Source organism: Helianthus annuus, chromosome 16, assembly GCF_002127325.2.
Source record: "Helianthus annuus cultivar XRQ/B chromosome 16, HanXRQr2.0-SUNRISE, whole genome shotgun sequence".
NCBI lineage: Eukaryota > Viridiplantae > Streptophyta > Magnoliopsida > Asterales > Asteraceae > Helianthus > Helianthus annuus.
The window spans coordinates 170,974,197-171,076,092 of NC_035448.2; the positions used below are offsets into that span (position 1 = coordinate 170,974,197).

Consider the following 101,896-nt stretch of genomic DNA (forward strand, 5'->3'; position numbering starts at 1 on the left):
CTGTGGGGCACAATTTTAAATACGTTTGTAATTTGTAATGACGTTTGACATGTTTTTGATGATTTATAAATTTTAGTTTGATGTTCTTTTGTTTAAATGATCCGACTCGACCCGTTATGAACCGATATTTTTATACAGTTAGAGGCCTAAAATCTTTGAAAATATTCCGCACCCCCAGGAAAAAATTCTTGGGTCCGCCACTGTCGTAGACCTTTTTAATGAAATATCTTCGAGAAAACAAACATACTGCAGACTCAAACGTCTGCACGTGGTCTGTGTGGGGCAGACATAAGAGGTCATGAAGATCTTTTCAAAAAAAACAAACACCCCCATAATGTCTAACTCGCTAATTATGCCAGTGTCATTGGTTATGCCTGACTCAGTAGACATATTACCATTATCTAGTGTACAGAGGATTTGTGTTAAATTTTTATAAAAATGTCACAAAAGAAGGTGGTAGAGTCAATGGATCTTCCTTTTTTTTTTTCTTTCATGGGTAAACACAGAAATAATCTTTGTTGATCCGTAGTTAATATATGTTTTTAGTGATGTATTATTATTAATATCTTAAAATACTGTATCTTTCTAATTTTTAATTTATAAATAATAACTCTATCCAAAATAAACGATTTTACTTAAATATGACATGTTAAGAACTTTAAGTGTGCAAAGATACGAACCAAATTTATTTAATGATGTTTTAATTTTTATATCGATATTATATTTTACTTATTTAAGGGCATGTTTGGCTAAGTTTTTTGAAACAATTTATTGACTTATTGGTTTTTTGAAAAGTTATAAGCTATAAAATGATGTGTTACAACGAGGGTGTATGTAAGGGGAAAAAGTCAATAAGTGAATAAGTCAGTCCATACTGACTTTTCCAAAAAACCAATAAGTTAATAAATTGTTTCAAAAAACTTAGCCAAACATGCCCTAAGTGTTACCCAACAAAAAAGTATACAAACAACTTTTGAAGCTTTCAGCTAAAATAATCCTACTTAACTATTGTTTTTAATTCTAAAGCATGTTATGAAGACTAAATTTAGGTAAGGATATCCTCATGTATAAATCTTATTTGTACTTAAAACAAGAAACACACTATTGTATACTGAGAAATTGACCATTGATATGGGTCTTTTTATGGTTTTCATGATGTTCTTATCAGTGTCGTGATCGTGATGAAACAAATTGATTTTGACCACATAGATACTGTGTTCATTGTCTAGTTTCCAGTGTCGACCAATGTAGGAGGACACATGTCGACCAATGTAGGACACATGTCGATATTTTCTTGGGCATATGTCGATATTTTCTTGGGCATATCTCTTCCGTTTAGTGTTGGTATCAGATTTATGGTTTTCGACCAATGTAGGAGGACACATGTCGATATTTTCTTGGGCATATCTCTTCCGTTTCCTCTATCGAGTGCCGATATCGTATCGGTATTTTAATAGACCGAACATCCATCACAATTCACAACACGCAGGGAATCCCACTAGTTCTTTTATAAATAGAGCATTAGTGTGTAACCATCACGTCTACTTTGGATCTTACGCAGGGGCGGACCCACATTGAGTGGGTCGGGGTCCACGGACCCCAATCTTTTTTAAAAAATTAGTATATTCGATATATTAATTTTTGTAAGGACCCCATAAAAATATTTAGTTGGACCCCATAGTATCAAAAGCAAAGTTGTTGTGGTGGTTAATCCCTTGTTTGCTAACAAAGAGGTCATGGGTTCAAGTCTAATACCAGCCGATTTTTTTATTAAAATACACTTTTAAAATCGTTCGGGTGTAAAAAATCCAAGTATCGAAAAAAGTGGACCCCATTGGAAAAAAATCCTGGGTCCGCCACTGATCTTACGTAACACCCGTCACCTCATTTCAATTTCAACCCATAGATACTCTGTTCATTGTCTAGTTTCCAGTAGCTTAAAGTTGTAGGGCTCATTAAAATTTTGCACGTTATAAAATTGTAGTTACATATTTGTATGAGACTATGATCGCAAAAAACCCTGGTCAAAAGTCTCCCAAGTATATATAAATTAAAAAAAGAACCGGTGAAAGTCTCTCAAAGTATATTTTAATACACACAATTTTACAACCTTCAAATCTTCAATACCTTTTTATGGAAAATGGATTGTTGTGGTTAATGATACCGTGTTGTTTGTGTCTCAGGTTTTAAAGTCGAAAGTATGCCCACTAGAGATGATTTTCCAACATTAGGAGCTCCAACAAGACAGAGTGTCGGTATCTCCCTCAAACTCTACATATTAGATTGGTTATTGCATTTCATCAAAGGTGGCAAAACAAGTGAGTTAGGCAGGTTGTGTGAGATTTCAAAACAGTATATTGAAGATTTCATTACATGTCATGTTGGACAAACCCCTGACCTAAAACATCTTTTTGTCCATGTTTTATTTATAAATAATGGGTTTAAGATGATTAGAAAGCGATTAGGATAACATTAAAAATACACCTTAGACAACTTTCAACAGTTTGACTTGTTTTCCTTTTAATTTTTTTATTTTATTTTATATTTTACTGATTATATTATAAATGAAACAAAGCTCAAAACAACCCATTCATAAGTGACTGGGTTGTACTGACACCTTTGTGGTGCGTGCTAATAACAATTTTTATGTATTAAAAGTTATAAACTTGATTAAATCATGCTAACTAATGGGAACTTATTAGATACTTGAGGGGATATTTGATACTCGATGAGTAGTTAGTAATCAAATACCCGATGAGTAATTACTAATTACTAAAATACACGTCTCATTGTTGTTGTTAGTTACAAAAAATTTTATCAGCATTTACAATGTTCGTCTTGTGATCATGCTTACATCTACGGATTTCTCAAATATATCTAAATTAATAATAACTCACAAACTCTAACTAACATAAACTTTAAATATCATTGTTTGTAAAAAGATGTTATAAACAAGTTAATGTTACCTAGATAAATACTTCTTTAGAAGTTTTTATATACCTTTAGAAATATTTTTATTAAATTTGTCGAGTCAACCACATTACGATGAAAGTATACGTTTTGCTTTCTACAATTATTGTTGAAAAAAAAGGTGAAAATAGCATTTTTCACAAATATAGGAAAATGATTTTTTCCTATTTTGGACTAGAAATAAATATAATAAAATGAACGGGTTTTATGTATTTATTTGTGGGTTTGTATTCTATGTTGGAAGAGCTTCGCAACGAACTAAACCACGTCCAAAACCGAGCTAAGATGAATGAGATATCGATGCTCAAAGTTGGGTGTTTGGAACATTCAATGCTGAAACTAAAGGGAAAGTAGCACCTTGTCCCACATAGGAGGAGAGATAGAACTTAAATGGGTATTTAAGGTGGAACACTCCATCCTTATTGTTTCATGGAAGCACTCACTAGTGTCCTCGCGAAGGGTGCTCCGCACCCTAACTCGCACTCGCACACGTTCGCGCGCGTGGCGTGGGCGATGAGGCGCAATGTGGCGCTTTGATGGCGCACTTTGCACTTCGCACGCTCGCATGGGTCCGGATCCTGCTGTGTCGTGCGCGGCGCACCAGAGTGAGCCAATACGGCGTGACTGTGTGGCGCGCTCGTATAGGCGCACATGTGACGTGGCGCACGCGCGCATGGACTTGAGCCAAGAGGACGCACCGCGCATGGTGACGTGGCGCATGCGCGCACGGCAGTCAGCCAAGAGGACGCACCTCGCATGGGTGTGCAGACCTGGGCGCGCGCGCACCAGGGTGACGTGCGCGCGCGTGCGCAGAAGCTTCCAGCATTGAATGACAGGGCAGTTTCAGTCCAGCTTCGTAACTGACGAGTTAATAGGCTTTGACTGAGAATTAAATGACGTATTAAATTGCATTGAAGACGTTTAATGCAATTTAAACCTCTCATTTAATTTGTTTTGACTGTTTCAACCTAGGAGCTGTATAAATACAGCTCCATACCCACATCAAAGGTACACCAGTAACACAACAACAAAAATTCAACTTTCTCTCTACAAAGTTCAGATCTTCTCCAGCATTCTTCAAGGTAGCCTTCGGGTTGTAGGCTTTCTCCGGCAGTACGCTGCTCCGGCTGTTGTACCCTGGGAAACAAAACGAGTACTCCTGGGAGACTCGGAATTTGTTTTAAGGGAAGCGTGTGTTCACGTGCCTCAGCCACTCTGCTTCTACTCCATTTCTTGTATTTGTTTTTTCAGTTGTAATAGTATTGCTTATTTTTTCTGCTTTCTTTGTATTGTAATCAGTAATAAAATTTGTTTATTTTATTTATTTATGCGAACGGTTCCTACAATCTTAAAACAAATTTTTAAAACCGTTCGTGTAATCAAAACCATTCTGTTCGTGATTCAAACCAGTTTTGTTTTCACTCAGTTTGTGTTTTAAAAACAGATTTTTTTTTGTTGTTTTCTTCTTCAAAGGTGCGACTTTGGTTGAAAACAATTGGTTACATCTCATAGTTTGTCCTAAATTGCTAATAAACTTTCTGACTTGGTCTTCAAAGTTGGACTTAGAAGCCAATCAGTAAGTTATAACTAATAAAAATTTTCTGTTTTGGTCTTCAAAGTTGGACTTAGAAGCCTAAACAGTAAATTTGTGGTAAAAATTAAAATTTAATTGTTTACTTCTGGTTTTTGCGTAAATCAGAATTTTTTGACTAAACTTTTAAAATTTTAATTTTTTTCAGCATGTCGAACGAAAATGTCAACGTTAACAACACCACAAATGTTGTGACGGGAACCCCCCTCAACGCCACCACTGTGGGAGCGTCCACAGTGGCTAATCACGCTGAACGACCCGAGAAGTTCTCGGGTCTACACTTCAAGAGGTGGCAGCAGAAGATGTTCTTCTACCTGACCACCATGAACCTTGCGAGGTTCTTAACTGAATCCGCTCCCCAACCTGCGGAAGGGGAGACCAGCGCTCAGGCTCTGAACGCGGTAGAGGCTTGGAAGCACTCGGATTTTATTTGTCGATGCTATGTGTTAAACGGGTTGTCGGATGCGTTGTATAATGTTTACTACAACGTCAAGACTTCCAAAGACCTTTGGGATGCATTAGACAAGAAGTACAAACGGAGGATGTTGGCACAAAGAAATTTGTGGTAGCCTGTTTTTTGGATTTCAAAATGGTTGATTCTAAAACAGTTATGAATCAAGTCCAAGAATTCCAAATTATACTTCATGACATCTTTGCGGAAGGCATGACACTTAGCGAGACATTCCAAGTGGCAGCGATGATTGAAAAGTTACCTCCTAGTTGGGTTGATTTTAAGAATTATCTTAAACACAAACGAAAGGAGATGACTATAGAGGATCTTATTGTTCGTCTTCGGATTGAAGAGGACAATAGAATTGCCCTAAAAGGCAGCGTTGCGCAGACTAGTGCTAGCGCAAATCTGGTTGAGCATGGGCAATCCTCTAAGGGCAAGAAGGGCAAAGGGAAAAAGGACAAAGGGAAAGCAAAGGCTAGCAACCTTGGACCGAAGAAAGGGGTTGTGAAAAAGAAACCTCAAACGTTCCAAGGGACTTGTTACAACTGTGACGAGCCAGGGCATCGGGCTAACCAATGCAAGAAACCAAAGCGTGAGCGTGCGCACATGGTGGATGAAGACGGAATGCCTTTGGTGGCAATGATTTCCGACAAAACCGCAATGTTGGATGAGGTCAATACGGTGACCAACACTCCAAAAGGATGGTGGATTGATACGGGCGCGACCCGTCATGTATGCCCAGACAGGAGCATGTTTACCACCTTCAACGATGATTTTGAAGCTGTACATGGGAAATGCAGCCACCGCGGTCATCAAGGGTGAAGGAACGGTGATTTTGAAGTGGACTTCAGGGAAGGAGCTCACTCTAAGCAACGTGTTATATGTCCCAGACTTGCGCAAGAGCCTAGTCTCGGGTTGGTTGCTTAATAAGTTTGGATTTCGTTTAGTTTTTGAGAGCGATCAATTTGTACTAACTAAACGAGGAATGTATGTGGGCAAGGGCTATGCCCAAAATGGAATGTTTAAATTGAATGTAATGGCAGTCAAGAAAAACATGAATAAAATTGCTACTACTTCTACTTATTTGCTTGAGTTTTCTGAATCGAATAAATGGCATGGTAGATTAGGTCACGTAAATTTTAATTCAATACGCCGTTTAATCAATTTAAATTGTATACCAACATTCCATATTGATTCACACTATAAATGTGAAACATGTGTTGAATCCAAACTTACAAGAACATCATCGAAATCGGTTGAACGAATAACCGAACCCCTTGATTTAATTCACACTGATATTTGTGATTTAAAAGCGGTACCCACAAGAGGTGGAAATAAGTACTTCATCACGTTTATTGACGATAGTACTAAATATTGCTATGTATATTTACTAAAAAGTAAAGATGAAGCAATAAGTAAATTTATCTTGTATAAAAATGAAGTTGAGAATCAACTTCAAAAGAAGATAAAAGCTTTGCGAAGCGATCGAGGAGGTGAATATGTTGCACCTTTTGCCGATTTATGCGCAAAAAGTGGCATTGTACATGAGTGTACACCTCCTTATTCTCCACAATCAAATGGCGTGGCGGAACGAAAGAACCGCACATTGAAAGAAATGATGAACGCCATGTTGATAAGTTCTGGGGTGAGCCAGGAACTGTGGGGGGAAGCCATTCTCTCGGCTAATTATCTTTTGAACAGGATACCACTCAAAAAGAGAGACGAAACTCCATATGAGTTATGGAAAAGGAAGAAACCTTCATACAAATACTTGAAAGTGTGGGGGTGCCTAGCAAAGGTGATTGTACCACCTCCTAAGGCTCTTAGGATAGGACCCAAAACTGTTGATTGCATATTTATTGGGTATGCACATCAAAGTAGTGCACATTGCTTTCTTGTACATGAGTCCAAGAATCCTGATGTACACGTAAACACTATTATGGAGGTGAATTCTAACGTTGTGTCTTACTTTGAAAATGTGTTTCCTTTGAGAAGACAAACACATGCAACGTCATCAACACCTAATTTTGAAGTAGGTGAAAGTTCATCTACACCAATTGATGAGGTGGTTCATGATAAGACGCATGAACAACCTGAGGTTGAAGAAAGCGATCGTAGGCGAAGTAAAAGGCCAAGGGTTGAAAAATCCTTCGGTCCAGACTTCGTTAGCTATATGGTTGAGGGCGAGCCCAATACATATCGCGAAGCGGTTTCCTCTTCAGAAGGACCTCAATGGAAAGAAGCAATAAGAAATGAAATAGATTCTATATTGCAAAATCACACTTGGGAGTTAGTAGATCTTCCACCTGGTTGCAAACCACTTGGATATCGTTGGATATTCAAAAGGAAGATGAAAACTGATGGAAGTATTGATAAGTACAAGGCTAGGTTGGTGATTAAAGGATTTAGACAAAAGGAAGGTCTAGATTACTTTGATACCTACTCGCCTGTGACGCGCATAACCTCGATTAGATTGGTTCTTGCTATTGAGGCTTTAAGAAATTTGGAAGTTCACCAAATGGACGTTAAAACCGCATTTCTAAATGGCGATTTAGAAGAAGAAATTTACATGGAGCAACCTGAAGGTTTCTCCGCCCCAGGTCAAGAGGGTAAAGTATGTAAACTCGTCAAGTCTTTGTATGGCTTGAAGCAAGCACCAAAACAATGGCACCAAAAGTTTGATCATGTCATGATTGACAATGGTTTCAAAATAAATGAGTGCGACAAATGTGTTTATTTCAAAGACACAAATGAAGGTTATGTGATCTTATGCCTTTATGTAGACGATATGCTTATCATTGGGAGTAATGATAAAATTATCAAAGCTACTAAAAGCATGTTGAAAGCGAGATTTGACATGAAAGACATGGGTTTAGCGGATGTGATTCTTGGAGTAAAGATCATAAGAACCCAAGATGGTCTTGTGTTAAGTCAATCACACTATGTGGATAAAATTCTTGAAAAATTCAACTCGGGAGATACGAGTGTAGCTCGAACTCCAGTTGATACCTCCCAACATCTCAAGAAGAATAAAGGAGATGGAGTTGCTCAGTTAGAGTATTCAAGAATTATTGGCAGTCTAATGTATCTAATGACATGTACTAGACCCGACTTGGCTTACGCGGTGAGTAGGCTAAGTAGATACACCAGCAATCCGTGCGCGGATCATTGGAAGGCTATCACGAGGGTGCTTAGATACATAAGATACACAAGAGACTATGGACTTCATTATACCCGACAACCAGCAGTGATCGAAGGATACACTGATGCAAACTGGATATCGGATAATAAAGATTCCAAATCAACAAGTGGTTACGTGTTTACACTTGGAGGAGCTGCCATTGCTTGGAAGTCTTCTAAGCAAACGGTCATAGCGAGATCCACAATGGAATCTGAATTTATCGCCTTGGATAAGTCAGGCGAGGAGGCGGAATGGCTACGTCAATTCGTGGAAGATATTCCAAGATGGCCAAAGCCTTTGCCAGCCATATGTGTACATTGTGATAGCCAATCAGCGATTGGTAGAGCTCAAAGCTTGATGTACAATGGCAGATCAAGGCATATGCGACGTAGACATAACACGATACGACAACTACTCTCAACGGGTGTTATCACAATTGATTATGTGAGATCAGCGGATAACATTGCGGACCCATTTACAAAAGGCTTAAGCAGAGAGTTAGTAGAAACGTCGTCAAGAGGAATGGGACTAAAGCCCGTGGTAAATGGGAATATGAGGGAAACCTAACTTAGTTGACTGGAGATCCCAAGATCTAAGTTCAATAGGACAACTTAATCATATTACCAAAACGGAGTCACTGTGGGGGAGTACCCCAAACTAAATAAAAGGGAGTTACATATACTTCCTAGTCCATTCCAATCAGTGACATGAAGTGAGGTTAAGCATATTAAGGTTTTCGGGAAATCAAATAACCATGATGCTTTTAATGATTCATGGGAATCACCTATGTTAGAGAGAAGTGGGGTCGCTTCAAATGGATTTGTGGGGTGCGCAAATCCTAGAGCTCTCGCAGAACCAGGCTAGTGTTCCAGGACCATAATAGGACACGACAATGAGGAGTTGGCCAAACCAGGGAGAGTATTGTGTGAAGTGTATTGTCGTTTACACAAATGGGGGTATGTTCAAGGACATCGCGTCTACACACCGCTAGTAAGCTAAGTGCGCTTCACAAAAGAAGGTTCAAAGGCTTCAACCTACCTATCTTGCAATACTCAACTGTCGAAGTTTATCGTTGAAAAGTGTAAGGAAAAGATCCATTTCCATACATGTGGGGGATTGTTGGAAATTTGATGAAAATAACATTTTTCATGTGGGGGATTGTTGGAAAAATAGGTGAAAATAGCATTTTTCACAAATATAGGAAAATGATTTTTTCCTATTTTGGACTAGAAATAAATATAATAAAATGAGCGGGTTTTATGTATTTATTTGTGGGTTTGTGTTCTATGTTGGAAGAGCTTCGCAACGAACTAAACCACGTCCAAAACCGAGCTAAGATGAATGAGATATCGATGCTCAAAGTTGGGTGTTTGGAACATTCAATGCTGAAACTAAAGGGAAAGTAGCACCTTGTCCCACATAGGAGGAGAGATGGAACTTAAATGGGTATTTAAGGTGGAACTCTCCATCCTTATTGTTTCATGGAAGCACTCACTAGTGTCCTCTCGAAGGGTGCGGAGCACCCTAACTCGCACTCGCACTCGCACACGCTCGCGCGCGTGGCGTGGGCGATGAGGCGCAATGTGGCGCTTTGATGGCGCACTTTGCACTTCGCACGCTTGCATCGCCGCGAGCCGCTTGAGAGCCGCCTTTGTATTTTTGACCGCGCGCGCGTGGTGGAGCACAAGGGTTGCAAGGACCAAGTGGTAGGTGATGCAGCGCATGACGTGGCAGTCATGCGCATGCGCGCGCGAGTACACATGGCGCGCGGTTGCGCGCATGGTGCATGGGTCCGGATCCTGCTGTGTCGTGCGCGGCGCACCAGAGTGAGCCAATACGGCGTGACTGTGTGGCGCGCTCGTATAGGCGCACATGTGACGTGGCGCACGCGCGCATGGACTTGAGCCAAGAGGACGCACCGCGCATGGTGACGTGGCGCATGCGCGCACGACAGTCAGCCAAGAGGACGCACCTCGCATGGGTGTGCAGACCTGGGCGCGCGCGCACCAGGGTGACGTGCGCGCGCGTGCGCAGAAGCTTCCAGCATTGAATGACAGGGCAGTTTCAGTCCAGCTTCGTAACTGACGAGTTAATAGGCTTTGACTGAGAATTAAATGACGTATTAAATTGCATTGAAGACGTTTAATGCAATTTAAACCTCTCATTTAATTTGTTTTGACTGTTTCAACCTAGGAGCTGTATAAATACAGCTCCATACCCACATCAAAGGTACACCAGTAACACAACAGCAAAAATTCAACTTTCTCTCTACAAAGTTCAGATCTTCTCCAGCATTCTTCAAGGTAGCCTTCGGGTTGTAGGCTTTCTCCGGCAGTACGCTGCTCCGGCTGTTGTACCCTGGGAAACAAAACGAGTACTCCTGGGAGACTCGGAATTTGTTTTAAGGGAAGCGTGTGTTCACGTGCCTCAGCCACTCTGCTTCTACTCCATTTCTTGTATTTGTTTTTTCAGTTGTAATAGTATTGCTTATTTTTTCTGCTTTCTTTGTATTGTAATCAGTAATAAAATTTGTTTATTTTATTTATTTATGCGAACGGTTCCTACAATTATAAGGCTATTCGGTACGAGCCGAAATCCCCCTTCAAACGAAGGGTTTTGATTGGGTGCCCCACCTGCCCTCTTCCTTTAACGCTGGTTAACCCACTCATGGGCCACCTTTGACGCCCTTAACACCCTCGACATGGTGTTTGGCGCCCAAAGGGTGCTTATACAGAGGAGGGGGGTTAACCCACATTCCCACAATACCAAGTCTAACAACTCAGGTTCTTTTTTTTTTTTTTTGAAATGAACTCCAAATCAAGAAGCTCGAAACCTTAACCTCAGGGGCAACAACACCTTAACTCCAATCATTTGGACCCAACCCGCCACCCACCTAACAATTGAAGTTAACTTAACAATCAAATGATAAATAGGTCAAACCAAGTTAACCAGTGAAGTCCTTAATTTGAAATGAACCCCGAATCAAGAAAATCCAAAGGTTGTTCAAACTACACACACTGATCAACAAAAGGGTCAAAACTCGCTACTTCTCTTCCCCATAATCCAATATTACGCACAAAACTATATCTCCCAACGTTTTCCACAACGATAGCATCTGCTTCATCAAGTTCGTACCCAATTAACAGGTATGTTTCTTCACTAATTCATGAGTCTGTTTGTTTTTGGCATTGATTCGTGAAATTGTTAAGAGGGTTTTCAAAATGCCATCAGTAGTTCATGAATACAGATAGTGAAATTTGATTGCAGCTGTCTTGTTATTTAGAAAAAGATCAATGATGAGCTCTTATGATCTATTGAAGACTTGAGTAGTTCATGTATCAGTAGTTCATGTATACAGTAATTCATGTATACAGTAGTTCATGTATACGGTAGTTCATCTTTATGATGCTCTTGATCAATATGGTATTTTCACGTTTAAGGATGATGAGAGACTCGAGAAAGGAAAAAGATCAATGATGAGCTCTTATGATCTATTGAAGACTTGAGATGCTACATTATTGGTTTCTCCAGACGCTATGCATCTTCATCATGGAGCTTAAACGAGCTTCTGAAGATCCTAGAGTGTCATAACAAAGGCGAGCGGTTTGTCTTCCCCATGTTCTACGATGTGGATCCCTCTGAAGTCCGAAAACAAACTGGATCAGTTGGAGAAGCACTTGTCGTACATACGAACAAGAACGAATCAGAGGTTGGAAAATGGAGAGACGCCCTTAAAGAAGCAGCCAATTTGTTTGGTTGGCATGTGGAGAAGACTGCGAATGGGTAATTACTTCATCATACCTCTAATATGGCATCTCACGTTCTAATGTAATGCTTGTTTTACAATTTGTGTGTGTTATCCTCGCAAAACGGACTGTCTGGGTCAAGTCCTAACACGTTTGAGTGAAAACAAGTTCAAGTCAAAACGTGACGATTTAAAGAATATCACTTGAAGGGATTACATTTGTTTATAGACCTGAAAAGTAATTATTCTTGTGGGTTTTTGAGCAAGCTAATTGAATCTTCTTTTATGATCTACAGGCATGAAGCTAAAGTCATAAAATTAATTATGGAGCGGGTTTCACTCGAGTTACGATACATAAATATGGACGTTGATGAGAATTTAGTAGGCATGGAACAAAGAATGCAAGATCTCGATCCGTGTTCAGAGATCGGTACGAAAGATGTGTGCATATGTTTTGATTTAATAATGTTTAATTAACATCATTGGCTTGGGCTATTTTTAATAAAATATCCTTTAATTTTGAAGGTAAAAGCTTTGTTGAGAATGTGAGGGAAAGAGCCTCTGAGATAGGTTTGGAGAAGTTGCAAGAACAAGTCCTTCGAGATGTATCAAAGAATAGAGACATTACTGTAAGCGTTCTTCATGAAGGTAAACACTTAATGAGTAAGAACTTGCGTGGTAAAAAAGTTTTTGTGGTTCTCGATGATGTGGATCATAATGTTAGCTGGTGATATTACTTGGTTCAAGCCAGGAAGTAGAATTCTAATTACAACTACTAGAGATGGGCTCGTGCTTCAAGCACATAAAGTGAACTTGGTTAATGATGTCAATCTTTTATCAAGTGAGGAAGCTATTTATCTCTTCAGCAGGCATGCATTTAGGAAAGATATTCCAACTCAAGAGTATGAAAGGCATTCACGTGAAGTTGTAAGTTATCAGGGCCGTCTATCAGGGGGTGCAGGAGGTGCCTGCGATCAGGGCCCGAAAAATTTTAAATTTATATATATATAGAGAGAGAGGGTCAGGATTTAGAGAGAACGGTGAAAAGTGTGAGAACGATTTTGGTGGTGACATGTGGCATTGATGTTAAATTACACTAAGGGGTGATATTGTCAAAAAACCCACTCACATGAACTGGGTGTTCAAATAAAACGCCATAAAAACACCCAATTCAGAAAAACGCCATGAAAATACCTAGTTAAAACGCCATAAAACACTCAAAAAAGCTATTGTTATGCACGCACAAAAAAGCTATTTTTAGCTATAATTTACAACAGCTCAAAAAACCATTTTTTGAGCCATATAGCTAAAAAAATGTGCGTGTAAGTTTATTTGTGCTGATTTTTGGGCGGTATATGTATCTAACCGCCTAAATTAATAGTTTTTGAGCTCAGAAAAATCATAATTTGTACGAGTGTAAAAACGCCATAAAACACCCAGTTCAGAAAAACGTCATGAGAAAACTCAGTTGAAAACGCCATAAAACACTCCGTTCAGAAAAATGCCATGAAAATACCTAGTTAAAACGCCATAAAAACACCTAGTTCAGAAAAACGCCATGAAAATACCTAGTCTAAAACGCCATAAAACACCCAGTTCAGAAAAACGCCATAAAACCCACTTAATTTTTCTTTCGAAAAGTATATCAATAGTATACTCGTTAGAAAGATAAAAAAACGCTGAGTTTTGTGGTGTAATTTTTTTCAAAAAATAATCACGTATAAAAAAGTTATTGTCGTTTAAATATGATGGGGGAAAATGGCATGTGATTAGCATGTGCACCTTTGTTTGGATCTTCCTATTTTACCCTCCTAGTAGTTTCAAGGCCCCTATTATTTACAAAAATGTCACCGCATCAATCTCAGCCACAAACCACTAAGATCTTGTGGCTGAGAATTGTTCTCACCGTTCTCACACTTTGAGGCGTTCTCTCCTGATCCTGTTCCTATATATATATATTAAAAAAATTCTGGATGTTTGTATAAATAAGGGCCTGCTAAAAGACTCAAAGTTTTTTAAATAAGGGTCTGTTTAAATGTTTAAAAAAATAGCCCAATTAACAAGCCCAAGTGACTAGTCTAAACAAAAATAAGGGCCTGCTAGATCAGGGAAAGGAAACAAAACGTCGCACTGTTGCAGGCAGTATAGTATATCGCACAGGGAATTGGGACGAGGGAAACTGGAAACAAAATGTCGATCGTCATTCTATCAGATCAGGGAATTTCGCAATTTCGCAGTGATTCAGACTTTCAGTGATTCAGTCGCAACACGGCAGCAGTGAGGAGATTTGCGAATAGGGCCCAAATTTGTTTTATCTATTTCATAACAATTATCGTAGTATTAAGGGTTTTTAGTATTTATATATTTGATTGAATGATTGATGAGTCTATATTATATGAAGATTTGCGAATAGGGCCCAAATTTTTTTATCTCGAACAAGGCCAATTTTTTTTATGATTTTTGGAGACGGCCCTACTTTAAGTTGTGCTGCTGGTCTTCCTCTAACAATAAAAGTTTTGGGTTCAAATCTATGTGGTAAAGATGATAGTGAATGGGCCGATGCGCTAGAAAGACTCAAAACAATTCCGTTGGAAGAAACACTTGAAATATTGGAACTAAGTTATAAAAACCTGGGGCATGATTACAAGGAAACATTCCTAGATGTGGCTTAAGAGCCACCATCGGTAAACACTCCGATAAAGAAGGTCAATGGAGGTAAAAAGTTCATTAACTAATTTTTCAATTTCATTAATATCGATGATCATTCACTGGTTAGCTTGTAGATTACTCTAAACAATCATTTACAGTTCTTCACTTTAAAAAAGTAAAACGAGTCATGACTCAGCAGTTTCTGACCGAGTTAGCTTATAGATTAGTAGATTACTGAAACAATTATTCACAATTATTTTCAAAACTTCAGAAAAAGTCAAACGACACCTTCATCGACGACAACCAAGCACAAACGCCGCCGAGAACAGAGTCTGAAGACATCTGTCATCTCCTCAGCCACATCAATACAGTTGATTATATCGGTAAGACCCTAAAACCTTCAATACAGTTGATTTTTGTTTGTTTTAGTTGTTGATTGGCTGTTTGTCATTTATTTAATTTGTTGGATTGGTTTGATTTTGATGGAGGATCATGTGGAGGAGTTGAAGAGGAGCAAAGACAGTACGATGGAGGAGTTGCCAGATGTGAAGAATCGTCGGTTTCGTCTGACGGAAACTCACAACAGTTAAGTAAAGAACGCGTTAAGCTTTTGGCTAACTCGCCGGATGATTGTGAAACGGCGTCGTTTAAATGTTTCTCCGTTTCCGATCTGAAGAAGAAAGTTAGAGCTAGCATCGGTAATGGATTCTTGTGAGACTCGGGTCGAATATCGAGCAACAGACTGCCACCCGAAGAAGATTATAGTGTTGGGGATTCTACTACAGAGTTATCGTTAAAAACAGTGTTTTGTGGAGAAATACTGGTTGAAACCACTGTTGGGTTAAAACGGTGGTTTCAAACCACTGTTGGGTTAAAACGATAGTTTCAAACCACTGTTGGGTTAAAACAATTGGGTTACAACGGTGGTTTCAAACCACTGTTGAGTTAAAACAGTGGTTTCAGCCACTGTTTTTCCACAAAAACACTGTTTTAACCCAACAGTGGTTTCAAACCAACGTTTCAACCCAATAGTGGTTTCAACCACTGTTTCTCCACAAAAAAAAAAAAATGTTAATGATAACTCTATAGCAGAATATCCAACACTATAATCTTCTTCGAATAAACTTCGACCAACAGTGGTTTCAAACCACCGTTTTAAATTATTAATTATTCATTACATCTACAATACGTCGCTAATGCAACTGTTATATATATTATTCATTACATCTACAAAACACTGTTATATATTCGTCGTTAATGCAACTTGAAACTGGTGTGACTGATTCCGAAGAGAAAAACAAAAGAAGGTATACATGGAAAGGTATAGAAAACGAGAAGATGGAGATTACAATCATCGTATATGTACTTGATTTTCAAGAATCTGAATTTAAATCCAAAGTTTTTCATGCTTGAATGATGGTAATCTGATCTAAAATTTGCTAAATTTTGATACTTTGTTGCTAGAAATGCAGTTACTGTTATAATTAGTTAATTATAGTACTGTTTGTAGTGTTCTTGAATTGTGTTCAGATTTATGAAAATTTCAAGTTATAGATTATTAGATTTGGGTTGAAGAATTAGTAACACGGTTATTTTCTGACTGGAGTGCAGGTTATTTGCTGTTGTCTAAATGAATGAGGGAATTGGAAAAGGTATTTTATGTTAATATTGTTGCTTTTGATACCGCAATGCTTCCGGAAGCTAAACAGGATGATTTGCAGAATGCAATATGGAAGTAGAGATTCACTAATTATTCTTTATATCAAATGTCATTAGGGGTTTGCTACAACACTTTTTTTTGTGGTAGGTTTAGTAATTTGTGTTTTTTTATAGTTTCAGTCACACCCTTTATATTTTAAATAACTTGTGTTCATTGATTTATCTGTATATCTGCTAGGATCTTCAAGTTCGGGAGTATGCAATCTCAGTAGCTGGTAGATTATCTGAAAAGAATCCTGCATATGTTTTTCCAGCACTTCGCCGCCACCTAATTCAGTTGTTAACTTATCTCAGGCAAAGGTCAGGTCAATCGTTTTGCTTCTATTCTATAAATATTTGATATTAGGTGTCATCAGACAAGTTTATTCATCGCTTTTATCGCTCTTCATCTAACAGTGCTGATAGCAAATGCCGAGAAGAGAGTGTAAAATTGTTGGGTTGACTTATCCGCAGTTGTGAACGTATTATACTTGCATATATTGCTCCAATTAGATGCCAAAACAAGTCATATACAGATGGATCAAAGAAATAGAAAAACGAGTTTACCCAGAAGAGGTCGCTAAAAGCGCGTATAGTCTTAAACGACTTCTACCCAACGACGATTTGGGGATTCTCTCATCTCTTAGATCTCGACAAGGAAGCAACTGCGTATAGTTATTTTTTTTCATAAATGCTTTGATAATCTTGACGCTATTTTGGTTCGAATTGTAAGAACGCCAGATTTGGGTTCGTAATCTGTAGTTACATATTGGAATTTGAATAATATGAACCATGAAAATTGAAGAGTTGACCTAGATCTCTTTGGTTAACAGTGGTTGATGCATCTGTTGACGATGTTTGAAACCACTGTTGGGTTAAAATAGTGTTTTGTAGAGAAAACGTTGGTTGTCTTTTTCTGTAAACAGTGGTTTGACTTTGGTCAAACAGACTTTGGTCAAACAGTGGTTTGAATTTGGCCAAACAGTGGTTTCACTTTGGTCAAATAGACTTTGGTCAAAACATATTTTTGCTCAAACAAGCTTTTGTCAAATAGTGGTTTGACTTCTTTGTAATCTCTGTTTTAGAAACAGAGGTTAGGATTTGAAACAGTTGTTTGAAACCTCTGTTTGGTTACAAAGAGAGTCTTGAGAAACAGTGAATTCGCAAAACAGAGATTACCCTTTACAAACAGTGGTTGACTTTAGTCGAACAGAGTTTTAGATAGCTCAAACAAATGATTTACTCTTTTGAAACGAAAACATGTTTATGAATCAGAAGTTTAGTTTTTGAAAACAAAGGTTAAATGTTTGTTCGCTTTTGATCAATCAGATGTTTGTTTTTCCTTTTGTAATTTCTGTTTTTGAAACAGAGGTTAGGATTTCAAACACTAGTAAGAGAAACATATGTTTGAAACATTTGTTTGTTATAAACAGAGTCTTAAGAAACAGTGATTTGGCGTAACAGAGATTACCCTTTACAAACAGTGGTTGACTTTAGTCAACCAGAGTTTTAGATACCTCAAACAGAGTTTTAATATTAATCAAATGAAAAACTAAACTAAAAATTACAATATCTATATGCCTATTTATACTTTATATTAAAATATATTATGCATGGTTTTCTAAGAAACGACCCGTGTACCGCTGGTATTGTTAATAATTAAAGTGTGAAAAAGCTCGCTTACTTTTAATTTCAAATTTGGAGCCACTGTAGCCACGTATCACGCACGTCACATCTTTTAGGCCTTTTGGGCCATTATTTTTAAGTGGGCCAGGTTTATTTTGTACGGTTTCCCTTTTCGAATTCAAATTTCAAACGACAAACGGTATTGAAGTTTTAAAATGATTATATTAGTAACAGTAATAGTAATGAAATTAGTTATTTTAAAAAAACTAAACAGTGAAGGCCAACTATATTTTCAAACGACAAACGGTATTGAAGTTTTATAATATCAGTTAGTTATTTTATTTACTGTTCAATTATATCAATCGTAATTAATACAACATGATTCAGACATTACTCTTTTAACCTCTTTATTTAAACTAGCTGATGAGGTTAATTTGTTAAGCAATTCAGCAAATTATGAATTTGTTAGTAGGTCATAAACAAGCGGGCGTGATTGATAATTTTAGTTATACAAGTTAAAACCTGGACACGACCCATTTAATTGACCGAGTTAAACATTTCAACATAAATATGACCTCTTTATTAACAAATAAGATAAGATAACCCAAAACATAACTAGCCTCCTATCATGTCCATAATTACCATCTCTAAGGGTGCTCGGGGCACTATGTGGGTGCCCCTTGCGGGTACGCGGGTAGCCACGACAACACCGCCGCAGACCCTTAGTCGCATTAAATCGCGTAGCAAACACCGTTGAAAGGAAAGGAGAGAGAGAGAGAAAGTTGTGTTTGTGTATCATTCGTGAGTAAATCATTGCTGACAGCACGTGTTCCGACATGTTGTAGACGCGGAAATCGGATAACGGTGACACACGTTACGCCCCGTGCACCGAAATATCTTTCTCCTAATATTTCATTTTTAATCAACAAGATTAGACTGATGTTTTATATCAAAAGGTTAAAAAGACAAAATTAACGTATTGATTACCTATTTATTTATAAAACAATCATCTTATATTAGCTTTGGAGAAATACATAATAAATAAGGCAAAATAACAGTGCGTACGTTAGCACATAGCCTTCTTACAGTTGCATACTTGGAGACGGTACTACTTTCCATAGTGGAACCAGTTCCATATCTCCCCCTCTCTAAACTCTCACATCCCTACTTTTTCTCCGTTTACGACCTTACGGTTTCCGCTAGGGTTTGATTCGAGCTAAAACGAGAACCGTAATTGCGATAATGGCGACAATGGAGAGCTTGATCGGTCTTGTTAACCGTATTCAGAGAGCTTGCACTGCTCTCGGAGACTATGGTGGCGGAGACACCGCCTTTTCTTCTCTCTGGGATGCTCTTCCGTCTGTTGCCGTCGTTGGCGGTCAGGTTTGTTTCTTCCAGTATGTTTTTTTACAATGTGTTTGTGTACGTTTTCTTGAGAGAAAAATGGTTTGGTGACGATAGAAATGAAAGCCCTAAGGCGTTTGGTTTTATAAGTTTCTAGTAATTGAGGTGAAGTGTAGGTGTTTTGTTTTTGTAGGTTTCTTGCGATTGAGGTGTCTAGTTGCACACTAATTGCAGAGAACATTCATAATTTATGAATTTGAAATCTATGTGTATGAGTAGGACGGTAAAGGAATGTGACGTTCAGCTCGTTTGTGTATACGAACATTTGTTTGTCTTCGTTAGTGATAGTTTGTTTAAGTTCGTTGGTTTGTATATTCGTTTAAATGTTTAAGTCCATTACAGGATTTATGAAATTAAACATATCATTTGTTACAGCTTAGTCTAGTTTTATTAATTTTTTGGGCGCTGTAGACTGATGTTCACGTTTACTTTTAACTGGTGTTCGCTCAGTTATGTTTGTTCGTCTATGTTCAATTGTGTAATTTCTGTTTGTTTCGTTTACGTTCGTGAACCGCACTTTTATACCCTTAACGAACGAACACGAACAAGAAACTCCGTTAATTTAATTGTTCGCATTCAATCATTTGTTCGTATAAGTTAAACACTTAAACGAACGAAAATGAACATGGCCGGTTCATATTCGATCAGTTCGTTTACAGGCCTATCTTTGAGAGAGTGAGAGATGGTGGATTTCAAGGATTTGAATCTTATATCTGTTCCTAATACTTATGCTTCATGCTTTCATTTTGGCTGGCGAAAGATGGAGCTCATTTTGACTACTTCTCTTTGTAATGTTAATTTCTGGAAGTTTTAACTATATCTAATCATTTTCTTGTGTTCTGCAAATCATATTGAGCTGATAATAGAGTTCAGGGAAATCTTCGGTGCTAGAGAGCATTGTTGGGAGAGATTTTCTTCCTAGGGGATCTGGTTAGTTGCTTTTTTAATTCTACTTGCTACTGTTTTTCCTCTTTCTTTCACATTATTGACTGATGTTGAATACATGGCTATTTCAGGGATTGTTACAAGGAGACCTTTGGTGTTGCAGTTACACAAAACGGAGGGCAGACAAGAGGAGTATGCAGAATTTGGACACATGCCGCGTAGGCGATTCACTGATTTTTGTATGTGAAGTGGCTGCTACTACTAAACTCTAGTGACAATAATGTGAAGTTTAACGGACATATTTGATTTCATACACAGCTTTGGTACGGAAGGAGATTCAAGATGAAACAGACAGAATCACGGGGAAGTCTAAACAAATATCTCCAATTCCAATCCATCTCAGCATCTACTCCCCCAACGGTATGTTTGTAGTGACTGCAATATTTAAAGTAATAGCTGCTCTTGTTCTTTATTTCTCACACAATGCTGACATCGTATCATGATTTTCTTATTCTTCCAGTTGTCAACTTAACTTTAATCGACTTACCAGGATTGACCAAAGTTGCAGTTGGTACTTTTCTCCACCTTTCTCCTTATTGTTTGGATTAATTTTAAGCTTCATCTGAGTCTGATATAATGAGGGATTCCTTATGCAGAGGGACAACCTGAATCTATAGTTGAAGACATTGAAAAGATGGTTCGAACTTACGTTGAGAAGGTATATTATAATGACTGTTTTGTTAAAACACTTAATGACATGTCGTTTTTTTAAAAGTTAAAACACTTAATGACATGTGACCTTCCTAGCATCACCATGTTGTAACATTTCAGCCATTTCTTAGTTATTTGCATATACTAATTACTTGATTTTGTTCAGCCCAACTCCATCATACTGGCAATTTCTCCAGCCAACCAAGATATAGCAACATCTGATGCAATGAAACTTGCCAGGGAGGTGGACCCATCGGGTATGCTTACCTATTTTTCTTTATTTTTTGGTTTATTTTCATTTGTATTCATATTGGTCAACTTGACTAGGTGAGAGAACGTTTGGGGTGTTGACCAAGCTTGATTTGATGGACAAAGGAACAAATGCATTGGATGTGAGATCAATAAATCATATATTTATTTCCTTTTAAACGTTATCACCTTAATGAATTAGAGCATTTTAGGACCTTTTTTTAAGATAATAAGAGCTTATGTGCTGATATGAAAAATCTACTTTGTAAAGGTCCTTGAAGGAAGGGCTTATCGGCTTCAGCATCCTTGGGTGGGAATTGTAAATAGATCCCAAGCTGATATCAACAAGAATACTGATATGATTTATGCAAGGCGGAGGGAGCGGGAGTATTTTGCCACAAGTCCTGATTATGGACACCTGGCAAGTAAAATGGGTTCTGAGTATCTGGCTAAACTTCTCTCACAAGTAAGTTAAGGCCACTGGGGGCGTTTGGATTTGCTTTTTGGGACTGATTATTGATTAGACAAACAACTTATGCTCTTGATTATATAAAAAGGTTTAAAAGTACGGAATTGTACACCTCGAGGTGAACCGAGGCAAAATTAAAAATAAGTATGAAATTATATATCTTATAAAAAAATAAAATACTAACTAATTTCATCATCAGATTCGTCAAAAATACACATAAAAAAGACATTAATGTTTGAAATTGACCCAAAAAGTCAAAAACATCAACACCCCTTCGAGGTGCAACTTTTAATAACCCCCTGAGGACTCGCCTCAGACTGTTTTTTGGGCGCCTCGCCTCAGCCGCTTTTTTAAACCATGTTCTATAATAATCAGTTAATGGGTTCCAACAAAACTGATTATCTAAGGGTGAAATTGTAGTGCCTGCTATTATTAACACACTCAAATATCTGATTTTCTTATTATTACAACTCTAAACAATATAGGCACTTCCAGACACTATTTCTACAGATTCTTTTATTGCAACTTGATTCAAATTATTCATGGCCACTATTCACTTTCAAAATGCACATACAAACACCCTTTTAGAAGGATTAACTTTAAATCTGTTGAATTCATAAAAACTTCATTTTTTTCTTTTTTTGGGAGAACAAAATTAGGTTTTTAAGACAATAAAATTCTTCCATGTGCAGCATTTGGAATCCGTAATCAAAGCTAAAATACCAGGCATCATTTCACTCATAAACAAAGGTATTGATGAGATGGAAGCAGAGTTAGACCATCTTGGCAGACCAATTGCAATTGATGCTGGGGTATGCAAATATTATCTTTAAACACAATTTACACTAAAAACATGTCATTACTGTCTCCAATTAACCTAATTAATCCACATCTTTCAGGCTCAACTTAACACCATCTTGGAACTTTGTCGTGCTTTTGACAAAATATTTAAGGAACATCTAGATGGAGGGTAAGCAATATCTCAGTAATTGCTAAACATGTTTAATTTTGTTGCATTTCATTAAATTTGGATTTATAATGTCAGCCGACCTGGAGGTGACCGGATATATGGAGTGTTTGACCTCCAACTTCCTGCTGCTTTAAGGAAGCTTCCGTTCGATAAGCATCTTTCTCTACAAAATGTGAGGAAACTTGTTTCAGAGGCAGATGGTTATCAGCCACATTTAATTGCTCCCGAACAAGGTTATAGACGACTTATTGAGGGATCGTTGAATTATTTTAGGGGACCAGCAGAAGCGTCTGTAGATGCAGTAAGTGGTTATTCTTACTATTTGTTTCGAATGGGTTATATAGCATCCAGCTACTATGTAAATTGATAAGTGTTTGTATCTTATGTGTACCTTACTTGGGAACCACTCTTCAGGTGCATTTCGTCCTAAAAGAACTCGTGAGGAAGTCAATTGGAGAAACTGAGGTCAGACTTTTGTGAAGCACACTTGTTAACGGTCCGGTTTAAAGGAGTCATTTTGCAGTATGGTCATAAAATCCAGAAACAATTATGTTCACTTTCTAAAAAGATATAAATAATTAAAGAGTTAGTCCTGTATAAAAAAAACTAAAACTTTACAGTTACAATCTAAATTTGTTGATAAAAGTTGACTTAGGAGGTTGAATCCGAATTTACTTTCAACCCGATTCGATCCGTCTTCCTCTTTTTAGTTAATTTTTCAGTTTGACCCATTTTTCAGTTCAAAGTCCAAAATTGATTGTATTATTCTGGTTATAGAATGAAAAGACTGTAACTACATTAAACTACAAAATGCATGTGCATTATTAAAGAATTTACTAATGCTGAATTTTGTAAGTAACATTGAATCATTATTAGAGCAGGAATTAAAGCGGTTTCCAACCCTGCAATCCGCTCTTGCTGCTGCTGCTGGTGAAGCGTTGGAAAAGTTCCGTGATGAGAGTAAAAAGACAGTCATTAGATTGGTAGAAATGGAGTCTTCATATCTAACTGTCGATTTCTTCCGGAAGCTTCCCCAAGAAGGGGAGAAAATGGGGCCCACTCCTTCACCTGGAGACCGTAGAACCTCATCTGCTGACCGCAGAAATCCACCTGGTTCAGACCATGGAATCCCTGGTCCAGATCGTGTGAACCTGTCTGACCCATTAGTGGATCGATATGCAGAAGCACATTTTAGACGAATCGGGTCAAACGTTTCATCCTATATTGGTATGGTATCAGATACACTCAGGAGCACAATTCCGAAAGCAGTTGTTTATTGTCAAGTTAAAGAGGCTAAGCAAAATCTGTTAAGTTACTTCTACATGCAAATAGGAAGGAGGGAGGTAACTCCTGTTCTACATTTTTGTTTTGTTTCATATAACTAATTATAGTGAAAGTCACTCAAAACAATGTTTGACTAGTGGAAGTCAAAATAATCCTAATGTGTAAAAGTGGTATTTTTTAGGGTAAACAGCTGGCAGAGTTGCTATATGAGGACCCATCATTAATGTCAAGGAGACAAGAAATTGCCAAAAGACTTGAATTGTACAAGGCAGCACGAGATGAGATCGATGCTGTTGCATGGGTGCGATAGCGATGTTTGCTTGAAAAAAAACATATCGTACCAGGTTCTTTCTGGTCATTGAATTTGTATACAGTATTATTTCGTAATGCTTTCATGCGTAGTTCGCGTTTATGTTTTGGCTTCTAAACATTCTATTCTTATCATTATTTATCGTAATATATATATATATATATATATATATTCTATATAAGTTGTATATTTCTGATTTGTGTATATGTTTATATCCCCGAGGACAGTGGCGGAACCAGAACAATTTAGTTAGGGGGTCGTCATAAGCTTATATTCTATACTGGTTCAAATTAGGGGGTCCATCTCTAAATTTGTTCTTCAAAAACTCAAAATTTATAAATAAAAATTCAAAAAGTTCCGGTGACCGGAGGGTCAATGGACCCTCTTGACCCCCCTCTGGTTCCGCCCCTGCCCGAGGATTCCATGTAACGTATTTCAGTCAGAAAACAGGAATCTTTCTATGTGCAGTGATCTCCATTTGGGCAATGCATCATGTGAAGAAACACTTTGAATGGACATAAAGTTTTGTTGAGTTGGAATTAAAACACAAAAAGAGATAAAAGTTTAGATCTCCTTGATGAAAAGAATGTCGTCAAAATACCCTTTAATGTTAAAATTTGCAACATTATGTTAAGATTGGAATTAGAATACATAAAAATGATAATACTTAGACCTCTTGAAGGATCTAATGATCTATATATTCACTACTAAATAAAATTCGATGGACAATTTTAATATTGAGATAATATAATAAAAAAAACCACTATACTTTCCTTTTTCACGAAAGAGTTTTCAAACATAATTTTGGTATATAAAATCCCCTCAACCCAGTTCATACACTTGTACTAGTGATCCGTAGCACCATGGTATCTTTATCCAAAACCGACCCGCTTTTGCGTAGATGTAAATCGGGAAGCATTTATACAGGAAAAGGAAGAGAAAACAGAATATAATTTTCTCTATTTGAGAAAACACAAATCTTTGAAAATTGAGAGAGAGAGAGAGAGAGAGAGAGAGAGCTACCACTGCTTTATTAAGAAAGTTTCAAACTCAGTTTAACTCAGAAATAACAGAAACAAAATAATCAAAAAACTTATATACATTCTCCTACTACACTACACAGACGCTTAGTTTTTTTAAGACTAGATGAATACTCGATAATAATTTTAATCTCAAACAACAAGACGATGTAGAAGGAGAAGATTGCATATAAAGAGCTATGAACAATGAGAAATACGAAGATGAGAAAAAAAAAAAAAAACTGAATTTGGGTTTCGAGAAAAAAAAAGAGGAGTCTTATACTCTTATTTAAGCCCCTGTGGTTTGAAAGTGTTCTCACGGCCCCGTGTCCCTTGTTTACGGTTTACACAATTTAATTCCTCTTGTGTCTGTAACATACGGGCACGTACCTGCTTCATTGTGCCTCTTTTACGCTAAAGTCGACTGGACCATCTGTTGTTTCTTTGTATCAATATGGATAATGGATCCTAGAAAAGGAAAAAGAAGTTAAAAAACAGAGTCAAAGTTCAAATCAGTGAGCTTTTAGCAAAGAAATGAAAGGTTTATGACTATCTCAAAATCTTCAAGTTAAAGATCATTGTCAAGTCTCTAAGTTTGAGAAAGACAAGCCAATATCTTCCAGAAATGTTTAAAAATGCGTAACCTTGAAACCGATTGAATATAATGTTGTAGCTAGATTGAGCTCAAGCCTTAATGAAAATCACAGTAGTTGAGTTTCCATAGTAAGTTAAACCGTGTTCACAAGTCTAAATGGAATAATAATTTTATGTATAAAAGGAGGTGATTCCGGTTTCATCAGTCCCTGGAGATTTTAGGGAGTAAATGTACACGCTCTGAAAACACATAAATATGGTTTAATTTAAGGTTTAAATGTTCATGTATCGACAGTTGACCTTTGGTCAAACTATGATATCAGAGCTCAGATGGAGTAACAGTCACTGCATCCTTCATATATTTGAGCAATTTAACAGCAATACACATTATCCTTCATAGATCAGATCTGCATCATCCACTAGCAGTTGATCAGTGACAGTTAAGTAACATGTTACACACTCAGATCTGACTACTTAAATATCTACAAACCTGCTACCTGCACCAGTTAAAATAAGAAAATAAAGATAATGTGCTCATTTTTTATATTTGTTGACTTTCAAAGTCAAAGTTTTGTTTACTGTTTGAAAAAATACACACCAGCTTTATGTTTATTCATCATATACTTTTTTTTTTATTTAACTATCCATTTACAATAAAGTTAACCGCGATCATATCAGTTTCAAATATCAAACACAACGTAGGGCAACTAAAAGTTAGGTGAGAGGAGTACCTTTCTAATGGTTCCTTGTGATTCGGCTCTTGAGCAGCTGCAGGTCGACAGCATGTCTCCCGTAGCCAACTCACAACTGCAGATCTGAGAGGGCTCAATGATTAACTAGGAGGGATGCAGCCGAGTTTGTGTGTAATGTGAATCCATAAATTTTGAGACCATTCAACAAAGAAATGCTCCGTGGAAGATGACTTATGCCAGTATTCCATATAACCAACATTTGCAAATTTTCTATTTCTCCCAGTTCGTCAGGCAGTTTCTCGAGTCTCCTACAGCCTTCAAGGTCCAACCGTTTGAGATGTTTCAACATAAAAATGCTGTTTGGAATCTCTGTTATATTATAGCACCTTAATAGATATAACCCCTCCAAAGATTCTAACTGGCCAACATCCTCTGGTAACTTCTCAAGAAAGAAACAATGATAAAGGTTCAGCATTTTCAGTTTTTTCAACTTACAAACGCTGCTTGGAATATCTCTAATACTATAGCACCTTGGTAGAGCTAATACCTCCAGGGATTCTAATTGGCCAACATCGTCAGGCAACTTCTCAAGAAGTACACAAAGTCGAAGAACAAGTTTTTTCAAATGTTTCAGCATACAAATGCTACCAGGGAGATGCTTAACATCTGCATAACTTAAATGTAGCTCTTCTAAACATTCCAATTGCCCTACGGCCTCAGGCAATTCTTCAATGCTACCACAACCTTCAAGAACTAACATTTTCAGATGTTTCAATGTACAAATGTTATTCAGAATATCCCTTATATTATAGCACCTTAATAGATATATCTCCTCTAATGATTCTAATTGGCCGACATCATCAGGTAACTTTTCAAGATATAAACAACTTATGAGAAAGAGTTTTTTCAAATGTTTCAGCATACAAATTGTATCAGGTAGATGTTTAACATTTGTACAATTTAAATGTAGCTCTTCTAAACATTCCAATTGCCCAAGGGCCTCAGGCACTTCTTCTATGACACATCTTCCAAGGTCAATAGTTCTTAGATGTTGAAAACCCTGTATTCGACACTTCTCAGAGTCATATTTGAAGCACAGCTGAAAAAAATCATCATCTAATACTTGATCTTTCAATTCGAATCTTTGGATTGTCAACCCTTTCATTGAACAAATGCTCTGTGGAAGGTGAGTTATGCCAGTATCCCGAACATCTAATAATTGTAAGCATTTTAAGTTTCCTAGTTCCTCTGGCAGTTTTTCAAGCCTCTTACATCAAAAAAGCTTCAACTCTTTGAGACATTTCAACTTACAAATGCTGTTGGGGATTTCTCTTAAATTAGAGCAACTGCGTAGATCTAATATCCCCAAAGATTCTAATTGGCCAACATCCTCAGGTAACTTCTCAAGATATTTACATCCCCAAAGAATTAGGGTATTGAGATGCTTCAATATACAAATGCTACCAGGGAGATGTTTAACATTTGTACAAGTTAAATCTAGCTCTTCTAAACATTCGAGTTGGCCAAGGTCCTCTGGCAATTCCTTTGTGACAGTGTAAGAAAGGTTAAGAGTTCTCAAATGTTGTAAACTACAAATGCTTCCTGGAAGACTCTTGAGATTAGAGCAATTATAGAGATTTAGAGAGACAAGCTTATGAAGATTTCCAATTGATAAGGGTACTTCTTCTATCATGTTCCATGAAAGATTCAGCTCTAGCAAAGTATTGCGGGAGTGCCCTGTGATTATGTAATCCGGTATTTCCTTGAGATTTAATCCACCTATATCAAGAACTTCAAGAGATTCAAACTGCTCGATAAAAGATAGAGACTTCAAACTATCGCAGTAACTTAGGTTTAGATAGACAAGGGTTTTTAGACATCCACCGTGCACGACAAGTGCTACCAATTTCTTACAATCTTCAAGATTTAACCTCTCAAGATTGGGTGTCAGCCCAAGGTCAAGGCTCCTTAACTCTTTTGAATTACTCAGATTAAGGAATTTGAGCTTTTTCATAATCTATTATAACATGAAAAATAAACAAAAAAAAAAAAAGAAGTAAATATATGTTGTCACAATAACCAGCTAGTAAATATACATATAGCATTATATAATTAAAGGACACCCAATCAACCATATTACCTTTCCCCCTTCCCAAAGTTGTTTGATTTTGCTGAAAGACATTTCAAGTGCTACAAGATTGTTTGCTTTAAATGTTTTGGGTAAACACCAATAAGGGTATTCCATCCAATATAGGTACCGTAACGAGTTTGGAAAGTACTGAAGAACTTCGTCAATCTTCACACAGTCAGAAACAAATTTGTACTTCGTATAGTTCACAGTAAGGCATCTAAGCTTCTTCATGTTTCCCATACCTTCCAAAGAAATACCAGGAGTGATTCTCTGAATTATACATCTTGTTGCTTCACTACCCTGTAATTCAAGAACAAGGATCATAAAATATGTGTTATAGCTAACGAAAAAATTGTGAGTTTCATCTCCCACCATAATTACAAGAAAATGGATTATTACTGAGTTATCAGCCAAGACACATTCAATTTCCTCTTGAACCCATAATCGGCTATGTCTCTCGGGCTCATCAGGATGCTCACGGCGTACGATATTCTCGCCCATTTCTATCACACGGTCATGCATGTTTATGAATCCACCTCGAAACGTTCCTACAATTTTGATTAGAGATTTTTGCTCAAGAACTCTTAGACCATTTGTTGCATGAAATCCACAGCTTTCAAGCATTCTTATTGCATCGTCTTTCTTCCAATGTCTAAGGAAGCATGCTACATCTAGAAATATTTCCTTGTAATCATCCTCGAGGCTTTCATAGCTTAGTTCCAATACTTTAAGAGTTTCCTCTGACGGAATTTTTTTAAGTCTTGATAGTGCCTCTTTCCATTCAGAAGTTTTTTTTATCACGGAGAAGGGAACCCAAAACTCTAATTGATAAGGGGAGACCAGCAGCATAACGTACAGCTTCGCGTGATTGATTTTCATACTCTTGAGTTGGAATATTTTTCCTAAATGCATGCCTACTAAAGAGGTGAATCGCTTCCTCAGTAGATAACAGGTTGACATCATGGATCCACTTCTCTGTGTATATGTTGAGCACCTGCTCATCTCTAGTTGTAATTATAATTCTACTTCCCGACTTAAACCAACTAGGATCACCAGCTAATTCCTCAAGCTGCCCTTCACGATCCACATCATCGAGAACAACAAGAACTTTTGTACCACGCAACCTCTTTCTCATTAATTTTCTCCCGTCATGAACACCTTGTACACTAATGCATTTATCCTTTAACACATCTCTAAGGACTTGTTCTTGCAACTTCTCCAAACCGAACTTAGAGGTTTTTTCCTTCACATTCTCTACAAAGCTTTTACCTTCAAACTTAATGGATATTTTATCAAACATAGCCCGGGCTAGAGTTGTTTTCCCTATACCTCCCATGCCCTTGATGCCTATCATGCGAATATCACTTAAACCAATCTCTAAACTTCTATCGAGATCCTGCATCCTTTGATCCATGCCTACTAAATTCTCATCGACATAACTATAGTGTGCCATAAGTTGAGTGAAACCTTTTCAACAATTAATTTAATGACTTGAGCTTCATGCCTGTAGATCAGAGAAGAAGAGTCAATTAACATGCTCACAAAGCCACATGAATAATTATTTATCAGGTGTATAATGCACAAATTGTGGAACAAGTGTACATGTTTCATGGTTAAATGTCCATCATTCCATAATTAATAACTGGACAATAGAACATGAGATATAATAAAGGAATTAATTACCCGTTAGCAGTCTTCCTGACATCCCAACCAGACAAATTGGCTGCTTCTTTAAGTGCCTCTCTCCATTTTCCAACCTCTGATTCACTCTTATTCTTATGTACCGCAAGTGCCTCTCCGACAGATCCAGTTTGTTTTCAGACATCAGAGGGATCCACACGGGGAAAGCCGTCTGCTCGTTCGTCTTGTGACACTCCATGATCTTCAAAAGCTCGTTTAAGCACCATGATGAAGACGCATAGCGTTTAGAGAACACAATTATGTAGCATCTGGAGTCTTGAATAGACTGTAAGAGCTCCTCATTTATCTCTTTTCCTTTCTGGAGTTTCTCATCGTCCTTGAAGGTGCAAATACCTTGTTGATCAAGAGCAGCATAAAGATGATCAACGAAGGTCTTGCGAGTGTCTTCACCACTGAAGCTAAGAAACACATCATACACGTAGTTCTTGTTGTGAACGTGTGAACTTGAAGAAGCCATTGAAGGTATGCTTATGCTTGTTGACAGATGCTAAAAAAAATATATGTTTTTGGAAGAAAGCAAGCTTTCACCGGATGGTTGCAAAGAAATGAAAGCGGGAAGAAATGAAAGATAAGGTAGGGAAATATGTGAACCACACACAAGGACTCAAGGAGGTAGCAAAGTCAATAATATGTCGACATTATGTACTTTCACAATCATTTACTTTGTTGAATTAACCTATTTGATTCTCTGCAAATGAATTTAAATCAATTGTTTTACCAATTGATTAAATAATATTTCAATTGGTTTGTATATTATCATGAGTGTATTAAAGGGTATTCAAAAATCTTAAATTGTTAGGGTTAAATGACTAAAATTATACAAAGTATAAACCCTAAAATTATGTTATAAACTAGAATTGAAATATGCACGTTATGATGCATTAATACTAAAAAAAACTCAAATATATAACATGTCACATTGTCACTCTTTCATATTATATACTAGTTTTTTTTACCCGGCGCGCGTTGCGGCGGCGGCGTACACGACATCATTAGTTATTGACTACAATCAATCCGACCCGTTTCCTAACTAAATTTACGTTGAAATGTATAATCCAAATTCATACCATTGAATGAAAATGTCTTATATTTGACCGAATTTGTTTTCCAACAAAATTTACGTCGAAACGTAAACCAACTTAAAACATACATAAAATAAACACGTGCAAGAAACAAGAGGAGAGGTTTTATAGATGTCACATTTACACAATAACACCTAATATTTACATAATTAATTCTAATATCTAATTACTTTAGTAAGATTTGGAATAAGTTTTTTCTCATCTTTTTAAATCAGATTACTTAGGCCATGGGGTATGGGTTTGGGTTGAGGCGTGCCCCCTTTGGCGTGGGTTTGAAGCCGGGCGTGGGGCGGGCTAGCAAGGTGACATGGCGGGCTCTCAATGGCCATGTGTCAACTCATGCCCCCAACCCAAGCCCCACCATACCCCATGGGCATGGGTTTTTTTTTTCCCATTCCACGTGTCAACCAATGCCCAACCCAAGCCCCACCATACCCCACTGTCTTATTTCCCATAAGATGAGATCTTTAATACCACTCAATCCTCCATTGTTGAATTCAACGGTTCCTTTTACTGTATTTATATATGTGTATGATTTTCATTGATCTTGGCCCATTTTCAATATTTCATAAACTTAATCGAACTTCCTCCCATATGAATGTAATATACCAAGAGAAACCTGCTTCCTTATCACTTATATTATTCAAAATTGATTGTAAAAAGACAAACAAAGCCAATAGTAATGTTGTTTTTAAAAAAATTACAAATAATGTGACAGCAAATAAAATGATGAAGCATTGGAAATGGAATGGAAATTAAATACATAATAAATTTTGCTTATTCCCCCATCTTCACATTCCCCAAAACAGTCGCACGGCACCCATCAAAAACTCCATCCCCAATCTTTGGATGTCCATCCCCACCTACCTTCCAGTTCAACCCAATGTCACATGATGCAAAAGCGATATGTTCTTTCATATCACCACCGTCTCCCCAATAAGCATGCCAGTTACTTGAGCCACTGCTATGGAGATGTTGTTGGAAGGCTTAGGGCTTTCTACCGGTTGTAAGGAAGGTCACCCCTTTTTGTTTCTCTCTCTCTAGATTCAGTTGAATGTTAGTGTGATTGTAGGTGATGTATTGATTGCCATGTGATTGTATGTTATGTATTGATTGTTAGAATGCTTCGTTAGCCATCCGGCTTCCGGCGAAACACCGGCGAATGAAGTTGGGAAGGGGAAGAGAAAGCCGGTAGATCCGGTTTTGATGTATCTTGATTATCCGTAGCGGAAGAGACAAAGAAATAAATACTATAAGCTATTCAAGAGGCTAATGGCAATATTGTAATTTCTGGAAACTTGAGTGGTTGTGTTGTTGGTGGCATATGCCACCGACATTTCTCTTTAATACTATACTAGTAATATGACCCGTGCGCCGCAGGTCCATTGTAAATATCAAATTAATTAGTCTATGCGTCATATGATGCGTTAATCATATGAAAACGTGTGTTTCGGCGTATCCGATCTAACTCCATGTAACCTATATAATTATTTTGGTTGGATAAAAAGTGAAGTAAATCGAATTTATACCGTATAAAAGAAACATAATCAAACTCGGTTGGTTTTTTATTTGGATTCCACCTAACTACTACACCACACTCACCTTTGCATCAAGACTTAGCGACATCAAAACATACAGTAACTCGAATTTATACCGTCAAAACATTTTAGCGGCCGGTCAAAACGTAGACTAACTTGAATTTATACCGTCAAGTCAAAGCGTATTATATGCGACCCGAATCATACGTAGGAAACGTACAAAATACGAAAGCGTACACCAAATTTACATCGAAACGCAAGCAAACTCGAATTTATACGAAAAGTATACCAAACTTATGTCGAAATGTAGGCAAACTCGAACTTTGTACCGGCTATGCAGCGTGATTATGTATAGGTTATCAGTCAAAGTGTATTATATGCAACCCGACTCATAAGTAGGAAACGTACAAAATACGAAAGCGTACACCAAATTTATGTCGAAACGCAGACAAACTGGAATTTATAGGAAATGTATACCGAATTTACGTCAAAATGTAAAGAAAATCGAAACTTGTACCGACTATGCGATGTGATTATGTATAGATCATTATCGACCTCTACGTTAAAACGTGGACCAACTTGAATTTAACCGACGAATCAAAATGTATTATATTTGACTCGACTCGTTTTCAAACAAAATTTACATCGAAACGTAGACTAACTCGATTATACTAACACGTCTATAAAAATATGCACGCAACAAATTATTTTTTTAAGTTGACAAATGAAGGTAGTAGTAAGGAAAAATCATATATACTGTTGAAGGAGCTAAAATGACATTTTACAAAGTTTATAGAAAGTTAAGGGGTTGAAATGACAATTATTAAAGTTAAGAGGTTAATAGGAACAAAAGATTTGAACAAAAGGTGGAGGTAGAGTTGAAAATGTGACCGACATTGTATTTTAAGATTCTATAAAATAAATTCAAACTAGGTTAGAACCACGGGTTAAACAAATATAATTTTATATACTAAATATAAAATAATATATCTTTAAAAACTCTCGTTTATTACACGAGTTAAATAAATGTAATTTTGTATACTAAATAATAAATAAGTTATATCTTTAAAACCCTATGTGTATTGTACGGATTGAATAAATCTAATTTTATACCAAATAATTAAATAGTTATATAAAACCTTGTGTGTTGCATGGGTTGAATAAATGTAATCTTGTATAGTAAATAGTAAAAAAGTTATACTTTTAAAAAACCACGTGTATTATACGTAGTAGTTGAACACATATAATTTTATATACTAAATAATAATAAAAAGTTATATCTTTAAAAATACTAACGGATATACTCGATACACGATAGATATGGTAATAATTAAATGTGGTTATACATCCAAGGATCTATATCTATATTAGTATTAGTATTAACTTTCACTATATATGATAATAGGTAGAGGATCCTGTAAAAAGTGCTCAAAGTGTGAGAAGTGTGAGAAGTGTATTATAACACTATATATAATACTATATAACACCATATAAACATCGTATAACAATATGTAACACCATATAATACCATATAACACTATGTAACACTATATATCATTATATAACAAATATAACACTATAGGTTGTCTGATAGCATGTCTATGATAGATGTATAGTGTTATATTTGTTATATAATGTTTATATAGTGTTACATAGTGTTATATGTTATTATATGGTGTTACATATTGTTATACGGTGTTTATATGGTGTTATATAGTATTATATATAGTGTTATAATACACTTCTCACACTTCTTACACTTTAGGCCCTTTTTACACTATCCTTACCCTATGATAATAAATAGATTTAATTTATTATGATAAAGCAAAAATACATTTAAAACCAAAAGGGTAAAAGATAAAAAAAATATCTCAACTAACTTATGGATGACTTTAACTTAGTTAATAGTCATAGTATCTATTTATTCAAGCGGGAAAAACAATTAAAATCACAATCATAGAGCGTCATTGTGCCTCATATGATTTCTTTTTTTATATAGTATATATAGATCATATAAAACTCCGCTTGGTGAATATCTATAGTTAAGTGCCACGTAGACGCAATTTTAGAGTTTTTTTTAATCTAACAACTTTGCATTTAAAAATTAGTGTTGCATAGACACAATTTTAGATTTTTTTATCAACAACTTCGCATTTACAAGTTCAAGTTTTAATATTGCATGCAAGTAGAACACAAACATGAATTTACATAAATAATTAGAGTTTCAACCTACATAGAACACAAATATGAATCTATACTATTATAAAAAGGAGAAGTGACGTACACAAATGTAATTTTACATGGCATCTAACTTTTGAAACAATGTGTACAACTAATGAATTTTATAAGGGTAAAATTGTAAAGAGGTTAACATTTTAAGACACCTAAAGGATATAATAGTAAACTGAACCCACCTGTAGTTATGTCGCCACATTGAATCTACGGAATTTTAGAAAAACATCACCGTCTGCCCTTTTATCTACCTTAAACCCCTAAATCTACCTCTTAAACTCCTAAGAAGCAGTTGATCGGTCATCCTTTGTTTTTTTTTTGAAAAGAAAACTTTATTCAAACAAACCGACCACTCGAAGCCGAGCAGCCAACCCAACAACAATTACACAAAAACAAACCTACACCAATCCTTCCAATCTATACATTTATCTTTCATTCTATTATTATAGCAAACAAAACCCCAAGATCTAATATCGCTAAAAACCTCATTGATGACAAAAGGCTTTCCCTCAAAAACCAACGCGTTTCTAGCTTTCCATATCCTCCAACAAGCGATGATGGCGATACCATGGAACACCTCCTTCTTGTGCCCTTCCAACCCCACCCAATTATGCACCTCCAGAATGTCACGAAAAGAGAAAGTGAACAAAATAGAAGAATTACACCAAACCTGAATCTTTTGCCAGATCACCGCCGACACCCCGCACGCAGAAAACAAATGATCCACCGTCTCGACCTCCGAGTTACAAAGAGGGCAACGGTTGTCGTCAACCCGAATGTTCCTCCTACACAACGCCTCCCTAGTCGGAATCCTATCTTGTTCGGCCCTCCAAGCGAAAAGATTGCATTTCTTCGGAATCCACCTGCACCATTCCCAGACAAACCGCGAGCTAAAGTCTTTATTGATATCGAACAAATCTTTCACCGCTTTGACCGAGAACCCATTCGACCCGGATCCCAGCCAATCCCACCTATCCTTATGGTCCGATAAGAAAGCCGAGCGAAGCAGCCCACTTAACCTGCTCCATTCAGCGAGCTCCACATTAGAGGACGGCACGGACCTCCACATCCACTTCCCGCCCGGATTAGATACCGGTCTCACAATCCGCTCCTTCACCTTGCATTTTTTGTTTTTCTCCAACCAAAATAAATGAGGGAATTCGTCTTTCAATGGAGAGCTCGATAACCACGGATCGAGCCAGAAGAATAAATCTTGCCCATTCCCAACCACCCCACCCATCAAGCTTTTAAGGGACAAAAACTCGATAAACCGGCCAGAGCACACCTTATGAATATTTCGCCAAACACCGTTGATGGACGCACGAAGCGGAAGAAAATCCCAACTAAACTTATGGCAATGAATAGCATTGATCACCTTTACCCAAAAATTGTTAACCTCGTTCTTGAACCTCCATCCCCACTTGAGAAGAAGCGCGACGTTAGTTTCGGTCAAGTTACGTAAGCCCAAGCCCCCCACCCGAACCGGCGAGGCAACCCGATCCCAAGCAACCCAATGAAGCTTCGACTTGTCCATAGAGCCACCCCAGAGAAACCTCCTCATCATTTTTTCCAAATCCTTGACCACCCGAACCGGGGCCTTGAATAAAGAAAAGTAATAATTCGGTAAACTCTCAAGAACCGACTTAATCAACGTCACCCTTCCTGCAATAGAAAGACCCGACGCCTTCCATAAAGAAAGACGGGATTCAAAGACATCATAGACCGGTCTCCAGTTACAGATCCTATTCATGTTGGCGCCGACCGTTATCCCTAAATACTTGAACGGAAACCCGTCCGGTTTACACCCAATCGACCCAGCAACCGACTCCACCTCACTATGGTCAACGCCAATACCATAAATGTTCGATTTCCTGATATTCATTTTCAGACCTGAACAAATATAAAAACACCTCAGAATCCGGATGACAACCTTCACATTCTCGGCAGACCACTCTCCCATGATTATCGCATTGTCCGCGAAAAAAAGGTGGGAAACACACGGCCCGCTATTGGGAAGACAGATCCCCTTAAAAAGGCCTTTCTCCACAGCTTTGTTAATTAAAAACGACAACGCCTCCGTCACTATGAGAAACAAAAACGGGGAAAGCGGGTCCCCTTGTCTCATCCCTTTGGAACAAGGAAAGTCAAAAGTGGGCGACCCATTAACGAGAACCGAAGCCCTTGCTGAAGACAAAATCCCTTTGATCCAGACGCACCATCGCGGAGGAAAACCCATCTTCTCCAATATGTCAATGACGAAGTTCCAATTAACAAAATCATAGGCCTTTTCGAAGTCGATCTTTAGCAAAAAAGCGGCCTTACCACCTTTCTTCAACCAAGAGTACACCTCACTCACAACCAAAGGCCCATCAAGGATAAACTTACCTTTGATGAAAGCCGACTGAGACTCCGAAATAACACTCCCGAGGACCGCCTTCAGCCTGTTAGCCAAAATTTTCGAAATAACCTTGTTGATGGCTCCAACCAAACTAATCGGACGATAATCCCCCAACCCAGCAGGATCCTTGACCTTAGGAATAAGCGCAATGAAGGAACCGGCACACCCACGAGAAAAACTCCCGGATGAGAAAAAGGCCTCCAGAATATTCACAAAGTCCGACTCGAATAAGCTCCAAAAGTGCTTAAAAAACCTGAAATTGAAACCATCGGGCCCAGGAGCCCTATCAGCCCCACACTCGAAAACGGCCTTTCTAATCTCGTCCTGACTAAACCTACGAGTCAGTAAAGCTCCGTCCGTATCCGAAAGAGTCTTGCAACCAGCCATATCTTAGGACGGTCTGACGATGTGAGGTTCTTTGAATTTATCCCTAAAAAACTCAAACACATACTTCTTGACCCGAGTAGGCTTGTCGCACCACACACCATCAATAACCAACCCAAAGATCCCGTTCCTAGCCTTTCTGTAATTAACCACCGAGTGAAAGTATTTGGAGTTTTCATCGCCATCCTTAATCCATCTGTCACGAGATCTTTGTCGTATATCCTTGGAGAAATTCTCCTCGGAGATAAGAATGATTTTCTTAGCTTCGGCCATCGCCCACTCTTCCTCTTCCTCCAATTCCCTTTCCTCTAAAGTTCGCTGAAGACCCTCTAAATCAGACTTAGCAATAGCAACCTCCCCTTCCTCTTTCGCCTTCAACTCATCTCTCCAATTCAGAATACGAGATTTAATAAATCTAAGTTTATTACTCAAATAGACATCAGGGGGCCCATCACCCACAAATCCGGAAGCAGCCCCCGAAACCACTTCATCATACCCGGGCCGGCCCAGCCACGAGTTAAAGCACCGGAAAGGGATCGGGCCGAAATTGGAGCTCTTCGTCGATAACAGCAAAGGACAATGATCAGAGAACAAATTACAAAGAGCCCTAAGACAAGTAGATGGCCACTTGGAAAAAAACTCAGCACTGACCAAGGCCCTGTCGATCTTGCTCATCTTTCTCCCATTAGCCGCCCACCTCGTAAACTGTTTTTCCTGCATCTTGTACTCCAAAAGACTTGAGTTGAAAATAAAAGAATTGAAATTTCCCGCACACCGAGGCTTGAACATAGAATTCAGGCGCTCCTCAGGAAATCTAACCGCATTGAAGTCCCCAATTAACACCAAAAGACCCGAGTACCCCGAAACAATCCCTTCAAGCAGATCCCATAAATCCTTTTTAGCTGAAATACCCTGAGGCGTATAGACATTAATGATACAAATCGGAGAACCACAGCCCTTAAGGAACCCGTTAACCAGCAGAAAGTTCCTGTTCTTAGAACAATCAACATACGAGAAAACGGAGGGGTCCCAAATACAAATCAGCCCCCCAGAGAGACCAGACGAGTCCACCGAAGCTGACGAAAACCCCCTACCTCCCCATATTTTGGCCAAAACAACATCATCAACAGCAGCTAACTTAGATTCTTGAATAGCCATAAAATGAACGTCAAACTTTGACCGAAGACTGCTCAACCACCTAGCCTTAGAATCACCCCCCAACCCCCTTATGTTAATGGATAAGAAATTCATGGGAAACCACCATTAATACCTTCATTAAGGATAGAGTCCTTCACCATCTTTTCAGCATTCTGGAGATCAATTCCTAGAGCTGCCCCCAATTTGATAGTAGCCGCTACTTCCTCGATCAACCTAGCACCCGATTCAGCCTCTTCATTCTCGATATCCGGCGACCCCTCTGAAGGACACTCAACTGCCTGATGCTCCGACTGCGGATTGGAGCTCCGGTTCAGATCCAAGGAAGCCTCGAGATCCCCTTCGGCACCCATCTGGCCATAAACCTTGCCGTTCAAATCCACGTTGTTCTGAAAAGAAAAGGGGCCTTTCTGAATCAACTCATCCAGGCCAAAAAGGTCATCTTTCTCCACTTGGGCTCTAGCCCGCTTCTTGGGCCTGGACTCCACTGGTGAGCCCATAGAAGCTGGCCCACATTTCCCTTTCCCTCTATTGAAACTCCTGGACCCACCTTTTTTGCATTTAATAGCTTTTTTATTACCAACCGCCTCTCCATTATCCCCACTACCGAAGTAATGACAAGACGAATCCGCCGCCGACATAGAGTTCAAACCATGATTACTGTTGACAGGACATTGACTGTTTAGATTCTCCCCCATAACCTTGGAACCCGAACCGTCTCCTCCTTCAACTTCCATCTCTTCACCTCCCCTACCTGAATTCACCATCTCCGGAGACTCCTTCTCCGGCGACAAGACCTCCGGCTCCATATCTCTAATGCAATCAGGCAACCACTCGCTATCATCTTCCGTCACCCAAACACGGAAAACCTTGTCCTTCCATCTCAGGCTCACAAACTCCCTCACACGGTACTCGTTTCCTGCCAGAATCCCGACACTCTTACCAGACAAATCCGTCTCTTCTTCAACGTCCTGAGGAACATAAACCGTTTTGCCAAAAAGGTCCCCAATCAGCCGAAAAACCTCCGAGCCACAAAGATGAACAGGAATGCCTTGGATCCTAATCCACGCGATACGTTCCACAGCTAACACTTGACCCTCCCATAAATCCAATCTCGAGAACCAGGGTCCCCATAGGTCCTTCTTGCTCAGAAAGGCCTCAGCTTCCTCCGAGCTTCCGAAGGTCACCATCAGAGACAACCCGCCCAGATATTGCAACCTCACGTAACTCACCTTCCCAATTCTTAACAAGCGATCAAAAAAGACTAGGGTATCCAAGTCCACCGTTCGACCAACCACTGCTGTCACACCCCCAAAATCCACCTGCGGAGTACCACCGCGTGGGAGCGTGACTGACCAGGATCAAGCCATCAATCATATTGAACATAGCATAATATAAATAAAGTAATTCGTAAAACTCCATTCAATACAATTGACGTTTCAAAACAATCATAGTATCAGTAGCGGAAGCATAAGTAAATAACCCAAGTAAACCATAAGTTCAATTATTCGAAATGTTTAAACATAGCGTTCTTAACCCACTGCCCACAACGTCCCGCTCCTCCAGTGCAAGCTCCATAAGTACCTAAGGTCCTGCAAGGCATGCAGCAGATAATCAACAAACTAGTTGAGCGAGTTCACAGTTTATAGTTTAGTTTGGGTAATAGTGCGTTTGTTCAATTAAGTTTCGTATCGTATCAGTTCCATCGCGGCCTCACAGGCATGTGTGCGAAGATTATGTTCGTTAGTTCGCGACCGTAGTCTTTACCGACCAGGGTGTGTGCGAAGGCAGTTGAGTAGTTCGTAAGCATCAACAGTTTAATCGTTCGTTACAGTATCAAAGTATGCACAAGTAATCATCCAACCCATTCCCACCCTGGGAACCCATGCCTTGGCTGTGTGAACTCACCTTGGTTTGCTCGGTATGCTAAGTTATGCACTCACAAGTAATTAATCACGTCCTATTGTATACACGTATAGTAAATCAGTTCATGGTCGAAATGTTACGCATGCAATTAATTGTTCACATAGCAGTTAGTTTGCATATCGGCACAGCACGTAGTATGGCACGAATACGTTCATCACTAAGCATGGCATGTCAATTAAATCAACATATGTTCTATTGTTCCAGACATTATTCAAAACCCTAATATCTTTCGAATCAAATCATTATCTTTCGACATCAGTAATCATAATCATCAAAATGATCCTTCGGTCCGAAGGTTATGTTTCGAACTAACACTATCTTTCGACCCAAGTTATCTTTCGGTCAAACTAGGTTTCGGTCAATTAATGGTTCGGTCAAACTATCTGTCGGTCAAACTATCCTTCGGTCACTACTACTATGATTCGAAGGATAGGTATCTTTCGGTCCAACAGTGGTTCGATCAATAAGTATCCTTCGGCTAGTAACAGTTACGTTTATCCGATTAACCCTTAACACAATTTTCACAAATCTGCTAACATCAACAAGATCAAACAAGCATACTTCTCATGTTTATCAAGAACCCTAATCTGAATAACCAGATCATTCAAGCTACAAGATTATTCAAACCATCCGATTTACACATATGTTTTGATTACATAAACTTGTCCGATTACAATATCCAGCCGATTATTAATCTGGTTAACATACATATCCAATTCGTATACAAATCCGAGGAACATCCAAATTCTACCAATCATTCACAACCGAAAAACATGCAACCCTAATATCTTTCAAAACATACATACTATCCGATCACGATATGAACAATTTGGTTAACATATATCCGACTAGTATACGTATCCGATAAATCATACAATCCACATATTACAAGTAAATCGGTAAATCATATAATCACATACACCTTAAATACTAACCGGAATTGAGAGCAAAAAGGGAATTGTTCAGCAAATAATCTCCGGGTGTTTGTAATTGCCGTCACACACGAACTGAAAACTAGGGTTTTTCTTTGAAAATAACCATCAGTTTACATGCATCCTTATATATACGTATCACAGTAATGGGCCAAGCCCAACAGAACAACTGGGCCGAAACATATCGAAGGATATGTTTCGAGCGCGAAGGATATGTTTCGAGCGCGAAGGATATGTTTCGAGCGCGAAGGATATGTTTCGAGACTTCATATGTTTCGACATCCTTCGATTCATGCATCATGTTTCGTGGAACATCCTTCGTAGGTTGGGCCATGATTCACACTAACTAGCTAACATACAGTACAAGTTTCACAATATGGAACCCATTATACACAATCAAACAATTATGCACAATCAAGCAATCAAACATATATATATACTTTCATATCAATCAAATGTGAAATTAAGTAATTAGTCAAACACATGCTCTTGTAATACGTATGAAATCAATCTTAGAAATTCGAGTTGTCACATTATCCCCAACTTGAAAGAAATTTCGTCCCGAAATTTGGTACGCACTTACTGAGGTAGCTAGGCAAGTTACATAGTTCACCGGTTTTCCTGGGGTGTCACATCATCCCCCCGTTGATTTGGAATTTCGTCCCGAAATTCAGTAGTAGTAGCTTCAGCCTCAGAAGTGGATGCATTGGTTTCGAATAGCTGGGGGTACTTTTCTCTCATCTGGTCTTCGCGTTCCCATGTATACTCTGGGCCACGCTGGGAGTTCCAACGAACTCGCACAAGAGGGATTCTCTTGTGTTTGAGGACCTTAACATCCCGGTCCGTGATTTCAACTGGTTCCTCGACGAACTGCAACCGCTCGTCGATAGTGAGTTCCTTAAAAGGAACTATGAGGGTCTCATCTGACAGGCACTTCTTCAGATTCGACACGTGAAATACATTGTGAACTGCACCGAGTTCAGGAGGTAGGTTTAATCTGTAGGCTACCTTGCCAATCTTTTCTAAGATTTCGAACGGTCCGACGTACCGCGGATTCAGTTTGCCTCTTTTACCAAAACGAACCACACCCTTCCAGGGTGAAACTTTCAATAAAACCCGGTCCCCGACCTCAAATTCCAATGGCTTTCTACGCTTGTCCGCGTAGGCTTTCTGACGGTCGCGTGCTGCCGCCATGCGTTGCCGTATCTGTGCTATCTTTTCTGTGGCGTCCACAACAATCTCTGGACCCGTAATTTGACTATCCCCCACCTCTGCCCAACAGAGAGGTGACCGGCATTTACGTCCGTACAATGCCTCGAATGGAGCGGCTTGAATGCTGGTATGGTAACTGTTATTGTACGAGAACTCCACCAAAGGGAGGTGCTTTTCCCAGCCGTTGCCGAAATCGATAACACACGCTCGGAGCATGTCTTCTAGAGTTTGAATAGTTCGCTCAGACTGCCCATCCGTCTGAGGATGATATGCTGTGCTCATGTCTAATCGTGAGCCGAAGGATTTGTGCATCGCTTGCCAAAGCTCTGACGTGAATCGTGCATCGCGATCCGAAATAATAGAAGTGGGCACTCCGTGCCTCGAAACAACTTCTTTAAGGTAAACATCTGCTAGGGTGGAGAACTTATCCGTTTCCTTGATAGCCAAGAAGTGAGCAGACTTTGTGAGTCGATCAACGATTACCCAAATAGTGTCATTCCCACGCTGGGATCTAGGCAAGCCCGTAACGAAATCCATGGAAATTTCTTCCCATTTCCCCTGCGGTATCTTGGGCTGCTGAAGTAGACCAGCTGGCTTCTGATATTCGACCTTGACCCTCGCACAGGTCAAACATTTTCCAACGTAAGTAGCGATGTGAGCCTTCATACTAGGCCACCAATAAGTAGTGCTGATGTCGTGGTACATTTTATCCGACCCTGGATGTACCGAATAGCGAGACTTGTGAGCTTCATCCATTACAAGTTCGCGTAACCCGCCATAAAGTGGGACCCAAATACGCCCCGTTACATAGTAAGCACCGTCTTCCTTTTGTTCCATGCGTTGCCTTGAGCCGCGTAAGGCTTCAGCTTTGACGTTTTCGGGTTTCAGTGCTTCTAACTGAGCAGCTCGTAACTGTGCAGGAAGACTGGACTGAATGGTAAGCTGTAGCGCTCGCACGCGCTTAGGTAGAGTGTCTTTCCGACTGAGGGCATCAGCCACAACATTGGCCTTGCCTGGATGATACTTGATGGCGCATTCGTAGTCGTTCAGAAGTTCAACCCATCTTCGTTGACGCATATTCAAATCCTTTTGCTTAAGGATATGCTCGAGACTCCTGTGATCGGTGTAAATCGTGCACCTGGTACCGTACAGGTAGTGTCGCCATATCTTAAGCGCGAAAACAACAGCTCCCAGCTCTAAATCGTGCGTCGTATAATTCCGTTCATGAACCTTGAGTTGCCGAGAGGCGTATGCGATAACTTTATCCCGTTGCATCAATACACAACCAAGCCCTTGTATTGATGCGTCACAATAAACCACGAAGTCATCCGTGCCCTCGGGCAGTGAGAGAATAGGCGCGCTGCAAAGCCTATCCTTTAAGTACTGAAAAGCGGTCTCTTGCGTATTACCCCATCTGTAAACGACACCTTTCTGTGTAAGCATAGTAAGTGGTTGCGCGATCTTTGAGAAGTCTTTAATAAATCGCCTGTAGTAACCTGCCAAACCCAAAAATTGGCGTATCTCTGTCGGTGTACGTGGTGCTGGCCAGTTTCTGATCGAATCAACCTTGGATGGATCGACATGAATCCCATCCTTGTTTACCACATGACCTAAGAAGTGGACTTCACGAAGCCAGAAGTCGCATTTTGAAAACTTTGCGTACAATTGCTCTTTTCGAAGAAGTTCCAAGATAAGGCGTAAGTGCTGCTCGTGCTCCTCCTGACTCTTGGAGTAGATCAAAATGTCGTCGATGAAGACGATAACAAACTTGTCGAGATAGGGTTTGCACACCCTGTTCATAAGATCCATGAAGACTGCTGGCGCGTTTGTAAGCCCGAATGGCATGACCAGAAACTCGTAGTGACCATAACGAGTTCTGAAAGCAGTTTTGGAGACGTCCTCATCCCGGACTCTCAGCTGATGATACCCTGACCTCAAATCGATCTTGGAATAGTAACACGACCCTTGCAACTGGTCGAATAAGTCATCTATGCGTGGAAGAGGATAACGGTTCTTCACCGTCACCTTGTTGAGTTCACGATAGTCGATGCACATCCTGAACGTACCGTCTTTCTTCTTCACAAATAACACTGGAGCTCCCCAAGGCGAAGAGCTTGGACGAATAAAGCCCTTTTCCAAGAGCTCTTGCAGCTGTTTCGACAGTTCTTCCAGTTCGGTTGGAGCTAAACGATATGGTGCGCGGGCTATTGGCGCTGCTCCAGGAGCCAATTCAATCTGAAACTCGACTTGACGATGAGGCGGTAAGCCTGGTAAATCTTCAGGAAACACCTGAGGGAAGTCGCGTACAACTGGGATATCCTCCAGCTTCTTTTCCTTTGCTGATGCATCAGTAACGAGGGCCAAAATGGCAGTATGCCCCTTTCGTAAACATTTCTGCGCCTTCAAGTAAGAGATGATGCCAACCACAGCACCACTCTTGTCGCCCTGAACTGCGAGAGGTTCTTGACTGGAGCGAGGAATACGAATAACCTTTTCCTTGCATAAGATCTCTGCGTGATGTTGAGATAACCAATCCATGCCGATGACGACGTCGAAGCTACCCAAGACTATGGGTATAAGATCAATCGTGAAAGTCTGACCCGCTAGAACAATGCTACAACCCTTGACTACATGAGCGGCTTCTACACTTTTACCATTCGCTAGTTCTACGACGTGTTTAGTGTCTAGAGGTGTTGGTGTACGTTTTAATAAGTTACTCATTTTCATGGACATATAACTTGTATCAGCACCCGAATCAAATAAGACAGTAACATACATATCGTCGAGAAGAAACTTACCCATAACCACATTGGGATCATTCACTGCATCTCCTCGACCCAACACAAAAGCACGACCACGAGCTTCATTGCCGTTGTTGTTTCCCCCGTTGTTGTTGTTACCATTACCCTGATTGTTGTTATTCCCGTTGCCCTGGTTGTTGTTGTTATTGCGATTCTGGTTCAACTGGGGACAATCGCGTTTGTAGTGACCTTCAGCCCCACACTGGAAACACCCCCGGTTTCCACGCTGTGGCTGCTGCTGCTGATTCTGTGGAGCTGGCGGTGGAAGTTGCTGGTTCTGATTCACTGGTCGCGCGCTTCTACAATCTTTGGCCTCATGGCCCATCTTGTGGCATCTTTGACATTGACTCCTGCGACATCCTCCACTGTGGTGTTTGTTGCACCTGTTACACCACGGGTGATTTCCCTTATAACCACTATGTCCCTGACTGCCCGATGACTGCTGACTCGGACTCTGGTAATCGTTGGTGCGACGTTGCTGAGTTTGGGACTGAACAGACGCTGATCCCCTGCTGGAATCCCCGTCCCACTTTCTTTTATTCTCGCTGGGTGTGGCAGAAGTAGCAGCAGTGGGAGTGACTGAAGTAACAGCTGTAGCAGTAGCGCCGACACGCTTCGGCAGTTTATTCTGATCCACTGCCTGATCGGTGATGCGGTGAGCGAGACGCTGTATTTCCTGGATATTGTTGAGGTTAGCCGAGGTAACGTGGCTCTGTATTTCTGGCACCAAACCTTTAAGATACAACTCGATACGCTTGTAAGGAGGGTCCACCATAGTTGGACATAACACAGCCAACTCATTTGATCTCTTGGTGTAAGCTTCAATTTCCGAACCAACCATCTTCAGATTATACAACTCGTCCTCCAACTTGTGAATGTCTTCTCTAGTGCAGTATTCCCTCTTGATCAGTTCTTTGAATTCATTCCAGGGTGTGGCGTTAGCAGCTGCCAACCCTAAAATCTGCACTTGTGCGTTCCACCAAGTGAGCGCAATCCCTTCAAGTGTGCCAGTGGCGAATTTCACCCTGCGAGCCTCAGGGCATTCACACATCTCGAAAACTGACTCGAGCTTTTCAAACCAGTGGAGGAGTCCAACTGCTCCCTCCGTGCCACTGAACGAGCTAGGACGACAGTCCATGAAAGTCTTGAAGGTACACGCAGGTTGTTGCTGAGCGGGTTGACCTATTGTGTACGAATAGGGCAAAGTTAAGTACGAGAATTAATGTAGGATCTAAAGATCCTAGTGTCTATACTGCAGGGTATACTACCTGCTTGGGCGGCTGCAACTGCCGCAGCAACGAGAGCCTCTAGCTGGGCTTGAGTCATGGTAATTCGTGCGGCCATTGATCTTCACATCAAAGGCAACATAAGTGAGAAAGGTTCGCGAATAGTGCGATGACAGAAGAGTGTAAGCACATAAGTATTCTCATGCAATGTCAAGTTGTGAGCAAGGTAATGTAAGCATACTACGAGCAAAGTTCTATGCAAATTCTAGCATGTAGGCAATAAACATAAACCTTATTACCTAGGAAGTTGAGTCTTGCACGTGGAGCGAAGCGTCGTTGTGGATCGTTGAGAGCACTGTTCTGGTTATAGTCTGGTTTTAATAAAAACGTTTTTCCCATATTAAAACCAAGTTCTCTATAACCAATGGCTCTGATACCAATCTGTCACACCCCCAAAATCCACCTGCGGAGTACCACCGCGTGGGAGCGTGACTGACCAGGATCAAGCCATCAATCATATTGAACATAGCATAATATAAATAAAGTAATTCGTAAAACTCCATTCAATACAATTGACGTTTCAAAACAATCATAGTATCAGTAGCGGAAGCATAAGTAAATAACCCAAGTAAACCATAAGTTCAATTATTCGAAATGTTTAAACATAGCGTTCTTAACCCACTGCCCACAACGTCCCGCTCCTCCAGTGCAAGCTCCATAAGTACCTAAGGTCCTGCAAGGCATGCAGCAGATAATCAACAAACTAGTTGAGCGAGTTCACAGTTTATAGTTTAGTTTGGGTAATAGTGCGTTTGTTCAATTAAGTTTCGTATCGTATCAGTTCCATCGCGGCCTCACAGGCATGTGTGCGAAGATTATGTTCGTTAGTTCGCGACCGTAGTCTTTACCGACCAGGGTGTGTGCGAAGGCAATTGATCAGTTCGTTCGCGACCATAGTCTTTACCGACCAGGGTGTGTGCGAAGGCAGTTGAGTAGTTCGTAAGCATCAACAGTTTAATCGTTCGTTACAGTATCAAAGTATGCACAAGTAATCATCCAACCCATTCCCACCCTGGGAACCCATGCCTTGGCTGTGTGAACTCACCTTGGTTTGCTCGGTATGCTAAGTTATGCACTCACAAGTAATTAATCACGTCCTATTGTATACACGTATAGTAAATCAGTTCATGGTCGAAATGTTACGCATGCAATTAATTGTTCACATAGCAGTTAGTTTGCATATCGGCACAGCACGTAGTATGGCACGAATACGTTCATCACTAAGCATGGCATGTCAATTAAATCAACATATGTTCTATTGTTCCAGACATTATTCAAAACCCTAATATCTTTCGAATCAAATCATTATCTTTCGACATCAGTAATCATAATCATCAAAATGATCCTTCGGTCCGAAGGTTATGTTTCGAACTAACACTATCTTTCGACCCAAGTTATCTTTCGGTCAAACTAGGTTTCGGTCAATTAATGGTTCGGTCAAACTATCTGTCGGTCAAACTATCCTTCGGTCACTACTACTATGATTCGAAGGATAGGTATCTTTCGGTCCAACAGTGGTTCGATCAATAAGTATCCTTCGGCTAGTAACAGTTACGTTTATCCGATTAACCCTTAACACAATTTTCACAAATCTGCTAACATCAACAAGATCAAACAAGCATACTTCTCATGTTTATCAAGAACCCTAATCTGAATAACCAGATCATTCAAGCTACAAGATTATTCAAACCATCCGATTTACACATATGTTTTGATTACATAAACTTGTCCGATTACAATATCCAGCCGATTATTAATCTGGTTAACATACATATCCAATTCGTATACAAATCCGAGGAACATCCAAATTCTACCAATCATTCACAACCGAAAAACATGCAACCCTAATATCTTTCAAAACATACATACTATCCGATCACGATATGAACAATTTGGTTAACATATATCCGACTAGTATACGTATCCGATAAATCATACAATCCACATATTACAAGTAAATCGGTAAATCATATAATCACATACACCTTAAATACTAACCGGAATTGAGAGCAAAAAGGGAATTGTTCAGCAAATAATCTCCGGGTGTTTGTAATTGCCGTCACACACGAACTGAAAACTAGGGTTTTTCTTTGAAAATAACCATCAGTTTACATGCATCCTTATATATACGTATCACAGTAATGGGCCAAGCCCAACAGAACAACTGGGCCGAAACATATCGAAGGATATGTTTCGAGCGCGAAGGATATGTTTCGAGCGCGAAGGATATGTTTCGAGCGCGAAGGATATGTTTCGAGACTTCATATGTTTCGACATCCTTCGATTCATGCATCATGTTTCGTGGAACATCCTTCGTAGGTTGGGCCATGATTCACACTAACTAGCTAACATACAGTACAAGTTTCACAATATGGAACCCATTATACACAATCAAACAATTATGCACAATCAAGCAATCAAACATATATATATACTTTCATATCAATCAAATGTGAAATTAAGTAATTAGTCAAACACATGCTCTTGTAATACGTATGAAATCAATCTTAGAAATTCGAGTTGTCACAACTGCCTTCCCATGCAGTTCACCAAAAGCCCTTACCTTGTCAGAAACCACCACCGACTTCTCTGAGGAGCACGAAACGCCTTTCAGCACCCCCCCAGAAGGACCCGCACCAGGCGGCTTAGGTTTCACCACGTCACTAAACGACCGCCGGTCCCTGTTAGCAGCAAAGCAACCGTCTCCTTGCTGAAAAGATCCCCCACCTTGACCACCAGATGCCTTTGGCTTAACCTGATCTCTAACCACCCGACTGTTCTCAACCGCAAACCGAGCGATGTTAACAATAAGTTTGGAACCTCCCATGTTCACCCCATGCAACGACTTCTCCAACTCTTTCCAGTCACGAACGGATAGAAAGGAAACGAAACCGAACCTGTTACCCAGCTTGTCTCTTTTTTTTGCAACGAAACTATGGTGCACCTCCCCGAATCTATGCATGAAACTAGAAAGCTCCCAAGGGGTACAACCCTCTGGGAGGTTAGAGACAAAAAACTTCGTCACCGCAGATCCTTCCATGCCGGAAACCAAGAACGACAAAGCCGCCTGAAGAAGAAAAGACCAAGAAAAACCGCCAAAACGACCCACCAAAACAGGAGAAGACAGGGAACCTACCCCAGAAGGCGAATGGATTCGGGACTGGACCAAATAGGATGAAAGGGAGACTCAAGGCGATTCACCGAGACCCCCTCGCACACTATTCCGACGAGCCCACCGTCGTCGAGCACTTCCGGCGGCTAGGGTTCAGAGAGAAGTAAAACTTTATGCACTCAACCTTAATCACTAATTAAAATAAACATAGTTTGTCATCCTTTGTTATGACCTGCAGTCGCTCTTAAGGCTTAAGGTGAAGATGGTGGACGATAGCTATTGGGGTTGGAGTATGACGGTCGGGGAGTCACAAAACAATTGAGAAGAAGAAAAATTTGGATTGAACCAGCCCAGCCGAGCCGATCGATCATAAAGCAGGAAGAGGTGACAGAGTTTCTCCTTCAATCCACCTATTAAGAAGTTGGCCTTGGAAATCAGACACGCGATGGATTCTTTATACTTGGTAATTGATTGCAACACAGATCCTTCAATCTTCCACTCTGTTCATATCTCACGAGTGGGAAGACCAGCCGTATCTGATGGGTGCTTGCGTTTCAAGTCATGATAAAGCAAGGTACAAGTGTCGTTTGATTCTACTAACAATAAACCTGATCATAAGCTGGTGGTTTGCTATTTCTTCATCACTGCGATCATCATAATGGTACGTTTTCTCTCTATTTTAGGGTTTTAAGGCTTGGTCCTGCTATATTGGATCTTTTTTTGAAGGTTCAATTCTTAGATTTCTTGCAATTATTCCGAATCCCTAACTATGGATTTCTTAATTTTGCAGGATTAAACCTTATATTCCTAATAAAAACCACACCAGGCCAAGAAAAAAATAACCTGTTTTATCAAAAGAAATTCTTAATCAAGTTTTAGTATTGCTTCATTACTAAGATTGTAAGGATCTTAATATTTTTTTGTTGTTAATTGTTTGTAGACTTTGGTTGCCCTTAAAGATGAGGTGATTGTAATAATGGATGAACAATATGATTTGAAAAGGTATGTTGAAGTGCATCTGTTTAGTATGTGCAAACATTTTCACATTTAGCGTTTATGTGGGGCTCAGATGATATTTTTAATAGTAGTTGAATACTTGAATTATGAAAAAGGTTAATGGGTTAACCATAGTCGGCAAATGTCATTGAGGATGAGCCATTTGAAACTTCACCTATATGTTATCAGGTTCGAATTTCTCTATTTCTGTGAAATTGTTTTGCCGGATTTTTAGTTGATGCCGACTTTTGGTAATATTGGTTGTTTAGGTTTGGTAGTTTGAAACGTTAAACAAATCTTACATGTTGTAAGGGGTGTTTTGATGTTTTCTAAATCAGTTTGAACAAGTTGCTTTACATGCATATAACATGTTCGATGAAATGCCTAAAAGAGAGCTTGTGATGGCTTTTCCCAACTTTTTGATACTGATACAGAAGATTCCTCTATTTTATGCTTGAGTAATTCACATACGAGGCAAGCTTTTGTTTAATATAACGTAGTCAAAGGATGCCATAACTCTTTGGGTTACATTTTATTTTGTATTGTGTTGATGTGTTTCTATTAGAGGTGGCACTTTCAACCGGTTTAGGAATAAAGGGGTCGATGTGGGTTAAGTTTTTCACAAATGGGTCAATGGGTCCATATTAGAAATGCGCCTAAAAAGGTGACACGACAAACGGTTAAGTGTAATTTTGTGCGTACAACTTAATAAATATTTTTTTTTTAAATGAACGAGGCCAGTGTAGGATTGTTAAGTGGGTCGTGTCCGCGAGGTTGAACCCGGCTTAAACCTGAATATGAGTATATGACACAGACCTGAAAACTTTGCTTGACACATGAACCTGAACACGATACGAATTTCTTGGGCTGACATAAATGCGAAACTTTTAACCTGAAATTTTGTATTATTTTATCATCTTGCATATTAATAATCTAAAATTACAATTATAAACTATAGAAGCTAATGCTCATCTCTAATTTATCTATTAAATTTTAGTGTAAATTTCTCAACTTATTTACGTTATTATATATCATAAATACATTTTAAAGTTTATACAAATATATGGGTCAACCTGTCTGGATTCATTGGCAAAAAGAATGCACCTGAACGGTCTTATTCGTTAATGGGTGCGGTCGGTTCGATTCTGTCTGGATTCATTGGCAAAATCTCAAGTTACATGTGGTGGTGTTGATAATTGTGTAGACCATTAAAAACATGATCCCTTTTGTTGCCTCGTGTATTTTAAATAGACGGTTTCCACTTTCTGGCATCTTTTTTTCATTTCAGGTAGTTCGGGCCCCCGCCGCAACGCGCGCGCGTTACCACTATAACGTATAAAAAATATATTTGGACAAATGTTCTGGGTCAAACCGGCATGACACATCACAACTGTTACCCAACTTGCAGATTTTACCATCTTTAATTACTGTAAAGTGTAATGTTTTTAATATTATTGTTTTATGGTTGTGGTGAATGCAGGCGATTAAAGCTCTCAGAACTCATTCCAGTTTAAAGAGGCTTGTGTTAGTTTCCATCTTTCACAGTTCTTTATATTATTCATAGCAATATATATGATACTCAGCTAAATTCATTTCACTTTGATTCGTAGTTTCATGTAATTCTAAGAGTTTAATGGCAAATTATGGTATGCCAAGTGATAAAGTTGTGCAGGTACCTCTTTATATATTATTAATTGTTAATGCTAATATTGGTTGCATTCAGCAATTTGATTTTGTTTGTCTGTTTATTCATTTCTATGTAATTGGGGGCTTACCTATGTTCAAGATGCTTTGTTTCAAATCACAGGGAAACTTCGAGAAAAATATTTATTTAAAGTATTACTTTCAGCTTCAAAGTGGAGAGAGTCGTCATCTACCGAGCATGTGGAATATGATCACGCCTTCCAAAGTAAGTAGTCTGGTCCAAAATGTCCACATACATATTATATGGGTCAGGTTTTGTATCATGCAAATTTCCGTGGGGCTAATTGAGCGGTTGGAATCAAGGCATGAGGATTTCAGTGGGTTCGAGGTTAACTTTGGTGGACTATCGAGACAAGACTGGATGCAATCTGGTCGACTAAATGCCGCTCCAAGTGCTTCATTCATTCTCTACGGGTGCATTCAAACAAATAATGGATGGTTCTCTCAGGGATGGGGTATACGAATACCCCTCTGTTGATTATGTATTTTTAAGTCTGGCTTGGTAAATGGTGTGTGTAAAAGTTTATTATGATTCAAGGTATTCTGTTTTTACGTGATTTACTAGGGTGCTATTTTGGTGGTCTTGTATGAGGCAGATCCCTTGTGCTTATATACGGCCAACACTTTGCTGGGCTGGTATTTTGTATGTTCAGTTGTTTAAGGAAGCTCTTTATTGCTGGTAAAAAAACAAGGGTTATCTTGGCAAGGTTACCAGGTATGACTTTGATAACATGATTCCAATCTTTGACCGGTTTAGGATTATTCATAATAACATATTTTGTTTCCACGTTTATAGAATTCTTCTCATTCCATATCATTCGTATTTAATCAATGTTTTAAAATCCGGTTTTTATACCGTACTGGATTGGGCTCTTAAACGGTTTAACCGGGTGTATTGGGCAGTATAACCTATTCTACCGGACGGTTTAACCGGTACTAGCTGCCGATTTGAACCGGTTTTTAAAAATTCAATATTAAGTTCTAATCTTTACTCTCTAATGGCATCAATCAAGGAAATCACGGGAGGATTAGTAAACTAACAAGAAAACGAGTATCGCGTTATAACCTGTTGTCGCCGCCGCATCGTGCGGGTTTCCCTACTAGTATAGATAAATGATCAGAGTTTCAACCTACAATACCTATAAAAACTAGTTGTCCTTTAACCAAGCGGAATGTTCATTCTTTAAAGTTCACAAACAAAAGTTTCATAACCAAATGTATAAACCAACACAATTATTTCATATATGTACCACCGATAAATCCAATAACAAATATGTGAATTTGGTGTGATTCAGTGTAGTTTTGGAACCGAAACCAAATTGTGATTTGCGAGGTTTAAATAAGTAAATACCAAATCATTGGTTATTAGTTTGGATCAGTTATTCTTTTTCGATATTATCAGTTAATTGGTTTTTCTCATGTAACCTTAATTTGGAATGTCGATGAGTCTCACAAGTTTAGCTTACAAATTGTTATGTAAACAGAGGCGTACCCAGGATTTTTTTCTTCGTTGGGGTTCATTTTTTGAGTAAGGATTTTTCACAACCAAACATTAAAATTTTCGGGTCGGTCATCGTAGTCGGGTCGGGGCTAGAAAATAATGTAAAAGCATTTAGTGGACATGAAACCACTACAATATATGTTGTAAGTTTTATTTGGTAATTAAGTGTTAAATAAAATTGACATTCAATTTATCATTTTAAAGAAGAAAATTAGAGGGTCAATGAGTGGTTGTGCTGTTTTAAAACACTAATTTAATTTTGATAAAAAAGTAAACTAAAAAAATAAGACATGTAAGACTTGAACTTCGGACCCATTTGTTGGAAACAAGGGCATTTACCAAAACACTGTCTTTGCTTTTAATACTATGGGCTCCAATCAATTTATTTTATGGGGTTCTTGAAAAATTTTAACATACCGGTTCTACTATTTTCTAAAAAAAGATTGGGGTCCATAGACCCCGACCTGACCATATGGGTCCGCCCTTGTATGCAAATTGTACAACATTTTAATGTACGGAGTCTTATATACTGTCAATAGTTTTTCACATGCCCTATTTGTTTTTCTTTGTTCTTTTGTTTAACCATCACTTGATATATGGTAGCAATTTTTTTTTTTGTTTTTCTCTTTTAACTTCAAAATATGATGCTTTGTGAAATTAAGAGTATATTATTGCGACATGCTCATTTTTCTACAATTTTAGTGTTGATTTTGTTCAAAATGGAGTTGTGCATATCAAGGTTGTTTCAAGGTTTCATGTTTTATGTTGTTTTATTTTCTTTTTTACAACCTTTGAAATATGTAGTTTTAAGAAATCTCAATTTTGGTGTTGCGATGTGTTTATTTTTTAAAATATTTCAACCTTAATATTTTGCTGTATACATATTCAACGTCGTATTTTTTCGTGGTTCCCTCGCCGCATTGTGCAATATGGGTTTACATAAAGGTTTTATTTTTAGTTTATAAAGTCTTGAGGATTTTTTACAGTTTAACATGTCGCAACGTGCATGTCTCACCTGGTTGATATTAATTAATAAGTAGATTATTTTATTAATATCAAAATAAATAAATAATTATTATAAAAGTAATAATAAAACAATAATAGTAATGATTAAAGAAAATCTAAAAAAGTAATTTTATGTTAATATTAGTATACATCAAAATGGCCAACTCATCAACTAAAATGCTATACTTCAAAAAATCAAGCAAAACGAAATAATAAAGTAAGTACTTACGAGGGTGGATATAGTATATTCTACATAATCATCATTGAGTGTTTGAGTTTCCTTTTTAAAAGTTCTTTTATAGAGCTAAAAAGACTTTTGAGAACGACTTTTCAATCCAAACACTATCTAGAAGTCAAGAGGAGTAAAAAATCCCAAACACTATGGAAATAAGTTCTTTTGAAGCTTTTTTTGTCTTCAAAAAGGAGAAAAGAAGAAGTTATAATTTGTGACTTTTTTATTTTGAAAAGTCCTTCCGAGAAGGAGAAGGAGAAAAGGTAACCCAAACACCCCCTAGTGTCAACAAATTGTGGGGACGGAGATGAAAAAGGTCAGGAAGGCTCAGGCTCTATTTTCAAATGGTGAAGAAGGTATGTGAGGGTGCGGGAAGAAGGTGTGCGAGAACACCACCCTTTCCATCCGAGAATTTCAGTTTGTTTATTCTTTAAGCTCTTTCTCTAAAGACACTTTGTCCGACCTAAGGATGTGAGTGACAACTAATTGAACCCAAAGCAACCCATAATCAAAGGAATGTCATCTCATCTTTTTTATCCATATTAAACCTATTAAACCCAAATTGCAAGGGGCACAAAAAAACAAACCCTATGAACCCCAAATCCATTTTCCTTAAACCGTAACAATCATCTCTTTGTCTTCAACATCGGCCCAAGCCATTCGCGACATTCCCGTCCAACCCGATGACCCAAACCCCCGTCCCGAAGACTTCACCCTAATTTCTATGAAAATTTACGAAAATAAAAATGCTTATTAAATTTGGTAATTTAGTAAAGATAAAATTTTTTTTAGTAAAGATAAAAAAAAAGGTAAATAAATCCGTGCGGTTAGGGTAATTCAACGACGGCGGTGGGTCATCATCTTCCCCATTTTTATACTGAAACGCTACTTGAAGGTCTATTTTCCGGTAATTCATTCTCATATGCACACACTATTGAATAATTTGAATGACCAATGTTGAAATTTGGATGATTTGCAGGCAATGGAGTATGTGTACTCTTCTCCTGCTAAACGGAGAAAGATTTCACATGCAAATGATCAACAAATGTTACTCAACAAGAATGAAGATAACATGATTTTGGGGTCTTCTAGTGGGGATGATGCTCAATCTCATTTTAGAAAAAAGCTTCTTGTTCTTGATGTAAATGGGCTGCTTGTTGATATTGTAGCAGACCCCCCAGATGAAGCCCACAAACCAGACACAAGAATAGCTCAAAAAGCAGGTTAAAAAGTGGTTTTAAGAGTGATCATTAGAGATTCTTGAACACCTTTTGCTAATTTGACTATTGTTTTTATGTTGTAGTGTTTAAGAGACCATTTTGTGATGAGTTTTTGGAATTTTGCTTTCAGAGGTTTAGTGTAGGAGTTTGGACATCAAGAACAAGGTGATCTTTTACTACTTTATTGTCTTTTGAGTTTGTCGAGAATCGGTCAATTTGGGTTGTGTTTTATCTGGTATGGGTCAAATGGGGATTTTTAAAAAATTCGATGAAACGAGTCCTGGTCGAAAGTTTCCCAAAGTGTATTGATATTATACAAGTAATTGTGTTTGACACATTTAATTAGTTGAAAAAGTTCAAAAACTTGTAAAAAAATGACCCGCCCTGTTTCGACCCGTAGCAGAAAAATTAACCTTTTGATTCGTTGATTTAATCACTTGCTTTGTTTTATTTCGTATCCTCATGCAACTCATTCGGTGTTGTTATATATATAAACTTTCTCCAGAAAGAATATAAACCGAGTTCTTGACTTCCTCATGAGGGACACTCAACGTCAATTGCTTTTCTGTTGGGTAAAGCCGTGCACTAATTATTATTTTGCGTATTTCGTATTACAAAAAACTTGCCACTTGGATTTTATTATCCGTTTATTATAACGTCAATCACGGGTTAAGTAGTTTAATGAAGTTTGGCTTTTGTGCAGGATCAATCTCACTGCACAGACACCGGTTTCAATACTATTGAGAACTCCGGCAAACCGTTGCTATTAAAGGAACTTAAAAAGTTATGGGAAAAACAAGATCCAAATCTTCCGTGGGATAGAGGAGCGTATGATGAATCAAATACACTGCTTTTGGATGATTCTCCGTACAAGGCACTACGTAATCCTGTAAGCCGTCTTTTGTTTTTCATTCTTCTTTTTCATTTATATATTTTAGATTTTTAGTCATGATTAAAGATGTTAGTTTACTTTACATTTCTTGTTTTCCTTTTCAGCCATATACCGCAATCTTCCCCTATACCTACAGTTACCTTGACACCCAAGATAACGATTTAGGACCCAATGGCGATCTTCGTAATTATCTGGAAAGGCTGGCAGCGTCTGATAACGTCCAAACGTTTGTAGAGCAAAACCCATTTGGTCAACAACCGATTACACATGATAACGAATCGTGGAATTTTTACCGTAACATCATTTGTTCCACTCAACCAGGAGCCGGTCCTTCTCGTTCTCGAAAGAAACTTATTGTTCTTGATATCGGTGGGTTGCTCGTTGATGTTAGAATGGCCCCACGTGAAGGCTTTAGAGAAGACACAATGCTTGGGTCAAAAGCAGGTATAGATTCATTATTCGTACCATGATGATTTGGGTTGTGTCTTATGTCAAACGTGTGTGACGATTTTGAGTGTCGTTTGCTTTTGCAATTTGCAGTGTTTAAGAGACCTTATTGTGATGAGTTCTTACAATTTTGTTTTCAGAGATTCAATGTTGGTATTTGGACATCAGTTTTCAGGTATTCAGCTTATTAATATTTGATTTTTTTCCGGTTTTCTATTTGGTTCTAACTTTTAAGTGAATAAGTCATGCCACTAACCCTATATGTATGCTTTTTTATACTTTTGTGTATTAATATAACTAGGTTAGAACCCCGTGTATTACACGGGTTGAATAAATGTAATTTTATATGTTAAATAATTAAAAGTTATATCTTTATGAACCCTGTATATTGTACGGGTTAAATAAATGTAATTTTATATATCAAATAATGAAAAAGTTATATCTTTAAAAACCATGTGTATTACACAGATTAAACAAATGTAATTTTGTATACTAAATACTAAAAACGTCGTATCTTTAAAAAACCCGTGTATAATCAGGTTGAATAAATCTACCAAATAATAAAAAAATATATTCTTAAAACCCCCGTATATTACACGTGTTGAATAGATCTAAAAAAGAGTTATATCTTTAAAAACCATGTGTATTACACAGATTAAATAAATAATTTTGTATATTAAATACTAAAAACGTCGTATCTTTAAAAAACCCGTGTATAGTCGGGTTGAAAAATCTACCAAATAATAAAAAAATTATATCCTAAATAAATGTAATTTTGTATATTAAATACTAAAAACGTCGTATCTTGTTTTAAAAATATATTAAATTAACAATTTAGATTTGAGGATAATATTTTATTAAAGTATGATAAGATTTAATATTAATTTATTATTTATTAAGTTAATATAAGATAAATATAGATTTGATGATACCTTCAATGAATGACACGTGTCCAAAATTTGGTTTCTTTTATTATAGTAGTTAGATTTGTTGTGCTTATAAGTTTTTATGAACTTCATACAGATTCAATACAGAACGCACTGTTGACTATCTTATGAGAGAAAATCAACACAAATTGCTTTTCTGTTGGGTAAGCCGATTTATATAATTTAGTATAGTTCATCTACGAATTCAATGTTGTATTCCGTTAATATTGATCATGTTTTCTTGCAGGATCTCTCACACTGTACTGACACTGGTTTTTTTACGGTTGAGAATAATAGCAAAAAATTACTTTTAAAGGAAATTAGAAAGTTATGGGAAAAGAAAGGTCCCGATCTTCCATGGGAAATAGGAGAGTACGATGAATCAAATACACTTTTAGTCGACACTAAGTCACACAGGGCTCTACTTAATCCCGTTAGTGCCTTTTTGTAATGATTCATTTTATTTTATTTCTGTTTCGGTTCTTCATAGTTAAAGTTACGATCTCCGTTAACTACTTAACTTTACGTTTTCCCCTTTTCAGCCACATACAGCAATCTTTCCTTACCCTTATTGTCACTGGCATACAGAAGACAATTCCTTACGTAAGTTGTTTGACTCGAATCGACCCGATTATTTTAACCTGTATGAAAGAGCACTCGTTTAGCTTGGAACCCGGTTTTACATGTTACGTCGTTACCTGACCTCTGGCCATTTTGCCACGTGTACTTAATTATGTACAAGCCAGTTATAATCTTAATGTGGTATTACAGGCGACCTTCGTATTTATCTGGAAAGGTTGGCGGCATCTGAGAACGTCCAAAAATTTGTATCGGAAAATTCGTTTGGCCAACGCCCCATTAGGGAAAAGAATCTGTCATGGGGATTTTATCAAAAGATTATTCATGCATTCTCATATAAACGTAAAGCTGGTGATTCAGTGAAACCTGACCCCACTATTGCTTCTGTTACTAAAACCTTATTGGAACCCGAACCCATCTCTACTGCTACTTCGGCTGCCCATACGTTACTGGAACCAGAAACGGGGACCACTACTGCTTTAGTTGGCCAAGCCTTATCGGAACCAGATCTCGACACGACTGCTCTGACTTCAGTGGAACAAGAAACTGTAAGTGCTACTGTTTTGACTGCTCATACCTTAGCGGAACCACAAACTAGCACTACTGCTTTGGTGGGTCAAACCGTATCGGAACCAGATCTTGACACTGCTGCCCTGGCTGCTCAGACTTCGTTGGAACAAGAAACCGTAACTGCGACTGTTTTGACTGCTCCAACCTTATTGGAACCAGAACCCGGCGCTGCTATTGCTTTGGTTGGTGAAACCTTATCGGAACCAGAAATCCACACTACTGCTTCGGCTGCTTGGACTGTATTAGAACCCGAAACTTTGTTCGTACTTATCTTTGAAACTCTGAAGCATTTTGTCTATGTGATGAGACGTGGTTACTGCACATGTTATGTGTTTATTTGTATATATAATTCCCACTTTGGGTGCTGGTAAACAAAACCAATTTATGTTATGAAATTATGTTTTACTTACGATTATTATATTTTAATATGCCAGTGACAAGATAGTAACGGTTTGTATTATATTTGTACAGTACATCAGATGATGCTCATTCAGGCTTCACTACATCGTGTAAAGGGGCTCTAACAAGTGACGTGGACAATGTAACTGTTGGCACCGCACTTTCTGCTAAAATTAAGAGTCCTTCACCAAAAAGATCTGTGAGTTAACATGTTCTCTTCAGTCCCGATCAGTACTACTAGCGATTTGAGGTTTACTGATTTACCTATTAGCATCTGCAGGAAAGTAATTCTGTTGTGAATCGTTCAGTTACTCGTAGCATGAATAAAAGAATCGTGAAGTCGGTTAAAGACGTCTCATGTGTCGGATCTGATGATATTCATCAAGATTCACCTCACGTGGAACACAAAATAATCGTCACAGTAAGTAGTTGTGTAGCACTTTGAACAGTGAGTAACTAATTCATACTTGGAAAAGGAACACGTGATGTGATTAACTTTTTGTTACTAACAAACCGTCATTTTTGTAAAGATATAATCTCGACACCTAGTAGGCTAGTTCGGTGTAGGGGTGTAAACGAGCCGAGCCCGAGCCCGACTAGGCTCGAGTTCGGCTCGTTATGTTTTTATGAAGCTCGAGCTCGAGCTCGGCTCAGTTCGAGCCTACTTCTCCGAGCTCGAGCTCAGCTCACGAGTAAAACCCAAAGCTCGAGCTCGGCTCGACTCGGCTCGACTCGGCTCGGGCTATTTCGAGAACAATCTCAAATGAGCTAAAAGCTCGGCTCGAGGTCGTTTCAACAACGATTAAGCGAGTCAAAGCTCAGCTCGAGCTCGGCAATGTTATCATCATCATTATTATATTATATATATAAAAAACTAAATTTTTGTTTAGGCTCGTTTGGGCTTGCGAGCCTAAACGAGCTTTGTATTTCAAGCTCGAGCTCGGGCTCGATAACTAAACGAGCTCTATTTCAGGCTCGATCTCGGGCTCGGGCTCGTTAAGGCTCGACTCGTTCGCGCTTTTAACCGAGCCGATCACGAGTAGCTCTCGAGCCTCTGGGCTTGGCTTGTTTACACCCCTAGTTCGGTGGTTTGTTTGCATTTCTGTTTCCATAAGGTCTTAAAATAACTTATAATTTTACTTTAACCGATTTGAGATTTGCTGATTTACCTCTTTAACATTTGCAGGAAAGTAATTCTGCTTTGGATGGTTCAGTTACTCGTAGCAGGAACAAAAGAGTTGTGAATTCGGTAGAAGACAATTCACGTGGGAAAAGGTTCCGATCTTCAGAAGGTGCGGGAAACTTAAGATCAGTTTAGAGATGACAGCATGGACAATAGTGGCCTGGTTGGCCCATTGGTCTAAATGTGCTCGGGTCTAGGGATGGCAAAAATACCCGAGCTCGATGGGTATTACCCGAAACCGAAACATATGGGCCGGGTATGGGATTAGTTTAAAAAAAATTTTGTGGGTATGTGATTAGGTGATACCCGGCCTGATTACCTGAACCCACATACCCGTTTACCTGAACTATATACCCGATCATATACCAGAAATTTTATATTTATATATTTATATTTTTCCTCAACCCTTATCTATTAATGACTTATTTTAGTAGGTTTATTATGTGAAAATTAAAAAAAAAATCTTTTGGAATATGTATATGATAATATTATCTATATTATGTGTATTGTGAAATATAAAAAAATTATAATGTTATTATTATTTATGATAAAACTTATATGTGTGATGTATATTTTAATTTATAATAGTTATATAAATAAAAATTATACAATAACCATAATAGTAAAAAATAAATGTATTTGGAAATCTCAATCGGTATCTTTTAAAAAATTTACGGGTATGCCCGATACCCGATGGGTAATTACTAATTACCCGACAAATGCACGATTGGGCCAGGTATGAGGCACAATTTTACAACCGGGTATGGGATTACCAATACCCAGCCCGAACCTGGCCCATTGCCATCCCTAATCGGGTTGATTGGGTTTGGTTGACATGAAACACCCTGTCTTTTTTCTTAAATACAACTGATGTGTCAGGTCAAATATGATCACCAATTATTATATAATTCAGCAATGATCTAATCTTTCTATTAAAGTCGTTTAGGAGGTTATATGGATTAAGAAGACACCTTGGGCAACTTTTCCCTCGTTTGATTTTTTTCTATTTTAGCTAAATTAAATTTCACTTTACCCGTAGAAAAAGATATAACTCTTGTACAAAATTGGAACTCTTGCCCCCATCTACATTATTGAAATTGTTCCTTTACATGAAATTGGGGATGAACATAATCTAATATTTTTTTGGGGGTTTTCATGTTATAGGTAGCAAGAAAAACACAAAAGTTTTTGTGCTTGCTTTGCAAAAAACAAGTGGGGCAGATGATGGCAATAGTTGTCAGAAAAGAACGAGAAGACCACGAAAGTTAGTGGTTAAAAAACCAACTGGTGTACTAGAAGGTACCGATTTAGATTTTTATTTTGTAACAAATAATTTTGGAGTTAATTATCGATTCTACTGGGTCAACTCTGGTCTGGGACCAATGTCCTTGGCTGTTTCTACACGGCACGAACCTAACATGAAATTCGCGGGCTTTGGGTTTAGTCTAAACAGACTCGGGCCAGTTTCAGGTTGAACCCGTCAACCCGTTTAGCTAAACGGGTCGGGTTCGTGGCTACCCGGTCGGGTTGGCGGGTTGACCTGTTTAACCCGTTACCCGTTTATATTGTATTTTTTTACAATATGTTTTATATCATTTATAAATAAGGTGTGTATTTTATGCTATAATTATAACTTAAAAGAGAAATTAACATAAGATTTTATAGTTAAAATGTAATTGTATTATATACATTTGTGTTTTTTAGTAAATTGTTAATTTAATATCTTAATTTGCAAAAAAAATAAAATTAAATAAATATAAAAATTCGGGTTGAACGGGTCGTGTTCGGGTCAACCCGCGAATATTCGGGTGGTGTTCGGGTTCATATACATGACACGGTTTTCGGGTTTGGGTCATGTTTGGGTTTGTCTAAAATTTTCGGGTTCGGGTCGGGTTGAACCCACTAACCCGCGAATACGACCCGTTTTAGCACCCCTACCATCAACTACAATTAATTGGGTACATTATTAAAATACAAACCGTTTTCAAGCATAACTAAAAATGTCTATATCGAATCTGAATTCGGATAGTATCAAGTTTAAATATTTAAGTAAACGGTGATATTTTTCTAGATGGACATGGAATCACTACCGATCTTGATGAGCACCAACCTCTATCCGTGTGGTATGAACGGATGCGTCGCCTTTCAGTTATAAAGAGTAAGCTATTTCAATTATTTCCACCAACATAACATGCTTTCATATCTCATATTTCTTCTTCACTTAGATAATATTGGTTCTTATTTATTGGTGTACTTAGGAAGTGATAAATCACGAAATCAAACCAATGTCGTCACCACTGACAGAACCACCAGCGACTACCAACAAGATTGGCCGTTTATCAAGCTGTGTCCAATCTGGACCACCATCGAATCTCTCGTGTTACACCCAACACCGCCTCAAAAGCCACACTTTTCGCCATTGAAGAAGACGAACGAGCTTTGTCGTGAGGGTTTAGCCATTGCTCACATGGTGACGTATTGGAATCTGGTTCAGAGGCTTTCAGACTTAAAACCGAATGATCCGGTTGACATAATCAACAACGGTTTGGAAGTTGCAGTCGACTTGGAGACTCATGGGTTTGATGTGGAAGCAATTCGAGGTCGTTTAAATGAGTTGCTTTATTCTAAATCCAAAGCAGGCCAGCGTGAGGATACTCTTAAAGAGCTTGAAAAGTGCAATTATGAAAAGCATGTAATCGAGAAAGAGATGGATCGATTAAAAGTGGAGATGCAAAAGTTGCAAGAAAAATGGAAAGCGAAAGAGGAAGACATTATGAGGTTGCAATCGAACTCGCATCCAGTCTCCACTGAAATCAATGATTGAGAGCTTACTTTTGAAAGACTTGCAGCCACCCTTTGTAAAAGAAAAGGTCTTCTTTTGGTTTTGGAGTTGTTCTTGGTAGATATATTACTATTAACCCTCATGTGTTCTATGTTAATGTGAAAAAATCTTGTATATAGGTGCTTCTAGTATGTGGATACAACAACCCATGAGAATGTGCATTATTACTACCCCCTTGCATATCATTAGTATTAGATATGATTTTGTTTGGAAATTAGCTGGGTCAAATATAAAACGTTTTTATTCGAAGGTATAAATTTCAATTTGTATATATTTTGACGCCCTTGCAACACCCGGTTGGTAAAATCAATGAACAAATTTTCCCCATAGTTATCTCTCAAACGCTGAAAATTTTCTTTTCGTAGTATAAATACCATCACTGTAAACAGTGGCGAAGCTTGAGATTTCTGACCGGGGGTCGAAAATGTATATATCAAATTTTTTTATAAAATCAGGGGGTCAAAAACGTATATACCCAAAAAATTCTATACAAACACCACATACTCTTCGAGAGGTCGACCACCCTCTCCCACCATGCCCTTGACTGTAAATGAGTAGGTACCTCTCTAATACACACTTTTTTAACTTATTTTGTTGCTGACCTGTACACCTCACACACGTGTCGCGTGTATTTCCGCCACGTGTACATCCAACAGTTTCTCCTGATTCTCCATCTTCAGAAATCCCAATTCAATCTTCTTCAATTAACCCTAGTTTCATTTCAGGTCTTCTTCACCCCCAAATTTCACAAACCCTAAAACACTCATTTTCTCAAATGTCACCATAATATTCATTGTTTAAACCACCAATTTCAAATTCAATGGATCAAGAGTTTAACAACAACAACAATAATAATAATCTATCAATATCCGTACACAACCCATTCAATTACAGACTCACAAACGGTTCAACAAATCCTCACCATCAAACGACGTCGTGCTGCCTCGAAATCCGTTTATTCTACGTCAGAATCACACCGTGCACCGTTACCACCGTGCCGGAAAACCTAACGCTGCGAAACCTCCGCCGTGAAATCGGCGTTTCACTTGAAATTAACGGCGTTAGGGTTCCGTCATCCAACACTGCGTTAGTAACATTACGTAGAGACCGTGTGGATACAGAGTCGTCAGAAGTGACGTATGTTAGTACGGATAATGTTAGGGTTTCTGGTGCGATTGAATTTGAGGTAATTGACGAGTTAGATGATCGAGAGATGGTTTTGTGTGGATCGGTTGAGCGAATCGAACCGATTTGGAGCAATGGGGGTTTGGATAATGGTAATAGTGGTGTTGGATCGAAAACTGGTTGGAGTATGGACTTTTACGCTGCGAATTTGTCGAAATTCGGGGGGTTTTCAACGTCGATTGAGGTTTATATTGCTGGTTGTTGCTCTTCGGTGCCAGTGATATTGACGAAAACGATTCAAGTTAGTCCACGGAGACGAGGGCTTAGGCAGGGGACGCTTGATGCGATACCGGAGGATGAAGAGGTTGGTAAGGAAGTGGTGAGGGAGAATGGGGTTGTGCGGCAGCGGAAATTGCTGGTAATTTTGTTGTTTGTGAACTTGTTATTGTTATGTTAGTTAAAAATTTAAAGCTAGTGAATTGTGATATTAGGGAGTGTTTGGGATTGCCTATTGAGACTGCTATAGATGAGATATGAGAGTATTCAAACTCGATGTAGGAGATACCTGAACACTACTTTACCGGTTTTGCGTATAAGAAAGTTGTACATCTATACACCCCTGCAATAGAACATACAACGAGGAAATATGTGTTTGAACTGTGGAAACTCTCAAAGTTGAGGGGAAGAGGAGTAAAGGCAGACCGAAATTGACTTGGGAGGAGCGAATCAGGCAGGATTTTTTAGACTTGCACCTTTCCGAAGACATGGTTGAGGATAAGAGTTCATGGAAACGTAGGATTAAGGTTAAGGACTTTTAGGAAGAGGTTACGTTTTTCTATTAGTTTTATAGATATAGGATTGTAGTTTTTTCTTTCCAGTGGTCTTTGAATACTATAACTTGCATGTGTGTCTATTTCATGTGTTATCTGTTCCTATTATATGTCTTCACTATTTCTCGTGTTTGGTAGCTTAGTAAGAATATCTTCATTACTTTTATGTGGTTATATGTCTATACATGTTTTATTTGACTCTTTGGTATGGATATGAATTTGGAGCTGGGGTCTCACTGGAAGCAGTCTCTCTATCCTCCGGGATAGAGGTAAGGCTTGCCTACATCCACCCTCCCCAGACCCTACCAATAACTTGGCTATGGGTGGGATTATACTGGGTACGATTGATTGATTGAGTTTACCCAAATAACCAAACTTAGTTTACCCAAATAGTCATTGACATCTCTTTTAAAAAATGGTATGACCATTACGGGTAACTGATTACATTCAATCAACATAGGCAGCGTGTCTCACAATTATGATTTTATTATGCATAGTGTGGCGATTTATGTGGCAATAGATACATGAGGCTAATACGATAATGAGACATTAGCATATGGTGCAAAAGTCTTGATATTTTAGCATATGGTGCAAAAGTCTTGATATTTTGCGCAACGGTGTGTTTAATATTCATGTGTCAAAAGCTATTGGGCAGTTAGTCTAATCGGCACAATACCTTCTTCTGCGCCAATTAGTTCAAATCTTGCCAAGTTCTTTGCCCAATGTTATCCACATGTCTAGTTGTGATTCGTGTCTTCCATGCCATTGGAAGGTTTTTAACAATCAAATTGATTTTTTTAACAGCAAAAATTTTGAATTATATGTCGAAACCAATTAGTCAATTTAGCCTGGGGCTGGAATGCATGAAACACCCCGGTGATATCCTTCCACCATATTACAAATTGGGAAAGTTTAGATAATCAAATTTAACCACTCGATCCAATCAAGTGAGTTTAGCTTTTTGCTCTATTCTTAGTCCATATAAACGAGTCAACTTTGATATCCTTTAACACCTTTGTGACTGATGAGGACAACTATCAAATTGATAATTTTAAAGCAAAAGAAGTTGAAGACTATGTTGATAAACAACTTTGATCAAATTGATAGTGTTCCTTTTTTTTTTTAATTCCGGTTGTTAGTGTTTTTTAAGTTCCATTGATATTGTTTTTTTTTTAATTTCGGTTGATAATGTTTATTTTTTAAAAATTCCGGTGGCTATTTTGATATTATATTTAGTAAAAGTGGCTATTGTCGCTTGATTTTCCTGTTGGATTGAGACCATATCATTGACTTTTTTTTTTTTTGACCACTTAACATTTTCATTCCAAATTTTGTGGCTGTCATTTGCATTATGAGAATAAACCCAAAAAGGGAAATAATTGCACTTTTTTTCGTGACAGTAGGAGCATAAACCAATTTCTAGTTGCTACTGTAACCTTTTCATTTCTTTGGTGCCTTTGTTAATCATTAAACAAATATTCCTTTGACTAACGGAAAGTGTTATTTATCCTTTTTTTAATATTTTTAATTCAGCATACAGGGGAAGAAGGCTATGAGTATGAATCAGGAGTCAAAGTCGGACCAAGCTATTATTCAGATGAAATGTACTATGATGAAGATGGTCAACTCACCTGGTTCAATGCTGGTGTAAGAGTTGGTGTTGGGATCGGCCTCGGGATGTGTCTTGGTATCGGGATTGGTGTCGGTTTGCTAATGCGCTCGTATCAAGCCACCACTCGCAATTTCAGGAGGAGATTTTTTTGAGCTTTTCCTCACTTCCAACATCTTCAGAAATGCCAAAAGGGAACATACTCCGGATCTAAATATCCGGTTTTTCTAGAGCAAACCGCCCATTACCCGGGGGCATAGAAAATGGAGTTTACTGATGTATGCGGATAAAAAAGCTTGCGGGTTTGATCGAAAAGTTGTTTTTTGTAGATAGGTTTCGGGTTCGGTTTTAGGGTTGAAGTCATCCTGAGGTTTGGTTTATAATGTTTGTTTCATGTAAATCTCCCTGCGACATAACTTTTGTTTTTGCTCATATCTCTAAATAAGTTGGCTGCCTTTGCACAATCTTTGATTATTCTTTATCTTCTTGTGTAATGTAATAAATGTTATTTGTAAATAACATTTAAATAATACTCAAAATATGTATATTGACTGCTTTCTCAATCGGGCTTATAGAAGTCATGTAATCTTTTAACAACCACCACCATACCCTAGGGATAGAGACAGACCTTGCCTCTATCCCTAGGGATAGACAGACCTTGCCTCTATCCCTAGGGATAGAGAGGCTGCTTCCAGAGAGACCCTCGGCTCCAAAATGAACAACATGCTAACACACCAAGTCAAACAATATAGAAATAGCATACAACATTATTTGGACATAATATAATGTAAATAGGAAGCTACCAATATTAAGAAAGTGATCAGAGTGATACAATATAATGTAAATCATGTATAATAGCATACAACATCATTTGGACATAAACACCTGTCAAATTTTATGGTACTCACACAACATTCACCCAAACCAATTCTGTTTATTACCCACATAATGTTAACAGCGAAAACAAAAGATCTTTACACCAAGATGATGCAAAGAATAAACAAAAAAAAATGATACAGATTACTACTGAAATCTCATCAATCAAACAAAGAACCCTAAAAACTCTCTTTAACAGAACGATTGGGAAGACGAAGAGGTGAACCAGAGTTGTGAGACAGAAAACGTAGTCAATCTCTATTTTCCAAATGAGCTGCAACATTCTTTTATACCAACAAACTCCAGAAGCCCTAATCCCGAACCAACTGCGAGCCCATATGTGTCAGCCCATCCTTATGCAAGCCCAACTTCAGCCCGTGATTAGAAACTAGCAGCCCAGATTTTGTCAACAGCCCAAACGTTTTCATCATGTAATGTAAATGAGCTCAATTAGAAAATATTCATATGAAAAATATGAAAATATGTTTTGACATTAAATTGGAAATAAACATATATTTCAACAACACCAGAAGGCAATTACCGGTAAAGTCAATTTAAGAATAAGAAAGACCTACACCCCTAAAAAACACCTAAGTCCTTACTGCAATATCATCTAGAAGTCCTTAACCCTAATCCTACGCCTCATGTAATCTTTTAAGTTGGATTTATTAAAGTCAAGCTACGTTATCTGCTTTGTTGGTTAATTAGTTTCTGGTACGAAAACTTTTTTTGTTTTAATAGATACTTATTATTGTAGGTATAGCTTAATAATTATATTCTTAACTATTAACATTTACTTATTTATTCTTATTTTTATTATAAACTAGGTTGGAAACCTTAGTATTACACGTGTTGAATAAAGAAAATATAAAATAGTTAGTAATGAAGATTTATGAATTCTAATACCATATTTTGAAATAAGATACGACCGAAATCACGTATAAGTTTTTTTTTTCTTTTTAAATGACAACACAAGCTCTTTGTTAAATCCCAACAACATCTAGCCCCATAGCAAGGTGTCACAGAAGACTTAACAACAACAAAGGAAACATAAAAACTCGGTTCAAAACCAATTACAGAAGAATGAGGCAGACTAAACTAGGTAAGTTATAAGCTACAAGCTCTTTATTAAACCCCAACAACATCTAGCCCCATAGCAAGGTGTCACGGAAGACTTAACAACAACAAAGGAAACATAAAAAGTCGGTTCAAAACCAATTACAGAAGAATGAGGCAGACTAAACTAGGTAAATTATAAGCTACATACAAACTGCTCCACGTATAAGTAACTTAAGTAATAAAATAATAATAATAATGAAAATGAATGGTGAAATAAGAGGAGCGGAGAGAAGAACTTTATACTCAGAATATTTTGACATGTAACATAAATAGTTACTTATTTAATACTTATAGATATATCTCAAAGAGTAAATTGCTCATTAGTGTTATCGTCATCGAAGGGACTCACAAATGAAAGTGTAAACAAATCGAGTTAGTCGTTAGCTGCTTAAGATCAGCTTATAAAAGATTAAATCAAATGAGCTCAATCCAAATTCAAACCTACACTATGGACCTAGCTTTCTTCTCACTAGAGTTCCATTCTATAAACGCTCGACGTAAATTTTCGATGTTTTTTTTTAGGGAAATAAGGAATATACTTTCCCTTATATATTCCTTTTTTTGGTTAAGAAAAATAAAAGGTGACATATGAGATTGTGGTTATTTTATTCAAACCCCAGACACGTGTCCGGCCACCATTTCTCGTTAGTATTCTCTCTCTCTACAAAACCCAAAACCGCGATTTACTTTGTAATCCTCAGAACTTTCTCAATTCAACTGGAAGAACCCCAATTCTAAAACCCTCGATTCAACCAAACCCTAATCCCCAAACAATCACTATTTCTATTGATTATCGGAGTCATTGATACTACTTGTATGGGTTTCGATTCTCTGATTCAGGCGCCGGTGAGCACTAACAATTCAGCCGTCGGCGTTAATTTCCCGTTAGATGACACCAATAAGAAGATTCGAAAGCCCTATACAATCACCAAATCTAGACAGAATTGGACCGACGTTGAACACGATAAGTTTCTCGAAGCGCTTCATCTGTATGTTTCTCTCTCTATATATATAATATGTATTTGTGTATCTATCTATGTGCGTGTGTGTGTGTATAGTAAGTTAATTGACTGCAATTGTTGTTGTTGAATTATATTTGGGTTAAATTGGCACTGTGTAGGTAAAATTATGAGAATTAACTCTATAAATATAAGCACATGCAATAGTTAGTTAACCAAAGTAAGTGTTTATTCTTTTATTTTTTTATTTATTATTATTTTTTTTTTTTTGGTAGTGTGTCACATTTGAATGAAAAAGAAATAGTTTGATTTACTAGGTGAAGGCTTGATCTTTTATAAAAAGGGAGGATTTTTATAATTAAAATAGTTATTTATTTATGAATTGTGGTATTTTTAAAAGTTTAAACATGGTTTTGTCTATATAATAATTTGAAGTTATATAAATTCTGGTGCTTAAAGCTTTAGGGGTCAAATCAAAGATCGTTTTCCGATTGAACATCCCATGTGATATACTTACTCTGGTAGATTTGTAATGCTATTTCTGTCACTATCAAAGATCATTTTCTGATATGTTTAATTGTTTGTTAAGGATGTAATTGATGTATAAGCAAGCTATTAGGATTCAGTTATCTTAGACACTGTCAATAGAACCCTTGTGGCTCGGGTTTGTGTTGGAATGTGGATCGTTGTATTTTGATTTGGGCCCAATAACATTTCTGAGAGCTATATGAATTCTTGAGCTAGAAGCCTAGAAATTAGAATGGATAGCTACTCTGTCTAATAGACTCGTCAAGAGGGCAAAGACTAGATCATAAATGACGATTTAAATGTAGTTGGACCACATCCGATGTATTTAAACATCATCAATAAACTGAGTGATGAGATTCTGACTTCTTTTACTAATTTCTTTTTTTATAATTTCCAGCTTTGATCGTGACTGGAAAAAGATTGAAGCTTTTGTTGGGTCCAAGACTGCTATCCAGGTAATCTGATAAAATGCCAATCTCATTACAGTATCAAAATATCTAATATCTAATATTTATATAGAGCAGCAGCTTCTTAAATTTGCATAAAAAGGAAATCGGATTGTAGGTTTTGTTTTTTAACAATCAAAACATGAAATCAAATTTTAATTCTTTTCATTTATATTTGGCAGATACGCAGCCATGCTCAGAAGTACTTTCTAAAAGTCCAAAAAAGTGGGACCAACGAGCACGTCCCACCCCCACGCCCAAAGAGGAAAGCGTCACATCCATATCCTCACAAAGCCCCGAAGAACGGTTGGATTGTTATTTAAGATTTTTCCCCTACAAAAGTCTAAAAAGTATCCAAACAATCCCTACTGACACTCATATGCACTTTTTTTTTAAATTTCAGATGTACCTAAATCAGTAGGATCTCAACAGTTCGTTACTGATGTCATCAGACGTGACGATATAATCATGAACAATCCGTATCAGTGGGATACAAACCCATGGATGTACAATACAATAACAGCACCTAATGAGCCCACACAAGGTTTGAGCCCATGTTCACATTTGTTTGTTTTTTATGAGTGAAGTACATGGATGGTCCCTGCGATTTACCAAAATTTTGGATTTGGTCTCTAGCTTTCCAAAGGTACATGGATGGTCCCTGTAGTTTAGACTTTGTAATGCATTTAGTCCCTAGCCATTAGCCAACCAATCTAAAGGTTTTAGCAGGTCCAAGTTAGGGACTAAATGCGTCACAAAGTGCAAACCACAGGGACCATCCATGTACTTTTGGAAAAAGCTGGGGACTAAATGCGTTACAAAGTGCAAACCAAAGGGACCATCCGTGTACTTTTTTTCTTTTAATCCTTGTTATTATAGAAAAACAATGGATTTTAACAAGTATTTTTTTTGGGCATTGCAGATGATGTCAGATCACATAACTGTTGCAGTAGCAGCAGTGAAGGTGATCCGAAATGGTCAGCTGGTGAAACAACGAGCGAACATGAAGTAAAGCACAGTAAGATAGCACGAGGTATAATCCGATAAAAATATTGGCTTTTCAACTATTTCAAAGAACTTAAAAAAGTATTTTTATATAAAACTCATAATCCTTAATATAGTTAATATTTAGCTTTCTGTTATGTGCAGTCATGCCAGACTTCCCGAAAGTTTACAGATTCATCGGTGGGATCTTTGACCCCAATGAAGCTAATCACTTGCAGAAATTAAAGATGATGGATCCTGTGGATGTTGAAACGGTATGACTTATTTGTTACGTTTAAGGTTACTTATTTTGAACTACATAAAATATGTTGTTTGTAAAGACAGTATAACGGTTATTGTTACAGGTGGTTGCGTTGATGAAAAATCTCTGTGCTAATCTCAAAAGCCCCCAGTTTGAGGACTATGTAAGTACTTTTTATTGGTCACTATTATCTTTATATAGATAGAAGAAAAGTTTAATAGTGAGCCCATGCTAATGTGAGCCATAGGCTTAGCTAACTTGCACCTACTTTTTTTTGCTTGTTTTTAGTTTTTTTTTTAGTTTAGTTTTTTTAAAGAACGCGGCGATACCCTTTTGGACATATTTTTTTAACTTTTTTTTGCTATTACGAGTGCACTGAAACCGGCCGAGTTCCTATCGTTTTCTTTTTCGTTTACCTTTTTCTACTTTTGTTATTTACCATATTGTTTTACCTTTGCTTATTATTTTGATGTTCAGAGCCGAGCTACGACGCAAATAACATAACACTTTTAGATATCATTCTGTATAATTTTACGAATTTATTCATCGGTTGTTATGGTGTGCGATACATACCGATTCCAACTGCGTTGACCCTAGTTGCAAATGAAATTCGACATTGATTTTTGTCAACAAGTTTCAATGAAAAAGTCAACCTTTTGGGTCAAACAATGCAATTTTGTTTTAGTTTTACTATTTTTATGAGTGATTTAAAACGTTTTTTTTTTTTTTTTTTTTTTTTGTGTTTGTACAGAAGAAATTATTTTCTTCATATGATGCGGGAACCGGAAAGGTTACATCAGGCGGTTCATTTAGCAGTCTTCAAGTGTTGCCCGGGAAAGCAATCCCGACTTCATAAAAGTCTTGAACATGTATTACTTCTGGTTTTTGTAAACCCCAGGTATCGTGTAAAATAACGCGAATTTGCAGTTGCAAGAATATGGTGTTTGTGATGTTTTTGGTGGCAGGTGTGTAGGTGTTTTGTTGACTTGCTTCTGGTACATATAAACTACAAGAATGAAGGGCAGATTTGTAAATAGCATGTGTTGTTAATCTGTCGTCATTTGTTTTTTGGGGGACAGAATAATCTCGTTTCAAGATAGTGTTTGGTTTTGGAAATCCATGTTATCTTGATATGAAGTATGAACAAATGATCAAATTTGTTGGTGTGAGTTTTGGTAACATGCTTTCTGTGTAGCCTGTGTTCTCTTAATCATGTTTTGTGCCGATTTGTAACAAATTAAACATGTTTACCAGGATTCATGTATCAAAAATCCATGGAAAACAATAAGCACATATGTAGAAAAAAATAATCTATTTTTTTTTTTTTTTTTTTTTGAACGGCCAACACCATTGGGCTATTCCCAATGGATTGATTGATCACTGATTAGCAGAAGAATTTCGAAGATAAAACGGCAGAGAGATGAGATATGTGTTGGAATTAAGATAATAATGAGGTAGCTACATCTTTTACCCCTCCACTTTCTTTTCCTATGCAGTTTTAGCCCTTCCTGTAACTTTTAATGTGAGTTTTAGGAAAATAAATTATGAGCTTAATACCATAAAACATCATTTAATTATTATTCTCTTTATTTGATATTGAATTGCTATATTTTTTTAAACATCATTTTTTAAAGATTTTGTTGCCAGCTTGATTGCAACAAATGTATCTGAACCTCTATATAATAATCTAAACCTGTATATAATAGTGCGTCTAACTTATTACAGTGGTGCATCTAACTTTCCACTTTTAATTATTTATAATGAGTGCTAATTATAAGTGTGCAACCAACTTTCCAAATCTAAGTGATAATTGTGAATAGTGTTGATTATGCAAGTATTATTCCTCATTACAAAGAATTTGAAATTCGTACAATGAGACATTACTTGTATACGTATCATTTAAAGAAGGTTCTTTCAAGAGTATTAGTTATAACTAGCTTTTTTGTAAAAAAAAAATGGGGTTTTTAATAGGTAAGGGTGCAAACGAGCATAATTGCCTATTTCTTCCGCGATGGAGATGGTCTTAATTTTGTTTTTATTATATTCGCATCAGAGTTGGCTCATTGTTTTATGTAGTCTAGCAAATCCTAAAATAGTGGTCTTTCCATAATAAATGTAATGTAATAATTTTGTTTACAGTCATAACAATAACAACAGGCTTATTATCATATTACTGAATAACATCAACATAAACCTCCAATAAACTCGTCGCATTGGAATCACCAAATTCCGCCACCTTATAATATTTGTATTGACAAATTATTGAGAATGATTAACGCAAGTAAATCAAGAAAAAATTTACACATAGGCCGTCTTCAATGGTGTTTTTGTGTCAAAAGAAGCTTGTATTGAGACAATGGGTGAAGAATATAAACAAATGACTAAACCAAATAAATGGTGCACGGTAGTGGATAGAGTGGGTAACAAAGGGTCGGGTCAAAGCGGGGTCTGGGCATGGAGGAGACAACCAACGGGCAACCTGGAAATGGCTGAACTGGGCCAGCTCCAGGCATCATTACTGCAGCTGGCGCATTCTTTAAATATGGATAAGTGGTCGACGGGTCAGGTTATTTTTCTGTCAAAACTCAAAAGTGTGAAACAACACATTGACTCGCATAGGTTGTATACATACGAGTGGAACAATTGGGCCCTACAATTTTGGCATGGAGCACGTTCAGAAACAGGATCCCAACGAAGGATTTGTTAATTCGCAGGAACATCTCTGTGAACTCAGATCTTCGCTTCATGTGCAGTGATTTTCCAGAAACAATATTTGTTTCCTGTGCATTCTCTCAACATATGTGGCAGATTTTGTCTCTGTGGTGTAAAATCCCATCCGTATATGCTTTCAGCCTCCGTGATCTACTCGGAATACACCTTCACAATCACGGGTCCAAAGGCAAAAGAAAGGCTCTCCACACAATACTTCTCACGGCGCTGTGGAGCCTTTGGAAAACAAGAAACGACGGTAAGCAGCCTACAATGACAACGCTAGTCGAAGAAATTACCGCTCAAAGGAACACTCATTGACTTGGAGATCTTATGTTTTTGACTAATGTAACTGTTGGTGTATGATTAGTGTTTGGTTGGTTGCTGCAAGTCAAATTCTGGTGGTCTATATGTTCTTGCAAAGCATCTTGCTTGCAAGCTTGTTTTATATTAATAAAATTACTTAAACTGTTCAAAAAAAAAAAAAAAAAAAACCACAAGTAGCCTTTTTCTGAAGATACCCAACGTCAAGTCATCTCTTTCAACAACCTACACAATTTGTCTCATAGCTTTTGAGATTCTTTGAATTGTCGGTGAATAAGTTGGACTCATGAACTATAACTTTAAGACTATGAGACAAGTAGCGTGGGTTGTTGAAAGACATGGCTTGAAAAGAACATCTTCAAGGAAGTCGTTAGCAAGAGCAAATTCAAACAAAGCATTCCAACTTCACCAAAAATCGGTATCCATTTACCTCGACCTCCCCTATGGTCAGACTTAGGGTCTGTTTGGCAACTTCTGAATGGTTAAGTGCTGAACCAGTAGGAGGTCTGAACCATTAAGATCTAGTATGATGTTTAACCGTTTAGAGGCAAATGTCTGACCAATTCAGATTAGATGTCTTAACCATTCAGACTAAGTATAATGCTTAACCATTGAGAAGCAAATGTCTGAACCATTCAGACATCTACTCGCAAAACAAACTGTCTGAACCATTAAGAGCAAAACAAACAGCCCCTATGGTTCCTCAACTTTCCATTTTCTTGCAGATTTCATTCATGTGTTAAAAAAGATTTCCAAAGCAATCACAAGTTTTCCAAAAAAACGTATAAAAAATGTATCCGTATAGAAAAAAAAGACCGATGTTTTCTACCCTTGATCATGTGTGTAGACAACTAGACGCTAGTGTTAACTCTTGGTTGCAACATGCAGAAATCACATATCAGCCTCTCATGTTGGTAATGCTGTAAGATGGCCAGATGGGTACTTTATTTTTAACAGGAGCCAACCCTTTTCTATGTTTATACTTTGTAACTGAATCATCATTAACATACGAAGATCCCAATCCGTGGACACATCATATTTCGAATTTGATCTTTTACACTTTACTTTTGGACTGAATCACAAAGAGTAAGAAATCAACAACAAGACTCGAATCTTGTCCGAACTCACCATGGTCTAAATCTAATCAGGAGACACAACCAAAACATCAACTATTTGTGTGTGTGCACGCACGCACATACATGCTATGGTGATTTGCCCAAATCCACCAAGTTGCTGGCAATCTTTCACTTTTCTCTTGTGAATCAAGAAGAAAATTGAAGTCAAGACAGCATAAGATAAAGTCAAACGACGTGTCTAAAGATGCCAAAACCTGTTCAAAATGCTTAACAAAATCTATAGCAAGTTTCTCTACGACAATAAACATATATCGGCAAATTTGATGCCAAAACAAAACACATATAATAACCCAAGTACCTACCAACAAAAGGCAACCGAGATACAGCATAAAGACAACATGACGAACATAGTTGACCGAAACACCTATACACATACGATAATATCGAAGAACTTTCCAACGAAAATCACATTCTAACCTGCTGCACACCTCTTCTGGGTGGCTGCTGTTGAAAATTGTCCAACAAAGCCATACGCCCGTCAACGACGACTTTGAAAAACCGATCCATTTCCGATTTAAGTTCATCTAACCCCACCAGAAACTTCTCATTACATTCCATCAACTTGGAACAATACCCATGGAAAACCTCCTGCGTTACTTCACCCAACCCATCATGAAGCAAAGGGTACAGTTTCTTGACGTTTTCGTCAAGTAATCGAAGCTCCTTTAATGTATAAATATCCCCAGAGGCATAAATGTTCTTGATTTCACCGTTCATAACGGTTTGCAATTCGGTAAACGATTCATGCCACAAATACTCTTTGGGAACCTGCAAATCTACAAGAGTCCGACATGTAGTTGAAAATGCAGCCACTAACGTGCTGAAAATGAACATGGTCTGAACCTTGAGTCCGTACATGGCTCGGACCAGGTCCTTTGCTTTGGGTATGTTCTTGATTTTCGGCAAGTTAAGCGTTTCCTCAAGCTTGGATATGACATCACAACAATCCTGTAGTTTCGAGTTGTCATACCGCCTTTGATATTGCATCCATTCATGAAACGAAGAAGATGCCAGCATGAGCTTTTGTGGATTACCGGATTCTAGATCGAGTAACGCGCATTTCAACATGACATAGCCGAATCTTTGTCTTACGATATCGGTCCCGTAAGCACTGCAAAAATCAAGTAGATTCAAACTGTTGTTTAAGTACATATCGACCCATTTGCCGTCCCAGCTACATATAGGGAGTTCCAAATCTACAATGAGTTTTCTTATGTCATTAAGTGTCTCACAGATAGAGCCCAATGCGGATTTCATCCATGAAAAGCTAATGACATCGGTTGCGTTGTTTGGTTTCAGTTGGCGAAACCTTTCGGCTAGATTTTTCTCGTAAGCGATTAGTACCGCTGATGGTAGATGAGAGGTTTTGTGCATCATCATTTTAAACGGATTCCCAATTGGGAGAAACGGCCTGTGGGGTCCATCTGATCGACTCATCGTTGATTATCTGCAAACAACCAAAATTGCAAGAAAAAAACATATGAAGCAAAAGAAAATAAAATAAAAATCCGCCAACAAAAAGGAGACCCCGGCGCACCGAGGCTCTCTCCCATCTTTAGGTTTCCAAGAGTTGGGAAGAAAAATCTTTGTACAAAAGTTGTTTTGTTTCCATAAGTCCATGACTCGACCCAATGATCAAGGAGTAACCTTTTCGGTTGCTCCATGGTTCAGCCTGAAACGAATCAACGATCGATAATAACGCGCAAATTCATGAGCGACAGTACGATACTATAATTTTTTTTGAAAGACCAACATCTTTTATTCATCTTGGACCAACAACCGTTAGAGCACGTCAAGTACAAAAACAAAAGAATTACACGTCCATACATGAAAGTTCCATATTACACCGGTAATCCCATGTTACCGAGTGTCTCTTTGTTCTATACTTGAACCAAAGGAAACCCAATTGACGAATTTGTAAATTATACGATTTGTGAATTCTACTTTGTATGTGTAATTTGCGTTTATTCGAGTGTATACATAATCTCTTTTGTGATCAAATCATAGTTATTAAAGCGAGCGCCCAGGCGCAAATAAAGCCCCGGGCCCAACAAATCGGCCTGAGTGCGCCTCACGCCTATAATAACTATGCTTCAGGTCATAGTTATTAAAGCGAGCATACAGGCGCGCCTAGGCGCAAATAAAGCCCCGGGCCCAACAAATCGCCCTGAGTGCGCCTCGCGCCTTTAATAACTATGGATCAAATCAAATAATAATCTAGTCGAGTATACACAAAGAATGATCATCCTCAATGATATACAAGTACAAAGACCACAAATCCGATGTATAAAAGTAAATATGTGAATAATGAATCCATAGAAAAAAACTAATTATAAAAAACTGGTTAACATATTCAAAATTAATACATCTTAAAATCCTCCAAACAAAAAATCAATAAATAAAAAAAACCCAAATTGAAAAACCTAATTTTATCTATATGGTTTTTTATTTCAAATTAAAACATGTTAACCCTAGACCAAAATCAATGAAAAAACATAGCAAATCATATCAATAAAACACTCAAAAAATAGTCAAAATTGAACTAGAAAACTGGTCAACAAGATGAGAGAGAAACTTACCAACAGCGTTCGAGAACAGGAACTATGAAATTGAAGCGATAAAAACCAAATCAAGCTACGTTAGATCTGTACCAGTATCTGAAAACAATGAAATTTGGCATCAACGTCAAGAATCAAACAAGCTTTGAGTTATGTTAAACAAGTAACGATAGAAAAAAAACCTAAATTCCGATGTAAATGATGAATAAACGATTAATTAAGCAGAATTAAAACAAAGTAATGAAATTATAATAAGAAGAAAAAAGAGGGGAAATTGGATTTGATGAAGGGATAGAGAGAACTTGCCTGTTGTTGTAAGAACCGCAACTTTAGAAGACTTTTTGTGTCATTTTGACCCAAACCCTAGCTCACCAGCCTTCTTAAACATGTGGATACAATTTGTCAATTTACCACTAGGCTCTAGCAATATCTTCTTAATTTTTTATAGAGTTAATTACTGTTTTCGTCCTTGTGGTTTGTCAAAAATCACTATTTCAGTCCAATAGTTTAAAAATTGCGATTTCAGTCCCTGTGGTTTCACTTTCGTAACCATTTCAGTCCACCTCCGTTAACCCCATCCATTTATTCTGTTAAGGACACGTGAATTGACCATAATGCCCTTATTAATAAAAAAACAAAAAGATATCTAAATGAGTTAATTACTGTTTCCGTCCCCGTGGTTTGTCAAAAATCACTATTTACGAAAGTGAAACCACAGGGACTGAAATCGCAATTTTTAAACTAATGGACTGAAATAGTGATTTTTGACAAACCACAGGGACGAAAACAGTAATTAACTCTTTTTTATATTATACTAGATTAGTTCCCCGTGTGTTACACGGGTTTGAACAATTTAAACTATATAATAAATATTTCTTGTAAATGCAAATCAAAGACGAAGACATTTATATATATTTGATAAATAATGAAACTAATAATAATAGTAAAAAAATCTCATACATGTGTACAGAGTCGTCTGTAAGAATTCATGTACCTTGTTTGGGCTCGAAAAAATATGTTCTTTTGTAATGTTTTAATATTATTATTTAATTTTAAAATAAAATGGGTATTGGGCTCAGTAAGAGCATGTTTGGTTATGTTTTTTGAAACAACTTATAGACTTATTGGGGTTTTGGAAAAGTAGTATGGAGTGTCTTATTAACTTATTGGTTTTTTCCTCTCACATACACCCATATTGTCAAACATCACTTTGTAGATTATGACTTTTCAAAAAGCCAATAAGTCAATAATTTTTTTCAGAAAGCTTAGCCAAACATGCCCTAAAGCTAATGCCAATGGGTATTGGGCTCACTAAGAGCATGTTTGGTATGCTATTTTAAAAAAATTAACATAGATATCGGTTTTTTTTATATAAAAAACACGTGCCCCTCTAAATTACAGACCCTGTGCGGTGGTCCTACCCGCACACCCTTATCACCGCCCATGCATGTGTATACTCATTTAAGTAATCGATATACATTTGATGATATCCTATATTTTTTTTTTGTATTCAATTAACATTTTTCTATTTAGTATTATTTGCAATTATTAACATTTTTCTAAATGTATATATAGAGTATGGATGTTACTGAATTTTTGAAGAATAATTTTTAATTTTGACATATATATTCAAACTTATAATTATATAATGTAGTCATGAATTTTAATAAAATCCAAAAAAGCGTGAAACCCTTTTCAAATTTCAATAAAAGGGTTATAATTATCAGATAAACATTTTTCTATTTAATATTATCTACAAATTAGAAGATAAATTATTAGAAAATAAATATAAAAGAAAGGCGGGAAAACCCAAAAATAGGTGCATCCAATGAATGACACGTGTCACACATTGGTTTACTTTATTATATGTATAGATTAGAAAAGATTAAACTAAACTAATACTTATCTATAAAACATGGCCTAATATGATGACAAGTGTCCCAAAAATGGTTTCTTTTATTATATAGTATAGATTATATAATATTAAGAGAAAAATGCTCGGATAATCCCTATAGTTTGCCCATTTTCGTCTTTAGTCCCTAACTTTCTAAAATTGCATCTATAGTCCCTATTTTTTTGAATTTCGTTCCCGGATAGTCCTTGACGTGGATGGGGGTTAGTTTTTTGTGTTAGGTGCGTGTGAAATGACAAAAACACCCTCACTGTCAAATTAATAACTAAAAAGTTAAAAGAAATAATTAATATTTTACAATTTGTGTGGGACCCACCACCCACCCTACCCACTTCATCTTCCCCACTCCACACCACCACCACCATCTCCACCTTCAACCACCACCACCATTTACCCCCCCCCCCAACCATAATCACCACTGCCACAACCATCCCCGCCACAATTTCATCAATCTCCTGCACTTTCTCACCAACATCAAACCCTAGCTTCCACTCATTAAACTCCACTACATCCTCAACCTCCTTCAAATACGTATCCATATCATTCTGAATCATTCTAACTTGTGCATTTAGTCTCACTATCATCAATAATATTATTATCAGAATCGGAATAATCAACGGCTAGAGTTGAATCCTTACCGTGAGTAATAATATCAGTGACGGTGGCTCCGAGATCGTCGATGGCTTAACCGACGGTACCACTACTCCTTCTGGTACTCTCTCTGCCACTGCTACCACTTTTGGTGGTGCTTTGCCGGATTCTTGTTTCACCTTAAAATACTAACGCCGCCCTCTACAACTCCCCGTCGAACCAATCAAGTAACGCTGCCCTCTGCAACTCCCCGTCGATGCCAGTTAGATTACCCCGTTACGTTTTGTTTTTTGGTGGTATAATGGTGGTTAAAGGCGGTGGTACTTAGTCTTTATTCGGTGGTTCAATGGTGGTTGGGTTTTCCGGTGGTTAGATGGTGGTGAAAGGCGGTGGTGTTGGTCGTTGATGGTGGACCGAGGTGTTTGGATGGAGGTTTTATCTTTTACAAGGGGTGTTCGTTGATGGTGGTGCATAAACAAAGAGAAAGAATGAGAGAAAGGTGGGGGTGGGGTGGGGTTGTTATTTGTTTTATTACAAGTGGGTCCCATAATTTTTTTTTGGTTGAATACTTAGTTAATTTATTTTGTTTTATATTAAGGGTAATTTAGTAATTTAACACCAACTTAACTGAGAAAACTAACCCCCATCCGCACCAGGGACTATCCGAGAACGAAATTACAAAAGTTGGGGACTATAGCTATAATTTTAGAAAGTTAAGGACTAAAGATGAAAAATAGGCAAACCACAAGGACTATCCGGGCACTTTCTCTAATATTAATATACTATAAATAACCAATATATTTGTGCTTTATGGTTGTTGTACCCTTGGCTTTAAAAGTTTTTCAAAAGAGTTAAATGCCATTTTAGTCCCTGTGGTTTGGGTCATTTTGCTAGTTTAGTCCAAAGGTTTCATTTTTAACCTATGGGTCCAAAAAGGTTTCACAGTTGCCATTTTAGTCCACTGGGTTAACTTCATCAATTTTTTCTGTTAACGAGAAAGCCAATTCGGTCATTTTATATAACTGAATTGCCCTTTTAGTTAACAGAATTACATACAAAATGACCGAATTGGTCTTCTCGTTAACAGAAAAAATGGATGAAGTTAACCAAGTGGATTAAAATGGCAACTGTGAAACCTTTTTGGACTCACAGGTTAAAAATGAAACCTTTGGACTAAACTGGCAAAATAGCCCAAACCACAGGGACTAAAATGGCATTTAACTCTTTTCAAAAAATAAATAAGTTTTTCCTTTCTAACTCTAGAGTTTCAATTTTTGCCAATTTAAATCTAAAGTTTCAATCTTTAGTAATTCAACCCTTTTAATTATTTTGATTTTGGCAATTTAAATATAAAGTTCCAATCTTTGGTAACTTAACCCTTTTAATTAGGGCCGCAAACGAACCAAACGTTCGGTGAACACTTCGTGAACCGTTCGGCGGGAAGTTCACTTGTATTCGTTCGTTATTAAACAAACGAACACGAACATGAAATTTCGTTCGTTTAGTTAAATGAACAAACATGAACAGATGTCGCATTCGTTCATGTATGTTCGTGAACGTTTTGTAACGTGTTCATTTGTGTTCGATAGTTCGTTAGCGTTTTTAGTTTTTAGTTTTTATTTAAATATTTCAAAACTACGACAAATAAAATACTGAATAAGTGTCATTGTATTAAATATTTTGTTCTTGATGTTTGTTTGTATTCATTTGTTTCCATTTGTGTTCATGAACATTAGTTTGTGCTCATCTGTGTTATCAACGTTCGTTTTCATTTGTTGCATAAAGTTAACAAACAAATACAAACGAACATGAACAGGTACATTTCCTTAACAAACGAACACAAATATAAAATGTCGTTTGATTGGTCTGTCACAACGCGCGGGTCAGAGATCAACTTAGTTATTTATTTCTATTTTTTACCCGCAGGCTCGCAGTTATATAAAAAACATTTGTCTTTCGTCTAGTCTAATATGATATATAACTAACGAATCTCCGCCGTATTGTGACGGATGGTAATTCTAGTTCATAAAAAATTATAATACTAAATATTTTTTTGGTAACTTAAGCAATAGTAAGTGTCAGTATCAGTGGCGGATCTAGCCCATTAACTTAGAAGTATTCCAAAATTTATTTTATTTTTTTACTATGCAATCGTACAATAATAATAAAAAACGATAATAAATAAAGTAAAACAAATACCTAATAGATTTGTAGTCTAATTATTTTCATAGCTTGAAATCGTTCCATCACATCGTAGTCTTTTACTTTATCAAAAATTTATTTTTCGACCACACAAACCATAACACTGTTCAAATATTTCGGACCCATTCGAGATTGTTTTTTAGATTATGATTTCATCTTCACTTGAAGGAATCAAACATCAACTTCAAAGAATTCAAGTACCTAGTTTAACAAGAAAACTAGAAAACTATAACTTTTTTGTTTTGGTGCTTGGGTTAAGTTTATCAATCGGGCATTTTTCAATTATATTATTCTTAATTTGGGTTAACTCTATCATTTGGGCTTAATTATTATACAAGTTTGATGTTGTAAAAGGTTTCGACTTATAAAAAATTGAAATTTTAATAAATTATAGTATCTTATTTTTTTAGGGATATCCTTTATATAAAACCGAAAGAAAAATAAAAAAAAAATTACACTACGAATATGGGGTTGAGCCGTAGCCCGTGCTACACCTCCTTACACTTTACCCTCGCCCCTAGCCGGTATCGTACCGATATGATAACGAACTGGAAGTGATATTGTCCGAATGATAATGATACCGATATCAATAATATCGGAACCAATACTGGTATTTGTTTTGATGATTTTCGATCAATGTGAATACATGTCGACGTCCTTCTTGACGTATCACAATTTTATTTTTCGGGCTTTTTCTCTCAGTTGTTGTAGTGAGTATCGTTACCGTAACAAATCGAACTAATACCGATGGACCGGATTGCCCGTGGTTTAGCATGTGTGTCTACTGTCTAGTATGTGTTATTTAATCTTTTACTATTTTTTTAACGGCCAACAGAATCAATCTCGAGCACTCTCGGGGCACTCACTGGACAAACAGAGTACTCCGAGAGTAACCCGAGTCCACCACCAATTCCGGGGAAAACCCAGTAACCCACCCGCTCGTACGCACAACAGTGAAATTACGGGTAAAATCTGTTTGGCTCAAGGATCCAAGCCAGGTTTCCCTGGGTCTCCCAATATTGTCCACCAGTACCTCACTCTGCACAATGTGAGAGTTAAACCTGCATCTCTTAAGAGAAATGCAAGCCCTCCACCACTTGATCTAGAGATCATTACTATTTTACTGTCCAAAATTAAACAATCAAATAAAACTATTGCAATTGCTAAATTATACAAAAAAAATCATGGGTTAACAAATTTTCCGCATTTGTGTTAACAAATTTTCACGCTACCCGTTCACAAAATAGTAAATATAAATCAAATTATTCAAACTTCAAAATATCAATGGTTAATTATGTAAATTTACAATATACACTTTTATATAGATCAAACTTATAAAAGTCGCAAACGCTCTTCGATTGAATCGGTTGGACCAACCGAAAGTTATTGGACTGCATATTTGGATAGAGGTACACAAAAAACCCAAACCCGAAAAGAACCCAGACCTGGGTATTTTAAACCCGAACCCGACCCGTAGGTTGGGTCCGGGTATGGTATTTCAGCTAAGTACCCGAACCCGGGTTTTCTTTATACCCGTACCCAGGTTTAATAATTACATAGCTTAATTGAGGTCTTACAATACCGAACCCAACGCCAATGATCTCTAGATCAAGTGGTGGAGGGCTTGCATTTCTCTTGAGAGATGCAGGTTCGACTCCCACTTGGTGCAGAGTGAGGCACTGGTGGACAATGATAGGAGACCCAGGGAAACCTGGGTTGGATCCTTGAGCCAAACGGGTTTTACCGGTAATTTTACCATCGTGCCTACGGGCGGGTGGGTTACCGGGTTTTCCCCAGAATTGGTGGTGGACTCGGGTTACTCTCGGAGTACTCCGTTTGTCCAGTGGGTGCCCGAGAGTGCTCGAGATTGAGTTTGTTGGCCGTTTAAAAAAAAGAGTTAAATGCCATTTTAGTCTCTGTGGTTTGGGCTATTTTGCCAGTTTAGTCCAAAGGTTTCATTTTTAACCTGTGGGTCCAAAAAGGTTTCATAGTTGCCATTTTAGTCCACTTGGTTAACTTCATCCATTTTTTCTGTTAACGAGAAGGCCAATTTGGTCATTTTGTATGTAATTCTGTTAACTAAAAGGGCAATTCAGCCATATAAAATGACCGAATTGGCCTTCTCGTTAACAGAAAAAATGGATGAAGTTAACCAGTGGACTAAAATGGCAACTGTGAAACCTTTTTGGACCCACATGTTAAAAATGAAACCTTTGGACTAAATTGGCAAAATGGCCCAAACCACAGGGACTAAAATGGCATTTAACTCTAAAAAAAAACAATACCGAACCCAACATAAACGCATAACATTTAATTAAGTCACTTATTATATCAAATATGTAGGTCTTCAATCTCGAATTCAATTCTTTTCACTGCGTTGTAGGCAGCATGCACAAAAGAAAAGCGTGACAGAACGACGATAATAGATACGAGGCAATATGGATACCGTTACCGATAACAGGTGAGAAGACAATGTAGATGCAAACTCAAAAAAAAAATCTTTTCTAGAGAATCCTATCTTAGATTTTATGAACATACAATCACTAACATAAGGGTGTTTGAGTTGGGTGTTTGAGTGGAGTCACCGATCGGTGACCACCCCCACTTGATTGAGTTGGGTGTTTGAGTTGGAGAGAGGGTGTGAAATTCGGTGTGTAGTCACCGATTTGTTTGAGAGGAGAGGAGAGAGGAGAGAGAGAGGAGGGACCAATCATGGTTTTTTGTTTTTTTTTTTTAATTGAGGGGTGTTTGACTATACCTAGTGATAATGAGTATGAGTCTATGAGACAAGTAATTCCTACCACATGCATAACATACCACAAGTCTAATAAATCAGAGTATAAAACTGTAACATAACGACAATGATAAGAAATTAGATAGCGTATACAAGCGAATACATAACGTGTGCGGCAACCACGTCTCATCACATAACCACAATGCTTCAGAGTTTCAAAGATAAGTACGAACAAAGTTTTGGGTTCTAATAAGGTTGGAGCAGTGAAAACAGTAGCGGTTCTGACATCAACAAGCAAATCATCAAACTAAGAATCTATACCTGCTTTTGACCCAAGCATCGTGTCTTCTCTAGATCCTTCACGTGGGGCTGTTCTGACATCAACAAGCAACCCACCGATATCAAGAACAATAAGTTTCTTTCTAGTACGAGAAGGACCGGCTCCTGGTTGGGTGGAACAAATGATCTCATGGTAAAATTCCATGATTCGTTATCATGTGTAATCGGTGGTTGACCAAATGGGTTTTGCTCTACAAAGTTTTGGACATTATCAGATGCTGCCAGCCTTTCCAGATTATTACGGAGGTCGCTATTGGGTCCTATGATGACCTCCAAGTAAAAAATTCAAATATAATCATGGCTAGCAATTAGCATATATAATCAGAACACCTTTAATCATGACTAAAAAATAGAAATGAAAAGAAGGAAAACCAAAAGACAGCTTACAGGATTGGAGAATCATCCAAAAGCAGTGTATTTGATTCGTCATACGCTCCTCTATCCATAGCTTTTTAAGTTCCTTTATTAGCAAGGGTTTGGCAGCGTTGTCAATAGTACTGAAACCGGTCTCTGTGCAATGAGATTGATCCTGCACAAAAGCCAAATTTCAACATTTGTCATCCAAATACAGTATTATTTTTGCTTTCTTTATGTGGGTCAAAATGATCAACAAATGCGTCATTCTGGTTGACTAACATTTCTTGATTATTTGCATGTGAAATCTTTCTCCTTTTAGCAGGACAAATCTATTAGGTATTTGTTTCAACACATGCATTTTATAGAATCATTTATTAGATAAAAGATGCAATTTTTTTCAATATGTGTGTCGTGCTTACAATATGTAATGGGAGAGATAGGATGCGTTTACATGATTTATTGCACTTATCAACTTAAAATTTGTGTGTATTAAATAACTATGTGCATGTATACATAAGTAAAATAAATATATAAATAGACGGTTTGCTCAAACTACCAAGTTTGTTTACTAGAGCTCAGATTTTTATATTCAAGGTTTTCCAAATTGTAGTGAATTAATTTGGTTTATTTCGATCATAAAAATATGAGAAATTTGAAATTGATGTGATTGAGAAAAATATTTGGAAAGTATCATAAATTAGGAACCAATCAAATCTTAAAATTTTAAAAATTCGAACTTATATTTATAAATTTGGAAATAAGTTACAAATTTGATTTCTAATAAAATGTGGGAACTTTGAAATTAATGTGATTGGGATTTTTTTTAAAAGTATTCCAAACTAGGAACTAAAAAAATCTTAAAATTTAAACTTAAATCTATAAATTTGAAAATAAGTTCCAAATTTGATTTTGATAATAAATTTTAATAAGTAATCAAATATGTAAGTATGTAACAACATCTTCATTTGGATTGTAAACAACATCTTCGTCTTATCAGTCTTTTCGTTGATCATCAATAGTTTCGTTTATACATATGGATTTTGTTACTGATTTTGTCATTCCAATGTAAGATTAAATATTTTAATTTATATATTTAATCTAGTAGCCATCATTATCATTTATATAATATGGATCAAAATATATTAAAACCTATAATAAATTAGTTGGTAATTGTTGATGGGCCAGATTACCCTAATTAACTAATTGGGTTTCCCCTTGGGTGTATATAAGGAGATTACTAGAGAGGGATTAGGGTTAGACATTCATAACATCACACTCAATATCGCCCTTCCTCTCTCTCCATTACTACGAGTTCTTCAACCCTAAAGAACTCGGTACTACCATCAAGATGATACATCCTAAAGGGGAACCAGACCAATCTGACGAACATGACGTCTACTTCCCTCTCTGGTGTGGTGACTGCTAATCAGGTACACACCTCTTATTTTATTGTTCATGATTGAATTTACATTATTAGGGTTTTATGTTTTACCCTTGTTCTTATGATATAATCAACATGTGGTATCAGAGCATATGTTGATTACATCAATTCAATCAAGGAATTCAATGTTTTAGGATTTAAAACATTAAGATTGATTTTCTTTTTCTGTTTTGCGATTTTTATGATCTTCAAATTAATTTGAAAATTAAAATCAATCAAAATTATATCATTGATGACGGCGGTCGAATTGATTGTGCAATTAGTGGTTCACGTTCTCAGTTCCACCACATATTAATTCTTATCATTCCATTATACTTTATTTATTTTTTGCATTGAAATCATAATTCATACAGAGAATTGTTTATGAGATTTCACCTCATGAAAACATTTATTTAAAGTTAAACTGATAATGTCTTTCATTAATTGAAAGCTTCATATTTTTATTACGTAAATTAATTAATTGTCATCGAATTGTTTAAGTTAGTCATATGAATGGCTATGATGATATTACATAATTTTGTGATAAAATTAAGTTTGATTATAATTCCTAAAATTGTGTAACTTTATCTCCAAGTTTCGAATAAAATATAATTTTAATTATAATCGAATAATTAACTTGGATAGATACACATGAGATTTTTAGAAATTATGATCAAAATCTCTTAAAATTAGCTGATTCAAACTTATCACACTAATCAGCTGCTAATCAGGAGTTTCGAGACCACAAGGTTGCGACTCGAAATCATAAAGGGTTTCAATCTTTACAACTCGAGACCACGATTTCGACTCGAGACCATAAGGTTTCGACTCGAGACCACTGAGGTTTCGACTAAGAGCTTCAATCTTCACTACTCGAGACCGTGGTTGCGACTCGAGACCTCATCATTGAGTCGAGATCTCATAAAACACAGTAGTCGAGACCATGATTACGACTCGAGACACTGAGGTTGCGACTCGAGACCTTAATGAGTCGAGACCTCATAATGTTACAGATGAGTCGAGACTTGACTCGAGATCTCACTCGAGAACTCATAGATGAGTTGAGATCTCACTCGAAACCTCATTATTTTAGGCTGTTTAATGTGAACTAAGACTCAACTTGAATGATTGGTTTTGTAAATACTTAGTTAATTAATAAGGATCAAATAATGTTTTACAAAACCAAAATAGCTTAACTTGAATGAGCTTCTGATGTATTAATTCTGACCAAAGCTGATTTACTACATCTATTTATTGTTCAAGTATTATAAAAGCTATGTTAAGTATGCATTACAAACGTGAAATGTCTTAATTCTGGCCAAAGCTGATTTAATTCATTTATGTTTAGCATGCTTGACAAGTGCATAACTAAAGTGATTGTCTCATTTCTGGCCAAAGCTGATTTGTCACGATTACTTTGCACACATACTTAAATGATTACACTTCTGGCCAAAGCTGATTTGTCTTTGTTTAAGTAGGACTTTACTAAGTCTATTATTTTAATGTTAGTAATAGACATATCACAATCTCTTCACATAATGATCCTTATATTAATCCTTACTTAATTTTATGATCATTTCGTCTGCCTTATTTTAAGTACCCATAATTTTACTCACTATAATTTACTTCTACATATATCTCATCCACTCTAATTCCTAAACCCAAAATGTTTGCTTTATTTAAAGTTTCTATTGGAATTAGCTCTTAAATTAAATCCTTGATTATTTCTTAAGACACGATAATCCTATTGCTCTCTTCTGATAAAGATAATAAAGAAGAAAATTAGAGCATGATGATCAGGACAAATCGAACATGATGTCTCTTATGATAATCAAGAACTCTCTAACATAATGCTATCACTAAAGTTATTTCAGATTAAGATTTTCCTAAGGCTAATCTCTTATATATGGAATAATCACTAGAACTCCTAAGATGCATGCCTTCTTTTAAAATTCTAAACTATAAAGTTAAGTGGTATATGTGAATACATAATAATGTACAATACCATGACCCATAAAGCTAAGGGCTTACGCATGGAAATAAGTACATTTTCCAGTACATTCCATATTAAGTTTTTCACTTGTACAATTTGATGCCTTATAAATCAACTATAACACTCAACAATACTAAAGTATAATGAGTGTGTTGATAAGCAACATATGTACAGAGAAATAAATGTTTGAAGCTGGAAAATAAATTGTTACTCACCCTACAACAACTTAAACTTTAAAAGAGGATTGTTCTAAGGCCCATTGACAAAATACAAGTACAAAATCCTAACTCCAAGTTTCTTCAAAGGAAAATCTCACTGCATAATTATGTCATTAGACTAAACATAAGCAACGAGACTATCCATTATTCTAAAGAACAGTTGGATGAATTAATTAGATAGTCACTTATTAAAGATATTTAAGTCTACTAATTATAATATTCCTATTAACACATGATTACTTCACTCTAGTTTTAAACGTTTCCTTACCAGAAGTTAACAAATAACTAACATGAGAGTTAGTGACATGATTAAATGTTAAGGCTATAAGAACAATAATAAGCAGTCTTCTAACAACGTTTTTCGATACCGTACATATATTCCGAGTATTAATCAGAATATAGTATCATAATTAAGCAATGTTATGAAGGTTGTGAGGTTTGCATAGTCAACATAAAGTCACACTTATCTTAAACTTTCATCTTATTTGTTCTAAATACCTGGATTGAAACATTATCAAGATAAAACTAGATGATACCTTACACTTTCACAACTTTTGTCATCATGCAAATGAAAAATTTGACAGAAGGAAAATGAGACTTACAAATTTCATCCATTATAACCAAAATTCATGAGAAATCATGACATGGTTAATGAGGATGATTTCTTATCTAATCTCATTCTAAGTGTTTTTAAATCATGACGTTATAGCCCTAAATATCACTTGGCTCAAGGAATAAGTATGGGTCCATCATAAGTCATTCATTGACATTCGTGGAACTTATTCCAAATGGAACATTCAGACATAATTCATTTATCATTTAAAGACTATCTACTTGTATCTAAATTTGTCATATATGGCCCACAGTTTTAAAAGAAATATATTCACATATGTACTTAATAAGATTTCTATTAAATATGTCCCTAAAGTTTCTCATGATATCTGGACATTAAAGGAATCAAATAAAGTCTAACGTATATGTGATAGGTTCCCACGTCACGTAGCTCATTGAAACTTCTCTTGTAGCATTCTAGAGATATTAAAGATCAGTGGGAGCATTAAGTGTCTTAATAATAACTTGCAATAGTTGCAAGAGGTGGGGAGTGAAAACTTTATATTACTTCAATTTACACACCTCTTGTACAAGACACTGCTCCATCTTAACACTGTTCTATCAAAACTTGTCTCCTTAAAATCTAAAGCTACCTTTACAAAAGTTTCATTGTTGCTTAATTGTGGGCACACTTAGATATCTTATCTAACCTAACATAATCCTCAACAAGAGAAACTACAATGACTAACGTCATTAATATGTTCATTAATATGTTTTCTCTATTAGAATTTGTTTGGTCGTTAAATATTGACCCTAAGCATGCTGAGTTCCTAAAGTTTTCTAAGGTCAGTGGGAGCAGTCAAAGTCCTTATAATGACTTGCAAGGAATACAAGAGGCGGGGGGAAGAGTGTCATTAAATTTCACTCCAAATTTAACTCCGATTACACCTCTTGTACACCATACTGCACCAACTCTTACAAACTTAGAATCCTGAAAATGATAGAAACCTAATCAAGAGCTAATCCATAAAACTGAAACTTCTAACAAACCCAATAATCAACTCAGGAGGTCATCTAGGTTTCAAAACCTACTAACTTTGATGATTACATAACCTCCCTAACTGAAGTTGAAATGGATTTTGGAAAAGTTTACTGATCCTATCTCTTCTAATTAAGCCATTAGTGTCAATCAATCTTCTAAATGGAATAAAACAGTTTTCTAGTAAAACTGATTTTATGTGTTCGTATAACGGTTGGGATTTGATTGAATTACCTAAGAGTGTTCATAACTAAACCAAATCCTAATATATAAACGTTAAGACACTAAGAAGCATGATTGATTGTCAAAGGTTATACTTAGGAAGAGATAAATTTTCAAAGATTTATTTGAGGATCATCACTGTTCTAGTAGCTTATAATAGTTTAAAGCTACATTAGATGAACATTAAAAACAATTTTCCCTAACAAATGGCTGACATATTTACATGTTCATAAAACAACCTGAAAGTTCCAAACTGAAGGTTAAAGAACACTTTATTTATAAGCCAATAAAATCCATGTATGAGTTAATGCAAACATCATAATGTGATGAAATCTTAACGTAATTATTTTCATCAACAATCAAGTGGATTAATGTACCTACCTCAAAATGAGTGGGAGCAACTAAAATAAACTTGTCTATATAGATGACATTCTTTTGACAAGTATATGTTACATAAGTCAAAGCATTGTTAACACAAACTTTGATATAATAGATGTCAGTGATATCTCTTACGTGATAGATATCATAACATACTGAGATAGATCCAATGGGACATTAGTTCCATTCCATAAGTTTAACATTAAATGGGTCCTTACATATGTAACAAAATACTGCTCTCCTTTAGAGGATAATAGGATAAATGAGATTATTTCCTTACGCTTCATTAATTAGAAGCCTTATGTAAGTTTAAGTCTATACTCGTTTAGATATTACTCACTTTGCAACACACTAGATATGTCTAGATTAATGTGAAGCATCTAATAGAGTAATACAATATCTTTAAAAGAAACGAGAGACTATATTTTAAAGAAGAAGTGAGAACTAAAACCGGTTGATTACTTTAACTTTGTAATGTTCAAAGATGACAAAATGTAATTTCGGGTATATCTTTATGTCAGCAGACAAAACCTATCTTATGGAGGAGTCATAATAAACTGATAATAACAACCTAAGTTATAACGACATAATATAGTCACTAAATGTTGTTGAAAATTTATCAGTGGACTCATAAGTTTATTAACTCCATGTGATTAATATATTGAAGACTTATTGTGATAAAGTCAGCTACCATGTCTCCTTGAACAGTAACAGTTCGAGAGGTGCTGCATTAAATTTCGATACACAATTAATTATTCGTTTATGAACGAATTGAGGAAACTAAATCTTTGTATCGAATGCATTCATGATATGCTTAAGGATCCTATAACTAAAAGTCTATCACCCATAACTATTATGTAAGCGCTTATAATAATCACGGGTTTATTGATGACTATGTACAACTGCATATCGTACTATGAATGATTAACTTTTAATATTCCTCATCAGTTTGATTTTGTATGTCTCTAACATATGTTCTGCCGGTGTAATGACATATAGACAACTGTAAATACAAATCAAACGTTAAAGGGCTTACTTATTTTGATCATAACTATTAGGTTTTAAATTGAGGCTGTAGTATGATTAATGGGGGTCCTGAGTCGAATAATGATTCAACGGCTGTATTTCTCTGCTACGGTTCTTGGTTTAAAGCTAAAATGAGTATTAACTTCTGATCAGACTTATCTAATACTCATGATAAATGATTATTCGGCTAAGTGGGAGAATGTAAGATTAAATATTTTAATTTATATATTTAATCTAGTAGCCATCATTATCATTTATATAATATGGATCAAAATATATTAAAACCTATAATAAATTAGTTGGTAATTGTTGATGGGCCAGATTACCCTAATTAACTAATTGGGTTTCCCCTTGGGTGTATATAAGGAGATTACTAGAGAGGGATTAGGGTTAGACATTCATAACATCACACTCAATATCGCCCCTCCTCTCTCTCCATTACTACAAGTTCTTCAACCCTAAAGAACTCGGTACTACCATCAAGATGATACATCCTAAAGGGGAACCAGACCAATCTGACGAACACGACGTCTACTTCCCTCTCTGGTGTGGTGACTGCTAATCAGGTACACACCTCTTATTTTATTGTTCATGATTGAATTTACATTATTAGGGTTTTATGTTTTACCCTTGTTCTTATGATATAATCAACATCCAATCTGTCAATCTTTGATTTCATGGTTCACTGATCTTCATTCTTTTATACCTAGGGTTTCTTGCTATTCGATTTGTATACTTCTCTTACACATAAATGATGTCTCCAACAAGGTATGATTATGATATTCATGTATTATTCTGATTTTTACCTCCGTGTATTAGATTTTGTTTTTATTTCGTGAAAATATTTGGTCGATTGTATCGCATTTAGGGTTTTAAACATTGATGTCATTTGAGATGATTTTGTCTTTAGAATTTCGTCCAGATCTGATATTATTAATAGTTTAATTTTTTACTGGATTTTTATGGCGTTTGAATGATATATTATTCTGATTTTTACCAACGTGTATTAGATTTTGTTTTTATATCGCGAAAATATTTGGTCGATTGTATCGCAATTAGGGTTTTGAACATTCTTGTTTGTTTCGATAATGTTGTCTTATTGCTATTTTGATGGTTTGGTATCCATATTGTTCTTGATTTGATGTTGTGATAGCCTCTTTAATTGTTGCTAAAATGGCACATTTTGAGTTCTGTTCTTTTGTTTTTTTTCAAGCCAGGTATTGTAATATGTTCCGAATTAGGTCATTTTTAATTATGTAATTTGTTAGACAATTTGTATGAAGTTTTCTGGATTTTCTAATTAGCTAAATTTGTTTGTTAACAACCTAAAGTTGCAAGCTTCTTTAATTGGGTGTTGAAATCGTTGGTGTTAACGTTTGAGATCTCGATCTCGCCAATACAAAGCGTGTGCTGATAACTTTGTTTATGTTAATAACTTTCAAACTGTGCCTCTGGTAAGAAATAAATGTGGTTTTCTTTACGTCTTTCAACTTTTGAATTATGTTATCATCACTATATATTATTTACCTGATGTAGGATATGTACAATGATAATGCTATACGGTGGAAATAATAATCTAAGGGTTTACAAATATCCTGGGATATCGTTCTGGTGACTCAGCACCAAATCGATCAATGTCCTTAGATACAAGTAGCTATGGACCTCAACATCAGCAACCTTATACCCTGCGCCGGTTGTCATTTTTGGCTCATATGAGCACATTTTCAGTCAAGTTTGTCAACAAAATATATAATATTCTATATTTCACTTTTTATCTTTTCAATGCATGTGTGTGTAATCTGGATGTCAGTTTATACAATCTTGAGTGAAGAGCGATTGAGATTTTAACCGAAGAAAATGCTTCTCCTAAAACAGAAGTGGGTCCCACTAGGAATGATTATGAGCACCTTGTTGCTGAAAATGCAGCCCTTAAGGTATTACATAATTCTGCTTTGGGACTGTACATAAACGACTGGCTATCACTAGGTGTAGTATGCTAATTCTAATAATATTTGGCCTGAGCAATTTTTTATCTGAATGCAGTTGCGTGAGCGATTACCCAGTCCAATGGGAGGATCTGCCATCACATGTGACATATGGATTACAACCTGGCAAACTTAATTTTTTGGTCATCATCATCGAGTCTCTTCTATTTCAACTATAAAAAGAATTAAATTACCTATTTGATCCTTTTTTGCTAACATTAATTGTTTTTTTTTCAGTGTTTATGAACTAGAAGGAAAGGATATAAGTTTTCATGTTCTTGAGTTGCAAAGAAACAGATGTGAGCCTTTCTCATATAAATATTTGTTTATATATTTCTCTCATATCCCTTAAAAGTTGTAGCTAATTTTTAAGACGACTTGATAGTTGATACCCCATCCGTTTTGACTATGTCAGTATTCTAACCAGAACTAAAGCTAACGACGATGATGATTTTGCTTTTAAAGTTGGTGGATATCATTGAAAGCCATATGTATGTTCTTCTGAATCTGTTGGCAATCAGTGAAGAGAAAGAACTAAGCTACACTTGGCAATCTAATGTGGCTTTGCCTCTCTTGAGAACGTACTATTTAAAACTAATCTTTGTGTTATCTGGTGAATCAGGTTAGAAAGAAGAAATTAGGAGATACAATCTTTAAATAATAAACAAAATTAACAAAGATATAAAAATCGAATCAATATACAGGGCGTAGAGCCATACCTTAGTCATGCATAATCAGTCAAAGATCCAAAAGCTTATATAGGTTTATAGAACTTTTAGTAATTAGAGTACTTTATTTTAGATAATAAGTCGAACCGAATATATTAGTTAATCGCAAAAGTGCGAATATATCATTTGAGGACCATATATGGGTGGTAAATTGTTATATGGGTTGAGGACGTTGATTTGAGGATGATGTGTAATTTTTGAAGCTTGCATGTGGTTTAACTTTTGAATTACCTAATGCTGGATATTATTAAGTCAGCTAATTGCACAGTAATAAGTTAGTCTTATATTTTTTCAGGGGTCATTTTTAGGGAGGAGTAGAGGATTTGGTAATTGTCTTTTTCAACGTTGTTGTGCTACCTTTAGTTTATATTTAAATAAGTCGGGAATCCTTGTGCTACCTTTAGTTTATATGTAAATAAGTGGGGAATCAATTGTTACTAAATTGAATTGTTTTGTAGGTTGCTTTCTTTGCGGTTCGTCTCAGTATCAGAGTTAAGGTTTACCCTTTGCTCTCTTTTTAGTAACATTCTCTACTGTCAAAAGCTTAGGTATTAGTTGTAAAAAACACTAAAAGATGAAATGTTATATCCATCCTTGAAAATACATGTTTAAGATTACTTTATTGTCATTTCTAATTTAAGTTTGTTACAAACATTTGTGGATATAATTTGTTAGTTTTTAGTATGATTAGAAGTAGTGGTGTGAAAATTAATTGTGATTTTTAATTGTAGCAGCATGTGCCACCTTTTATACATCCATCAAAGTTATCAAATCCATTTGATCTCAACGAATTACCTTCAGTTCAAGCTGCAACAGTAAGTCGTTTTTTAATTAATATTGGTTGAGCATTAAGTTTCAATCACTATAAATCTATTATTGAAAAAAAAAATTAATTGTTCTAAAATGCAAAAAGAAAAGGCCACTTTGGTTTATACTTCTCTTTACGGCTTAAATAGCCTTTTGTTAACAAAGAATGAGACATGTGAGAAGGGTTTCTATTTCATGACCGGTCAATTTGGGTTATAGCTTGAACCTAAGACCCCCTGTAGTGGGGCGTTTTTTAAAAAAAGATTCAAAAAAAAAAAAAAACCCGCCAATACACGCCCCTTGCCCATTACATACGGCCGTTTTTGAGCGTTTTTGGGGAAAAAAATTCGACTGGTGTGATTTTAAAAACGCCGAAACTCTATTTCTTTGCCCAATTAAACCTTGCCATGTGTGTATACTTAGTTTTAATTAAAAAACACAAAGGAAACTAGTTTTAGTTAGTTTTAATTGAAGGTGGTTTAAAAAAAAGTTGCAGGTTGTTCTTGTGGGTTTTGGGAAGAAGAAGAAGCTTTTTCATTTTAGTCCCTGCATTTTGATTAGTCTTTAAAAAAAGATTTTGCATTTCAGTCCCTAAAGTTTTAAGTAGTTTTAATTAGATTTTGGAAATGTAACTTTTTACTTAGTTTTGCATTTCAGTCCCTAAAGTTTTAATTAGGTTTTTTTTTTACTTTTGAATAGTTTTTTTTTTTAATTTCTAGTATTGTATTTTTTTTTAATTTAATAAAGTATTTTAAGTTTTTAATTAAAAAAAATAATTGTGTAATGATTGGAAGGGGCGTTATTGGGCATTATTCCCACTACGGCACTTTTACAATAACCCCCAATAATGCCCCCATGCTGAATGGACTGCCACGTGTCGCAAAACGCCCCATGGTGGGGGCATTATTGAGCTAACCACTACACATGGTCTAATAGCTCAAGTGGGTTAATTTTTGCATATTGGGGTCAATTTTAGTTATACTTTATTAGTAATGGGTCGGGGATAACTTATTTTAGCAAAAAAGGAATAATGCGAGGTGCGTTAAATGCCATCAAAAGTGCACTTTTAATGCTTGCCTAGGTACAACCTCCTAATTGCTTTATTTTTAAAATGTAAATTATTATCATAACTTGGTGTGCGTGTGACTGCATTCATCGGTTTCATGTCGAGTATCAACTTTTGGTCCTTAACGAGATTACTGAAATGTTTTACATATTCTACAGCACCAACACCCCCGTATCTGACTAGGTATGCCGGATGAGTTAACAAAGCAAAATTTGTCCAAGTTTTATAAAAAGTTGGTGTGTCAACTTACAAAGTCTAAATACGTATATGCAGTCTTTGATTGGATTGGATATATGAGTTTAGTGTCACATTATTGACTTCAAGTAAGCAAAAACAAATTTATGTGCTTTTCTCATATAATGATATGTTTCACAGTATTAAGTATTAACATAGTGAGATTTAACCAACTTTTAATAACTTCGCTGCAATTCTTCACTAACAATTTATAAAGAAACACTAGCAAGAGGAAGGGGATGGTTTTTAACATTCTATTATTTCAAATGAGGAAAAGATCATTTTTTATTTCACTTATTTTATCAAACCAGTATCCTAATACTACTATATTCTTGATTTGTAAACTTCATTTTAGTTCATATAAATAATTTGAGGTTGATTATGATCCTGAATTTTGATCTATGGTTTATAATTTATTCATGGTTATGTAGTATATCCATATTTAAAGTGGTAATCTAAACTTTATTGAAGTAATTATGGGACATGTGGCAGCGATTTGGAGATGAGATTTTGATTGTGGTGGAAAAATGTTTTGGTGAATAGTTTTTATTTGGTGGACCTACTCTCTCTTTACACAAATGGCCGAACACAAACCCTAAACTTCATCTTCATCGCCATTTCGACTACCTTTCTATCCACAATGGAATAAGGTTCAGTTTCAATCTCCTATTTATTATCCCATTTTCAATTCCATGCTTATTCACTATTAGCAATCTATGTTATTGCACAATCTCGGTTTGTTTGTAGGGTCTTGTTTTGATTAACGAACCTCATTTGTTCTCATGATTTTATTTTAAGTTGTTGCAATATAATTTAAATTGTAAGTGTTAAGTTTTTTATTTGCATTCATGTGAATGTGTGTACTTCGGCACAAATAAATGGTATTCGTATTACATTTTTCAATCATCTATTGTTTCCTTACAGGTTTGTTAATCACATGAGTTTGATCAGGGATAAAGAAGTCGTTGCAAACGATTAGCAAGGCACAATGACCGTAGAAGAAAGCAACAACTTTATTCGCCCTGTTTTTGGTTAGATATCAAAGATTCATAATTGCTTTTGTTTCCAAAATGGATTAGTTTGGTAACGGGTCAAAACAGGTTCAGGTCAAATTGTGTAAGTTTTTAATGCGAGTCCAAACGGTTGAATGGATTGAGTTAATCTACCAACAAACGGTTGGATGGGTTGGATTGACCAAAGACATGAAAAAAGGAACTTTTGACATTTAAGGTTAACCTTATAACTATTGTAATTGAGGGCTAACATGCAACTTATTACTAAAGTTGCACCAATTTTTTCTTTTACGTACTCTACAAGTCCATGTTAACTGTTATGTTTTACTTTTCATCAAAAATTCATATTTCATATTATTTATTAATTCTAAAGATTTTTGCAACAGTTGCTTTTAAACATGGCTTTTGAAAGTTATATCTTATTGCTTCTTTCAATGTTAGTATCATGATCTAACCGTCAAAATTAAAGTAGTTTTCGCTTCTCTTCAAAACTTCACAAGTTCATGATTTCTTATTATTATGAGGTCCAAACATATTTGACCTCAAAATGTCAAATTAAAGTAGTTTCCACTTTCCACTTCTCAAAACTTCACAAGTTCATGATTTCTTATTATTCTGAGGTCGAAACATATTTGACCTCAAAAGGTAAACGGTACAGTTTCTTAATACTAATTGGACAATAAATTAAACTGGACAGTTTCTTGATACAATTTGGACAATAAGTATAA

The 101,896-nt window shown here is 36.9% G+C and overlaps 8 protein-coding genes and 3 long non-coding RNA genes across 36 annotated transcripts; 7 read left to right on the top strand and 4 right to left on the bottom strand.

Moving 5' to 3' along the window:
• Positions 1 to 16,216: 16,216 nt before the first annotated feature.
• On the top strand, positions 16,217 to 17,094 carry LOC118487952. The gene is made up of 3 exons (XR_004882975.1): positions 16,217 to 16,325; positions 16,488 to 16,609; positions 16,706 to 17,094. It is a non-coding gene; the product is annotated as an uncharacterized LOC118487952 (long non-coding RNA).
• Positions 17,095 to 18,951: 1,857 nt separating this feature from the next.
• Positions 18,952 to 24,308, top strand: LOC110915458 (dynamin-related protein 1E). 2 transcript variants are annotated; one of them, XM_022160160.2, is made up of 15 exons: positions 18,952 to 19,297; positions 20,185 to 20,248; positions 20,335 to 20,442; positions 20,522 to 20,623; positions 20,724 to 20,774; positions 20,860 to 20,921; positions 21,081 to 21,171; positions 21,242 to 21,306; positions 21,435 to 21,629; positions 22,325 to 22,444; positions 22,532 to 22,602; positions 22,678 to 22,903; positions 23,017 to 23,067; positions 23,484 to 23,945; positions 24,068 to 24,308. In XM_022160160.2, the coding sequence occupies exons 1-15, from the start codon at positions 19,157 to 19,159 to the stop codon at positions 24,194 to 24,196; spliced, it is 1,938 nt and encodes a 645-aa protein (XP_022015852.1). In that variant the 5' UTR covers positions 18,952 to 19,156; the 3' UTR covers positions 24,197 to 24,308. The 2 variants fall into 2 exon arrangements, with proteins under 2 accessions (XP_022015852.1, XP_022015853.1); XM_022160161.2 differs by having other exon boundaries at positions 24,077 to 24,308.
• LOC110915459 (disease resistance protein RUN1-like) lies at positions 22,751 to 30,946 on the bottom strand. Of its 10 annotated transcripts, none has more exons than XM_035984888.1 (6): positions 30,316 to 30,946; positions 28,642 to 30,136; positions 26,541 to 28,518; positions 25,606 to 25,683; positions 22,994 to 23,162; positions 22,751 to 22,892 (listed from the first exon to the last, which is right to left on the bottom strand). In XM_035984888.1, the coding sequence occupies exons 2-3, from the start codon at positions 29,632 to 29,634 to the stop codon at positions 27,775 to 27,777; spliced, it is 1,737 nt and encodes a 578-aa protein (XP_035840781.1). In that variant the 5' UTR covers positions 29,635 to 30,136; positions 30,316 to 30,946; the 3' UTR covers positions 22,751 to 22,892; positions 22,994 to 23,162; positions 25,606 to 25,683; positions 26,541 to 27,774. The 10 variants fall into 10 exon arrangements, with proteins under 10 accessions (XP_035840781.1, XP_035840783.1, XP_035840779.1 ...); XM_035984890.1 differs by lacking the exons at positions 22,751 to 22,892; positions 22,994 to 23,162 and adding an exon at positions 26,110 to 26,216 and having other exon boundaries at positions 25,483 to 25,683; positions 28,642 to 28,932; positions 29,032 to 30,136; positions 30,316 to 30,509; XM_035984886.1 differs by lacking the exons at positions 22,751 to 22,892; positions 22,994 to 23,162 and adding an exon at positions 26,110 to 26,216 and having other exon boundaries at positions 25,483 to 25,683.
• On the bottom strand, positions 30,308 to 30,790 carry LOC110919957 (TMV resistance protein N). The gene has a single exon (XM_022164203.1). It carries the CDS (start codon positions 30,788 to 30,790, stop codon positions 30,308 to 30,310), a length of 483 nt encoding a protein of 160 aa, XP_022019895.1.
• A 1,245-nt stretch (positions 30,947 to 32,191) lies between the features above and the next one.
• On the top strand, positions 32,192 to 32,849 carry LOC118487953. The gene is made up of 2 exons (XR_004882978.1): positions 32,192 to 32,430; positions 32,536 to 32,849. It is a non-coding gene; the product is annotated as an uncharacterized LOC118487953 (long non-coding RNA).
• A 5,124-nt stretch (positions 32,850 to 37,973) lies between these two features.
• LOC110919958 lies at positions 37,974 to 39,125 on the bottom strand. Its single transcript, XM_022164204.1, has one exon. It carries the CDS (start codon positions 39,123 to 39,125, stop codon positions 37,974 to 37,976), a length of 1,152 nt encoding a protein of 383 aa, XP_022019896.1.
• Positions 39,126 to 50,578: 11,453 nt separating this feature from the next.
• Positions 50,579 to 53,673, top strand: LOC110915889. 7 transcript variants are annotated; one of them, XR_004882983.1, is made up of 4 exons: positions 50,579 to 52,911; positions 52,998 to 53,059; positions 53,195 to 53,296; positions 53,395 to 53,673. It is a non-coding gene; the product is annotated as an uncharacterized LOC110915889 (long non-coding RNA). The 7 variants fall into 7 exon arrangements; XR_004882985.1 differs by having other exon boundaries at positions 50,579 to 51,393; positions 51,504 to 52,911; positions 52,998 to 53,296; XR_004882981.1 differs by having other exon boundaries at positions 50,579 to 51,052; positions 51,182 to 52,911; positions 52,998 to 53,296.
• Positions 53,674 to 56,361: 2,688 nt separating this feature from the next.
• LOC110916461 lies at positions 56,362 to 65,069 on the top strand. Of its 6 annotated transcripts, none has more exons than XM_022161189.2 (17): positions 56,362 to 56,736; positions 56,809 to 57,052; positions 57,133 to 57,214; positions 57,555 to 57,621; positions 57,753 to 57,938; positions 58,046 to 58,385; positions 58,482 to 58,563; positions 59,412 to 59,478; positions 59,562 to 59,747; positions 59,857 to 59,917; positions 60,086 to 60,830; positions 60,935 to 61,061; positions 61,134 to 61,283; positions 62,049 to 62,154; positions 63,210 to 63,344; positions 64,117 to 64,203; positions 64,304 to 65,069. In XM_022161189.2, exons 2-17 carry the CDS (start codon positions 56,812 to 56,814, stop codon positions 64,867 to 64,869), a joined length of 3,228 nt encoding a protein of 1,075 aa, XP_022016881.1. In that variant the 5' UTR covers positions 56,362 to 56,736; positions 56,809 to 56,811; the 3' UTR covers positions 64,870 to 65,069. The 6 variants fall into 6 exon arrangements, with proteins under 6 accessions (XP_022016881.1, XP_022016882.1, XP_035840787.1 ...); XM_022161190.2 differs by having other exon boundaries at positions 56,362 to 56,724; XM_022161191.2 differs by having other exon boundaries at positions 56,363 to 56,736; positions 61,143 to 61,283.
• A 392-nt stretch (positions 65,070 to 65,461) lies between these two features.
• LOC110916306 (uncharacterized protein At1g01500) lies at positions 65,462 to 68,925 on the top strand. Its single transcript, XM_022161049.2, has 2 exons — positions 65,462 to 66,430; positions 68,376 to 68,925. The coding sequence occupies exons 1-2, from the start codon at positions 65,708 to 65,710 to the stop codon at positions 68,604 to 68,606; spliced, it is 954 nt and encodes a 317-aa protein (XP_022016741.1). The 5' UTR covers positions 65,462 to 65,707; the 3' UTR covers positions 68,607 to 68,925.
• A 2,109-nt stretch (positions 68,926 to 71,034) lies between these two features.
• LOC110915574 (protein REVEILLE 6) lies at positions 71,035 to 74,838 on the top strand. 2 transcript variants are annotated; one of them, XM_022160301.2, is made up of 9 exons: positions 71,035 to 71,435; positions 72,331 to 72,388; positions 72,562 to 72,685; positions 72,783 to 72,923; positions 73,302 to 73,412; positions 73,529 to 73,638; positions 73,729 to 73,788; positions 74,377 to 74,494; positions 74,591 to 74,756. In XM_022160301.2, the coding sequence occupies exons 1-8, from the start codon at positions 71,263 to 71,265 to the stop codon at positions 74,479 to 74,481; spliced, it is 882 nt and encodes a 293-aa protein (XP_022015993.1). In that variant the 5' UTR covers positions 71,035 to 71,262; the 3' UTR covers positions 74,482 to 74,494; positions 74,591 to 74,756. The 2 variants fall into 2 exon arrangements, with proteins under 2 accessions (XP_022015993.1, XP_022015992.1); XM_022160300.2 differs by having other exon boundaries at positions 71,139 to 71,435; positions 74,377 to 74,523; positions 74,591 to 74,838.
• A 3,131-nt stretch (positions 74,839 to 77,969) lies between these two features.
• On the bottom strand, positions 77,970 to 80,743 carry LOC110915475 (protein BPS1, chloroplastic). 4 transcript variants are annotated; one of them, XM_022160181.2, is made up of 3 exons: positions 80,659 to 80,743; positions 80,374 to 80,451; positions 77,970 to 79,241 (listed from the first exon to the last, which is right to left on the bottom strand). In XM_022160181.2, the coding sequence occupies exon 3, from the start codon at positions 79,229 to 79,231 to the stop codon at positions 78,200 to 78,202; it is 1,032 nt and encodes a 343-aa protein (XP_022015873.1). In that variant the 5' UTR covers positions 79,232 to 79,241; positions 80,374 to 80,451; positions 80,659 to 80,743; the 3' UTR covers positions 77,970 to 78,199. The 4 variants fall into 4 exon arrangements, with proteins under 4 accessions (XP_022015873.1, XP_035840789.1, XP_035840788.1 ...); XM_035984896.1 differs by having other exon boundaries at positions 77,970 to 79,466; XM_035984895.1 differs by lacking the exon at positions 80,659 to 80,743 and adding an exon at positions 80,535 to 80,645 and having other exon boundaries at positions 77,970 to 79,466.
• Positions 80,744 to 101,896: the final 21,153 nt, after the last annotated feature.

What these genes read in the sequence shown, in the direction of transcription:
- LOC110915458 (XM_022160160.2), top strand. Translation starts at nt 19,157, where the DNA reads ATGGCGACAATGGAGAGCTTGATCGGTCTTGTTAACCGTATTCAGAGA. An exon ending in CAGGGAGGTGGACCCATCGG is followed by an intron (nt 21,172 to 21,241) that starts GTATGCTTACCT and finishes CAACTTGACTAG; the next exon opens with GTGAGAGAACGTTTGGGGTG. An exon ending in CAGAAGCGTCTGTAGATGCA is followed by an intron (nt 22,904 to 23,016) that starts GTAAGTGGTTAT and finishes ACCACTCTTCAG; the next exon opens with GTGCATTTCGTCCTAAAAGA.
- LOC110915459 (XM_035984888.1), bottom strand. Translation starts at nt 29,634, where the DNA reads ATGAGCAGGTGCTCAACATATACACAGAGAAGTGGATCCATGATGTCA. An exon ending in AACTTTGGGAAGGGGGAAAG is followed by an intron (nt 28,519 to 28,641) that starts GTAATATGGTTG and finishes ATGTTATAATAG; the next exon opens with ATTATGAAAAAGCTCAAATT.
- LOC110919957 (XM_022164203.1), bottom strand. Translation starts at nt 30,790, where the DNA reads ATGGCTTCTTCAAGTTCACACGTTCACAACAAGAACTACGTGTATGAT.
- LOC110919958 (XM_022164204.1), bottom strand. Translation starts at nt 39,125, where the DNA reads ATGGCTATTCAAGAATCTAAGTTAGCTGCTGTTGATGATGTTGTTTTG.
- LOC110916461 (XM_022161189.2), top strand. Translation starts at nt 56,812, where the DNA reads ATGGAGTATGTGTACTCTTCTCCTGCTAAACGGAGAAAGATTTCACAT. An exon ending in AACACAAAATAATCGTCACA is followed by an intron (nt 61,284 to 62,048) that starts GTAAGTAGTTGT and finishes TAACATTTGCAG; the next exon opens with GAAAGTAATTCTGCTTTGGA. An exon ending in AAGGTTCCGATCTTCAGAAG is followed by an intron (nt 62,155 to 63,209) that starts GTGCGGGAAACT and finishes TTCATGTTATAG; the next exon opens with GTAGCAAGAAAAACACAAAA.
- LOC110916306 (XM_022161049.2), top strand. Translation starts at nt 65,708, where the DNA reads ATGGATCAAGAGTTTAACAACAACAACAATAATAATAATCTATCAATA. An exon ending in TGCGGCAGCGGAAATTGCTG is followed by an intron (nt 66,431 to 68,375) that starts GTAATTTTGTTG and finishes TTTTTAATTCAG; the next exon opens with CATACAGGGGAAGAAGGCTA.
- LOC110915574 (XM_022160301.2), top strand. Translation starts at nt 71,263, where the DNA reads ATGGGTTTCGATTCTCTGATTCAGGCGCCGGTGAGCACTAACAATTCA. An exon ending in TCACAAAGCCCCGAAGAACG is followed by an intron (nt 72,686 to 72,782) that starts GTTGGATTGTTA and finishes TTTAAATTTCAG; the next exon opens with ATGTACCTAAATCAGTAGGA. An exon ending in ATCCTGTGGATGTTGAAACG is followed by an intron (nt 73,639 to 73,728) that starts GTATGACTTATT and finishes TTATTGTTACAG; the next exon opens with GTGGTTGCGTTGATGAAAAA.
- LOC110915475 (XM_022160181.2), bottom strand. Translation starts at nt 79,231, where the DNA reads ATGAGTCGATCAGATGGACCCCACAGGCCGTTTCTCCCAATTGGGAAT.